General features: G+C 36.2%; 9 protein-coding genes across 10 annotated transcripts; 7 read left to right on the top strand and 2 right to left on the bottom strand.

Moving 5' to 3' along the window:
• Positions 1-10,503: 10,503 nt before the first annotated feature.
• Positions 10,504-14,677, top strand: LOC138321542 (transient receptor potential cation channel subfamily V member 5-like). The gene is made up of 2 exons (XM_069265291.1): positions 10,504-10,688; positions 11,147-14,677. Exons 1-2 carry the CDS (start codon positions 10,556-10,558, stop codon positions 13,579-13,581), a joined length of 2,568 nt encoding a protein of 855 aa, XP_069121392.1. The 5' UTR covers positions 10,504-10,555; the 3' UTR covers positions 13,582-14,677.
• Positions 14,678-19,409: 4,732 nt separating this feature from the next.
• LOC138321541 (transient receptor potential cation channel subfamily V member 5-like) lies at positions 19,410-24,939 on the top strand. Its single transcript, XM_069265290.1, has 2 exons — positions 19,410-19,820; positions 21,366-24,939. The coding sequence occupies exons 1-2, from the start codon at positions 19,727-19,729 to the stop codon at positions 23,903-23,905; spliced, it is 2,634 nt and encodes an 877-aa protein (XP_069121391.1). The 5' UTR covers positions 19,410-19,726; the 3' UTR covers positions 23,906-24,939.
• A 3,064-nt stretch (positions 24,940-28,003) lies between these two features.
• Positions 28,004-33,219, top strand: LOC138321538 (transient receptor potential cation channel subfamily V member 6-like). Its single transcript, XM_069265287.1, has 2 exons — positions 28,004-28,160; positions 30,111-33,219. Exons 1-2 carry the CDS (start codon positions 28,100-28,102, stop codon positions 32,714-32,716), a joined length of 2,667 nt encoding a protein of 888 aa, XP_069121388.1. The 5' UTR covers positions 28,004-28,099; the 3' UTR covers positions 32,717-33,219.
• Positions 33,220-35,875: 2,656 nt separating this feature from the next.
• On the bottom strand, positions 35,876-42,138 carry LOC138321539 (queuine tRNA-ribosyltransferase catalytic subunit 1-like). The gene is made up of 9 exons (XM_069265288.1): positions 41,880-42,138; positions 41,149-41,217; positions 40,830-40,968; positions 39,946-40,024; positions 38,911-39,026; positions 38,135-38,273; positions 37,447-37,522; positions 36,735-36,929; positions 35,876-36,277 (listed from the first exon to the last, which is right to left on the bottom strand). The coding sequence occupies exons 1-9, from the start codon at positions 42,102-42,104 to the stop codon at positions 36,122-36,124; spliced, it is 1,194 nt and encodes a 397-aa protein (XP_069121389.1). The 5' UTR covers positions 42,105-42,138; the 3' UTR covers positions 35,876-36,121.
• A 77-nt stretch (positions 42,139-42,215) lies between these two features.
• LOC138321540 (dolichyldiphosphatase 1-like) lies at positions 42,216-47,686 on the top strand. Its single transcript, XM_069265289.1, has 8 exons — positions 42,216-42,366; positions 43,194-43,294; positions 43,921-44,005; positions 44,512-44,605; positions 45,121-45,213; positions 46,080-46,208; positions 46,610-46,699; positions 47,051-47,686. The coding sequence occupies exons 1-8, from the start codon at positions 42,261-42,263 to the stop codon at positions 47,082-47,084; spliced, it is 732 nt and encodes a 243-aa protein (XP_069121390.1). The 5' UTR covers positions 42,216-42,260; the 3' UTR covers positions 47,085-47,686.
• A 6,022-nt stretch (positions 47,687-53,708) lies between these two features.
• LOC138321535 (dopamine receptor 3-like) lies at positions 53,709-57,871 on the top strand. The gene has a single exon (XM_069265283.1). It carries the CDS (start codon positions 53,914-53,916, stop codon positions 55,762-55,764), a length of 1,851 nt encoding a protein of 616 aa, XP_069121384.1. The 5' UTR covers positions 53,709-53,913; the 3' UTR covers positions 55,765-57,871.
• A 466-nt stretch (positions 57,872-58,337) lies between these two features.
• LOC138321536 (uncharacterized) lies at positions 58,338-67,101 on the top strand. The gene is made up of 5 exons (XM_069265284.1): positions 58,338-58,479; positions 59,182-59,339; positions 65,447-65,611; positions 66,386-66,432; positions 67,009-67,101. The coding sequence occupies exons 1-5, from the start codon at positions 58,427-58,429 to the stop codon at positions 67,057-67,059; spliced, it is 474 nt and encodes a 157-aa protein (XP_069121385.1). The 5' UTR covers positions 58,338-58,426; the 3' UTR covers positions 67,060-67,101.
• An 884-nt stretch (positions 67,102-67,985) lies between these two features.
• On the bottom strand, positions 67,986-105,647 carry LOC138321537 (superkiller complex protein 2-like). The gene is made up of 25 exons (XM_069265285.1): positions 105,532-105,647; positions 103,516-103,715; positions 103,156-103,262; positions 102,497-102,614; positions 101,809-101,926; positions 100,700-100,777; positions 100,056-100,255; positions 99,340-99,393; positions 98,709-98,846; positions 98,145-98,290; positions 97,593-97,739; positions 96,958-97,042; positions 96,435-96,541; positions 95,842-95,988; positions 95,218-95,311; positions 94,308-94,520; positions 78,706-78,816; positions 78,293-78,523; positions 77,742-78,017; positions 76,842-77,227; positions 76,359-76,569; positions 75,978-76,088; positions 75,131-75,349; positions 74,700-74,837; positions 67,986-68,850 (listed from the first exon to the last, which is right to left on the bottom strand). The coding sequence occupies exons 2-25, from the start codon at positions 103,663-103,665 to the stop codon at positions 68,650-68,652; spliced, it is 3,786 nt and encodes a 1,261-aa protein (XP_069121386.1). The 5' UTR covers positions 103,666-103,715; positions 105,532-105,647; the 3' UTR covers positions 67,986-68,649.
• A 48-nt stretch (positions 105,648-105,695) lies between these two features.
• On the top strand, positions 105,696-143,859 carry LOC138321533 (whirlin-like). 2 transcript variants are annotated; one of them, XM_069265281.1, is made up of 18 exons: positions 105,696-105,878; positions 107,939-108,807; positions 117,973-118,185; positions 118,602-118,727; positions 119,050-119,249; positions 119,771-119,873; positions 120,559-120,570; positions 122,600-122,809; positions 123,301-123,396; positions 125,746-125,871; positions 126,170-126,244; positions 126,506-126,601; positions 126,769-127,070; positions 130,129-130,366; positions 130,885-130,976; positions 132,930-133,062; positions 140,452-140,601; positions 141,218-143,859. In XM_069265281.1, exons 2-18 carry the CDS (start codon positions 107,959-107,961, stop codon positions 141,416-141,418), a joined length of 3,222 nt encoding a protein of 1,073 aa, XP_069121382.1. In that variant the 5' UTR covers positions 105,696-105,878; positions 107,939-107,958; the 3' UTR covers positions 141,419-143,859. The 2 variants fall into 2 exon arrangements, with proteins under 2 accessions (XP_069121382.1, XP_069121383.1); XM_069265282.1 differs by lacking the exon at positions 120,559-120,570 and having other exon boundaries at positions 119,771-119,822.
• The last annotated feature ends 320 nt before the right edge of the window (positions 143,860-144,179 follow it).

Here is a 144,179-nt window from a genome sequence, read left to right as displayed (position 1 = left end):
CACCACAACAGCATGAATTGTGATAAGGTACACAAAATGCACAACAGGTTAAAACGAAACAGGTAACAAAACATTGAATGAATAAACAAGGAATTATAAAAGCCTGTACCATTGGTGCTGTTTCTTTCTCTCTCACCACGCCTGAAGGAGCTTTATATCAAAGAGGTATGTTGTAGTTTCTGTGATAAAGGGAACATTCAGAGATGTCTGAAGGACATTTGTTCTTTTCTTTTCAATGCCTTTACAGACCGACAATTATCATTCAGGGTCGTACAAATTATTGCATGGACGAATTTCATTTTATAATTCTTAGCCTAACAATAAGGATAAACACACAGCTGAATTGTAGACATATAAAAGATAAAATGGTGTATTCGTCGAAGTAGAGGAACAAAGCGCATCTACCGATTACGAATGTGGGCCTATGTTTATGATTTTTGCTTACGCAGGTCATAGGTCGTGGTTTGAAGTATTCTATTGTTTACTTCGATTGACATTCGTCAATTTATCAACAAAGGTTATCCATGCAGTCAGCGTGTCTATTGGAAAATAATACATATGAATTACAGCGAAAAAATAATTCTTAAGAATAGGGATTTATAGTTCATATGAGTTATATTTGACATTGATATTGTCAATAACATTGAAATAAAAAAATCGTTTACTTTTAGATAATACAATGTATTTTAAGTTCTGCTCTTGTATAACACTATCAAAAAATCAATAGCAATATACATTTTGTCAACATACTGTACATGTCAAACATTCATTACGTGACAGCTGATTTTGGCACAATATATGTTCATGTCACCTCGTTTTTGACAAATGAATTAAAAATGAGTAATAAGGTTGACAACTCTACATGGGAAGTTGATATCAATTTACTTTATTTTTACACTTAATATATTTATGTCAGGAGGTAAGACTAGATACTAAATATAAATATGTAATATACATATGCACTATGCAGGTGCATAGTTATTTTATAGCCCGATAATTAACTGAAGTTTGACCTTAACAACATTCATCTATGTCTGTTGTTTTACGATGTTTCATCAAAACTAACTGCAGTCTCTGTACAGTTTCCTAGCTTCCACAAAGTCTTTTACCAGCTTGACAACAATCGTTTGCCTTCTTTTTCAGAATCTTTGATGGTTAAATAACATTTTACCACTATAACGTTACGGTTGCATGATATAGCGCATATGTTTTTAGAAGACGAAAGATATTACTTTAACGTTGATTTAAGTTATATTGTTCGGTCAAATTGGATTAAAAGAAATGCATTGCTGTGAATGAAAGCGTCTGTTCTGTAAATAAGTGTGTTTTATAGTTTTGTCAATATTTCACTATCGGTAACTATCCACGAAATATTATCAACGCTCCAAACCAAAAAACAATCGCACGAATATTACATCTTGTACAGAAAGACTGAAGAATTTTTATTTGGTAGTGGTTGGTAATATACAAAACACGAGTGGTTTCGCTCTCATGCATTCTTTGAATTCAAGACAATTACTCTCTAGTGGTTCAAGAATCAGGCTCCCACACAAAACACTAATACATCATTTTCCAGAGTAGCAGCGATAATCAATACGGATATTAACTTGCTTTATTAGTTTCCCATAATAGATTAAATATTAAACACAAATGGAATGACATTCAACAACAGTAATGTTGAGTAGCGAGCTTTTGACTTAATTGTGTAATTATCCCTCGGGTACTTAATGAAACAAGACCTGATTACACATTAAGTAATTTTATCATAAAGTCAATTGTTATGTATGACACTAAATACATGTAGTTATGAGATAAGGGAGATAACTCCTATAGCTTTTTTTTATCAATACATCCTATGAAGGTCATATCATTGATTTAGGTTATAGAACTTTCTAGAATATAATCATGTATAAACAAATATGTTTGTAAACATGTTGATTTTAAGTAGAGATCTAGAATGATCTATTTCCAGAAAGTTATGTGTGTTTATTTGTTTACTGCTTTTAGTTAGATATTTCTGGAAGTAGAAGGTTCTCCAATATTCTTGAATTAGGGTTTAGCTATATATACTCCAGCTGTCCAAGGCTAATCAGAACTGTAATGAGACCTGTAATGAGACATATCAAGAATTGTACAGCGCCATATAAGATTCTATTGGGAGAGCTATTGTGACTTTATCTGTGGATTATTACAACATTTTGTGTGGATTTATTCATATTGCCTGGAACTTTACAAATCATCGGTGGACATTCAATTTCCTTGTGGATTTGTGATTATTGTTAATTTGAAACCTGGAAGGATCAAGGATTATACCAGGACATTCGCATACAGATAAGTAACACTTTAAATCATCGTACTAGTCTTGTACCACCACCAATTACTTTAGATATTGTAAACCATCTCTGTATAATATTGTATATATAATTAAATTGTGTTTTGAATTTAGCTGCTGGTTTCTCCTTTCTGTTATTCGTTAATGTAACAGAATTGGGGGCTCGTGTCCGAGATCGATATTTAATTTGTGAAATCTAACTTTGAAAAATTAATTTAGAAATTTTCAAAATTTGTGTACAAACTTTGAGTTTACATTTGAAACCAACAGCTAGATAAATATGACTACTATGCAGGTAGAACAGTTTGTTAAAGCGCCATCCCTGGAAGTTCTTTTGCAAGTTAATAAGAAGGATTTACTGTTATTGGGTAAACATTTAGGCCTTACTATCAAAACTAATTTGAGGAAAGCTGAAATTAGGAATGTAATTATAAGATATTTTGTTGACAATGGCAAATTTGACTCTAGTGCATTAGATAGTATAGAGGAAACAGTCAGCTCAGAAATTCAAATTAGACAAATGGAACTTGAACATGAAATGAAACTAAGACAAATGGAAATAGAAAAAGAGTTAAGAGAAAAAGAAATAGACAAAGAAAGAGAGTTAAGAGAAAAAGAAATTGAAAGAGAATTAAAAGAAAAAGAGATTGAGAGAGATCAGATGTTAGAGCTAGAGAAGCAGAAAATTCAAGCTGAAACAGAAACTTAGAATGAAAGAATTAGAGCTAGCTTCTCAAGACAGTTCAAGTAATCTAACTTTTAGGGGTTTACAAGGAAACAGAGGTTTTGATGTCAGTAGAAACATTAGGTTAGTTCCTCCTTTTCAAGAGAAAGAAGTTGACAAGTATTTTCTGCATTTTGAGAAAATAGCTGACAGTATGAAATGGCCTGAAGATAAGCTTACAATGCTTCTTCAGAGTGTCTTGATTGGTAAAGCTAGAGACATTTATTCTTCTTTATCTGTAGATGAGATTTCAAATTACCAAGTAGTCAAGAAAGCTATTTTGAAAGCTTATGAGTTAGTTCCTGAGGCTTACCGCCAGAAATTTCGAAACTCGAGAAAGAGAGATGAACAAAACTCATGTAGAATTTGCCAGAGAAAAGGAACAATTATTTAATAGGTGGTGTGATTCTAAAGAAATTGATGAGGATTTCGGTAAATTGAGGCAATTATTGTTGATAGAGGAGTTTAAACGTTGTGTCCACACAAACATAAAAACTCATTTAGATGAGAGAAAAGTTGAAACCCTTAGTGAAGCAGCTACAATGGCTGATGATTACGCTCTCACCCACAAAGGCTCATTTGTTAAAAACAGTTCTCAAGACAAAAACAGTACCACAGGTACTAGTAAATTTGGTCAGCCTAGGAACCCAACCTTTAGTGGCCCTTCCAACGACAAACCTAAATTAGGTGATAAAACTAAGTCTGCTTATAAAACAGATGATAGGGTAGGTGTGGGGTCTCCTTCTGGTCCTGTTTGTAATTACTGCAAGAAAGTAGGGCATACTATGTCTGAATGTTATTCTCTCCAGCGTAAGGAGCAAAGGCGTAAACAGTCAGTTCCTTCTGTGTTAGCTATGTCAAAGCCTAGTCAGAAACTTAGTGATGTTGTGGAAGATTCTAAAGTGTCTGTTGAAATTAAGAGCTCAGAGTCTGATAGTGTCTTGGAGAAGTACTCTCCATTCATTTCTGAATGTTTTGTTTCACTTACTAGTGATATATTACCAACTTGAAACCTGTGAAGATTTTGCGAGATACTGGGGCTTCTCATTCTTTGATATTAGATGGCGTAGTGCCTTTGTCTGAGGAGACCTCATGTGGTAGTAGTGTTTTGCTTCAAGGTGTAGAGTTAGGTTTTGTTAATGTGCCTCTCCATTGTGTTTATTTAAAGTCAGATTTGGTTACTGGGCCTGTCACCATTGGTGTTAGACCGGAACTTCCCATAGAGGGCGTGTCGCTCATTTTAGGCAATGACTTGGCTGGAGAGAAAGTTAGGGTAGATCCCTTAGTGTCCAGTATCCCTGATAAAACAGATGATGCTGAGACTATTCAACAGGAATTTCCTGGTATTTTCCCTTCTTGTGCTGTAACTCGTTCAATGAGTAAGAAGGTTTCTGATGTTGCAGTAGTTGAGGATCATTATAGTCCAGGGTTAGGTGACACTTTCTTGGCTCATGATATAGAGGATGTCGGGAGCAAGTGTGATCTTTTGAGCAATCCTGTAGACTTTGATAGTGATAGAGTTGTTCCTAACAAGGGTACTTCTTTGTCTGACATGATGAGCAAATCATCTTTGTCTAGAGAGGAGCTTATAGTAGTAGAACAGGAGAAAGATCATGAAATCTCCTTATTGTGTAATCGGGCTTTGAGTGAGGAAGAGGCTGAGAAAGTCCCGGTTTGTTACTTCCGTCAGTCAGGTGTGTTGATGCGCAAGTGGCGCCCCCCTGATGTGTCTCCCGAGGAAGACTGGAAGGTTGTCAATCAAATAGTTGTCCCACCGAGGTATAGGCAAGATATTCTAAGTTTGTCTCATGACGTACCTATGGCAGGGCATCTAGGTGTGACCAAGACTTATAACAGGATCTTAGATCACTTCTTTTGGCCCAAGTTGAAACGGGATGTGGCTGATTTTTGTAGGTCTTGTCATACTTGTCAGGTGGTAGGGAACCTAATCAGAAAATCCCTGTTGCACCTTTGCACCCCATTCCAGCATTTGAGGAACCATTTAGTAGAGTCATTATAGACTGTGTAGGTCCTCTACCCAAAACTAAGTCTGGGAATGAGTATCTTTTAACTATTATGTGTGCTTCCACACGCTTTCCTGAAGCCATTCCACTCAGGAATATTAAAGCCCCTAACATAGTCAAGGCTTTGGTTAAATTCTTTACATTGGTTGGTCTTCCAAAAGCTGTCCAATCGGACCAAGGTTCAAATTTCATGTCTGGTATTTTTCAACAAGTCATGTACCAGCTCCAGATCAAGCAGTATAAGTCTAGTGCTTATCATCCAGAGTCTCAGGGTGCTTTAGAACGTTTTCATCAGACATTGAAGAATATGATGAGATCTTATTGTTTTGAAAAACAAAAGAGATTGGGACGAAGGTATACACATGTTGTTGTTTGGCGTTAGAGAATCTGTACAAGAATCTCTTGGCTTTAGTCCCTTTGAACTTGTGTTTGGACATACTGTACGTGGTCCTTTGAAAATTTTGAAAGACAAAATTTTGGACGAAGATTCTAAAGTGAATCTCTTAGAGTATGTGTCTAACTTTAAGCAAAGGTTGACAAGGGCATGTGAACTGGCAAAAGAAAATTTGGCCGTTACTCAAACCAAAATGAAAACATGGTATGATAAAGATGCCCGTGCAAGAAGTTTTGATCCAGGTGACAAAATTTTGGCTCTATTACCAATACCGGGTCAGCCTTTGCAAGCTAGATATTTTGGACCTTATGTTGTTGAGAAAAAGGTCGATGATGTTAACTACATTGTACAAACTCCAGGGAGGCGCAAGAAAACTCAATTATGTCATGTTAATATGCTTAAGGAATATGTAGATAGAGAAGAGAGCAAGACCTCTCAACCTATTGCTACTTTGGCCTCTGTACCATCACAAAGTGAAAGTACAGCTGATATTTGTAAATTAGACTTAGATGGTGGTGTACAAGATGTAGGTTTAGACTGTGGTGTTAAGTTACGGAATTCAGATGTGCTCGCGAACTTGGACAAGAAACTATGTCATCTATCGGAAAAAGAACGCAATGAAACTTAAAGATTTGATACTTGAGTATAAAACATTTGTTTCCGGATACACCAGGCAAAACAGATGCTATCTATCACGACGTGGATGTAGGCGATGCGCAACCTGTCAAGCAACATCCTTACCGTGTCAATCCTTTGAAAGAAGAACACTTAAAAAAAAGAAATTCAATACATGTTGGACAATGATATTATTGAACCAAGCAAAAGTGAATGGAGCTCTCCATGTGTTCTGGTGCCAAAGCCAGACAAGACATACCGGTTCTGTACTGACTTCAGAAAAGTAAACTCTGTCAGTAAAACAGACTCTTATCCAATTCCAAGGATTGACTCATGTATTGACAAAGTTGGCAAAGCCAAGTACGTAAGCAAGTTTTGACCTGTTGAAAGGATATTGGCAGGTGCCATTAACAGAAAGAGCCAAAGAAGTGTCTGCATTTGTAACTTCACAAGGTTTGTACCAGTACAAAGTTATGCCATTTGGTATGAAGAATGCCCCGGCAACATTTCAACGTCTTCTTAACAGCGTGATATCAGACCTGGAAGGCTGTGATGGATACATTGATGACGTCATCAACTACCACGACACGTGGGAAGACCATCTACGCGGGATTCGTGAATTCTTCGAAAGACTCACTACCATGAAATTGACTGTAAACATTATTTGAAATGTGAATTTTGTCATGCAACTGTTGAATTTTTAGGCCATTGTTGTAGGACAGGGGCAGGTTAAACCTGTTCAGGCCAAAGTAGAATCAATTATAGATTTTCCAGCTCCTGGAGGCAAGAGAGAGCTGATGAGGTTTCTTGGTATGGCTGGATACTACAGAAAATTTTGTCAAAATTTCTCTGTTATAGCAGCTCCACTTACTGCTTTGTTAAAGAAAAATGTCAAATTTGTCTGGTCAGACGAATGTAAGTCTGCCTTTGAGAAATTGAAAGCCATACTATCAAACTCACCAGTTCTGACTGCTCCAGATTTTAATAAACAGTTTAAACTGTTTGTTGACGCTAGTGATGTAGGTGTTGGTGCTGTTTTGATGCAAGAAGGTACTGAACAAATTGACCATCCAATTTGTTATTTCTCGAAAAAGTTTGACAAACACCAGAGAAATCATTCCACCATTGAGAAAGAATGTTTAGCGTTGATTTTGGCCTTGAACCAATTTGATGTGTATCTCTGCACTACAGTTGTGCCTGTGTTGGTCTTCACCGACCACAACCCTTTGACATTCATTGGGAAAATGAAAAACAAAAACCAAAGAATTCTCAGGTGGAGTTTGACTTTGCAAGAATACAATCTTGACATCAAACATATCAAAGGGAAAGACAATATTCTAGCTGATGCTTTATCAAGGATTTAAATATTACTTGATATGTCAAGAAAGTTTCCTTTTCAAGAAAACTTTCTTTTCTTTAAGGAGGGGTGTGTTATGTATGACACTAAATACATGTAGTTATGAGATAAGGGAGATAACTCCTATAGCTTTTTTTTATCAATACATCCTATGAAGGTCATATCATTGATTTAGGTTATAGAACTTTCTAGAATATAATCATGTATAAACAAATATGTTTGTAAACATGTTGATTTTAAGTAGAGATCTAGAATGATCTATTTCCAGAAAGTTATGTGTGTTTATTTGTTTACTGCTTTTAGTTAGATATTTCTGGAAGTAGAAGGTTCTCCAATTATTCTTGAATTAGGGGTTTAGCTTATATACTCCAGCTGTCCAAGGCTAATCAGAACTGTAATGAGACCTGTAATGAGAAATATCAAGAAATTGTACAGCGCCATATAAGATTCTATTGGGAGAGCTATTGTGACTTTATCTGTGGATTATATACAACATTTTGTGTGGATTTATTCATATTGCCTGGAACTTTACAAAAATCATCGGTGGACATTCAAATTCCTTGTGGAATTTGTGGATTATTGTTAATTTGAAACCTGAAGGATAAAAAAAAAACCAAGGATTAAACCAGGACATTCGCAAACAGATAAGTAACAGCTTTAAATCATCGAACTAGTCTTGTACCACCACCAATTACTTTAGATATATTGTAAACCATCTCTGTATAATAATTTGTATATATAATTAAATTGTGTTTTGAATTTAGCTGCTGGTTTCTCCTTTCTGTTATTCGTTAATGTAACACAATGAAAACCAGGCGTAGTCACCTTCAGAAGTACTTTTAATCGACATACAAAAATGTTATTCTTACTTCAAACATTTCATAAGTCGTTATATTGGCAAAATATACGTACTGAACATAGTCCGCACTTGAAGATTAGACTTGAATTTATCATAGGGATATTATCTCAAAGATACGCTCACTTTATTTGAAGTACAATATATATATATGTGTGTGTGTTCAATGAAAAGTCCTAATGGAGTATAGTTGTCGAACATGAATATAATACCGATTCAGAGATAAAACGTTATACATCAAAGATTTAAAGTAATCATTTTGTAGAGTGCATACCTTCACCGATGAAAGGTTTCGAACTTAAACCGGTCTCGAAGTAAGCCTTAAATGCCTTACAGGGTAAATGACTCTGAAAATAAGGGGGTTTAAAGTAGTAGAGTCTTGAAAATAAGCCTGATATTTCCTACCAAAAATATTAATATAACCCGCAGCTTATTATTAAGACTGCATTGCCTTGGTTTCCAACGTTAATATTTATTCATGATATTTATGTAATTGATGGAATTAATCACAACACTTAAGTCAATAAATTTGGCCCTAGATGACACTGGTTATGAATTGGCCGTTATGCCTACAAAAGTAGCCACCTTCTAAAGTGAACACATTCAAAGTTTGAACGTTTTGTTAAATAGATTTACGTGGACTATTTCACAAATCGTTACAGTGCCATAAAACATTTTATCTTTATTGACGTTTAGTTGGCAACTTGATAAACAATCAATTTTACTGGAAAATTAAGAAACATCAAAAGGGAAGTAACCCCGTCGTACAACATGTTGAACGCAATCACATTGGCAGCAGTGTAATGACGAGTTTATCAATTATCAAAGTGTATTTTTCTTTGAAACATCGTTATGTACAATGAACTAAATCTACTATTTCACATACGATAACAATTCACATAGAATCTAGGCTAGCAGGTATTAAAAAACATGTTAGCTTATCATGATAGTCAAGGGAGAACCCTGTTATTGAAATATTTTATTTTGAAATTACTTTGTATAAGCATATCAAATTTGATATTGATAGTGTTTTATTTTACCGACAAATATTATTTAAGCTTGCCTAGGTCTAAATCTACGTTTTTGATTACATTTTTCACCAAGTCACTTGGGGCGAAAGGACGAAAAGACGAAATTTAAGATTTGTTAATTTTCGTCTTTTCGGGGCGAAATGAGTAAAGGACGAAATCTAAGGTTTGTTAAATCTCGTCTTTTCGGGCAAAAGACGAAAAGACGGGATTTTTGAAGGCGAAAAGACGAAAATTAAAGGCGCTAATTCGCGTGGTTTTCGTGTTTGACTTTTCATCTTTTCGCCCCGAAAAGACGAATTTTAAATTTGTTAATTTTCGTCTTTTCGGGGCGAAAAGACAAAAAGACGAAATGGCATAAATCAGCCACCATAGATATCCAGTTATCACACAAAAAGGCTATTATTTACACTGAATCGGTCTATAAAAATAATTTCAACTTACACTGTCAGCTTCATGGAAAAACGTGTTTTTGGAAAACAATCCCTCACTTTTCCCGTGCTGTTCTTAATCGCAATAAAAATGCATCCAAATGTAAATTAATGAGTTTCGCCAATGTAAAAGTAATGCATTTTATAAAAATTAAAATAAAAGATAAAGAAAGTCGATTTTTTAAAATATCATTTCATAACATAAAGAATACACTAATTTTTACTAACTAAATTACAGCCTAAAGGAAGGGCGATAACTCATCCTCCCATACCGGGTTCAGAGGACGCTGACTACACCAGGTGTCGTTACTACCTCCGATCCGAGTCCTTAGTTACCTAGTGTATTGGTTTGTTGGTAGAGATTAAATCATTATGAGTAATTACGCTGACATGTCCCATACAATTCATACACATATCGCATTTCCTATCTCATTATATTGTTTAAAATACAAATGATACTCGTACGGTCGGTGGCTCTGCACGCCAGGGGTGTCGAGGAGGGAGATCTACGTTCCCGGCAAAAATCGGTCTCTTTAAATTTTTTACCAGGACTTAACCTGCGTTAGAATTCTCACTATATATATATAACCCATTTTCTTATTTATTTTCTTTCATTTCCAAGTAACTTCTACACATAGTATTACAGCATATTCAAATAAAAGTATAATCAATAATGCTTAATCTCTCTCTTCGTCACCCCTAGAAAACACACTGCATATCACGGCATGCGAATATCCCAATACACAAACCATGGTATTGTCAGATCAATCGTTCAGTATAAATAAAATTCGAAAATGGCGGACAGCGAGACGGGTTACCACTTGGATCCTGCCTCTCTGACCCATCTCAGAACGCTAATAGAAAATGGAGAACCGCCAGCTTATAGGGACTCGGTGTCCCAAGAAAGCGAGGATACTTATGAAGAGGGTAAGTCTTCAAAATTACAAGCATGGGAAGTCTAAGGGCTTGTCTGTATTCATCTTGTTTCGTCTTTGCCAGAGAGGGGCACATTGTACTTTCATTTTAAAATATGTTTCAATTATGTGTGTCATTTGTGTTTTAGTAGGTGGCATATGTATGACAACGGATTAAAAACATGTAAATACAAAAGATTAATATAAAAAATAAAGCAAAAAATATTGACTTGGTTTTACAAATGTATATGTGTTTGCAATGAATATAGTCAATAAATGCCTGGATATGCTGTGAGAAACTATTTTCAATTTGCTTTATTTTTTTTTTAATTTCAGAAGGCAAATGACGATTCATTCTAACATTTAAAAATGTAGATATAAAGTTGGCATTTTTCGCTTTTTGTAGCCACACTAAATCGCTAAACCTCTTCTCTTCCAGAAACACGCTTATATCAATTATTTGTTTTACAGGAAACAGGCTAATTCAACTTTTGAAAGGGTTCATTGAAGAGAAAGATCTGGACGAAGCAAAGGATACGATTCATAGGTTCGTAGATTTGCAACTAGATATCAGAGAGTTTCAACTCGACAAAAGACTCACCAAATCCAGAAGAGCGTACGTTTCCAAAACCAATGAAACCATCCTCCATCACGCAGCAAAATATGACACTGGCGCTATAATCAGCGCTATACTGGACAAGTTCCCTGGACTGGTATCAGAGGCCAAGTTTGGTGTCGAGTACAAAGGCCAGACCGCCCTACATATCGCCATCACGCGTGCCAACAATGCCGCCATAACTCTTATCCTCAAAACCGCTAAAAAGTGCGATGAGCTCATCATGAAAAGTCGAGAGGATGATGAAGAATCAGATCGTGAGCCATCGTGTATGTTGAAAAATCTATTAGCAACTGCCGCAACCGGAAGTAGATTCGAAGGAACTGTTATGATGGGCGAATTGCCACTCTTTGTCGCAGCGCTGAAGTTGGATTTCGCTATGGTAGACAAGTTACTTGAATTCGGAGCGAACATCTGCACGAGAAATGCAAGTGGCGATACGATTTTCCACTCCATGATACGGTATCTTAGCAGGAAGAGGGATAAGGAAGACGAGATCAAACGCATGATGGACCACCTCAACATTCATCTTCAAGACATTACCAAACAGAAGAAGAACGAGATGGAAGAGGAGGATATCCGACGTCTAGAAAACGATGACAATCCAGACGAAGAGAACATCAAAGAAAACATGAAACGTTCAAACAATTATGTTCACCTGTGGTTGATGAAAGATCGAGATGGGTTAACTCCCCTGAAACTCGCTGCAAAACATCAACTGGTGCATGTCTTTGAATACATCCTGGAACTGAAGGGTGTGTACTGCTTCCAGAACGAAGATGAGGGTTTGTTCGATATCAAAAATTATGACGTCACTGAAATTGATTCCATTGCCAATTACAATACAGAGATTGAGGAGATGCAGAATGAGGAAGACATGGATGAGTGTTGTAACAGCTGTAAGGTCGTCTTCCCTGAAAACGAGTCCGTCCTCGAGATGATGTTTGATAAAAATTACACTCGAAAGTTCTCCTCTCTTATCATTAATATGATGCCAGTGAAGAAGTTGATCAAGAAGAAGTGGAAGAACGTCGTCGCTTTGTATTCGTTATGGATGTTGATTCAGATTGGACTAATGGTGGGTCTAAGTATATATGCGGTGGAGAGGTCTTACTGGCATGAATCTAACATAGAAGACAGCGGTACAGGTCTAGGTAACTACTTCAAACACAACAGAACTTTACACTATTTCCTCATCTCATTCCAGTGGATCGCCTTTATCATTTCTATCTTCTACGTTATCATCGTTATTCTCTGTGTGATTTCGAAACTAAGGCGACCGAATCTGGGTAGATACTACATGCACAACACGGAATACATTTTGCTAATGCTAGTCTTCGCGTTGGCTGTAATAGTGGACGTCCTACTAACGCAGGCGTTGGGAAGACATGAGGGAATCCCACTGATTCTGGCGTTATTTTCAGGATGGTGGTTCAACGTCTTCTTCTTAAGAGGATGGCATCTCTTCAGTTTCTTTACGGTCATGATCAAAGAGGTAATTTTTGGTGATTTTCTTCGATTTTCCGTCATCATTGCCTTCCAGCTGTTTGCGTTCACAACATGTATGCATACAGTATTTCAAGGGAAAGATGTCCCCACCATTGACGGTAGCGATGATAATCACTTTGGCACTACACTAATCACCATGTTTAACCTGATGCTGGGGCTCGGAGAGATAGAATACCTGTTCCAAGCTCGCGTCCAGTGGCTAGCTCTGACTCTTTTCGTTCTCTTCGTTCTGTTGACGTATGTTCTTTTACTAAACGCTTTGATCGCTATGATGTCCTCAACCTGCGAGAGTGTGCTCTCGGAAAAGTACTCCGTCTGGAGAATACAACAGCTTTCCATTATCCTCTTTATCGAGGATCTGTTCCTTGTCACTTGTCTACGGCGATTTACCAGCAGTCCAGGGAAAAAGCGCGCCAAGGATGTGTACGATCCTATTACAAACACCATTTCGGAGAATCAACAGCGCTACCTGTTGGATATGAAGTCTCGCAAGAGAACATTTACCGAAGAGGATACCGACGTGATGAAGAAGAGGACACAAGAGGAAATCAGGAAAACTGTCAATCAGAAACTCAAACAAAACATGGAGGAGTCTATTTCTGGTCCAAAGAAGAGTGAGGATGAACAACCTCTGATAGAGAATGAATTTCTGATGCGAAGGGACATCGAAGGACCCAGACTGAAGACGTATACCCGGGAGTTTCAGGAGGAACTACCCAAAGTCCCTGAAGATAACTCTACCCAGGCGCGAGTCAGCAAATGGATGGCCACCATGCAGTGATAGATCAAGTTAAGGTTAAATATGACATTATGTTAGACCACGAAGCGTTCTACCGGGGACATGGTAGCAAAGCGTACTAAAATCTGATAATCCACTAGTTTTAATCCTCACACTAAAGATCGCTAATTCCATGACTATGGGTGATAATATCCGTATACTGGTTTAGGTGGATTTTCTACAAGAGCTAGAGCATTTTCCCATCACTTAATCCTGGAACAGACTTTCATGACAAAAGGTGTTTGACTTATCACGTTAATACACACTATTTTATGTGTTACTCAATAAAGACTGCACTCGCTGCCAAACTGGTTTTCTTAACAAAACTGTGTAGACAATGAATATGCACTTTTCGACATAGCTTACTCATTGTTTAGTACATGTGAAGGTGCTTTCCCGGTGTGTCTGTTCAACAGGCATAAGAACAAAGTTGTTCACGCAGTAATCTGGAGAATAAAAAAATGTGAAAGAATTATAAATACTGGAACATATATTTCATAAATGGAAATGTCTATAATTTTATATTTTATTATTTATCATTTTTTTATTTTTTTTATAATCATTATTTATTAATAATTTTGATAAAAAGTACAACTTAAAGTTTCATTATTGTAATATATATTTATCAAAATATCATAGAAACAGGGACAATGGGCAAGGAGATAATTTTTACATAGTCTATCATCATAATATCTATTTGTTTATTATAAGGGTTCATTATCGAAGAAACAAGGCGTCCCAAAAACCAGTCCCGAGTTTGACATAAAGTTCAAATAAGTTCAAATAAAAAGTGTCTCAATAGACAGAGGAGTTTGATGTTAATACCATAAGAAAGTAATGATCTGCTCTTAATCGTGACAACATAGCTGACGCAATATTTTCACAGGAAAATATGATGTAATCAGTTAAATTTAGAAAAAAAATAGGATACTCCTACTCTCAAAAGCATTTTGAATTTAAAAAAAAAAAAAAAAAAAAAAGTTTAGTAATGCAAAAGACGGGACATGTTTTTGGGACACCCTGTAATGTAACAATTGTACTGTTGAATTATTTTGAATTAATAAAATGATGAATTTAAAGAACAATGTGAGAGAACATATCATAATGTTTATGTTTTATTTCAAGAGTCATCGCACAGGATTTATGATCCTTTACAGAAGCGAACAATAGCTGATTTCTGTTTTGCTGTCGACATCCGACCTTTTAACGGCAAACCAAATAATATACTGAACGCTCAAAATATCTCAGTCCTTTTAAAGTGAACAGTCGGGCAAGGATGGCTAAAGTCGGTAAAAATGGTGTGAATGTATCCAGTATAATTTCTTATGAAATAGAAAAATAAAATATCTCGTGAAAATCTGTCTGCGTACAAAGAAATTAGTTTAAAGTGTGGAAATTCTAAAACGTCCTCCCGGCTGACTATGTCCGTGGTTATATTTCCACGCAGCCTCGCTTTCAATGCTTTCAACTTTCTTTATTTCATTGGTCAGAACTGGGAAACATAAGCAGAACTTGACCGTCGTATTAATATATGAGAACTTTTGGAAGGCCTATCAACGCATTTAGACTAGTTTTCTTTGCCCGACTAGTCCTTTTAAAGTCAGAAAGATAACATTGATAGCCTAATTGAACCGAAAAGACAAGCATTAATGTAGCGAAACCGCTGTAAAACATCAGTGTCACTCAGTGTCTATGTATTAAAACGTTAAAAGGCATCTAAACATTTACTGGATACAATGTAGATGGATGTTAATTTATCAATTAACGACATACCATTACCAACTGTTTCAATGATTTGGTTTATTTATTTTTACGTCCTATTAACAGCCAGGGTCATGTAAGGACGTGCCAGGTTTGTTGGTGGAGGAAAGCCGGAGTACCCAGAGAAAAACCACCGACCAGCGGTCAGTACCTGGCAACTGCCCCACATGGGATTCGAACCCGCATCCCAGAGGTGGAGGGCTTGTGGTAATATGTCGGGACATCTTAACCACTCGGCCCCCGCGGCCCCTAAATGAAACATTAATGAAAACGATAGAATAATAATCATTAAAGTCGATTAAAAATGTGTTTGAGTGTTTCATATGAGAGTATGTATTCTAAATTTACAAACAAGAGGAAAAGTATAATAGAATATCTATTTCAATAAAAAAAGTTTGTATAATATTTGTCATACGCATTAAAATACACAATTATACCATTGTTAAAAATCATATTACATTTAGTTCCTCAATTTAAAAAAGTGAAGAATTTCATAACACATGAACAATATGTTCGAAATATCCTATCACATATCCCCCCAAAAAACTATTGGATGCATTATTTAGCAAACCTGAGACGATTGTGTTTAGAAAGATCAAACGAAGGATAGGCATTTTGTTGTGCTACTATCAACCTTTATAACACTTCATAGTCAATGCCAGGGCGATATAAAAGGTGTTAAATTGTATTGTGTAGTCTATTTAAAGCACACAACAATATATTCCATTGAGACTTAAATACTTTGCTGATTATTAAAACTGATCCTCAATGATATTAAATCAGTAAAACTAGCGACCACATCTGTTTAAAGACCTCCTTGTTTTAATAAGGCCGCCTTAAGCCCCAAATGGCCATTTATAACACAATTGGATCTGTGTATAAAGACCATTTGGCGAAAATGACCCTTTTTGGTGGTCTTTATGGACAGGCTTGACTGTTTTGATTTTTTTCATAATACAAATGGCTCATTAAAATTCAATTACACAGCTTATACGCCAAAATCCAGACATACAAGAAGATAAACATCGTATTTCGCATTTGCATATTACAGAGTTATCTACCTTTGTGGGAAGTTAGTGATTATTACTTCATGCTAATGTGAGTGTAACGTCAAATTTTTCATTGGAAGACAGCTTAATGAGAATAATTCACGTACAAGGTGATACACTGTACCCGATAGCGTTTGTGCGGGACTAGGTATCTCCAGCGTTGATGGAACGTAACTATTTGAAATCTTCCAGTTGAAATTTCATCTTTTGACGTCATTCCATCACCAATAGAAAGAATAGTACCGCACAAAAGTAATCGGGTATCACATGGTACGTGAATAATTTCCATTGTTGCTTACAAAATAATGACGTCACAACCGATACCTACCTGCAAGTGTAAATACCTCTGTAATGTGCAAAGACAGAAATTTTATTTACAAAGCAAAATATAGAACATTTGATTAACTATTGTAATGGAGTCAATAAGAAATCGACCGATCCTATCCAATACCACATATACTCAGTACATCATCATTTCTACGAGTTCAATAGAGCTTTTAAATAACACATAATATTATAGAAAAATCACATCGCCTTGAAATGTTGCCAAAAGTTAAATTGATTGGAATGCAAGTTATTTTACAGAATAAATAATATGTATAAAAGAGGTCTTAACATGTTGTTTGAGAAATTAAATGGCCTTGTAACACTGTTAGAAATACGAGCTCCGTGAAAATGAATCATTTGAATTTACAGTATATAACACCACCAAAGACCAATTATCAAAATTTTACATATTATCATAACCAATATATCTGACAGATAACTTTAGGTTTCATGCCATCGGTTACCATCTATAACCAGTAACAGTATTGGATTATAAACCAGAAACTGTTATGTTTTTTCTCTGTATATCTATTTTGAGATTCTTGAACAAAGGAGTGCCGGGATATCGGTCACCGGCGTGTTCGCATTTATGCAGCGCAATTTGATTTAAAGGTCCAAATTGGTAATATGATCTTGGTATAAGACATCAGCAATAACGTTATTATCCAAAGGAGGAGTGTGTCAATTTTTGGCCCACTGGTGGCCATGAACAATGAATATTGTCATTTGCTTTGCAGCTGTCTGGAGCTAGCTCATCATGATATAACATATCACTAAGGTCAGGGGGGTAGTAAACGGGAGGGTCAATTTTCTGTTTGATCCAGATTTACTGGAACCAAATCATATTTTTGAACGTTCTGTCATGAATTATTTTACACTGATATATCGAAAATTAGAAAATGTAACATACTGTTAAAAATAGGTCACTATGACCTAATAATGACAATTTTATGGATAAGGTAAAACATATACATGTACATGCAAACATTCGTTTAAAACCAGTAAATTTGGTCAGAAGTCACAATTCACTGCACGAGGGACTATAACGTATTTTTATTCGTTTACAGTCCTCCTTGAATTTAGGTTTCATCATGTTCCGTGAAACCGGTCAAAGGTGGAATATCAATATTGAAGCCTACCAAACCATCACCACTTACACTACATTATATAACGGCTTGAACTTTATACAAAAGGCTGGATTTCAACGATACTTCATAAAATTTCGAACAATCGGAAGCCTTGAAAAGATCTTATATCAATGGGGTTTACACAAAGTAAACACTGTCATTGTCCCTGTATGATCAAATTTCAAGCACATTTTATATTTCATGTAAGGTTGGTCTAATAGTAAGTCCAATCAGTTTCACTTGTGTTTTTAAGAGTTTTGATGTATTATTTCACTTGTACACATGTACAAAGTTTATCGTGGTTATATAAAGAATAATACATTTCATTACATTTTCCCAGTGAAATATAAAGTTTTATGGTGAAAATATAATTGATATTTTCACTGGAGTAAAAATATAACTTCTTATATTTTCACTGGCTTTTGAACAATCGGAATGCAGCATTGACAATAAAATATCATTTTGATTGTTACGTCACTTGTTTGTACACAATAATGTCATATTTTTGTGTAGAAATATGAAGTTATGCTCATAAAAATACGACGTAATAATCGCAAGGGAGAATAACCTTTGGCGGGACTGGTAGTGATGGTCTTCTGCAAATGAGGTGGAAACTTTGATATTTTTCACAAGTGCGAAGCATTTTCCACCTCACTTGATGAAATATAATTGTTATTCAACAAGAAACAATGAATATCTATATATAAGGCTTCGGTAAATAAGTGTCATGGCGGCTATATTGAATGTTTGATGAATTAAAATGGCGGCACACAACTAAATACCATTCATATCAATGTTTCTTTTATAAGCGGTGGATAAAATTTCGCTATATTTGCGTTTATTTCCACGAACTTAAATATCCGTGAATAAAATGTAATGAATGACAAGAAAGACATAATGTATGATATTGTTATTAGTAATCGACAAATACGCGAATATTTCTCCCCTTATTAACTATTTCTATTTCTCCCCTTAAATAGCTATCAAAGATAAAATCGCGAATATTTCTCCTCGCGATATTAATTAAGTCTACATTTTTATTGTGATTTAAAGCACCAGTTTATAAAATAATTATACACTGCAACATCAAGTACCAAGGTATTATTGGATAACATTATGGAGTAATGAATGCATTATCGAAAAGTTCTGGCCTGGAAATGTTAATTTGCACCGCTACTAAGTAACAATGTTTTTGCCTGGTTCCATCTATTTCCCGATTACAAAAGGCTTACTTTGTCAATTGTCCGTCCAATGCACGAAGCACGTGTGAACAACAACCTCTATATAATCCATATTATGTCTTTACAACATTACAACAAACCCAATATCATCGAAATGATTGCCGTATAACAAACTCAATATAATCGATAGTACAAGTAAACTAAATGGTTAACACAAAGTAGATTTTTCTATGCATAATTAAACATTAACAAAAGCATGGACTGCTGAAAGAAAAAATAATCCAATGCCAAGTCCGGCCAATGAAAAAGCGAATGGAGAAAAGAGTATTTACTGACAGTGAATAGAGGTTTTTAAATTCAATGACAGGTATTGACAGAGATAACACTAATCGAGGATCGTATGGTTACACTTACCTTTGATATATCTCTTCATACCTGGAATATCTCAAAATAGATGGCTTAGATTTTGAAATTAACTCATTACCTGGGGACAATCAACCATTTGCAACATTGGTAGACTCGCTTGGTAACAGTACTGTCGAGTTGAGGAAGTGAAAAACAAGCCGCTTTTATCATGACTTTCCTTCATTGGAATATTTTGGAATGGGTGAATTCGGTCGTTTAATGATATGACGTTTGTGTTTGAAAACTAAGGATTCGCTTGGTGACAGTCCGGTTCGGAGAACCAAGTACTGACAATATCATGTTGAAAAAGAAGACAATTTCCGTCCATTTCCCTAAGGACACACAGACGATGAAAGGGAACGAAAATGAAACGATGACACCGAGATCGAAACGTAAGTGTTGGGTAGTATAATTGGTCTGGTTTGGTTAGGTTTATCATGTTAAACGTCCTATTAACAGCCTGGGTTATTTGTTTGTATGTTTTTGGGAGGCTGCGGTATATTCGTGTTGTGTATTTTGCAATAGTGGGCATCTTGCCGTTTTATAGTGTTATTTCATTTTGATTAAACAATCTTCGTGAAACAAAGCAATACAAGGTGTTACATAAATCTTGTTGTTTTTATACATTATTTAGCATTAGTTTGATGGGAAAACCAACTCCCCCCATTGTATTTCTTTACACCAAATTTAACTGTTGCTGATATCTTGACGATATATAACCTATCGTTCATCCCAGTAGTTACTGTCTCCATGCTATCCGGTGCTAATGGTAAAAGAAAAGAGCGTTCTGAACGTTGTAAAAGTAGAGAGCGTTCTGAACGTTGTAAAAGGATAGAGGGGCCGCAGTGACCGAGTGGTTATGATGTCCTGTCATATTACCACAAACCCTCTACCTGTGAGTCAAAGGGACTGACCGCTAGCCGTTGATTTTTCTTCGGGTTCTCCGGTTTTCTTCCACCATCACACCTGACACGTCCATACATGACCCTGGCTGTTTATAGGACATAAAACTAAACAAACCAAATAAAAGAATAGAAGTGCACAAAGGTTAAAACTATCACTCCAATCATTAGTATTTCAAATACATTACTATGTAGATTATTTGACGATCAAGTTTGGCCATTGCCGTTAGTATGGTTATTGTCAAAAAGGCCATAGTTGTGTTTTTCTCTATTTTGCTACTACATACAGGTTTTATGGTAACATGATTAAAACCCATAAATCATTTTTAGGTATTGAGCAATACAAGATGCTTGTAACTGGGAACGTTAAGCTTCCTGCATTTCCAACGATGTAAATTCTATAACAACAAAACTGTTTGATCAATTACAATGGAATAACTTATTTGTAGAGAAAATATATACATAACCTATTCAGCATTTGCATATTACAGAGTTATTTGCCTTTAAGGGTGGGTATTGATTGTGACGTCATGTCATTTGGAACGTGACGTCATATGTTGTAGAGAAAACAACGTGAATTTCGCTCACTAAATACGTCACAATCAATACCTATCCGGAAGGGTTTGATTTGATTAGTTTAACGTCCTATTAACAGCCAGGGTCATTTAAGGACGTGCCAGGTTTGTTGGTGGAGGAAAGCCGGAGAACCCGGAGAAAAACCACCGACCAGCGGTCAGTACCTGGCAACTGCCCCACATGGGATTCGAACTCGCGACCCTGAGGTGGAGGGCATGTGGTAATATGTCGGTACATCTTAACCACTCGGCCACCGCGGCCCCATCCGGAAGGGAGGTAGCTCTCTGTAATATGCAAAGACGAAATATCATTTGTAATACCCAGTTCTTTAGGAAAGTTTTTCGCCTTGCTGGCTGGTAGGTTTCAGAAAATCAAAAGAACGAAAAAAAAAAAATAAAACACATCTGTGACCTACTCATTGACGTTTCGATTTAAGTGAGAAATTCTTGTGTGTTTCAGCTCCAGGCTATCGGACAGAGATTGATGCCGTGTACAGGTTAATCAACAAGAGAAACTTCTCCTTAGCTAGAGACCACCTTCGAACGTTTGACAAGGACATCCACGGAGATGCATTCTTACGTTGGCGACGAATGGATGAAAATGGAATGGAGACAGATGAGACGATCCTCCACGTCTGTTTGATGAAGACAAGTGACAATACATACGCATGTATCACTCACATTCTTGACATCTGTCCTGATCTGATCATGGTCCCGAGGACAAGTAGACAATTTGCAGGACAAACGCCACTGCACCTTGCGATCGTGACCGGTAAGATCCGAGCATGTGAAGAGATCCTTAACGTAGCGGAAAGATCAAAAGTTAAGCTACGTTCGTTGATGAACGCTCGTGCGACTGGCAAAATATTCAACAATTCCTTAATGATGGGACAGATTCCATTGTTCGTGGCAGCTCTTACATTCAAGTATAGCATTGTCGATCTTCTGCTGCGGAGAGGAGCATCATTGTTTGTGAGGAACGGGAAAGGAGATAATGTATTTCATACTATTATAAAGTATGTGGTTATCAATCGGAACAAAACAGCTGACGCAAGGCGTATGATTACTTTCCTCCACAATAAAATCGTAGAAGAAAACCAGAAAAGGCAATCTAAGAGAAAGAAGCGACAACACGAAATGCAAATGAAAAAGGAAAACAAAACGAAAACGGCATTAAGAAGCAAAAGTAGTTGTGAAAATCCCGAGAACAAGGGGGCAAATGAAAAAGATCTGCGCCATATTTGGTACATGAAGAACAACTACCACCTAACACCTCTTCAACTTGCGGCAAAATACGGACTTATAGAAATCTTCATCCAGATCCTCAATATAGACGGTGTCTATTCCTTCGAACGAAACAACGATGGCTTATTCGATGAGAAATACTTCGATATCACTGAGGTGGATTCGATCACCAGCTATAAGTCTCAACTCCTCGCTGGAAAGCATATGGAGATTCCTTTCAATTACAGAAATGTGAAGGCGGAATCCGTGTTTCAAATGATGTTTGGAAGCAACATGAAGTCGGAAGATGTCGTGGAAATTACGGAAATTCCGCCACTGCGAGGTCTGATCCAACTCAAATGGGAAATGTATAGAAAAACCTTCTTCGCGTGGATGACAATCCACTTGATATTCATGATAATGTTGAGTGCGTATACAGTTAACCTGGCCGAGCTGAGATTCAAACCTACAAATCCGTCTTCCACAGAAGTCTCCCCACACCAAGAGAACTACGTGGATTTCTTTGCGTGGGTTTCGTTTCTGTATGGACTGGTATACGTTGTACTGGGTACTACAGCTCTCCTCCAAAAGTTCCTACAACCAAAGCGTCTTCTGTACTGGAGGTGTAATCTGGACTATATCAGTATAATAATGGTTTCTGGCCTGGGCCTCGTAGCAGACGTCATTTTGCAACTAATCGACTACAACCACAACAGGGTACCTCTTATTATCGCAGTTCTTACTGGATGGTGGTTCAACTTGTTCTTTCTCAGAGGACTGAAAATGTTCAGCTTCTTCACCGTAATGATCAAACGTGTTATTTTCGGAGATTTTCTGCGTTTTTCAGTGATCATAGCATTTCAGCTGATTTCGTTCTCTGCTACCATCCACATGATGTACCAGGGTAGAAATGTTCCTTCCATTGACTCAAGCGAGGACGATCCGTCTTATGACAAGGCATTCGACTCTACCATGTACACGATGTTCAACTTGATGTTAGGTTTAGGAGGAATAAACTCTCCCAAGGTGTCCCGAATGACGTGGGTGGCCAACTCTCTGTATGTAATGTATGTGTTTACGACCTATATCCTCCTAGTGAATGCGCTAATTGCTATGATGTCTGCGACTTGCTCCTTCATCCTCAAAGACAAATTCGCACAATGGCGGATTCAACAACTCTCCGTCATACTATTGCTTGAAAATTTCCTCCACGTGATCCTGAATTATTACGATCCGGTTATGAACAGCGAGATCATAGAACGACGTACTATACGAGTGTATGACCCCGTTACAAAGACGTTTACGGAACAGATTCGATATTACCTGGATATGACAACGCTTCAAAATGATTTGATTGAATTGACAATGGGGACTATTGAAGAAATAACTGAAGTCACTCAGAAACGGAATCAGGAATCACTCAACAACAATATAAATAAGAACATTCTCAAGCGAATGGCAGCTTCCGCTTTCTTACTTCCGTTTGTGAAACAACAAAAACAAGCAGAACGTGCTGTGCCCAAGAAGGATGAAGAGTTCGAGATAAACACCATGGACCTCGAGTCGCGTCTACAAAAGTCTCTGTTACCTATATTTTATGAATATTTGAAAAATGACGAGTATTTTGATTCTCATGATGACAGAATGACAGAGTATACGATAAGAGAAATTGCTAAGAAAGTGTTCCAGCAAGGAAGACGAGGGACGGTTATAGAACAATTCGAGGTTTCGTCGTCGGACGAATCAGATGATTCAGTTGTTGTATATGACATTTAAAAGTAACTCGTCTCGTGCACATGCGATGAAAATGTTATAAGACTTTACACAAGATAATTTTGTTTAGAGTAAGAGTGTGATTGAGTGAATATTCCATTTATTTGTCTATTTATCATTGAAATAAGGGCGAATGGTATAACAAGTTACCTGCATGCATGATTATCTAATGTTCCCTCGTGGTTGAAAAAGTACTAATTGCATGTAATAATTTAACAATCAATTAATAATAATGCTTATCGAGAAATTTTCACTGGACTAATAATCTTTAGAGATTGCTGACAGATCTTTTCCCTAGCGTTTTAACTCTTTACAAAAACACCGAGCTTCGAAAGTAATCACGAGTTTTTCTACCCAAAAAGCTTCAAATAACGAATGAAAGTACCCATGACCATTCGATGAAATACAGTGTGATGTCGAGTCAAATTGTACTATAAACTAACTCACATTTCGCGTCTTTGCTGGATGACAAGACAAGAAATCGTGAACATAAATCATCACGAAAATATTTCAAATAGAAGTAAAGTTGAACAAATTTAAGTTGCCAAACTTAAATCGCTGTGAAAATAAATTTCTTCATAGTAATTATCTCTTGAATATCTTACAATTTTTTTCGAGTATAAGAAAGATTGAGAACATCAAGTCTATCATTATATTAATAATACCTGCATCAAAAGGTGACAGTGCCTAGTGTCACCCCAAGGATATCAATATCACCTCCCGAGGCGAAGTTCGAAAAAGGATAATTTTAAATCAAATACCGCATATTTCAGACATGTGCAAGACTTCGATATGCTGATAACTTCAAAAATGTATATTTTTCAGTGGAAATACATGTAATTTCATGTGTGGTGTCTTTATATTTAACACACTATACGACTTTAAAAGACTTCATATATCAAATGGAATATATCTTCCCATCTATAACAGCCATAGTGTTGACATTTCTCATAATCATAATCATGTACTTCGATAACGAAAACTCTATGCTTCTTTTATTGTATTCAAGATAAATAATGAAAACAATAAAGTTATTAAATATTGCTTTGTTTTAATTGTTTGATGTCCTATCAAATACTGGTGCCAATAAAAGACGTGTCAGGCTTGAAATTTGAAGGAACTTCGGAGTAAAAACACAATGCCTCACTATCATCTTGCAGCTGTGCCACATGGGTTTCGATCTCAAGATCATAATGAGGTAACAACGGTATAAAGCTATCTAGATCTCAAGATATAATGAGGTAAAAACGGTATAAAGCTAGATCTCAAGATCAACAGACGCGTACGTCTCTCTGTGGATGATAAAGCTAGAAAATACTTCAGGGGTACACTGTAAATATTCTGACACGTTTCTTTACAAATGCATATTTTGCCTATTCATAATATACTTAAAAGGTATATAGGATAATGGATTTTGTTTTACGAACAATTGTTACTTTTAAAGTTTAAACACTCGTCATACGAATCAAGGTGAAATTAAGGCCACGAAATTACGATTTTGAAAGATAATGGATGCCTAAACGAGGACAACATATGACTTACTAAAAGATGGTTTAGGTATAACTTTTTGAACATAATATATCATATTGTTATCTGACTCTTGTTAAATATAAATGAAATATTTTCGACTGGTTTCACATGAATATGCTGGGCTTCGGGGAAACAGTTATTCGGTCTCAACTCCTTGAGGAAAAAAGAGTTTTGACTGTTGACTGATCAAGTATAAAATAACTGTGTTACAAGACTCTTCCATCTGTAGATATGAAGGATATGGATGATCTACCTGAGGGTCACAACCTGTAGTGATACCCGAAGCTTTCCGAGGGTTTTACAACATTTCTGATTCCGATAATATCATATCCCTACTTTTCATATCCACATATGTATTTTTCTTCTCTCGTACCTTGATGGCTTTATTAACATTACAACTTTAAAATTATGATATTCTGCCTTTATGAAAAAGTCCGAAGAAAATCGCGACAGCAAGTCAATTCTCCTTACATGAAAAATGCGTTGCATTTTGTTTGCATCTTTTAAAGTAAAACCAGTTAAGTTTCTGAAGACAACGTGAAGATTTGATCTAGAAAATAGCGATTTTGTGGATATAGTGACGTCATGAGGTTGTGTTGCATGGGTAACCATGTAAAACAGCCTCAAACGACACGAATGTATTCAATGGGATACACCAGTTTTACACACGTAAGTGTGAGAAATAAACCAGTTTCACACACGTATGTGTGAGAGATAAACCAGTATCACACACGTATGTGTGAGAGATAAACCAGTATTACACACGTATGTGTGAGAGATAAACCAGTATCACACAGGTATGTGTGAAAGATAAACCAGTATTACACAGGTATGTGTGAGAGATAAACCAGTATCACACACGTATGTGTGAGAGATAAACCAGTATCACACACGTATGTGTGAGAGATAAACCAGTATCACACACGTATGTGTGAAAGATAAACCAGTATTACACAGGTATGTGTGAGAGATAAACCAGTATCACACACGTATGTGTGAGAGATAAACCGGTATCACACACGTATGTGTGAGAGATAAACCAGTATCACACACGTAAGTGTGAGAGATAAACCAGTATCATACACGTAAGTGTGAGAGATAAACCAGTATTACACAGGTATGTGTGAGAGATAAACCAGTATCACACACGTATGTGTGAGAGATAAACCAGTATCACACACGTATGTGTGAGAGATAAACCAGTATTACACACGTAAGTGTGAGAGATGTATCATACACGTAAGTGTGAGAGATAAACCAGTATTACACACGTAAGTGTGAGAGATGTATTACACACGTAAGTGTGAGAGATAAACCGGTATTACACACGTGTGTGTGAGAGAAAAGATGACATGATGTAATAATAGCGCAATTTCATAGAACATCAAAGTTATATAATGTATATATGTCGTAATTTCCATACTCACGAATCAAGAAGAGTTTTTAATATTTCTTTCACCACCACAAATTACCAACACTTTGAGAATTACAAACTTACAATGCATAGGTTTTAATTTTACAAGTACAAATATGAGTGGGAGATATTTACATCTACAGTGCTGTGAAATGAGTGCATACGGTCAGACCATGAAGCCAAGTTGTGGTCTACAATTTTAATGTCATTTTTACAGTGTTGTAGGTAATTGAAAAGTGATTTCTGAAGATATGTTTCCATCTTAACATGCATAAGTCATAAAAACAAGCATTACACATTGCACAAATTCTGTATTTTAACTAATGTTCATAAGGCATCATATATGTTTGTCTGTCCGTTTGGATGATTTTCACAACTTAGATGCTACAATAATAGCACCTGATGGTTTTCAATATATTACTGAAGAAAAAAATACCATAACCAACTTTTCGTCCAGTTATGGCATATATAGCATTAAACGTAGTTAGCTTGATAAAAAAAAATAATAAGCCATTATAATTGCATGTAACATGAGCATTAATTTACAGTGTCCAAAAAGCCAGAAGAACCACAACCCAAAGTATCAACTAACTACAAATCCCACTAATTTCACCCAGTTCTACGCGGTGGAGCACTACTCATACAACACAGTAGTATCTGATCAGGTATGAAAAACAATGCCTTATAAGTTTATTTACCATGCATCTCAAAGTATTTACTAATTAGCGTGATCAAATAATCAACTCAATCTTCCTATGGATACAAACAAATCATTATACACATCGCGCCTTGTGTGTCTGGCTTGAATAGTCTTGAATAGTACAATGGGGTATTGTGTGTGTATGTGTATTCTGAATGGATTAATCAAAGCATTAGCATATACCTCTCTGTTGTCTCTTCATAGTTAAATCTATGTTAGCTTTCCTTGACAATACTATTTCATTTTATCTGAAAACATTAACGTAAAAAACTCCAAAATTCATATCCACGTTTTCTTTCTTCCTCTGGTAAATACCAACGATGATATGATAATGACTTGGTTATATATTATCTCATGCTTATATAATTAACAAAGCACTAATTAGCTCACAAAGCCATGTGACAGGAAATTAACAACAGTGTCAATCTTTTGAAAATCTCAAATTCCAACCGAACAATACTGTTAGATACGGGTTACCAGTAACGAAATAATGGTCGGCCATTGCCTACCGAACGAGGCCGAAACTTAAATACTGATGTTTTATTAAAACAATATGGATGACGAATCGATGAGCGAAGATTTTCCGTCCTTTAGGAAAAGCAACATTTACAAAGGTGAGTTTTTTAAGCAGTTACGTATTGAATTTCAAATCAAACATTTTACTCAGTTCGTTTACACTTGTAACGAGATATTGCCTCTTTGCTAAATACAAGGTTTATAATTAAAAATATATTGAATTAATTGGGATAGACAAACCTTTCAGGAATTCAAATATATTTAAAACCTTCCATTGCCTCGCCAATATACTGAGTAACATTGATAAGAAATAAAGCCTTCTCAAAATATGAATAAATTGATACAATACTATCAAATTAATAAACTTATAGAATACGTATCAAATACCAACGTTTTCAAATACATGGTGTTAACTATAAAAACCTTTGTTTATTGCCATATCACTAACCAGTTCTCATACGGTCATTTAAGAATAATGTACGCAACAAATACTTGTAGCCACGTTATCGTTAAAAGATAGACGACCATCATTGTGAATCTATAAACAATAATATCAGTGTTATGACTATTCATCATTTTTTAGTGAAATTCGAGATGGTGGCCATCTTAATGACGTCATAACCGGAACTTATACAATGTTAACATTGGTTTTTGTTGTTTTTGTTGCTTAAACTAATTGATAAGTGGTCAAAAACTTATTAGAAATAATAGTTTGCTGTTGGGAAACATTTTTGCTGCGTCAAGCCAAATATGAAAAATTTGCTGAAAAATCACCATTTTTGAGCTTAAAATCAGATTTTTTCATTTCCTGCGTAGAAATCACTACATATATTGGATTTTTTGGTCCTGATATGTATTTGTTGTTCTATTGTGGTCATTTTGATACCTCATTTGTCTACTTCGGTTGAAAAATGTTAATGTTATGACTATTTTTCAATTTTTAGTGAAATTCGAGATGGCGGCCATCTTGATGACGTCATAACCGGAAGTTCATCCCAACTTATGCAATGTTAACATTTTGATTTGTGATCAGTGGGTCATAAGGGTTCAGAAAAATATTGGTTCGGAGGTTTGGGGGGTGCATGTGGGACCCTCCTAGCCCATGGCCTAATTAGCTCATTGCTAAAGTAACATTTCAATTTACATGTACGGGTGTAATTATATTATTTTTTATAAATTCCATAAGTACCCTCGAGATATTCTCTGTTGTATCATCAAATAATCGCATGACAGCACAAACTTCTCATTTTTTGTTGAGGGGCAGTGAGGACGGAATCTTGATACCATAGTAGACAGAATAACATCGATGAACAGATGTTCGAAAATTAAAAAAGGGAGTGCCCTTTCATTAAAGGCCCACTACCTTTCCGGAGTAAAATTTAAAGGTTTCTTAAAAACATTAATAACAAAAGAAAATATATATCGATGGCTTAAGATGAGGTTACAACACCAAACATATGCAAGATTTCCTGTCTAATGTACGAAAACAGCGGAGATTCATTTCGCTGTTTTGCCGTCTGGCGCAGTGATAGTCAACTAGGACGACGGCGGGAAACATAAAACGACCCGCGTTATGAAAATTAACATTTTATTTAAGCTAATTAAACAGTTCTGAAGGTGATGATAAGTGTTCTAGTAAACGTATAGTTAATAACTTCTGCGACTCTACAAAATTATTGATCTCGTTTTACATTGCTATTTTAAAAATTAAAAGCCGTTTCGGAAAGGTAGTGGCCCTTTAACTCTTGGTTTGATGGTTTTAATATCGACCTATCAACAGCCAGGGTCATTTAAGGACGTGTCAGGTATAAGTGGTGAAAGAATGTCGGAGTACCCGGAGAAAACCCACCGACTTACTATCGGTACCTGGCAACTCCCTTACATGGGATTCGAACTCGCGACCCAGAGGTGGAGGCTTGTGGTAATATGTTGGGATATCTTAACCTTGCCTTTGGCCACCGCTGCCCCCTTTCATTAACATATCTCCAAATAACCTTTATGTATCCATTGTAATCGTAGATAAAAACACTGTTGTTGTTTTTTTGCAGGTGTGAACGAAGATGAAAAGACCTTCAGATTATTTGAGAAGTGCCTTGATACCCGCCAGTTCCACTTCGCTACTGCCTTGGCTAAGCGGTTCACAAAGTCTGCACATGAAACTTGCGTAAGAAAGTGGCGACTGAAGCAAGAATTTTCCCGCGACAAGGTTTATGAAAGGGATGAGACACTTCTACACTACGTCATCAATTTCCCAGACACGAATGAACTCTTGGATATCTTACTCCAGATCTGTCCGGATTTGGCCTACGTACCACGGACCCACCAGTCTTATTATGGGCAGACGCCTCTTCATATTGCGATCGCATCCGGAAACCGACAGGCTTTCAATATAATTTTGAAAAAGGCCTGGTTAAGCTCTCACAAGAACATGCGTAAATTGGTAAATGTGCGTGCGACAGGAACAAAGTTCAATAACACAGTGATGATGGGAGAGCTACCGTTATTTGTGGCGGCGTTGCGGAATGACCAGTATATGGTCAAGTCTCTCATAGCCTACGGTGCTGTTCCTTACGTCATCAAGGGGAACGGGGACACTGTGTTCCACGTCTTGATCCAGTACGCGGCGCTGTACAGGGATAAAGTGAAAGACGTTCGGAAAATGATCGCCTGTATTCACGGACAGATTAAGAAGCTGATGGTAAAGGCAAAGGAAACACAAATGAAAAAGAAAAAAATGAATCACAAATTTGAAAGCATGAAGAAAAAGCAGGAAGCCCAAAGCATGCTCATTACCAAATACAAGAAAGAGGATATGGAAGAAACAAGGTGGAAAGCTTACGACTATCGCCATGTGTGGTACATAAAAAACAATCAGCAACTCACTCCACTTGAACTTGCAGCAAAGAACGGACTAACAGAGATATTCAACGACATCCTTAATCTGGAGGATGTGTACTGCCATCCTGGTCAACAAGACGGACTGTTCGACGAGAAGTCTTACGACATAACAGAGATAGACACCATCGCCAAATACCTCAGTGAGTTGGGCGTTGATGATGAGGGTGAGCTGGAGCCCGATTCGGGCTGGTCGCCGTTCCGCCGATACCCAAAACAGGAGTCAGTCCTACAAATGATGTGCGGTAACCAACAGCATTTTTTGGATGTAGCAGCACTGATTGACCTATCGCCGATAAAACTTCTCCTAAAGAATAAATGGCACTTTTACAGGATCCCGTACATCGCCTGGATGATATTCCACTACATGTTCGTCATTGTTCTCAGCGCCTTCGCTGTCAACCGATCCGAAGTTGTATTCAGCTCATCATTAGAAGATCCCATGGAAGATTCGCAATCCAACTTTTCAACTGGTTATTCTCCTCCATTGGAGTCTACAGTGCCTGGATCTAAAACAATGTTTGTGTCCATAACAAGGTGGATTCTTTTCGCAATAGCCGTCGTATACTTTATTGTCGGAGTATTAGAAATAATCCTGAAAATCCGAAAACCGAACGCTATCCAGTATACTATGGATAACTTCAATTATATTGCATTCATTCTAGTGCTTTCCATTGGAATCATCACAGATGCCATCCTTCACCTGGTGTGGTACGAACATGATGGAATACCTATGATAGCAGCTGTGTTGGCGGCCTGGTGGTTCAATTCATTCTTCCTTAGAGGATGGAGACTGTTTGGCTTCTTCATGAAAATGATACAAAGGGTCGTCTTTGGTGACTTCTTCCGATTTTCAGTCATTATAGTTTTACAACTGGTTTCATTTACGACGACAATGACAGTTGTATACCAAGACAAATCCACGCCAGCCATTGACGGAACAGAAGAAAATCCAGGACAAACCACAAACTATCAGTCAGCTCTGTTCAAGATGTTTAACTTGATGATTGGTCTAACAGAATTACCATTTCTAAGTCAAACAAAACAGAGCTGGCTAGCCTATGGACTTTACGTCCTCTTCATCTTAACTACTTACATCCTTCTGATCAACGCCCTGATTGCCATGATGTCCTCGACATGCGCCAGCCTGCTTCATGACAGGTATTCACAGTGGCGGGTGCAGCAACTATCTGTCATCATCTTCTTAGAAGACCTTCTCTCTCTGTTCAGTTATGATATGAAATCGGCTGCAGGGGGATCCAATATCCGCCCTGTGAATGTCACATTCTACAACCCTTCCACCGGAACGGCAAAGATAGTTCGAAGATACTATCTAAAGATGTCGTATGCTGTACAGAATGTTACTTATCACGAAGTCGCTGAGGTGGCATCCACCATTGACAAACAAGACGAGATTGGAGCAGAATGTGCCGCAGATAAGGACATTATTGAAAACATACAACATGGGATCCTTGCTGAACCGGAAGCTGAGGAATCGCTTATAGACGGATATGCATTCTGGGATTTATCTTCGGAGGAAGAGGATGACACGAAAGATAACCACGATCCTTATAGGTTTTACACAATTTACCACGAATACGGCACCAATGGTCATTATGGAGGGCCTATAGATGATAACTCAGATGCGGACAGTACAGAATCGCGCCTGCGCACAATCTCCAAAATGGCATCACGTGGACGCATTATAGCTTACCCCAGAAAACCTAAAAAAGGGAAGGTCATGTCACTGGAGACATGAAGCAGGAACTACCCTTGTATGTGGCATACAAATAAATGTAATACAGACTTGGATACCGTATAACCCATCCTTTAGATGATACAATTTGAAACTATTACAGAATGTAATGAGAACATAAAATTTCGACCGGTTTTACATTTTTGGTATTAGTCAGAAGGGTATACATGTACCGAGCATATAATTCCATCTCCACATTTTACAAGAATAAAATTGTCGCGGTCACAGAATAGCGAGAATATCATCCCCACGAAAATAATGAAAGATAGATGTACGTAGCATAGTGAATCGAAACGTCACTGGTATTTCATGTAAATTTCAACATTTTCTAAGATTTTAAGTACGTTAATTAGGTACCGTAGTTTATTTACTGATAATGCAAAAGAATATTTTTTTACCAGTTATTGTACATATAGCTTTACTATAATGAATTATATAAAGTGCTTTATACATCTAAAAGTTTTGGGGGTTTTTATGTAAAAATCTTGATAGTCTCTAACTGTGGTAACCTTATTCATTAAAATGTATATGTATACTTGCCATTTTATGTTTTACATCTGTTGTGACGAAATGTGACAATCTAATTCATATTTTGTGTTCGTGGCTTGTACCTCCGTTGTCAGATGTCCAGGCTCTGACTGCTGATAGGACTTAAAACGAAGCCATGAACAGATGACTTTAATTAGATTGCCAACTCTTGTCGCTTTTCGTCTTGCGTCATCTATTATGAACATTTAACGTTTTTTCATCTCGAGAACACAGTTCGAGTCATACTGTGACAGAAGATGGTCTGAAGGGCGTAAATTACTGTAAACGTACTTATTTTAGCGGCAGTTTCATTTTATCTGTAGTTTTATTTAATTGGTAGTTTTATTTTAACGCTTTTTACGGTGTCTTTGAAGCGCTAATTCATGTACAACAGCTAAATGTTGTAAACGGGTATATGTATATTCATTATTGAACCATCGAATTGCGCTAATTTATATTTAAACTAATAAATCATATTTGACATTTTACACATAAATAAGTACGTAAGGTAAGGTTTTTAACTATCACACGGTGCCATTTGATTTTCAAGATTACGGTCAGATGCAGGGAGATACTGAAAAATGGCTGTAACTGTCGAATACAAGGTGGCTGCTTTGTGAGCCAAGTGATTTTTCAATTGGCTCCAAAATGGAATTTGAGAAATAGTTGGAACTCGTCAAAACACAAGATGGTTGCTTGTGAGCCAAAATGCAATATGCAAAATTAGGGACCAAGGGAAACTTGTATGTATGTGATAAATATTACTGCAGTACTCAATGAGAGTGGCACTAACAATAATTATTATACAGACCGGCGAAGGAAAGGATGGGACTATTGACGGGCAGACAAATGATTTGAAAGGAATGACAAATGATTTGAAAGGAAACAAAAATAATTTGAAAGGACAGACAAATAATTTGAAAGGAATGACAAATGATGTGAAAGGACAGACAAATGATTTGAAAGGACAGACAAATGATTTGAAAGGACACACAAGTGATTTGAAAGGACACACAAGTTATTTGAAAGAACACACAAGTTATTTGAAAGGACATACAAATTATTTGAAAGCACGAGACGAGTCGTTTATAAGGACACACAAATTATTTGAAAGGACAGACAAGTGATTTGAAAGGAGAGACAAGTTATTTCAAAGGACAGACAAATGATTTGAAAGCACGAGATAAGTCATTTGAAAGGAAACACAAATGATTTGAAAGGACAGACAAGTGATTTGAAAGGACAGACAAATGATTTGAAAGGACACACAAGTGATTTGTAAGGACACACAAGTGATTTGAAAGTATAGACAAGTAATTTGAAAGGACAGACAAGTGATTTGAATAGTTCTCGCTCCATCAGTTCTCGACCCATCTTATGATTGTGAACTAATGAAAATAGCATGATGTTTGGAGATTCTTTATCCAAATGAAATTGAACGATATTAGCCCAAATCCTTATATGAATAAGGGTGTAAAATACAATGAACAAACAGACATTTGTTTCTCTTTTTATTGCACATCTCCTATGTAACATATAGTCCAACATTTAGAGAGTTCAATTCATTATCATCCCCATCCTGTCACAAAGTTTCTGTCATTTTATCAAAAAATGGTGTGATTTCCATCAGCCAAAGAAATAAGTAATTTTTTGTCTTGGAGAAATGAAACCAATTCCTAGATTGAACGTATACTAAACAATAGAAACAGAAACATTTTCTATTCCAATATTTCAGGGTGGTTTTTTTTGGTAATTGTATTATTTTTTATAACAGGCCATGATTTTCTAAAACAAACTTAAGTAAAAAAGTAAAAAATATTTTTTACTTACTGTCAGTAAGCTTCATAATAAATTGACATAAATTTTCGCCTTATGACAGCATTTTTGTTGGCTTGGTCCCAATATCAGCTTTTCTTGAGGTTAATATTAACTGAAGCTAAATTGTCCACGACCCACTGTGAATGTTATTTCTGAGCCCAATATCAACTTTTCTTGAGGTTAACATTTACTGTCTCTAAAGCGTCCATGGCCCACTGTGAATGTTATATCTGAGCCAAATATCAGCTTTTCTTGAGATTAACATTAGCTGAAGCTAAGGTGTCCACGGCCCACTGTGAATGTTATATCTGAGCCCAATATCAGCTTTTCTTGAGAAAAACATTTACTGAAGCTAAGGCGTCCACGGCCCACTGTAAATGTTATATCTGAGCCCAATATCAGCTTTTCTTGAGATTAACATTAGCTGAAGCTAAGGTGTCCACGGCCCATTGTGAATATTATATCTGAGCCCAGTATCAGCTTTTCTTGAGATTAACATTAACTGAAGCTAAGGTGTCCATGACCCACTGTGAATGTTATATCTGAGCCCAATATCAGCTTTTCTTGAGATTAACATTAGCTGAAGCTAAGGTGTCCACGGCCCACTGTGAATGTTATATCTGAGCCCAGTATCATCTTTTCTCGAGATTAATATTAACTGAGGCTAAGACATCCATGGCCCACTGTGAATGCTATATCTGATCCCAGTATCAGCTTTTCTTGAGTTCTTACTGAAGAAGTTAACAATGTTATATCTGAGCCCATATCACTTTTCTGGTTAAGAGGCTAAGTGTCCACGGCCCACTGTGAATGTTATATCTGAGCTCAATATCAGCTTTTCTTGAGATTAACATTAGCTGAAGCTAAGGTGTCCATGACCACTGTGAATGTTATATCTGAGCCCAGTATCAGCTTTTCTTGAGAAAAACATTTACTGAAGCTAAGGCGTCCACGGCCCACTGTAAATGTTATATCTGAGCCCAATATCAGCTTTTCTTGAGATTTACATTACTGAAGCTAAGGTGTTCATGACCACTGTGAATGTTATATCTGAGCCCAGTATCAGCTTTTCTTGAGAAAAACATTTACTGAAGCTAAGGCGTCCAAGGCCCACTGTGGATAGTCTGTATGGGGAAACTGTTTATCAAAGAAATTCTGTATAAACTGTGGGAATCTGTCTTCTATAATACTCTGTTGTATACTTGTCATCAATGTCAGCTGCAATTAAAGAATAAGAGAGTAATTAATTAAAAACAACTTCATTTTGTATTTATCAATCATAACGTCTCCATTATCTTCTTCACTTAATAATATATAAAAGAATATTAACAAAAAATTTGCATTCTTTGGTATAAATCGAGAGCTCAGGGTCTCCTAAAATCAGTAATATGATCTAATTTTATGACTTAAATTTGAAAATCAGATCAGTATGAGTCTTAATCAAATTTGTTTAAAAAAAAATATTAAGCGCCAAAATAGATGAAAATGAGGACTTTCATATGCGGCATCAGAGAAGACTATGAAAATACATGTAATCCCTAAATCCTTACTTAACTGAAAAGGGACCCTACCACATTTTAACTATCAAATGAACACCGAAATTCTGCTTCAGAATTTCAATGTAATCTTTAACCATGAAAAATACTTCTATTCATTAACATTTTTGATGACATACCTGGTAGGCCACATTGTGGACAGTTAACAGTTGACAAGAAACAGTCTCGTTAGTTACGATGGTATGGAGGTAGGCCCGAGTGTACTGTTTACATGTAGAACATGGACACTGATCATCGATTGGCCTGAAGTCCTTAGCATACATCTTATTCTTCAAAGCCAAATTACCAGTTGGTACTAAAGCATTTCCAAATCTCTGAAATAAGAAAAGGCATATTTTATTGTATCAGGAGATATTATGAAAAATCATGTAATTTATTGAGTAGAAATTTTCGTTGCTTTTGTCTGTGAAGTAGAACCATGAAAATAAAAACAACAAAATTAGCTTATACACTTTGGGATGCTCTGTTTCATAAGTTAACCACAAATATTTCTAAAGTTTTTAACCATGAAAATAAGTACACACAAATATTTCGTGATATATATTAGAACTAAAGTGAGACAAGATTATGTCCTTTTGGGAAAATTGCTGGTAATAAGAAAACCTGATAATGAAATATGAAGTACAATCAATTATCCCTATAAAGACCACCAAAGAAGAAAGAGTGGTTTTATACACATGTCAAATTGTGTTAGCCATTTGGGACCCTTAGAAAGTGGTATTATTAAGCAGGTGGTCTTTCTACACAGGTGGTCACTTACGCAGGTTCTTACTGTATGTTGTTGTATATGATAAAAAATTGAATACTAATAGTAACAATAGGGGAACTTACAGCGGTCCTTGTGGGGAAGACACAGTCAAACATATCACATCCCAGGGCTACACAGACTACAAGGTCAACAGCAAACCTGTGAAGGTCAAACATAATAGTACTGTATTATCACCAGATACCAAGGTCAACGGCAAACCTACAAAGGTCAAACACAATACAGTCATCACCCGGCAACAAGGTCAACGGCAAACCTAAAAAGGTCAATCATAATATAGTTCTGTGTTATCACCAGGCAACAAGGTCACAGCAAAAAGGTCAAAGTCTATATAGTACAGCTTAATTTCAGTTTTTCAATCAATAAAGAAAGGAATTGATCTACTCCATAACAGGGTCTTCTACCATGACATATCACAAACATTTTTAATTCTTTTTTATTTTTATTTTTAAAGACATTTCAAATTTTTATGTTCAAGTAAGCCATTACAACAAATACATACTTTTCTGCTTCCTTATACCATAAACCACATAAACCAAATGTGCAGCTAGATTTCACTCACTTCACATATTCATTCTATACATAGAATCTGATAAGTCAAATTGACATCAAATACAAACTGGTTAACTCTACCTCTAAAAAAGACGCATTTGGACTCTTCTAAAGCTATATATACATACAGTAGAGTTAGAACAGTTCATTATGGAATTGAGGGGTGAATGAGATATGGTTTCTTTAATAGCAAGTACTTACCCAACCCCCATCAAATATCTTGGTTTGTCCTTTGGTAAGTATTCAGTTGACAATGTTACCATCTTCCAAAAGTCGTCCTTACTCTCTCCTCCGCTCAATCCCCCAATAGCATAGCCAGGAACTTCTCGTTTTATCAACTCTACAACAAAAACAGTAATAGCACTACTCTTGTTGAGAATAATTAAGATTTATTTAAGTTAGTTCTAACTATTTACAGTGTAGATTACTGGCACTTAGATGGAAGCATCAAACCCTATTCTTTTTATTTGTTAGCATTCTCTGGATTTCTACATAACATTACTTGATTTTTCAATCATTCAAGAGATATATGTCCTGTTTTCTCTATTTAGGAGTTTCCATGAATTGATTTAGATTGCATCTATGAAGTTTCCTGGATTCTTTTATAAACCAGAAAATTCTTTAAATCTCTCAATCATCCAAAATTGATTATGAAAAAAATATTTGATTTTTACATGTCAGGTTTTCTGTATTTCTCTATCATAATAAAATTCTTTAATTTTTACATGGGATATTTGCTGTATCAGTATTTCTCTATCATACTTGTAAATCCATGTGATTCCCAAATTCTGCATCATCTAGAAAATTCCATTAATTTCCCAATTATTTTGGAGTTTAACACTTTATTGGAGTTAATTTCCATATCCCGTAATAACTGGTAACACTGTCTTTTCTCTTTGTCATTCATATCAAAGCACCCAATCCTCTGACTGCTCTTAACAATACCAGAGTTCTTCTAGTAATCCTTGCAATATTACCTTGAACACATTTCTTGCGTAGCTCTGGATACAACCCTCCTTGAACAATGGGGAAGATATTCTGGTCGTGTGGTCTTTGGTGAGCTTTTAGGCATCTATCCAACCATCTTATAGTTCTGGTTCAAAACACATGACATAAAGGACAATCAGAATTCCCTTACAGTATAAAGTCAAGTAAGTACGCTAAAAGCAGTTTAGGATGTAGAATTACATATTTGTTCATAATGCATAAAATATTTCAGAGCTCTCAAAGAGTTAATATGTATAATCATTACTATCGTTTTAAGGTAGAAATGAAAATCAAGGACCAGAATAGACATTATAAACGAGAAACAGACAATTTTAGAAAATGGACTTAAATCTGAATTTAAAGGGACAATTCACTCACACTAATTCTTTTACATAACCAAGAAGCAAAATATGGCATAAATGTATTGTTCTACATTTCTTATGAAACATATAACATAAGATATTGACAAATTCCACGTCATTGTTTAGTATTTTAATTGATACCGTTGTAATTACAAATCGTTGATCAATACGATTAAGCAGGTACAATATATACGCTGTACCCATACCCGAGCCTAAGTCACGCACGTTAAACAAATGAACTACATAACCACTGAGGAGGTGATATAATGATTTTTTAGGCAAGACAATTCACCTAATAAGGTAAAAAAAATTCTGTCAGAGCGATTTGAGCTGTTCTAGACAAAAGTAGCATTACTCTACGAGCAAGGGACTGGGTTCGGCATACAAGATATTCGACCACAATTTGTAATGGCGGACAGCGAGTGAGTTTGAACATTTCACACGCATTTCACCACCATGGGATTTTCTGACATATCACAGTAAAACCGACTGATCTAATTCCCATTAGAACTGGGGGTTTTCCGATATATATACAAATTTTAATGTTCTCGTAGAATGAATTGTCCCTTTAATAACTTTTTTCACTGACCAAATATCAAAACAACAAAATATCTACAAACAACATTGGCATCTTTCTTACTTGACATTTAGACATTTATCTACCTGTACATAGCTTCCTCAACCCTCGGGCCAGTTACACAGCTGTGGACCACATCATCTAGCTGCATTATAATATCAGCACCTATAGAACAGAAATAACAATTTATATAGAACTATTCTGACACCTAAAACAGCTTCCAAAGTCTTTTTTCTTTTTCTTAGTGTGTATTTATAATTCAAAGAGTGAATGCAAGACCTCAGAAAAGGGAACGGGTGTTTATTGGGATGAGGGTTCTTTATGTTTTGAAAAATGTATGTATCATACAATGCATATAAGTAACAAAAAGAAATTTAGCTTTAGTTATTTCAATGTATAAGAACCTCACATAGCCACAAAAATTATGATTTTTTAACACATATTAATTAGATATTTATGCTTTCTAGAATATGTTCTCTAGTAATTTGTAACAAAACAGTATCTAAATTCCATTATACTTACCACCATGGGTTATTATCAAATAATCATTAACTTTTTTGTACATTTCTTATTTGAACTTTTAAATTAAGGGGAGATAATTTAGATTTAATTAGAAATTAGCCGAGAAATTTTAAGTATGGGAACCAGCCTTAGCATTCATGAATACAAACCAGTAAACTGTCCGATTCTTACTTTCAAAGGAAGGAGAGAAAATACAGTAAATTAAGAAATCAGGTGAGAAATTTCAGGTTTGGTGACTCTAAGTATTCATGAATACCTACCAGTATACTACATCCGATTCTAACTTTCAAACAAACAGCAGATAATCTAGGTAATATCCAATGTAAAAAATCAGCTAACACATGTAAGGTTTGGTGTTCTGTATTCTTAAATACCTACCGGTACACTGTCTGATTCAAACTTTCAAACTAAAGGGAGATAATTTAGCTAATAAAAGAAATCAAAATACCTATACTATTTTGTATCTGTATTGACATTTCAGGTGTTAACATCATCTCAGAGTCATCATGTGGGGACTGGAACTTCACACCCTCCTCTGTTATTTCAGCCAGCTTCAGAAGCGACACCATCTGGAACCCTCCACTGTCCTACAAAAATTATGTGAATCACTCATTACAGTATCATGATCAGAATTGCAATGATATGTATATATTAAAATAATACAATTTTCAAATTAAATAACATTTCCAAATTAAATAACATTTCCAAAGTTAATAATAATTACAGTAGGAGTTTAAAAAATGAATATTGTGAAAAATCATCATTACCGTTAATAAGCATCTGTTCCATTTCATGAAATTATGCAGACCTCCAGCTTTCTCCAACAATTCGTGACCCTGTATTACAAATTGTATTGATCACATCATGATTATGATATAACAAATAATACTAATTAAGTGATAGAAAAATATAGCCACATCATATAAATTGTAGATGTGTCTGAAAATAAATTATATTGCAAAGAGACAAATAAGACAGTTCAATCATTTATAACATTTTCTATTTAATGTTTTTATTAGTTTTAAGACATCTTTTAGAATAGATATACCCTATACAGTATACAGCTACATCAGAGTTTAGATAACCATTTTTAAAAGTTGTAGCATTTAATTATATTATACAAATGTACAAATTAAACTACAAAGTCCTAAATACTTATATTTTATCATCCTCAATACTGCAGAGGATAACATCACTGATGATTTATCCACCCCTGGACTATTTCATAGTGAAACTGAAGGCAGCAGAAAATACAGGTAAATTGATCTGTTGATGTACATCTACAGACCTATAATTGATCAGTTGTTTGTTTTTCTCTTCAGTAGCCTTCAGTTTTACTAGTAACCCTGAAGTACCGAGGACGACGTCATGTTATCAGCAGGTGGGAAATGAAATTGGAAAGAGAACGGAAATAACAAGAACGTTCACAATACAATGAGATTATACAAGATATTACATATACAATATCTTTATTGTTTATACAGGACAAATATCATACCGGTCTGTTCCCTAAATGATAGGTATTCCCCAGGATTATTTTACAGTCTAATTCTTCCAGCTGTTCAGGAATAAGACCTTTCAATGTACCCTGTGTTCCGACAGGCATAAATACGGGCGTGTCAACCACATAATGGGGTAGTTTTAACTTGCAAGCCCTTGCTTTTGTAGTTTTGCATTCTGCCAATATCCGAAGTGACAGAGCATGTGTTCCTTTGGAAGCCATATTTTTTGGAATCCCCTTTACAGCCAATGAAATTACCTGACACAAATTAACTTTGGCACCTTGTTTACACATCATAAATATCATCCAATGAAATTACGTTTAACAGGGAAGTGCGGTATTCGCACATGCGCAATAACAGAAGTCACATTTTCCAGCATGGATGTCGACAGTGTAACCGATTCGCCAGACATTTCTCCTTTGAGTGGAGATTCTTCACTACAGTGGAAAGCGATTTCCCTCACTCATGTAGAATACCCAAAAGGTGATATGTTCCCTGATTCTCAAATGCTTTATGTAGCTCAGAGCCTTTCCATTATGTTGCATACCTACAAGGTTCGATGTGCAGATGGTCGATCAACTTCTGACATCTTATCTTTGATCAAGTTCACATACCCCCAGTAACTTAGCCATTTGTTGCATCCTGAAGAAACCGAACCCGTATAAGTTTTACTCTAACCACAGATTGGTGAAAACAACCTTGCATCCGTGGTTACTATGGCCTATGTATATGCATTAGTAAGTACTAGGCCCACATACAGTATTTATTTGTATACTGATGCTGTACATAGTGGTATGTACGTGTACATGTCTACATACAGTACCAATGTAAGGTATAACTGGGCTTTACTAAAGCCATTATGATTGTTTTGGAAGTTACGTATTTGAGCGTCAGTTCAGATTTAGACCTGGGCATTTGAATTAATATAGTTGAATTTGAAACCTGCCAATACATACATTTTACAAAAATATTGTAGGTGATCTCAGTCTTGGTTATCATGTCATCATTTTTGAAGTCATCCATATACTCACGCAATCATCAATGTCTTCTGCAACGCTGTATTATCAAAAGAGACATTTTAAAATGACTAAGAACTGAATATATAGCACAATGTGCCTATGACATAAAAGAATATTTATATATATATAATTAGTCACTCAGTAAATTAGATGGTCGTAGAAAAAAGTAAAGATGCTTTATACCTGTAATAACCAGATTATGTGATTTCACTTAAAACTTGTTATCAATTTTTATGGGGTTCATTAATAGCATTTAAACTTACAGCAGTTATATACATAATGTACTTTCAGGTGATGTGATTGGATTTTTCCTTGCTTGGGCCAGTCTTCTGCCATTCTGTATTATTGTAGGATTCATAACCTTAATCATATTCCGGAGGGATCTTCATACGGTATGTACATCATTTAGCCCTGAACAAAAAATTGGCATTTAATGTAACTTAACGTGTACAGGTCCTCTGAACAAAAGCTAGCCTTTAAATTATTGTGTAATATAACATTGTATTCAAAACTATTTTCACAATTTTGGTTTAAATAGAGACCATATGCTTTCCTAGGTAAAAGACCATTTTGAATCTTGATAAAGATATGGTTAGTGGGATGTTTCGTAATACATTCTGTAGGTATACTTATATATGTGTATTATGAATTACAATTACCTCCCCTTGTTCCATCTGATAAAAAAATCAGACATATCAAAAAAAATTACAATACCTGGTACATTTACCCATATTAATATGGTCAAAAGAATATTACATTTTAAATTACTTTGCATACACATATTTCGCTTTGTTTTCTTACAAGTTGCTTTATTTTTTTTCTCTCCAATATGTATATTATATCCTTATGTAGAACAAATATCAAAGAAGTAATGTTGAGGTATTCCAGATAACAGTAGACCCTTACAGACATATGTTTGTAGGATACAAATTAGTTGAAGAAGAATTGCCTATATAGAACAATATTAAGGTATATAGTTTTGAAAAACTTGTCAACACAAACTGTTATTGTATTTCAGGTGTCCTATTTTGCTGGTCTACTGCTGAATGAAGCTATAAATTGGGTATTGAAGCACCTTATACAAGCCCCACGACCAGTCAGAAGTAAGCAGTAGTAATGGAATTAAATCAAATTTTTGAACTATACTACTGCATGTTATATGTCATATATATTGAATACATTAAAGGCTTATATTCTTGTTAAGAGCGAAGATTCATTTCACTGTTCTGTCGTCTGGCACAGTGATAGTCAACTAACACAGAGTAATTAAGACGACGATGGGAGATATAATACAAATCGCGCTATGAAAATTAACATTTATTTTATTTAAATTGTTCAAATGGTGATGATACGTGTAGTATTAACAGTAAGCTAATAATTTTTGCGACTCTACAAAAAAATTTTATCAGGTTTTTCCATTTAAAAAAATTAAAAGCGGTTTCAGAATTCGAAAGGTAGTAGATATGTGAAGATTGAGCTTTGATAAATTTGACCTGATTGTTACATAATGATTACACAGTGACACAAAAAAAAATTTAATAAACTAGTAAGATCTGCAAAATTTCATCATTTTGATGGTTGTATGATTTTAATTGATGTTTGCTTTCAGAGAGTCAGCTTTACACAGAGTATGGAATGCCATCAAGCCATGCACAGTTTTCCTGGTTTTTCTCCACATATATGGTTCTATTTTTATTTCTTAGGTAAATCAACAATTATTCGCATATACTTTTTGCTCTTGTAAAAATCGTTGAGTTTTCAATACATCATACAAAAATTTCAGTTTTTAGTACCAGGTATAGTTTATCCTTGTGAACACAAAATCTTGTAATTACCTTGAACACCGTCACCAGTTGTTTTTTGTTGGAAATGATAAAATAAGTCTAACATATAACACTTCATGTATTAGGTTCTATTGTGGACCTCAATTTTAAAACAACCAATTAAATACTGTTTAACTGGCTGTTTGTTGCAGGGAAGATAATTTCACATGTTCATTTAATAGGGAAATATTGAAATATGGATGAATTATACCTACTCTGAAGATCAAATCACGAAAATTTCTATCCATTAAAATTTAAAATCGTGAAAGTTTTGACATGCAAAAATAATGGAATATACAATATTTCATGTTAAAATAATTATGATTAACATTAGACTTTGATACAAATTCTATGTAATATCATGAATAATTAATCTCTTGTTTGTCTTTTTACAGAATTTATAAAAATTATAACTTGATAGACGATTTATGGAAATATTGCGTCAGTGCAATATGTGTCATAGGATCATCTATTATATTATATAGCAGGTATGTATTATGATCATCATGAGATTTAATGTTATACTGGAGTGTCGTCACATAACCATAACAAAAATTGTGTACATATTACAAAATCTACACCTCAAATAATGACAATATAATTGATATCTCACAAAGGTCGGTTAATAAAAATAATGGAATACCAAGTTTGCTTACATATCATTAAAGATGCTCCACCGCTGACAAATGGTATTTTTTCACTATCAAAAACAGGAGCAGACGATTTAGTATTTTTTATTAGTTACAAAAGTTACTTACTTTACACCATTACAACCATTGAAAAGTTTGAGCTTCTAATTTTACTTCAAGTTAAAAATATGAAAAAGAATTAAATGCATCCCGAAAAAATTCCGTGTCACTATATCCTATATGGAATGAAGTACTGATTGTGCATGCACCAAAGGCGAAGTAAATTATTTTAAATTATTTTTTGTGTTAATAAGACATAAATATACACGATTAAACACCAATTACTGTTCAAATGATGAATACCATTTATGCTCTGTCGGCGGTTGAGCATCTTTAAAGATTCATTTCAAATTTTAAATGTTTGGAAATAGTTGAAATATACAGACAGTATAGGTAAATATATCTAATGTGAGCCTCGGTGATTATAACTTTTCTTTTATGTAGGTATTTTATAATACGTATTACTCCCTAATTCTGTTATTGTATTCAATGTCAAACATCATGTAGGAAGTATAAACAATAGTTTAAGGACCTCTATTTTGGATTATATTTATATTAGACTACCATACATTTGACCTCTGTTTCAGGGTATATTTAGGCTACTATACATTTGACCTCTGTTTCAGGGTATATTTAGACTACCATATATTTGTCTTCTATTTCAGGGTATATTTAGGCTACCATACATTTTGGCAGGTGTCCTGTGGAGCCCTGCTGGGTATACTGTTTGGAGCAGCATGGTTTTGTATTGTCTATGTTGTATTAACTCCATTCTTCCCAATCTTGGCTTCAAGGTGAGTATAGCATCAGCTATGTATCATATTCACTCCAATAAACAAACCTGTGTTCTTATAAAGGCCTATTCTCCCCCACCAAAATCATGTTACAATATTATGTCACATTCACTGTAAAGTAAGACTAATATAATCAATACACGGTATAAAGTACTTTATCCATATCGTTTCAGGATCTCGAAATCCACATATTAAATTATATTTAATTTGTTTATTGAAACAAACATTTCATCATGGACATGTGTGTGTCATTGTGAACCAGATATCAATGTAGTCGCAAATTGCTGTATAGAAATTGAAAAGACTTAACTTATTGCATAAGTTATGTTTGTCGTAATGCATAGTACATTGATAATTATTGATTGTTACAGTTGTTTGAAATCATATATTGTGTTTTGCAGCCCTATAGGTGAATTTCTGATGTTAAGAGACTCAACATTGATACCCCACGTCATGTGGTTTGAGTACACTTCCTCAAGAACAGAAGCTCGGTAAGTATCACGTGGCTTGTTATTTTTGTTGATGGAAATCAAAGCTTTGCGAATTTTACTGAACATGAGAAAATTTAATTTCAACAAATTCAGATTTTGTGGTCCGGCTTATAGTTGCTTTATCTGAGACTAATATCTTATCCTTTTCTTTGTATGTGAGAGAAAAATAATCATTCCCTACCTCAAAGTGATTTCATTGTCACACATCCAGGGTTGGAAAGATTCTAGTAGTCTTTCACAGATTTATGATTATAAGTTTCTCAAAAGTAATTGAAGTTTGGATGTTTTTGAATTTGTAGAATAGTATAAAATTTTGAGCATTTTAGTGAAGAGAAATTATTTCACTTCCAGGGGAAGACAAAGAAAATCCAGAAAGTCGCAATGACTGGGCCGCCATTAGAGACAAACTATTTGTTGATATTCAGCATGACTGATTATTGATGTTCCGTGTGACTGATTATTGATATTCAGCGTGGCTGATTATTGATATTCAGCGTGGCTGATTATTGATGTTCAGCACTACTGAAGATCTGGAGCAATCCTGGTAGCCAGTTACCAATAACACTTTCTCCATCCCATGTTAAGCTTTCTGCGAAAGACTTGAAATTATCATTTAACACTTCAGGGTTTGCACAAGATGTGTTTGTAGTCTCACATCACAGGGTGAGATATGACCATTGAACCACTCATGTACACTTCATGGTAAGTTTGTGTCTGAAAGGTCAAGGTCGCACCTTCATACAACCAATAGGTGAAGGTCGTTTTTAAATATTTTAACTAAAATTGTATATAAATTAACCAAAGAATTATGCATATATACTATGTTAAGTCTATTTGAATGACATGACCTTTGCTATTATGGGATAGGTTAAAATTATTACGATTTAAGGTATGGGGCACTGTTGGTTTAAAACACAATTGTATATAAATGTTTTATTATGTATGTATTGTTACTCTTTGAGATTTAATTAAAGATAAATTATTTAGCTTTATTGTTTATTGTGCTAAATGTTTATTTCATTAAGTAGTTAATTTTTCCTAATTGTGTCTGATTAGTTTAATGTGTATATGTATTGTTAATTTCTTTAAGTGGATTGTTGCTGATAATTGTTGACTGATATATATTTTTTAATTGTTTTAAACTTATAGATATACTTATTTTTTTAGATAAATATTATTTAAGTCAGCAAGAATGGGCCACTGTATTTTACACGTATAGTTTTGCTGTATACCATGTTGTTTCATCTTCTGTAGTCGGTGTAATCATTCTTCACGGAATAAAGTGGAGTAATGTTTGCAGTATTGTATTGTGCTAAATGTGTATTTCACTCAATGTTATCCCCATCAAATTATCTTATATATCCATACAAAATTTCTAAAATCGGAGCATGTTCAATTTCATTCCCCCAATTGTTTTTGTGTATTGGAAATACAAATGACCCCATTATAACAACTGAGCTACCTAATTGTTCTTTACAGATTAACTGGGTATAAAAGTAATTTTTGACGGACAAATTGCAAGATAATTTCATAGAGGATTAAGATATATAGCATTTTGACGGACAATTTGCAAGATAGTTTCATAGAGAATTAAGATAGATATGTAGCTAAGCCAAAATTTGCTGAGCTGTTTAGGACAATACAGTATTGCCTGTTAATAATGCAATAATTGAAAATATAAACCATATTAATTACCAAAGAATTAGGATGTGTATTTCAGAATTGATTCATGTCATTTTCTACAAAAACATGCTTCAAGCATTATAATTATGCATATTGCAATTATTTTAATTTGTTAGATATTGAGTGTTTACTAATATGGTTAAAAAGGGAACCAAAAATTTATTGAAAATATTCCAAGCTTAATTTTATGCTTTTACCCCATTCATACACAATGCTGTAATACCTTCATAACCTTGCTAAGGGACATAACTGTTTTGTTCTTTAGCGTTTTGAAGATAATCCTAGATTTGATAGAAAGACCCAACTCTTGAAAATGATTTTTTGTACTGTATGCTTAAAGTGAACAGTCGGTAAAAATGGTGTGAATGTATCCAATATAATTTTTTATGAAATAGAAAAATAAAATCTCAAAATGTCAAAATCTGTCTGTGTACAAAGAAATTAATTTAAAGTATGGGAATTCTAAAACGTCCTCCCGGCTCACTATGTCCGTGGTTACATTTACACGCAGCCTCGTTTTCAATGCTTTCAACTTTTCTTTACTTTAATGGTCAGAACTTGGAAACTAAGCATAACTTGACCGTCGTATTAATAAGTGAGAACTTTTGGAAGGCCAATGAACGCATTCAGACTGGTTTTCTTTGCCCGACTATTCAATTTAATTTGAGATTCTGCTAAAAGTGAAGTTTGAAGTACATTACCTCCTTGATCAAAAGTATCTTTTCAGGAAATAACGATCATGATATTACTACCTTTGCTTTTCCTCTTATTTTGTTGAATTGAGACTATCACTGGCATTTTTTGGATAAGGGAGACAACTCTTGGAATTCTGAATACGGTAATTGTTGGGATATTAACTCTGCATACATAAATTTATGAATATCGAACTACATGAATGTTAAAGGGAAAAAATGAATATATATAGACACAATGACTGATTTTATTGATTTCGATATGAAATTATAGCTTTTGGACATCTAAAAATATTTGATTTACATGTACCTTAAATAACATTTAACCCATTCGAACCTGTAGACACATTTGAACACTTCTATTCAAAGGCAGAACTAATTCATAACAAATTTTCCAGGGGTAAATGAGTTAAGTTTCAGTGTACATTTACAATTGATGTTATATAAGATACGTGTGTGTAGAATGATGTGATGTTTAAAAAACATAGTAGTAACTACCGTTCAGTGTGTGAGAAGAATGTTTTGGTGTTTTTATTTTGCATTAGAAATTCTACAGGTTGTTGATGTATTGTGTATGCATTATTCAGTAAATTAACACACTAATTAATTGTACTGTAATGGGCCGTCCAGCTTCATGTTAATTTAATCAACTGCTGTTGCTCAAGTTTCTTCGCTATGTGTTGTCCGTACCATGGTATTGTGGTTTTTTCCCTTCTGCTTGTGACGATGACTGATGTTTCAGATGGATTCTAATTACTACAACTTTCTTTCAAAAAAAATTTCTCTATCCAAGTAAATTCGCAAAAGTTTATATCTGCGATATGACATCTGCTTCATTTATATGGACAGGAGTTAAAAAACACTTTCAAATTTGCGAATGTTGATCTTTGCGACCGTCTTTTGAAATAGAAATCACAAAATTTAGTACCGGTAAAAAGCGATTTGAATTGTCATTTTACAATTGTAATCATAATCAATCAAAAACCTCTTCTTTCATGCAGAAAATACATTGTAAATAGTGAAACAGACCATTCATATCAACTTATCCGTGTTTTTTTCCTCTTATTTGACTCATATGCGAACATATTAATAAGTGCAAAATTAACATGCAACTAATATCATTATAGATAAACAGCACAAAAATAGTACACACAAAACGAACAGTTGAAAAGGCGACTAAGCCAAAAAAGAAAAAAAAAACACTCCCAAAGATATTTGTATTACCAGTGATAAAACAAACGAGTTCTTGTAGAGAATTCTAAATAAATCTTGCTCTAGCTCTTTAATACCTTGCTAGAGTGAATGATGTTCCTTGAGTTGACAACATTCTATCGACAAGAATGTATTGGTAGTTTATTTGATGCTTGTTTCAGTATTAAAACCTCATCTTTACAAAAAGTTTGGATTGAATTAAAGTGAACAGTTGGGCAAGGATGGCTAAAGTCGGTAAAAATGGTGTGAATGTATCCAGTATAATTTCTTATGAAATGGAAAAATAAAATCTCTCGTCAAAATCTGTCTGCGTACGAAGAAATTAATTTAAAGTATGGAAATTCTAAAACGTCCTCCCGGTTCACTATGTCCGTGGTTACATTTCCACGCAGCCTCGCTTTCAATGCTTTCGGCTTTTCTTTACTTTAATGGTCAGAACTGGGAAACTAAGCAGAACTTGGCCGTCGTATTAATATGCGAGAACTTTTGGAAGGCCAATGAACGCATTTAGACTGGTTTTCTTTGCCCGACTATTCACTTTAAAGCAAGGTGTATAAAGCAAAATAAATCCTTAATGATCGATATATTAAGTATGTGTATATGCTTAGTCAGTAATATATATGCATACATATATTATCAACAATTTGTACTTTATTAATAGCTTAATCCGTGAGCTGGTTGTGAATATTTTTGTATGAATGCATGATTTCAAGGACCAAAATGAAAATAGAAATTAAAATGCAGATATTACCAGAAAAATGTAATTTTCAAATCAGCAACAGTTGATGCCTTTTCCCCTGAAGACGTTCTTGAACTATTCCAATTGTAAGATTGGACAATTCATTATGAGGATATAGGGTTAACAACCTAAAACTAATCTTTTCACTATCAGGCCCAGAGAATCCCAAAATGATAACCGGAACAGTTATTAAATTTTCTGATTTTATCATTTTTTGCCCAGAACCGTAAATATTGCTTTTACATAGAAAATTCTGTATGTGTAGCTATTTTGCATTTATACCCAAGATGCTAAAACACAGTTATTTGATAGTTATATGAATATATCTTTTTCAGCAAGTTTTTTTTTATGTTAACTTGGCAAGAAAACAACTGTAATAACTATAAGTGTTGTAAACCCATTTATATGTCTCCTTTCTTCAAATTCATTTTCACACTTCCGGTCCTTTACTGACAGTAATACTGAATGATTATATACATGTAATATGGTAACTGAATAATTATATACATGTATTATGGTAACTGAATAATTATATACATGTATTAAGGTAACTAAATAATTATATACATGTATTATGGTTTATTTGTGAAAACCGTCCGTAAACGTTCTTAATTATTAGAACGGGAACAAATGGATGACAGCTTTCATTTTACCATATATAATTGACAGGATTTACATACAGATTCATCAGCTGTATCACAACTGTAGTTGCTGGTTGGATATCAACAAAAGTGGTATATTTGTGAATGAAGTTAAAACAAAATTACATTAAGACATTCTGATCTAGAAGAGTTACTTCCCTTCGTATAACTCCCACTGAAGGAGAGAAAACAAATTCCAGGAAAGTAACTCTTGGTGTACAAATTCAAGGAAAGTAACTCTGGTGTACTGAAGGAGAGAAACAAATTCATGGTTTTTGTAGTAACTCTTTTGACTAATTTTCAAAAATTTCACTTCGTAAACCCATTTATATGTCTCCTTTCTTCAAATTCATTTTCACACTTCCGGTCCTTTACTGACAGTAATACTGAATGATTAATTGATATACATGTAATATGGTAACTGAATAATTATATACATGTATTATGGTAACTGAATAATTATATACATGTATTAAGGTAACTAAATAATTATATACATGTATTATGGTTTATTTGTGAAAACCGTCCGTAAACGTTCTTAATTATTAGAACGGGAACAAATGGATGACAGCTTTCATTTTACCATATATAATTGACAGGATTTACATACAGATTCATCAGCTGTATCACAACTGTAGTTGCTGGTTGGATATCAACAAAAGTGGTATATTTGTGAATGAAGTTAAAACAAAATTACATTAAGACATTCTGATCTAGAAGAGTTACTTCCCTTCGTATAACTCCCACTGAAGGAGAGAGACAAATTCAAGGAAAGTAACTCTGGTGTACTGAAGGAGAGAAACAAATTCATGGGAAGTAACTCTTATAAAATTGCTTCAGTACTGATGGAGAGAAACAAATTCAAGGGAAGTAACTCTGATGTACTTAACGAGACAAACAAATTAGAGGAAAGTAACTCTGACAAGATTCCTAAGACGGAAACATATTCAAGGGAAGTAACTCTGATAGATCAGGATGCATACTGGCAATCCACATTGAGTATGTAAATGTTATTGTGAGTATGATACCATTAGGCATTGTCCTTTCTCTGTCTGTTCTATGTTGGGAAGATACACAACGTTTGTTACTTTTTTTTTGCAAATTAATGTTCTAAGATTATATGTAATATGTATGACTTTATTGAACATTGAAACTTGTCTAATCTGATGGAGAGTTTTTGTCATTTGTGTTTCCATAACAGCTACATGTCATTGTATTGTCTTGGTCGAATTGATGAGAGGAGATGTTTACTGCGGCTTAGTCGTTTTTCACATTACATTACAAAATGAATATGTAACACGCAATCTGATTGGCTGAATGATTGAAAGTCCCTCCCTCACCGCACACATATGGGTGTACGCGTGGCCTTGATGGAACCAAAAGAGCTTCCATGAAACTACTGTACAAATGTTAACCTACAAATCGGTTTACTGAAAAAAGGTACACACAGTACTCCTATGTATAAAATAAAGATTTAAAATTTCGGGTCACAGGAGTCAAAAGGTTAAAATCTTTAAACGACTTCTCTCCATTAATCAAGAGACCTAGAAATCTAGCCTATGACATGCTGGGATGAGGGCTACCTAGTTTGTTCAAATAGATTACCTTGACTTTCTTTCAAGGTCACATGAGTCAAATAGTAAAACTCTTTAAACAATTTGCTAAGAGGCCGAGACAACAGATATTACCTGAGCCATATATAGAAATCCTTATTGGTTTTGTTATGCCTTAAGTATACACCATGATTTCCTTATAGCAGGTGTGCGATTTGTAAAGTTACAGAGGAAATATCCGCTATCTAGGTGAGGAAGATACGCTTACGTTTATTTTCACTAAGAATGACTCAAATACAAATGTAGGCCATAGGGAAAGGTTCCACGAGGACAATAGACTACTTGAGTACATATCATCTATATTACTACATAGATATATACGCTTAAGTTAAGTGTCGCATAATACAGTATTGTTTTAATCGCCGCCTACGGAAAACAATGAGGAGCGCAGCTTCCGTACCTTGACCGCGGCCCGCTTTCTGTGTAGTGTAAACCACCGCACGCTTCCGTTTCTCACTTTACTATGGCGGAGAAACACGAAAGTTGGACGACGTTTATGTTAACAAGTTACTTCAAGCTAAAACACTAAATCTGTAGTTTTGAAGATTCTTTTTACATACTTGGATTACTACGAAGAAATATCTTTTTTCCAACATTAATCTTCAGCGAAAAATACCTAACGAAACGTCCGGTGATGGCCATGGCGGACTATACATATTCGCTGGAGTTTTTTGACCGCCAAAACGACAAGCAGAACTTAGTACTAGTGACTGTAGTTACACTGATCTGTATCTTTGGATTGATTGGGAACTTTCATGTCGTTTTAGTTTACACGTGTCGTCTGAAGACGAAGACGACGTTCAAAGGTTGTATCGTTTGGTTGGCTGTCCTTGACCTTCTGAATTGTATCACGGTTATGCCTATGGACGTCACGTATTTCATGCATCCGTACTCCGTCTACAACACGGCTGGGTGTAAAATGAAGCATTATCTGGAACAAGTTGTGATATTTTCAGCTGTGGCCGTGACATTGGTCATCGCTATTGACCGGTACCGAAAGGTGTGTAAACCAACCTATCGCCAAATCCGGTACCGTGAAGGGAGACTACTCTGCGGTATCCTTGTCCTGGTTCTGGCTCTTGCTCTCACGCCCGTCCCAGTGATGATGGGGATGGAGGAGATAGAGTTAGTGTCATATAACGTCACCCTGCAGAAGTGTGGCATTGATAATTCCTACAAAGACTCAGTGGTTCCAAAGATCGTCATATACTTCTTTGTGTGTGTGCTTTATGTCGCGTCCACAGCTGTTGTTGGTGTTTATTTTCAACTAGGGAAGTATCTTCGTCAACGAAACAACAAATTCTTAATTCCCGCATCCATACGGCGAAGAATTTCAAAACGAGTTTCGCGAAAAGAAACGTTTTCCAAAGCAGATCTGCGAAAAATAAAAGCTGACCCTTCGTATCACCCTTCTCCATCCCCAACGTCTTCAACTTGTTCAGACGAAAGCAACTTTGTGTCTGAAACCCATCCTCGAAGTGTGTTTCATACAAGGAATTCGGATTGTGTGGAATACCAGTTTGATATTACGCAATTGCAGAACAGCGACAGAAAATATAGCATGTCGGATATCGATAGTGGCATGGCTACGGGCAGTCAGGGCAGCAAAGATCGACGCGAAATTGTAAACGCTAGGAAAAGAAAGGGTGCTGTTACATCTATAGCCTCCATGCCAGACGATTTCTGGCCAGATGCCTACGAAACTGACGAGTTTATGGCAAAAAACACGAACGATGAATATGAAGACGTGGAAATTCGTGACATATCCGGGGAAGCATTTCAACATTCGGAGGAAAATGGTGACGGTATGTCCAGTACACAGCGAGAAGACCAAAGCGATCATTCTCAATGTTACTATGCCACCGAAAAATATACTGAAGAAATAACTACCATCACACGAAATCAAATCAAGAGGAAACCAAAAAAGGACCTGACTGGTAGTTGTAAATCCACAAAAAGACTTCTCACAACGATGGACTCTAATTTGGATGCTTCAACTCTTCGTCAATATAGCATTCGAAATGGGGGACTTATTTCTGAAGACAAGCGAGGATGCAATTCTGTATTTTACAACAGGATGTCGACAAATGTCAATCATGGTGCATTTCTGTCAGAAAAACGCGAACGGCGACAGCAGAGAAATAATGCAGTCGTAAAGATGTGTTATATCATAGCTGTGGTCTGTCTTCTGTGCATACTGCCGGCCACCATATCATTTCTCCTGACGTTCGCCAAATTAAACAAAAACAATTTTGGATATGTGTTTGTGAGGCTTGGTCGGCGATCTCCATATCTCCGGAGTTGTCTCAATCCATTTATATACGGATTTCTGGACACGAAATTTCGTGGTGCATGTTTAGATTTGTATGCTATCCTGGCACATAAACTATGTGGAGTTGAACTAAGAACGGAACGTCAACTCAGCCATAGGTCAACGTACAGAACGCATTTTACTCTCAATAATATGGTACATGTCGCCCGGTAGTTATAAATTCGTAATTTTCTAGTGTTGATCTATCCATTTTATAACTTGATAGTAATCACACATTCTAATTAATCAGAATTTCTTCCCTCCGTTTCACTGTCGGAACTCCTCGGATGCAACTCTCATGTTATACATCCGATAACGTTCCGATTGCATCGTCAGTACTGACGGAATGAAGTGGAACGAAGCGGAGTTACTCTGAGATATGTACATAGAGATTGGAAACTCCTTTGTATTTGTTGACAGGCAGCGAGACCTCCGGTTTATAGGCATTTTCCCCTTGGCTAACTACTTTTAAGTGTATTCCTTTAAACATGATATTTTTGCATCAACATAAAGTTTAAACATTATATCATGGTTTGATGTGACCGTTTTCCCGATTGACGTTATTTGATATGATTTATGAAAGCATGAACATAATCAATTTTACCTGGTTTTTCGAAAATCACACATTTAAAACCGGAAGAGCATTTTTTATTATTAAAACATAAGTTAAAACATTATTTTTTTCTATCCAAAATAGTACTCAAACCATCTGAAAATTACTGAACTTTTATAACATATCCTGCTCTATTTAACTATCTAAGAGTTTATCTAAAAAAAAACCTAAGCACATACAGAGGTACATGTACATCTGCCGATCGTGAAAATGGCGGAGTTGCCAATCTCTATGTATATATGTTTCTGGTATTTTGGTGCATTACCAATGTCGCTTACTGATATATTAGGTTTAGGAGGTTGGGAAAGCCGAACTATCCGGAAATAATCTGCCGACCTATGACATTTTGATTTTTGTTCATGAGAGAAGGAATAAAGACAAGCTCTTAGCTTGTTTCCTATTCCATATATTCATATTATGTAGGCATTGAATGGCGAAAAACAATATTGTTTGAAATTCTTGGGCAACTCGCATGTAAAAACTTGGTACAAGAACTAATAATAAAAAGATGTCTATAATTTTGTTTAAGTGTAACTTCAAAAATGACAAAAGTACAGACAACATGAATTGTATCGTTATATCGTGATTTGGAAAACATGGTTTGTGTATGATAAGTTCATCACCATTCGAATTCCTGTATAGAAGATTATTGTCACGGGTGTGTTATTTTTGTGATGTCGCAGGCTACCACCATAGCCTCAAGACCTCGATCAGTGAAATAACAATAATTGGTACCCTTGAAATTAATTGCGAAATCTTGATTCGCTAAATTTTAATTTTCTAGCTTTAGGTCCAATTAAATTGTGAAATGTTTAACCCGCGAAAACATCTTGCTATGTCGACTTCGTGTCAACGAGGTTTAACTGTAAGTTACATAAATGATGTACGATTGATTTCAAAATATTTTTTTCATTAGATATCCATATATAGTTTACTGTATATCATGTATATGTCTATACTCTTATATTACGTTGCAACAGCAGATACAAATACAAAAAGCCAAACCTTATTAATTTGAAGTAGGCGGAACCACGGTACCACATCGAGTAATCGATTGTTCGAATTCAGTTTACTTGAAAATGAAATTTAAAATTCCGCCGTATCAACAGAATACTTCGAAATATATGTAAGGATATTCGTCATATATGAGTTCGAGTAAAGATACTGTGCTATAAAAGAATAAATGTGTTACGTCTTAAAGCTATAAAAATACTGACCTCCGGATATTGGGAGCGGTACTGGTGTCACTTACACAATAATATTATCCGGAAAAATATATTGGGATAATCCAGGGTTGATGAGTGCAACGTGAGGACACATACAAGTAGGTGGTTAGTGTATAAAGTCTTTCGTGGCCATTTAAGGACATATAGAAATTTGCTGGCGGAAGGAAGCCACCGTCTAACGGAGTATCGGGTTTCCTTCCAGAAAATTGAAATATTGGAGCTATTATACAATGATATTTTAACTCAGAAAGGGGGTAAGATATAACTGACAATTATACTGATTTTCACCGGTAAGCTGTCTTGAATACTAAATTCGCAAAAGTAATCTATGAAAGACTGAAGAATGTACAGTCGTCCAGTTTGACTTTAGAAAAAACCTATCGACAGCCCATATTATTCTAGTGCTACAGTCTTTATAAATAAAACTTTTTTAAGAAACGACTATCTTATTGTTGTTTTATTGACTAAAAAACTGTCTTAATCGACAAAATGTGTGATAAAAATGATTATGGTATACGGACAAATTGTGTCAAATTCAAATGTTTTCTGTAAACGATTTCTTCAAGTATGATTGCGGCTTATTTCAAGGAGTAATTCTGTCGCCTGTTTTGTTTACTCTTTCTGTGACTGAGTTAGAAAGTGATTTTATACAAAGTAACTATTATTTCTATTTGTGTATGCAATTGGAATGTTGAATTCGCTAGAAAAGTACATTGGGAAATGCAGCCTAATCATTAATGGTAGTAAAACAAAAATCATCAAATTCAGGCATGGTGATGGTGACGTTATCCGTATAGACACATTTTAGCTTATCTCTTCCGAAATACATGTGCTCGTGTACGGCCTAGAGGTAGAAAAATATAAAAACATTACATGGGTATTACGTAATATATGTACATGTGAAGACCGTGATAAGGAGGTCACTTTATCAGAAGCCTTATCTAAAACAATGACGCGGTGGACACGACAGTGGTAGATAAGATCTCGTGACTTCAACATGACGATTCCATCACTACTAGCCCTGCTGTTGTGTGTTCCGCTAGTCCTGTGGTAAAGACTTATTCTATTTTCAAAATATAATCATAATTCCCTATGAAATATCCGTAAGGATTTGAAGTATTTTTTATAGGTTTTCCACTGTCGTCAGTCGATTTTGGATCCTTGCATTTTTTTCAGTAACTACCATGTAGAAGGTCATTTTTGTGTGGGACAATTTTGCGATTGCTGTGTAACACAGGGATCCAAGAAGTAGTTACAATATAAAAAGATCATGTTTAAAGACGTTTTATGGATATGATTAATAAAAGACGGTAACAATCATACATGGTGCATAATAAAAGGATGGTACAGCTCGCCATGCCACCTAGCTTTAGTCGCTAAAAATCGCTTTTCTAGTGGGTCTTCAAAAACAAAAACAGTTAGGCCTACTGCTGTTGGGATTTTCAATACTTTTCAAAGTGGCATCACTATGGCGATAGCACCTTCATTTCAACAAAAATAACACAAAATCGTCCTCAATCGGGTTTTGGCACCAATTAAACACCATGAAGTGTATGATTTTACAGTTGTTGTGTTTTTATGTAGAAAACAATGGATTACAGACACTGGTGGGTATGTAAGCTGTAACAAAATACTCTGATCCATGTGACTAGCAGGTAAACATTTTTTTTTTCTCCATATTTCCGAGTTCCGGCCTATATGTTTTTAGTATGAATGAACAGTATTGATTTCTAGATTTTTGTTCAATACCAGCGCGACCCATGGTAACCATGGCCACCACCACGGTCAGACCACCACCGACTACACCCACTACGTGGACGAACTGTGGAACAACGTCAACTATGATCACGACACAGCTCACTTCAGCAAAGTCGAACTCCACGACTTCTTCGTGTTCGCCGACACTAACAGTACGTACAATGTAGCCCTGTAAGGGAGCTATATAGAATGAATTACCTGCCTTAGTACCAATTCTCCCCCGCTATGAGGCGCTCCTAAATATTGTATTTTCGGAGCGATACCTAGCGGAGAGAAGAAAAACTATAGAGGGGCATGTTGCTGAGCATGACCCTCGTTCCAAAAAATGATAAAAGGGAGAGGGAGCTTATTGTCGAACAGAGGGCTTATAGATATCTATCGAGGTATTAAAAATAACTTATAATATATAATAACAGATTCAAAAAGGTATATCCAATACCAAAAATGTTCGATGTAGTTCCTTTCGTAGTTTGGAATTATCTTCGTGGCTGACGGTGGACCAATGATGAGAATGGTTTATATAACAAAACTTGTTATTTTATATTCTTAGTTGACATGAAAACATCAAACATTTCTATACAACCATACTATTATATATTTACAGTATAACTACAAGAGCAAAAGTGTCACGCGTGAAATACATGTGTGAAACGCAAGCTTTTCATGCGAAAATTTTATGCGTTGATGAGCTGTTAAGGATGTACTCCTCTGAGAAGTCAAAATTTTCTTGTATTAAACTTTTTTTCTCATATAGATTTTTTGAAAATAGGAGTTCATGCCATGAAAGAAAATAGAAGAAAAAACATATGTCCGTGTGCTCTTTTTTGAGCTATTGTCATCCAAAGATACCTAATTGACAAAAATATTAGAAGTTTATGGGAATTTTGTTTTGCCGTTTTGACCATATACACAATAGATTAAAGCCCATAATTTCCGAATGAGGTGTTTAGATATGTAAAAAGATGTTTGTAGAATTTATTTTTATCTAGTATTTTAAATACCTACGAACCTCCAGTAAAGATTTAACAGCAAAAAATAACCTCGATACAGCTAAAAATACTGGCGCACGTGATGATTTAAGTAAACACTCCGAATTTCAGTAAAAAATGGTAAAAAACTGTGGCTCTACTCAAAGCGAAAAAATGACACAATTTCAAAATGGCCGCCAAATGGGCCATTTCTTAATAATCACCATATAAAAAAAAATCTACAAAAGCTAGAAATGTAATTTTTTGACAAAATTTGACAACAGGTATCTTCCTACAGATATTGATAGATTTTTATTGAAAATCTCATAACTTCGTTTGATCTTTGTCGAAACGAGACTTCATACGGGACTTGAAACCTCAGAAGAATACAACCTTAAGAGCACACCCGTATATCATGCGTGAGATTTCATATGAGAATCATACGATATACGCATGATTCTCATGCGTTAATTTCTACGTGCGTAAATCACGTAGATATATATGCGAATCATGGAGACACTCATTTACATGTGCCTCGTGCATAAATTATGTGCAGCAACATATGAGAATCATGCGAGATACGCATGTAAATTATGTCACATGTAAATCTATTTTCTTGCATTTTACACATGTTCATGTAATTTAATCAAAAAGGCACATTGAAAGTGAATAGTCGGGCAATGAAAACCAGTCCACTATATATTCACTCTAATAAATTGGTAAATCTTATATCCCATGTCTAGACATTCAATAATTTTTGAAAAAAAAATTTGAATTGTTCTAGAACTTCTCTATAGCTAGAAATGTACTATCGTTTCGTTAAAAATGTGTTATCAAAACTACACTTGTTCCTAATTTCGTATGGAGTTTTGATGCACTTTTTTGAAAATAATATCCGAACATGACGCGCATATATACTTATTATATCACTAGATATTTTTGGTTGCCATTCACGACATAAGAAATCTCTGCATTTAAAAATCAAGTGTACATACCGCCCATACAATGCAGTCTCTAACACTCAATTCTAATATTGCTAGGTTTACACTATGTTCCCGGCGATCACGGTAGCCCCGTTTGCCCGAAACGTGGTGCGCCGTGGAATTTTGGCTATTTTTGTCTCTGTATTCAAGTTCAGCTAGGTCTTGTGAAGTTTTGCCACGGTCTTTTACGGATTACGTCATGGACCGTGGATATACGGGAAAGTGCTGTTCCGGGAGGTTAAAGGTACACTACGGCTTTAGCACGGTCTATCAAGGATACCACTACGTTCCCACTAGGCCTGTTACGATCTGATGAGGTCTGCTACGTTTTACACGTTTTGATCAAGCTCCGATAGGTTTTTCACGGTCCGCCAAGGCTTACTAGGGATGAAAGTCTGATACCGGGATTTTTTTAAGCAAATGAAACAATATTTATTGCCGAAAATGTCATTTCAAACACATTTTAATTACAAATTATATTTGGTATAAATATATAATTAATATAGCCAAGTGTTTTTACGCCATTTTTTTCTGTAATGGTTAATCACTTAATCTGTCTTTTGCAATAATAGCTTTTGTATAATTTGATGGTTTTAATGTGTTTGATAATGACTATTTCTATTTAATAATACAAATAATCCATGAAGTAGCAAATATGTACCAGGCCAGGCAATGATACTTCATCAGATATTGGTTGCAACGTAAGACCGTAATAAGACGTAACACGCCGTATCACGTCGGGCTTTCAATCGCTACAAGCCGTGATGTGCCTTGACAGAACGTATCGAAACGGTTATCATCCACCTTGGCTTGCCGTCAAAACCTTGACAAACCTTGACAAAACGGCACAAAACGTGCAGCCAATCTGCATCAACCGTGATAAAACGTGGAAAAACGCAACAGAACGTCACAAAACTTGAAATCACCGTTAGATTCCGGGAAACGTGCTTGCTGCCCGTTCCACCACGGACCGTCTGGAAAGTTTTGTTACGGCCTCGCACGCATTGTTACGTTTTGTTACGTCAATCCCGTTTAATGACGTCCTGTGGCGTTTACCATCTGTGCCGTGACTGCCGTGGCAAATTTTTTGACAGTTTAAAAATCTGGCACGGCATCCACGGTAATCACGACCGCTCACGTTTGTCTATCACGTCCTTCTGCGTTGTCTCAAGTTGTCTCGCGGTCACCACGTTTTGTCCACGGTGGCCCGAAACGGGGCTGCCGTGGCCGCCGGGAACATAGTGTAAACCTAGCATTAGTTAACGAGAAAACAGATCTGATAAATTATGTATACACATCAAGAGGCCCAAAGGGCCTTAACGGTCATCTGACTACCTTGGCAATAGTAAAATTAATTATATATGGTGTAACTTTGTCAGGATCATGTCAGGATCATTTTCATTTTCTTTCAACAAATTTTATTTCAAACAAGAGGCCCAAGGGCCTTAACATATAGGAAATTAATTAGATATAGTATCATGGTAGCCATCTTCGATTTGTGATCAACCAGAGATGTAACAATACTTTGTCGGGACCATGTCAGGATCATTCCATGCAAGTTTCAGCCAAATCGCACCGGTAGAACTTGAGAAGAAGTTCAAAATGTGTTTTCAAGATGGCGGCTGTGGCGGCCATCTTGGATTTCGGATCGACCCGAAAAATAACAACACTTTGTCAGGACCATGTCAGGATCATTTCATGCAAGTTTCAGTCAAATTGCACCGGAAAAACTTGAGAAGAAGTTCAAAATGTGTTTTCAAGATGGCGGCTGTGGCGGCCATCTTGGATTTCGGATCGACCCGAAAAATAACAACACTTTGTCGGGACCATGTCAGGATCATTTCATGCAAGTTTCAGTCAAATCGCACCGGTAGAACTTGAGAAGAAGTTCAAAATGTGTTTTCAAGATGGCGGCTGTGGCGGCCATCTTGGATTTCGGATCGACCCGAAAAATAACAACACTTTGTCAGGACCATGTCAGGATCATTTCATGCAAGTTTCAGCCAAATCGCACCGGTAGAACTTGAGAAGAAGTTCAAAATGTGTTTTCAAGATGGCGGCTGTGACGGCCATCTTGGATTTCGGATCGACCCGAAAAATAACAACACTTTGTCAAAACTATGTCAGGATCATTTCATGCAAGTTTCAGTCAAATCGCACCGGTAGAACTTGAGAAGAAGTTCAAAATGTGTTTTCAAGATGGCGGCTGTGGCGGCCATCTTGGATTTCGGATCGACCCGAAAAATAACAACACTTTGTCAAAACTATGTCAGGATCATTTCATGCAAGTTTCAGTCAAATCGCACCGGTAGAACTTGAGAAGAAGTTCAAAATGTGTTTTCAAGATGGCGGCTGTGGCGGCCATCTTGGATTTCGGATCGACCCGAAAAATAACAACACTTTGTCAGGACCATGTCAGGATCATTTCATGCAAGTTTCAGCCAAATCGCACCGGTAGAACTTGAGAAGAAGTTCAAAATGTAAAAAGTTAACGCACGGCGGACGGCGCACGGCGCACGGCGCACGGCGGATGACGACGGACGAAACATGATGACTATAGGTCATCCTGACCCGAACCTAAAAATGACATGAAATATTGCAAAAGAGGAAATTTAAAAAGAGCAAAATTGCAAATTATTTTGCAACATTCGAAAGTCGTGGCGTTCCCCCCACATTATATACATGTGGGCATAATATATGATACCTATGTTACGAGTGTAAATTAAAAAGAAATGGGATTGTAATGATCCAACTTTATACATATTACATTTTAAATACGAAAGTAAGTATTTTCAGTCTCGGAACACCAGGAAATCGCTAGAGAAAGGATTAATACTATTCATGATTTGCAGGGGGTGTACATGGGTTCGGCAGAAAAGTATCAACTGAACGTTTAATTTAATTGAACAATTATGGAGAGCCTCAATGTCTATATCATATGAAATACTACACAGATTATATGTTGTGAATGGTTAAAGACATTTGAGGTCCAAAACAGTATCAGTATTTATTATTTATGGTATCCTTTAGATGTTTTCCAGTAGGATTTCAAAGTCTTTCGTTATTTCTGCGTTCACGACCAATTCTGGCAAACCGTTCCTAGTATACCAACCACATTCAGCATCCCTGTTGTTAGTGGATATTGGTTTCTTTGGTGCATTATGTACATAAATGTATAACGATTCGTACACTTATCTCGGCGATACTTTTCCTCTTAAAACAGTTTATGATACACGTAAATCAAGGTTTTGAGTTAACTCTCCATATATCCTTTATAAGTACAAGAAAATACTATCTATGTCATCATTGTAACAAGCCAAACTATCATGGACCTGTTTAGTCCACTGTTGCTACTATCGGTGGTGATGATTACAGGGGTGAGTAGTAGTAATCACTAGTATCACAAGGGTGTACAGGTATAATAGAGAGAAATCAGAGTTACCGGGATTGCCTTCACAGAGAAATAATATAAAACTTTAAAAAAAAAATCCAAACTTTACTTTGTAAGTGACGATATAAATCCAAGTTAATTTATGAATGTCATAAACGTACTTTAGTGTGTTCTGTTAAATAATTAAACGTTAATTCTGGGCAGAAATGCAGAGATATATATATTAAAACTATTAATATTTAAAAAGATCGATTTTAGTTGCCATATATAATGAAGTTCAATCCTTCTGGTATGTTTCTTACTTCTTCCAAACACAGGTACATAATGTACCAAGGTGTAATCAAAGCTCCCCTAAACCCTGATTGGCCTTTCTGTATGTTTGACCCGAGACAAATGTAGTGTTACAGTGTACTATTACTACACTTACATCTACATTTGTCTGTTTCCTTTGTTGGTGGGTGGATCGGAGGTCCCTAATATGCTATGGCTAGCTAGGTGACTTCCCATAGGAGTCCTTGGTTGTGGTATAAGTGACAAGTCGACGATGAGCTGACAAGAGGGAACAGTTTGAAATATGATAGATGTTGTTCAATGAGTGAGCGAGCTGGAGAGAGGGGAGGGTATCTTATGAGTAAACAATTGCAGTCGTATAATGTATACATCACTGTTGTTGGATATTGTACAATACTTGTGTTATGAACATGTATTTCTTTACCAATGGTTATGCTAAGGCACGAATTAAATCATATTCTGAATACATACACCTACAACACTAAGTGTCCAGAAATGCAGGAACGGGAATGCTGATTTCAGCATATTTTATTGTTTCAAGTCGGAACTCGTCGTAGAACATAACGTAACGGTAAAATAGCTTGTTTTTACTTGCAATTTCGTTGAAACTATTTTCTGTTTGACAGAGGATGGCACTATAACGCGCCACGAGTACGTGACGGCTGCCACAAAAGACGCCCCCGATCTTTTCGAGTTCTCTCATGGACTCTTCGACAACTTCGATGCCAATGGTGATCATCATTTGGACTTACAAGACACTACAGCTCTCTACAATCGCATGGACACCGACGGTAATTCGCTATGGCGAAAATGCTTAATCAGTTTATGTCATCAGATGGGTCCCTATATATTTGAAACAAATTCCCTTTGTCAGCACACGTTTCATCTTTTATTATAGTTTCCCTAGTCTGCACAAGTTATGACAAAAAGAAATTTAACTTGCAGTAAACGTCATAAACTTTAAATAATTGATTTACTTTTAGCATGAATTTGGAAAACTTCAGAGGAAGAAATTGATCTTTTTGTACATCAAGTTACTTAATAATATATCAGATATGTGCGAACTTTTCCATAAAATGACTATATAGACCGAGCAGTGATTTAAAGCCGATAGGAAAACTCTTCCAGATAAAAAAAAACCCAGCTTTTAAAAATGCTTCATCGCCGACAGAGCATAAATGGTATTCATCATTTGAACAATAAGGAGTGTTTAATCGTGTATATATACATGTATGTCTAATTAACACAAAAAAATGTAATAAGATAATTTATTTTGCCTCTGCATGCGCAATCAGTATTTTATTCCATATAGGATATAGTGGCACAGATTTTTTTCGGGATGCAATTATTTTTTTTTTATATATATTTTTAACTTAAGTAAAATTAGAAGCTCAAACTTTTCAATGGTGGTAATGGTGTAAAGTAAGTAACTCTTGTAAATGAGGAAAAAGACTAAATCGTCTGCTCCTGTTTTTGATAGTAAAAAATCCCATTTGTCAGGGTCGAGCATCTTTAAGTTATCTTTTTCGACACAGAAAATACTCTTAATCTGTACGTATTTTCAGGTGATGGATTCATAACGAAAACGGAATTTTACGCCTATTGGACTCAAGTAAGTATGGCAATCAGCTCTGCATTTTTGAACTGAAATGATTTGATCATAAGGAAGTTAAATGACTGTGAACATGTTTGATTTCCTTTATAATCTTTAGGCAAATATCTCGAATATATGATCGAAGTAAAGTTCAATGTTTGTTATGGCCGGCAAAACTTTCAGTATGTTTTTACCCAACAAAATCCTATGTTAAATAGGCGCACTAACGTCTATTTTATTAGATATGCGCATTCACGCTAACTTCGTTACGTGTTTTAAGGCCAACTTTGATGAATAGGCGCATAATGACAACTTTTTTAAATGGGCGCATTAATAACGCCAACTTTGCTGTAGAGATTATTTGCATAGATATGACATATTTGAATGGAATTATTTTAGCACTACCATTGCTAAATATATACATTACAACGATATATGTAAATAAATATCATGTACAATATTCATTGAAGATACCGTGAAAGTATGTGAAGAAAATTGTATAATGTTATTCATTTCAATCCTGGTTACAAGTCTTTAAGAAATGTTTAGGAATACCACTCAATTTTAATTACTTTTTAATAACTTTTGTTACAGATATTGAACTCACTTGCCCATACTCATGGTAATGGACATTTGCTGGGATAACTCATTGTTTTGTATAATTAAAGAATACATCATTGAAATCTGTGACGTGTTTGTCTTTGTTGACACTTTACATACTGTATTGACCCAATAAACACCAATCAAGAAAAGTGAGGCAGCATAATTGGACCTGTTACATTTTGGTTGAATACAATACTTACTATATCTGCCAACTTCTGCTTCTTATGTAGGAATACAGTGAAATCTATCTAATACAACACATGACTTTTCCGACATCCTGTCAAATCTGACAGTGACACCTATCGAATCTGACACCTGACTTTTCTGATATACTTGTACATGTACTGTTAAATCTGACACTGTGCCATATTCCCGTGAACAACAATAGCCATAAACAATACATGTCTCTTTCGACACCCTGTTTAATCTGATTAAAATAGTCACTCCCCTAAAGTGTCGGATTAGACAGGTTTCACTGTAAACCTAGCATATACACTGTCCATATTTCTGTCTTATTCATTAATTTGTTTTAGCATCACCACCATATCAAAATAATCATGATACAATGGAACATGGTTCCTTGGGAAAATGTGAATCTCTTCAAATTATTGAGCAGTTCATAACTGTATAAGCCTAAGCAAGGAAAAGACAATGTGTGTGAACAGGGATTATAAAACAGTTTTTCAATCAATTTCAGATTAGGCGGGTTTCACTAGATGGGGAATACTGCTTTCTTTAGAAGAGTGGCTAAAATATTTAGATTATATGGGTTTGTACAGAACAGAAATATAGACGTTACAGTCCAATTAATGCATTTCAGCTATATGGCACCACTTACTGTAAATCGTGGTCAAAGTATCGCTGGAATTTTAGGACAAAGACCAAATTGGTTTCTTTACATATGACAGATGCTTTGTTATCTTAATATAGCATCACTTATTTTTTACTAGGTACATTTAACACACACAATTAATTGTTGATTTTTATTGTAATGAAATTTAATAAGTAGTGCTCTTATTTCATGATTGTTGACAAAAGATGATTTCATTGCTTGGCTTGGCCTCAGAAAAAATTGAGATCCATACATCTCTTATTTTTGTACCAGATTTTTGTAACGCATGTTAATTTTTGAATCAAATAACTTTCTCTTTGGACGGCCTTCAAAGTATCAACTTTACAGGCGTATAACCATTCAATATTACATCCTTGATATTCCAGGAGTTACTATCACTGTCGTAATATCAAACCCGGACTATCCCATGGCAAAACTGAAGGCAGTTCAAGAGAAGAATAACTGACAATCACATGCCTATAAAATCTTCCTTTGAAGATTTTGTAGAGATCAAGGTCACCGCTATACAGTCAACCACAGTGTGCCGTAATTTGATTCTTTTGATGTACATCAAGGACCAAACTGCCTGTTCCATCTGCTGTTGTACGAAAAGCCTTGAATTTTGTTATCGCATTGTCCAGTGGTAGATTTATTGACAGTGGTGGTAACCCATGGAATATTAAGGATGTTTTGACATGAATACCTTGTTTGTACAACTCCTTTTTACCCAGAATTCATCACACCCACATGTACCATGGTTGCAGTGTTTATTTCATTAGATCACTGTTAACCAATGTGAATCACTGAGTGTATAATGATGCGGCAAACACAATGTCTCGTTTAATCATGAAGGAGGCTTCGTCCATTTTCTGGTAGAGGACCGGATCTCCGATGATTCGTGCTGCGTTCCGCACGTCTCGCAGTGTCTCGTGTAAACGCTGTATACATCTAACAATAATACCCTCCTGTACATCTGTTAGGTTTGTTATCTCAGCAAAAGGCTGAAACAGTAGAAGTGGATTTAATACACTAAATCATACATAACATCATAATCAATTAAAGCGAATAGTCGGATAAACAAAGGCTTAAGTCGGTAAAAATGGTGTTGATATATCCAGTATAATTTCTTATGAAATAGAAAAATAAAATCTCCCATCAAAATCGCTCTGTATGCGAAGAAATTAATATATATTATAGGAATCCTAATACGCTTCCCGACCGGCTATCAGTGCCGTTCACTCTTAACGCATATCCTTGCAGCCTCGTTTTCAAAGAGTTAGGTAAATTTATATTTAGAACTGTGCTAAATTTACACGGGGCTTCCCCATAATTTCAATGGTCAAAACTGGACACTGTAAGCAGAACTTGACCATCATTATGGTATACAAGGACTTTTGGAAGGCCAAAGAACGTATTTAGACTAGTTTCCTTTGCCCGACTATTCGCTTTAATACAATATAGCCAGTTATTTTTTGCGGGTATGATATTTCGAGATTTCACCTGACATTGCTACGAAATGGCTGAATCATATAAACCATGAAAACCAAGACGCTTATTGGACAAAATACATTAAATACAGTAACTGTAAACATATTTAATTTAGCGATAGTTTTATTTTAGTGCTTTTTGCGCTGTCTTTGAAACTCTAATTCATGTACAACACTAAAAATTGTGTTAAAGGGTATTTCAGTTATTGAACCTCAAAACTGCGCTAATTTATATTTGCATTAATAAATCATAATTTACAGTTTCCCACATAATATTTGCGCTGAAATTGTACTGCTTTAAAATAAATGCATTTTAAGTACTTAATAGTAAAACTCTTTGTGTAACAGTAGCTTGTGGACTACCATTCCTCGTGCCCATTCAAACACTACCTCCATGAGACCAAACTTAAAGGACTCCTTGTACTCTGCCCCTAGTGTAGACTTACCATTCCTCGTGCCCATTCAAACACCACCTCCATGAGACCAAACTTAAAGGACTCCTTGTACTCTGCCCCTAGTGTAGACTTACCATTCCTCGTGCCCATTCAAACACTACCTCCATGAGACCAAACTTAAAGGATTCCTTGTACTCTGCCCCTAGTGTAGACTTACCATTCCTCGTGCCCATTCAAACACTACCTCCATGAGACCAAACTTAAAGGACTCCTTGTACTCTGCCCCTAGTGTAGACTTACCATTCCTCGTGCCCATTCAAACACTACCTCCATGAGACCAAACTTAAAGGACTCCTTGTACTCTGCCCCTAGTGTAGACTTACCATTCCTCGTGCCCATTCAAACACTACCTCCATGAGACCAAACTTAAAGGACTCCTTGTACTCTGTCCCTAGTGTAGACTTACCATTCCTCGTGCCCATTCAAACACTACCTCCATGAGACCAAACTTAAAGGACTCCTTGTACTCTGTCCCTCATAAAGACTTACCATTCCTCGTGCCCATTCAAACACTACCTCCATGAGACCAAACTTAAAGGACTCCTTGTACTCTGCCCCTAGTGTAGACTTACCATTCCTCGTGCCCATTCAAACACTACCTCCATGAGACCAAACTTAAAGGATTCCTTGTACTCTGCCCCTAGTGTAGACTTACCATTCCTCGTGCCCATTCAAACACTACCTCCATGAGACCAAACTTAAAGGACTCCTTGTACTCTGCCCCTAGTGTAGACTTACCATTCCTCGTGCCCATTCAAACACTACCTCCATGAGACCAAACTTAAAGGATTCCTTGTACTCTGCCCCTATGTAGACTTACCATTCCTCGTGCCCATTCAAACACTACCTCCATGAGACCAAACTTAAAGGATTCCTTGTACTCTGCCCCTAGTGTAGACTTACCATTCCTCGTGCCCATTCAAACACTACCTCCATGAGACCAAACTTAAAGGACTCCTTGTACTCTGCCCCTAGTGTAGACTTACCATTCCTCGTGCCCATTCAAACACTACCTCCATGAGAGACCAAACTTAAAGGATTCCTTGTACTCTGCCCCTAGTGTAGACTTACCATTCCTCGTGCCCATTCAAACACTACCTCCATGAGACCAAACTTAAAGGATTCCTTGTACTCTGCCCCTAGTGTAGACTTACCATTCCTCATGCCCATTCAAACACTACCTCCATGAGACCAAACTTAAAGGATTCCTTGTACTCTGCCCCTAGTGTAGACTTACCATTCCATCGTGCCCATTCAAACACTACCTCCATGAGACCAAACTTAAAGGACTCCTTGTACTCTGCCCCTAGTGTAGACTTACCATTCCTCGTGCCCATTCAAACACTACCTCCATGAGACCAAACTTAAAGGATTCCTTGTACTCTGCCCCTAGTGTAGACTTACCATTTCTCATGCCCGTTCAAACACTACCTCCATGAGACCAAACTTAAAGGACTCCTTGTACTCTGCCCCTAGTGTAGACTTACCATTCCTTGTGCCCATTCAAACACTACCTCCATGAGACCAAACTTAAAGGATCCTTGTACTCTGCCCCTATATAAAGACTTACCATTCTTGTGCCCATTCAAACACAACCTCCATGAGACCAAATTAAAGGATCCTTGTACTCTGCCCTTGTAGACTTACCATTCCTCGTGCCCATTCAAACACTACCTCCATGAGACCAAACTTAAAGGACTCCTTGTACTCTGCCCCTATATAAGACTTACCATTCCTCGTTGCCCATTCAAACACTACCTCCATGAGACCAAACTTAAAGGACTCCTTGTACTCTGCCCCTAGTGTAGACTTACCATTCCTCGTGCCCATTCAAACACTACCTCCATGAGACCAAACTTAAAGGACTCCTTGTACTCTGCCCCTAGTGTAGACTTACCATTCCTCGTGCCCATTCAAACACTAACTCCATGAGACCAAACTTAAAGGACTTCCTTGTACTCTGCCCCTAAGTGTAGACTTACCATTCCTCGTGCCCATTCAAACACTACCTCCATGAGACCAAACTTAAAGGACTTCCTTGTACTCTGCCCCTAGTGTAGACTTACCATTCCTCGTGCCCATTCAAACACTACCTCCATGAGACCAAACTTAAAGGACTCCTTTGTACTCTGCCCCTAGTGTAGACTTACCATTCCTTGTGCCCATTCAAACACTACCTCCATGAGGACCAAACTTAAAGGATCTCCTTGTACTCTGCCCCTAGTGTAAGACTTACCATTCCTCGTGCCCATTCAAACACTACCTCCATGAGACCAAACTTAAAGGACCATTCCACTCCTCCATGAGACCAAACTTAAAGACCCTTACCAAGGATTCACTCTGCCCCTAGTGTAGACTTACCATCCATGAGACCAAACTTAAAGGACTCCTTGTACTCTGCCCCTAGTGTCAGACTTACCATTCCTCGTGCCCATTCAAACACTACCTCCATGAGACCAAACTTAAAGGACTCCTTGTACTCTGTCCCTCATAAAGACTTACCATTCCTCGTGCCCATTCAAACACTACCTCCATGAGACCAAACTTAAAGGATTCCTTGTACTCTGTCCCTCATAAAGACTTACCATTCCTCGTGCCCATTCAAACACTACCTCCATGAGACCAAACTTAAAGGACTCCTTGTACTCTGTCCCTCATAAAGACTTACCATTCCTCGTGCCCATTCAAACACTACCTCCATGAGACCAAACTTAAAGGACTCCTTGTACTCTGCCCCTCATAAAGACTTACCATTCCTCGTGCCCATTCAAACACTACCTCCATGAGACCAAACTTAAAGGACTCCTTGTACTCTGTCCCTCATAAAGACTTACCATTCCTCGTGCCCATTCAAACACTACCTCCATGAGACCAAACTTAAAGGACTCCTTGTACTCTGCCCCTAGTGTAGACTTACCATTCCTCGTGCCCATTCAAACACTACCTCCATGAGACCAAACTTAAAGGACTCCTTGTACTCTGCCCCTAGTGTAGACTTACCATTCCTCGTGCCCATTCAAACACTACCTCCATGAGACCAAACTTAAAGGATTCCTTGTACTCTGCCCCTAGTGTAGACTTACCATTCCTCGTGCCCATTCAAACACTACCTCCATGAGACCAAACTTAAAGGACTCCTTGTACTCTGTCCCTCATAAAGACTTACCATTCCTCGTGCCCATTCAAACACTACCTCCATGAGACCAAACTTAAAGGATTCCTTGTACTCTGCCTATAGTGTAGACTTACCATTCTTCTTGCACATTCAAACACTACCTCCATGAGACCAAACTTAAAGGACCCCTTGTACTCTGCCCCTAGTGTAGACTTACCATTCCTCGTGCCCATTCAAACACTACCTCCATGAGACCAAACTTAAAGGACTCCTTGTACTCTGCCCCTAGTGTAGACTTACCATTCCTCGTGCCCATTCAAACACTACCTCCATGAGACCAAACTTAAAGGACTCCTTGTACTCTGCCCCTAGTGTAGACTTACCATTCCTCGTGCCCATTCAAACACTACCTCCATGAGACCAAACTTAAAGGACTCCTTGTACTCTGCCCCTGGTGTAGACTTACCATTCCATGTGCCCATTCAAACACTACCTCCATGAGACCAAACTTAAAGGACTCCTTGTACTCTGCCCCTAGTGAAGACTTACCATTCCACGTGCCCATTCAAACACTACCTCCATGAGACCAAACTTAAAGGACTCCTTGTACTCTCCCCCTAATGTAGACCTACCATTCCTTGTGCCCATTCAAACACTACCTCCATGAGACCAAACTTAAAGGACTCCTTGTACTCTGCCCCTAGTGTAGACTTACCATTCCTTGTGCCCATTCAAACACTACCTCCATGAGACCAAACTTAAAGGACTCCTTGTACTCTGCCCCTAATATAGACCTACCATTCCTTGTGCCCATTCAATCACAACCTCCATGAGACCAAATTTAAGGGCTCCTTGTACTCTGCCCTTAGTGTAGACTTACCATTCCTCGTGCCCATTCAAACACTACCTCCATGAGACCAAACTTAAAGGACTCCTTGTACTCTGCCCCTAATGTAGACTTACCATTCCTTGTGCCCATTCAAACACTACCTCCATGAGACCAAACTTAAAGGACTCCTTGTACTCTGCCCCTAGTGTAGACTTACCATTCCTCGTGCCCATTCAAACACTACCTCCATGAGACCAAACTTAAAGGACTCCTTGTACTCTGTCCCTCATAAAGACTTACCATTCCTCGTGCCCATTCAAACACTACCTCCATGAGACCAAACTTAAAGGACTCCTTGTACTCTGCCCCTAGTGTAGACTTACCATTCCATGTGCCCATTCAAACACTACCTCCATGAGACCAAACTTAAAGGACTCCTTGTACTCTGCCCCTAGTGTAGACTTACCATTCCTCATGCCCATTCAAACACTACCTCCATGAGACCAAACTTAAAGGATTCCTTGTACTCTGCCCCTAGTGTAGACTTACCATTCCTCTGGCCCATTCAAACACTACCTCCATGAGACCAAACTTAAAGGACTCCTTGTACTCTGCCCCTAGTGTAGACTTACCATTCCTCTGGCCCATTCAAACACTACCTCCATGAGACCAAACTTAAAGGACTCCTTGTACTCTGCCCCTAGTGTAGACTTACCATTCCTCGTGCCCATTCAAACACTACCTCCATGAGACCAAACTTAAAGGACTCCTTGTACTCTGCCCCTAGTGTAGACTTACCATTCCTCGTGCCCATTCAAACACAACCTCCATGAGACCAAACTTAAAGGACTCCTTGTACTCTGCCCCTAGTGTAGACTTACCATTCCTCGTGCCCATTCAAACACTACCTCCATGAGACCAAACTTAAAGGACTCCTTGTACTCTGCCCCTAGTGTAGACTTACCATTCCTCTGGCCCATTCAAACACTACCTCCATGAGACCAAACTTAAAGGACTCCTTGTACTCTGCCCCTAGTAACATCCCCTTCTGTTTCTGTAGCAGTGTGATCCTGTCTGCTATCTCTAAGATCCGCTCCTTACCCTGGTGAGAGTTAAAACATTCAATTATCTTATAAACTATTGACACTAAAAGATGATGGTTTAAAAGGAATACCTGTTCCTGCATTTTGACTTCCACCAAATGTATAACAATATATTAAATAAAATAGCGTTTACGAAAGTGGTAATAACTGCTGGAATATAAACTTTGAGTCCAAGAATCTATATAACGACAGTGATAGCAATCCCTGGAATATCGAGGATGGTTCAGGGGTGGATATAACAACAGTGATAGCAACCCCTATAATATTGAGGATGGTTATAGCACAACTTTACCTTTTCTAATGTGTCTATAATGTTAGGTTCGCTGGCTTTCTTTTGTTCAAACACAACAGAGGATAGTAGAGCAGCGATCTCCGTAGGATGGAGTTCAGTAAGCGCGTTCTCAAACACCAGTTCTGTGATCATCAGTTCATGGCTACTGATCTCACAGGCAACTCTTCCCTTCAGCTGAACTGTGTTATTGGCATCAATGTAGTTCAAGGCTTTCAACACCTATAACAAAGGTTAAGGGAATATGGTTCTTAAAGCACTGCTATTGAGAAAAGTTTCATGATCATTCATTATGGAGCTTTATGGAATTCCTGAACTTAAAATTCTCCATAGGAAAGCATTACAGAAGTTAAGGGGAAAAAAATCACAGATTAAAGATCAAGCCTTCCTTCAAATCTGCACAGAAAAAAGTTAAGGAATTCCTTAAATTTAATGAATATTTCATGCCCATTAAAGCCAAACATGACTCAATGTGTATGCTGTTCTAAAGTCAAATCTGGTTAAACAAACACATTAAGTACATGTTTTAGACACTAGTAAACATAATATTATTGTTAATTATTTGGTGACAGAAATATGTTCTGAACATGCAGGACTTCTTTTCCTGAAATGTATATGTTTTTGCATAGTTTATCAAAATGTAAAAGCTACACAACAAATTACGGATCAACAGTAATGCATAAGATTGACCATGATGCATACACATTTTTGATCAACACAAGTCTGTCTAATCAACTGCATAAAAGAAGTGATTTGTAGGCACAAAAAATATCATTAGTTTAAACAGGGGTATAATATTTTAAGAAATTTTCTTAAAACTGGGACCTGGAACTATACAGATGCTACCAACCTCAATTCTTTGTTGATATTCTGGAAGTAGTTGAAGACTTTCATCAGATAACAGGAATTTGAGTCGCATATACTCATCCTTCAGTCTCATATTATTGCTAAGTTGACTAAACTGTGAACAAAAGAAAAAATGTAATTCATCGACTTTTTTGGTTTCAAATGTTTAGGTACAATATTTGTGTTGAGGAACAAGAATTTCATTTTTAACCCATGTGTGTTAAAGTTGCACATACTTTCAATTTTCTCAATTTTTAAGAGCCTTCACTTTACTTCATACATGTCTCAGGTAAGATACATTATCCTCAATTTTCTTTCTTATTAAAAATTCTTAAGTTCCATAAATATATTTCCCAATGCAATATGATAGGCTGTTGTAACATACGTGTTCCTGAAACCGAGGACAATTGACACACTGGAACGTCTTCAAGTTTCCTTCTAGGAGGGAAAACGCTCGAAACTGTTCCACCATGTCTATATCACGAAGGTGAAGGTCCTTTACAGGGTCAAGGCCAGGCAAGCCCTGGGGATTGCCCTCTGTTAATCTCAGTAATTCCTGTGTTGCTATGGACACTGCTTGACTAGGAGGGTCATCCCTAGAGAAAAATGAAGATGTCTATTAATATTAGTTTGGTTAATTAGATCGAAATATCCATATCGTATTACAAGACTCTGTCATGTGTGGGTAGAGAGAATAGAGATACATAAAGGTCTTAAGATTAAGTGGTAAACCCTAATGACAAAGGATTCTTTTGTAAAATATAAATTCTTCAGTACCTTGCCTATCAATTTACAGGAATGACAAAAAAGTTTTGGAATCGATAAATACTTTTTACTAATCAAGTGACCTTAGTACAGAATTCACTACCTAAATCTTGGCTGCTGCCTCTTGCGTATATCATTGATGATCCTATCGACCTCCACACGTATCGTCTTTGTCGTAATAACACTGATGTCCTCCGCTTTCAGCGGTAACATCTGATGACAACACACACCCTCGGGTCGATACAAAGTTTTACTCAGCACAGGTTGTACCTGACCCATGGTACCACTGGGTTTTGTCTCCCCGTCACTTTTCGAACGTTTTTCATCACAGATGACGAGACAGGTGAAGACTCGGTCACTACTAGAACTTGAGGACATACCAGTCTGTAGGACCACTCCTAACACATTGGTGTGGACTGCATTGTCCACTACCACCACTCGACCCGCGCTTAGTAACTTGATGGCTGTGGGATGTGACAAGACGATGGACTGAAAAATAAAGAAATACATTCGACTGCGACACATTTTCCAGTATTTTACACATGATCATGATTATATTGAAGTGAAAGTTAATTCCCATAAAAGATTTTCAATCAGAGTCATGATTTTGATAGAAATAAAAAAAAATACATTTTAGCTACATGTATATGGCTAAAAGGTTATGATATTCATATAATTCATTCATTTCTCAATATTTTGCAGATACATTTTCGCAAAATGAGATATGGTCTCTCAAAATCCAAAACATCATCTCACTAGCGGGTACATTCCCGTCTTGAACTATTCAGATTGCAAATGTTTTAGCCTGCTGTATCTTGTCTATTTCTTTACTTATTTTGTCAGCAATCAAATATGTTCCCAACACTTCCATCCGGATTGTGTATTTTCCAGACTATAAGAGTACTGATTATTGTTGTTCTGCTGTACCAGTATAATATTTCATTGGCTCAGTATAAGGACAATGGAATTCAATACTTCTATAATGTTATAACAAATATCCTACCTGTAGCTGTTTTCTAGATTCATGATATTCCTTACAGCTTTGATAGTACCTCTCCAGATCAACCGAACACAAGAAACATTCAATGTTTGTAATGTCTGCCACCTTGGTGTGAAGCTCCTCAAGGGCGTTTTTATGTTTGACAGTGTCCTTCTGTGAATGAAACTCTGAGAAACTTCGCTTTATCATGTCCTCTACACGAAGCTGCTCCACTCGTAATAAGTTCAGAATCATCGAATACGTCAGACGGAATTGTGACTCTAGTTTTGTAGGTTTACCCTTTAAAACACAACAACCAATATCCTTTAGTATAATGCAATAACTAAGTTGAACAAAAACGATTAAAGTTTAACTATAATCTATTCCTATTACAATAATCCCTCTCCATTGTTTGAAAATATTGGGCAATAACATTTTGAAAAGCAAATTAATGTGTGAACAACCTTTAGCTTAAATTTAAAAATTGAAATTTAACTAGGCTATAATGACAATGGCTTAGTTTCTGAGAATTAAATTGGCTGCTTTAGAGATTTTATGACAACCAGAAAGCTCACCAGCATCATCCTATGGAGATCGGACATCTCTGGGACGTCCCCCTTACAGAGAATGATTACAGTCCCCGTCGTGTCCAGGCCTCTACGTCCCGCTCGTCCCGCCATCTGGATGTACTCCCCCGGCAGAAGGTCACGGAATGACGTCCCATCATGCTTTCGTATGGAGTCGAACACAACTGTACGGGCAGGCATGTTTACACCCATGGCAAAGGTCTCCGTAGCAAACAAGATCTGTGAATATTAAAATGTTTACTGACACATTTTGGTGTAGGAAACACAGAAACTTTAATTTATATTCAATTTCTATTATGAAATATAAATTTATGACATACTGAAAAGTTTTTCATTGTTACTTTTCTTTTTCTCAAAGCCGTTTAATAGACAAAATTATAATAGAAATGTCTAGTGCTGACCTTGACCAGCCCTAACTGGAACAGCATCTCAACCACCTCCTTAAGTATAGGTAGTATCCCACTGTGGTGCATACCCAGGCCTCGCTTTAGGTGGTCCTCCATCTGTATCACCTACACAGAATAGTCAGATTGTTGGTTGATTACATGTAACAGGGCATTATTTGAAATCACATTACATAATCACATCACTCTGACATTTCAATTTCAATAAAATTTTAATTCAATTAAATGGAAAAGGGATTATAAATAGGCAATGCCTATATAAGTTCTCTCCCTGCCTCTGCTAGGGATCGAACATGGGACTTCTGAGTTACTAGTCCGATGCTCAACTAATTAAGCTAAAGAGAGTATCTCTCAAGCCGGGAAGTATTTTATGGTTAGTATTCATCAGGGTTACGTATACTAAATGTCCTATTACAGGGCCCAGTTTCATGAATGTTCCTTAACTTTAAGGAATTCCTTAACTTAAATTTCCCCATAGAAAAGCATTACAAATGTTAAGGAAACAAGAGGCCCATGGGCCTTAACGGTCATCTGACTCATGGCACAAAACAACAAAGTCACAGTATAAAGCAAATTGGTTAACGATTAATATAAACAATACAAGGAACTCCTTAGTTGAATATGTAAGTTTCTGAAATAGGTAAATATCATTTGTTGAACAAACTTGGTAGCCCTTGTAACCAATTCAAGGATTAATATGAGGAGTCGTCAGATTTTAAAGCCAAATTTCAGCAAAGCTCCCATTTTGGACCTCCTCCGTACTATCCCCATGGGTCTTAGCTCGGTCCTTCATAAAATATGATTGTCCTCACCTAAAGTTCCCCCTTCTGAATCAATTAAAACCCCTATAGACCAATTTTCATTGAGATTGGAGACTGAAACCTGAAAACAGGAAGTGGGCCAGTGGCCATCTTGTAATACCAAAATCTTTATGAAAATGTTTTCATGTTGTTCGGCATCAATTAAAATCTCTATAGACCAATTTTCATTGAGATCGGAGGTTGAAACCTTAAAACAGGAAGTGGGCCAGCGGCCATCTTGGAATACCAAAAATCTTTACGAAAATGTTGTATGTTGTTCGGCATCAATTAAACCCCTTTAAAATCATTGAGATCGGAGACCGAAACCTGAAAACAGGAATTGGGCCAGCTAAAATTAAGAAAATTTGCCCTTTTGGGGCCCTACCCCTCAGCCCCTAGGGGTCAAACCAGACTCATTTATATAAAATATGATTGTCCTTCCCCAATGATGTTTCACACCAAATATGGATGAAATTCATCCAAGGATGAAGGAGGAGTAGGATTTTAAAGCTAAAATTAAGAAAATTTTCCCTTTTAAGGCCCTACCCCTCAGCCCCTAGGGGTCGGACCAGGCTCATTTATATAATATATGATTGTCCATCCATAATGATGTTTCACACCAAATATGGATGAAATCCATCTAAGGATGAAGGAGGAGTAGGATTTTAAAACTAAAATTAAGAAAATTTGCACTTTTGGGGCCCCACCCCTCAGCCCCTAGGGGTCGGACCAGGCTCATTTATATAAAATATGATTGCCCATCCCAAATGATGTTTCACACTAAATATGGATGAAATCCATCCAAGGATGAGGAAGGAGTAGGATTTTAAATCTAAAATTAAGAAAATTTGCCCTTTTGGGGCCCCACCCCTCAGCCCCTAGGAGTCGGACCAAGCTCATTTATATAAAATATGATTGTCCTTCCCCAATGATGTTTCACACCAAATATAGATGAAATCCATCCAAGGATGAGGAAAGAGTAGGATTTTAAAGCTAAAATTAAGAAAATTTGCCCTTTTGGGGCCCCGCCCCTCAGCCCCTAGGGGTCGGACCAGGCTCATTTATATAAAATATGATTGTCGGTCCCCAATGATGTTTCACACTAAATATGGATGAAATCCATCCAAGGATGAAGGAGGAGTAGGATTTAAAAGCTTAAATTAAGAAAATTTGCCCTTTTGGGGCCCCGCCCCTCTGCCCCTAGGGGTCGGACCAGGCTCATTTATATAAAATATGATTGCCCATCCCAAATGATGTTTCACATCAAATATGGATGAAATCCATCCAAGGATGAGGAAAGAGTAGGATTTTAAAGCTAAAATTAAGAAAATTTGCCCTTTTGGGGCCCCACCCCTCAGCCCCTAGGAGTCGGACCAAGCTCATTTATATAAAATATGATTGTCCTTCCCCAATGATGTTTCACACCAAATATAGATGAAATCCATCCAAGGATGAAGGAGGAGTAGGATTTTAAGGCTAAAATTAAGAAAATTTGCCCTTTGGGGCCCCACCCCTCAGCCCCTAGGGGTCGGACCAGGCTCATTTATATAAAATATGATTGTCGGTCCCCAATGATGTTTCACACTAAATATGGATGAAATCCATCCAAGGATGAAGGAGGAGTAGGATTTAAAAGCTTAAATTAAGAAAATTTGCCCTCTTGGGGCCCCGCCCCTCTGCCCCTAGGGGTCGGACTTATCTCATTTATATAAAATATGATTGTCCTTCCCCAAGGATGTTTCACACCAAATATGGATGTAATTCACTCAAGGGTTTAGGAGGAGTAGGCTTTTGTATAAATAGTTTTACGCACGACGCACGGCGGACGGCGGACGGCGCACGACGACGGACGAAACACGATGACAATAGGTCATCCTGACCTTCGGTCAGATGACCTAAAAATCTTAAGTTAAGGAGCCTTCCTTAAAATCCGTAATACTTTCCTATGGAGAATTTTAAGTTAAGGGATTACTTAAATTTAAGGAATGTTCATGAAACTGGACCCAGGCAACTGTTAAGAATTACCTCCACTGTATGCATTGTGTTGATTGTGGTGCGTGCGTGTGTATCTTGGAGACAGCATTTTATTACTGTTGTGTATTTTTGTAATAATGGAAAGTCTTTCCCAATTCTATAGTGCTGTAATAATGGAAAGTCTTTCTCCATTCTATACTGCTGTAATAATGGAAAGTCTTTCTCCATTCTATAGTGCTGTATTAAAGGAAAGTCTTTCCCCATTCTATAGTCTGTAATAATGGAAAGTCTTTCCCCATTCTATAGTGCTGTAATAATGGAAAGTCTTTCTCCATTCTATAGTGCTGTAATACATGTAATTGAAAGTCTTTAGTGCTGTATTAAAAGGAAAGTCTTTCCCCATTCTATAGTGCTGTAATAATGGAAAGTCTTTCTCCATGTTATAGTGCTGTAATAATGGAAAGTCTTTCCCCATTCTATAGTGCTGTATTAAAGGAAAGTCTTTCCCCATTCTATAGTGCTGTAATAATGGAAAGTATTTCTCCATGTTATAGTGCTGTATTAAAGGAAAGTCTTTCCCCATTCTATAGTGCTGTATTAAAGGAAAGTCTTTCCCCATTCTATAGTGCTGTAATAATGGAAAGTCTTTCTCCGTGTTATAGTGCTGTAATAATGGAAAGTTTTTCCCCATGTTATAGTGCTGTAATAATGGAAAGTCTTTCTCCATTCTATAGTGCTGTAATAATGGAAAGTCTTTCTCCATTCTATTGTGCTGTAATACATGTAATTGAAAGTCTTTCTCCATTCTATAGTGCTGTAATAATGGAAAGTCTTTCCCCATGTTATAGTGCTGTAATAATGGAAAGTCTTTCTCCATTCTATAGTGCTGTAATAATGGAAAGTCTTTCTCCATGTTATAGTGCTGTATTAAAGGAAAGTCTTTCCCCATTCTATAGTGCTGTAATAATGGAAAGTCTTTCCCCATGTTATAGTGCTGTAATAATGGAAAGCCTTTCCCCATTCTATAGTGCTGTAATAATGGAAAGTCTTTCCCCATTCTATAGTGCTGTAATAAAGGAAAGTCTTTCTCCATTCTATAGTGCTGTAATAATGGAAAGTCTTTCTCCATTCTATAGTGCTGTAATACATGTAATTGAAAGTCTTTCTCCATTCTATAGTGCTGTAATACATGTAATTGAAAGTCTTTCTCCATTCTATAGTGCTGTAATAATGGAAAGTCTTTCTCCATTCTATAGTGCTGTATTAAAGGAAAGTCTTTCTCCATGTTATAGTGCTGTATTAAAGGAAAGTCTTTCCCCATTCTATAGTGCTGTAATAATGGAAAGTCTTTCTCCATGTTATAGTGCTGTAATAATGGAAAGTCTTTCCCCATTCTATAGTGCTGTATTAAAGGAAAGTCTTTTCCCATTCTATAGTGCTGTATTAAAGGAAAGTCTTTCCCCATTCTATAGTGCTGTATTAATGGAAAGTCTTTCCCCATGTTATAGTGCTGTATTAAAGGAAAGTCTTTCCCCATTCTATAGTGCTGTAATAATGGAAAGTCTTTCCCCATGTTATAGTGCTGTATTAAAGGAAAGTCTTTCCCATTCTATAGTGCTGTATTAAAGGAAAGTCTTTCCCCATTCTATAGTGCTGTATTAAATGGAAAGTCTTTCCCCATTCTATAGTGCTGTAATAATGGAAAGTCTTTCTCCATGTTATAGTGCTGTATTAATGGAAAGTCTTTCTCCATTCTATTGTGCTATAACGTGTTATCCAATACATAGTTCAGAGAAATTGTAATTTATATCCCCATGTTGTAGCCTAATTGACCTTTGGTGACCCGCATTATTGCCCATTCTAAGTGCCCCAGGGGTCAGCCCTATCATTTGTAACAATTTCAAAATCCACAACCTATAAGGATGCTGTTATCGCATCACAAGTGCTCTTCCATTCTTAGGTTGTTCATGTTAGTAATTATCACAAGACCTCTGACAATTAGAAAAATAAGCAAAATATGACCCCCAAAGTTTAATTTTGAATCACAACCATACAATGATGCTATTGATACCATACAAATATGCTATCCATACCATAGGTACAGAGACAAAGTAATTTATATGAAAGTAGTATGCCTAATTGAACCTTTTTGACCTCCATCTATTGCCGTTTCTAAGCCCCAGGGTCAGCCCTATCATTGTGTTACAATTTCAAATCCACCTAAAAGGATGCTTTATGCAAATACAAGTGCTCCTTCCATTCTAAGATTGCAGAGAAGAAGTCGTTTTTTATATGGAAATATCATAATAACCTTTTGACCCCACCCTTCAGGCCCCGGCGGGTCCAGCCCCATCCATTTGCAAAAATTTTGAATCCAAAAACCCGTTTTTAAGGATGTAATCGCAATGCATTAATGAGCGATTTAAATCCCTTGTTTAAGTTTGCATAGAAAAAAGTAAAATTTATATGGATATTGTGACCATACTTTTGACCTCGCCCTCAGGCCACCTGCGGGTCCATGCCCTCTGATCATATTTGCACAATTTTGAATCCCCACTCTAAAAGGAATGCTAACCAATGTAATTATGAGGTGCTATTCAATGCTTGATTTAGAGGAAGAAGTCGTTGCATATGGAAATAGCACAAATTGGACAACACCCTTTTGACCCCATCCCTCAGGCTCCCCGTGGGTCAGCCCCTTTCATATTTGCCAAATTTTTTGAATCTCCAAACCTTTAAGGATGTAACCAATAGCAATATATGAGCGGTAATCCCGATGATAAGTTGCAGAGAATGAGTCAATTTATATGGAAATTTGACCACTTTTGACCTCGCCCCTCAGGCCCCCCCGGGGGTCAGCCTTATAATCTTGCACTAATTTGATTTCACCCACACTATAAGGGGATGCTACTTCACTTTGTATTATGGCGTTGCTATACCATGCTTAAGTTTCTGAGAAGAAGTCGTTTTATATGGAAATAGCCAAAATTGGCCACTTTTGACCCCACCCCTCAGTCCCCCGGGGGCGTCAGAACCAGTCATTTGCACAAATTTTTGAATCCCCACCCTTATATAGGATGCTATATCCATGGCATTATGGGTGCTATCCATGCTTGGTTTTCAGAGGAAGAAGTCGTTTATATGGATATAGCCAAATTGGCCCCACTTTTGACCCCATCCCTCAGGCCCCCGGGGGGTCAGCCCATCATTTTGCAAAATTTTGAATCCTTTTCCATTTTATAATCCAAACCCTTTAAGGATGTAACCATTGCAATAAGAGGCGTAACCCATTGTATAAGTTGCAGAAAAAAGTCATTTATATGGAAATTTGACCACTTTTGGCACCTCCCCCCCAGCCCTCAGAGCCCCCGGGGGGTCAGCCCCATCATTATGCACAATGTGGTGAATTCCCCTCTACTATAAGGATGCTACCGAATGCATTATGGGTGCTTTCCCATGCTTGAGTTTTCATAGAAGAAGTCGTTATATATGAAAATAGCCATACTTGCACCCTTTGCCCCCGACCCTCAGGCCCCAGGGGGTTGGCCCCATCAGCCCCATCATTTTGTAATCCCCATCCAATCTGTATGGTATTAAGGATATGGGTGGTATACCAGCCCCTGATCATTTTGCCACATTGGCCACTTTTGACCTCGCCCCTCATGCCCCCAGGGGGGTTCAATTTTTACAATTTTGAATCACCACCCTATAAGGATGCTACACATTGCACTATGGGTGCTATCCCATGCCTTGGTTTCAGAGATGAAGTCGTTTATATGGAATTTGCCCAAGATTGACCCCTTTTGGCCACCGCCCCTCAGGCCCCCAGGGGATCAGCCCCATCAATTGTACAATTTTTCAGTTAGTTGCCCATAAGGATGATAACCAGTCAAATTTTGTTGAAATCCGACCAGCGGTTTATGGAGAAGAAGTCGATTGTTTGAAGACGCCACGGAACAACGGACGACGGAGCGCCCGGACGCTGCGGTATCCCATAAGCTCACCTCGGTCCTTCAGGACAGGCTTCCGATTTCTCGAAACAAAAGTAATGACTTAAGTCCAAACTTAAGTTTTTCTCCTTATGTTAACTCCATGTTGATAAAAATTAACTTAAGTCATATTTTGGGACTTAATGGCTTGTGTTTCTGAGAAATATTCGGGGCCAGGTGAGCTTAATAATGGAAAGTCTTTCTCCATGTCTTTAGTGTATATTAATGGAAAGTCTTTCACCATGTATAGTGCTGTAATAATGGAAAGTCTTTCCCCAGGTTATAGTGCTGTTATTAATGGAAAGTCTTTCCCCATTGTTATAGTGCTGTAAAATGGATAGTTCTTTTTCCATGGTATAGTGCTATAATAAATGGAAAGTCTTCCCCTTGTTATAGTGCTAATTATTAATGACAAGTCTTTTCCCATGTTATAGATGAGGTAATAATAAGAAAGTCGTTCCCATGTTATAGTGACTGTATGTTAATAATTAATGGAAAGTCTTTCCCCATGTTAGAGTGCATGTCAATAATAGAAAGTCTTTCCCCATGTTATAGTGTGCAATGTAACTATGGAAAGTTCTTTCTCCATGTTATAGTTGCTGTAATAATGGAAAGTCTTATCCCCATGTTATAGTGCTGTAATAATGGGATAGTCTTTCCCCATGTTTATAGTGCTTTAATAATGAAAAGTCTTTCCCCATTGTTATAGTGCTATAATAATGGATAGTCTCTTTCCCCAGGTTATAGTGCTGAAATAATGGAAAGTCTTGTCCCCATGTTATAGTGCCTGTAATAATGGAAAGTCTTTCCCATTCTATATGTGCTGTTAATATAGTAAAAAGTTCTTCCCTCATGGTATAGTGCTGTAATAATAGAAAGTCTTTCTCCATGTTATAGTGCTGAAATAATGGAAAGTCTTTCTCCATGTTATTGTTGCTGTAATAATGGAAAGTCTTTCTCCTTGTTAAATAGTGCTGTAAATAATGGAAAGTCTTTTCCCTTGTTATAGTGCTGTAATAATTGGATAAGTCATTTCCCCCATGTTTTTTGTGCTGTAATAATGGTAAGTCCTTTCCCATGTTATAGTGCTGTAAACAAGGATGGCCCCAGAGGGCCTGTTATTCGCTCACCTTGTCTGTTTGTTTGAGTAATTTTCACAAGCAACTGACAATTAGAAAAATAAGAGCAAAATTGACCCCCAAAGTTTAATTTTGAATCACAACCATACAATGATGCTATTGATAACATACCTTATTTGCTATACAATACATAGGTACAGAGACAAATGTAATTTATATGAAAAAGTAGTAGCCTAACATTGACCTTTTTGACCTCGCATCATAATTGCCCGTCTAAGGCCCCAGGGATGTCAAGCCCTATCATTTGTACAATTTCAAATCCCAACCCTATAAGTAGATGACTATTATTGCATTACAAGGGGCTCTTCCATTCTTAGTTTTGCAGAGAAGAGAAGTTCGTTTATATGGAAATAGCCATAAATTAAACCCTTTTGACCCCACCCTTCAGGCCCCCCGGGGGGTCAGCCCCATCATTTGCAAAATTTTGAATCCAAACCCTTTTAAGGATGTAACCCATTGCATTATGAGCGTAATCCCATGTTAAGTTGCAGAGAGAAAAAGTCATTTTATATGGAAATAGACCAATTTGACCAACTTTTGACCTCGCCCCCTCAGGCCCCCCGGGGGGTCAGCCCCGATCATTTGTACAATTTTGAATCCCCACCTCTATAAGGATGCTACCATTGTATTTATGGGTGCTATCACCATGCTTGGTTTAGAGAAGAAGTCGTTTATATGGAAAATAGCCAAATTGGCCACTTTTGACCCCAATCCTCAGGCCCCGCGGGGGCCGGTCAGCCCATCATTTGCAAAATTTTGAATCACAAACCCTTTAAGGATGTAACCATTGCATTATGAGCGTAATCCCATGTTAAGTGTGCAGAGGAAGACAAGAAGTCAGTTTATATGGAAATAGCCTAATTGGAACACTTTGACCTCAGCCCCCTCAGGCAACAGGGGGGGTCAGCCACTATCATTTGATACAATTTTTGAATCCCCACCCACTATAAGGATGCATACCATTGTATTATGAGGTGGGTGATATACCCCTGGCTTGGAGTTTCATTGTAGTAAGAAGTCGTTTATATGGATAAATAGCCAAGCTTGGACACCGCTTTTTTTTGACCCGGTCCCCTCAGGCCCCCGGGGGGGTCAGCCCCATCCATTTGCTACAATTTTGATATTCCCCACCTCCTTATAAGGATGCTACCATTGCATTTCTTGGGTGCTATCCCATGCATTTGAGTTTCTACTGAGTGAGAAAGTCGTTTATATGGAAATAGCCCGAATTGGACCACTTTTGGGACCCCATCCCACTCAGGCACCCCGGGGAGTTTCGTCAGCGTTTTCTGACTTACATTTGTAACAATTTTTTTTTTGAATCCAAAACATTTAAGGTTGCTACACCATTGCCAATTTATGAGGCTGCTTATTCCCATGACTAAGTTGCAGAGAAAAAGTCATTTTATTTGGAAATTGACCAATCTTTTGACTCACTCGCCCCTCTGGCCCCCGGGGGGTCAGCCCTATCATTTGCACAAATTTTGAATTCCCCACACACTATAAGGATGCTACCATTGTATTATGGGTGCTATACCATGCTTAGTTTCAGAGAAGAAGTCGTTTATATGGAAATAGCCAAATTGGCCACACTTTGGACCCCAACCCCCTCAGGTCCCCCGGGGGGTCAGCCCCATCATTTGCACAATTTTGAAATCCCCACCCTATAAGGATGCTACCATTGCTATTATGGGTTGTTATACCATGCTTGTTTTCAGAGAAAGAGGTCGTTTATATGGAAATAGCCAAAATTGGCCACTTTTGACCCCGCCCCTCAGGCCCCCGGGGGGTCAGCCCCATCATTTTTACAATTTTGAATCCCCACCCTATAAGGATGCTACCATTGCATTATGGGTGCTATCCCATGCTTGGTTTCAGAGAAGAAGTCGTTATATGGAAATAGCCAAATTGACACCCTTTATGGCCCCGCCCCTCAGGCCCCCAGGGGATTCAGCCCCATCACTTTGTACCAATTTTCAGTTAGTAGGCCTCCTAAGGATGCTACCAGTCATCAATTTTTGTTGAAAATACCCGGACCAGCGGTTATGGAGAATTGATGTCGATTGTTGACAGACGACGGACAACGGACGACGGACGACGGACGCGTGCGGCTTTTTCCATAAGCTCACCACTCGGTCCTTAGGGACCAGGCTCCGATTTCTCGAAACAAAAAGTACAGACTTAAGTCCTAAATTAAGGTTTTTCTCCTTATGGAACTCATGTTGATAAAATTAACTTAAAGTCAAATTTTGAATTAAGTTTTGTTTCGAGAAATCGGGCCAGGTGAGCTAATAATGGAAAGTATTTCTCCATGTTATAGTGCTATAATAATGGAAAGTCTTTCCCATGTTATAGTGCTGAATTGAAAATGGTATAAGTCTTTCCCCAGGTTATAGGTGCTGTAATAATGGATAGTCTTTCCCCATGTTATAGTGCTGTAATAAATGGATAGTCTTTTTCCCCTTGGTATAGTGCTATAATAATGGTAAAGTACTTTCCCCATGTTATAGTGCTGTTAATAATGGAAAGTCTTTTCCCCATTGTCTTAGTTGATGTAATACTAGAAAGTCTTTCCCCATGTTTTAGTGCTGTAATAATGGAATGTCTTTCCCATGTTATAGAAAAAAAACTGATGTAAATAATAGAAAGTCTTTCCCATGTTATAGTGCTGTAATTAGGAAAGTACTTTCCCATGTTATAGTGCTGTAATAATGGTAAAGTTTTCCCCCCATGTTATAGTGCTGTAATAATGGATAGTCTTTCCCATGTTATAGTGCTGTTATAAAGGAAGTATTACCCCCATGTTATAGTGCTATAATAATGGATAGTCTTTCCCCAGGTTTATAGTGCTGTAATATTGGGAAAGTCTTTCCCCATGTTATAGTGCCTGTAATTAAATGGAAAGTCTTTTCCCCACTTCTTTAGTGCCTGTAATACATTGAAAGTCTTTCCCCCATGTTATTGTGCTTGTAATAATAGAAAAGTCTTTCTCACATGTTATAGTGCTGAAATAATGGAAAGTCTTTACTCCATGTTATAGTGCCTGTAATAATGAAAGGGTGGTGGGTCCCTTTTCTCCCTTGTTTAGTGCTGTAATAATGGAAAGTCTTTCCCCATGTTATAGTGCTGTAATAATTGGAAAGTCACCTTTCCCCATGTTATAGTGCTGTAATATTGGAAATCCTTTCCCCATGTTATAGTGCTGTAACAAGAGGCCCAGAGGGCATGTATCGCTCACCTGGTTGTTTGTTAGTAATTATCACAAGACTCTGACAATTAGAAAAATAAGCAAAATTGACCCCCCCCCAAAGTTTAATTTTTGAATCATCAACCATAACAATGATGCTATTGATACCATACAAATATGCTATCCAATACATAGGTTACCTAGAGACAAAGCTAATTTATTTGATTGTAGTAGCCTAATTGACCTTTTTGACTTGCCATCTACTGGCCGTATAAGGCCCCAGGGGTCAGCCCTAATATTTGTACAATTTCAATTCCCAACCCTATTAAGGATGCTATTATTGCATTACAAGTGCTCTTCCATTCTTAGTTGCAGAGAAGAAGTCGTTTATATGGAATTAGCCCCCTTTTGACCCCACCCTTTTCAGCCCCTCAGCCCCTAGGGGTCGTAATCCCATGACCATTTATATGGCTGCTTACCATTGCACTTTGGGTGGCTATCCTTGCTTGGTTTCAGAGAAGAAGTCTGTTTATATGGAAATAGCCAAATTGACCCCTTTTGGCCCCCGCCCCTCAGGGCCCCAGGGGGATCAGCCCCATCAAAATATGATTGTCGGTCCCCAATGATGTTTCACACTAAATATGGATGAAATCCATCCAAGGATGAAGGAGGAGTAGGATTTAAAAGCTTAAATTAAGAAAATTTGCCCTTTTGGGGCCCCGCCCCTCTGCCCCTAGGGGTCGGACCAGGCTCATTTATATAAAATATGATTGCCCATCCCAAATGATGTTTCACATCAAATATGGATGAAATCCATCCAAGGATGAGGAAAGAGTAGGATTTTAAAGCTAAAATTAAGAAAATTTGCCCTTTTGGGGCCCCATCCCTCAGCCCCTAGGAGTCGGACCAAGCTCATTTATATAAAATATGATTGTCCTTCCCCAATGATGTTTCACACCAAATATAGATGAAATCCATCCAAGGATGAAGGAGGAGTAGGATTTTAAGGCTAAAATTAAGAAAATTTGCCCTTTTGGGGCCCCACCCCTCAGCCCCTAGGGGTCGGACCAGGCTCATTTATATAAAATATGATTGTCGGTCCCCAATGATGTTTCACACTAAATATGGATGAAATCCATCCAAGGATGAAGGAGGAGTAGGATTTAAAAGCTTAAATTAAGAAAATTTGCCCTCTTGGGGCCCCGCCCCTCTGCCCCTAGGGGTCGGACTTATCTCATTTATATAAAATATGATTGTCCTTCCCCAAGGATGTTTCACACCAAATATGGATGTAATTCACTCAAGGGTTTAGGAGGAGTAGGCTTTTGTATAAATAGTTTTACGCACGACGCACGGCGGACGGCGGACGGCGCACGACGACGGACGAAACACGATGACAATAGGTCATCCTGACCTTCGGTCAGATTACAAAAGTAAGGAAAAAATCTTAAGTTAAGGAGCCTTCCTTAAAATCTGTAATACTTTCCTATGGAGAATTTTAAGTTAAGGGATTATTTAAATTTAAGGAATGTTCATGAAACTGGACCCAGGCAACTGTTAAGAATTACCTCCACTGTATGCATTGTGTTGATTGTGGTGCGTGCGTGTGTATCTTGGAGACAGCATTTTATTACTGTTGTGTATTTTTGTAATAATGGAAAGTCTTTCCCCATTCTATAGTGCTGTAATAATGGAAAGTCTTTCTCCATTCTATACTGCTGTAATAATGGAAAGTCTTTCTCCATTCTATAGTGCTGTATTAAAGGAAAGTCTTTCCCCATTCTATAGTCTGTAATAATGGAAAGTCTTTCCCCATTCTATAGTGCTGTAATAATGGAAAGTCTTTCTCCATTCTATAGTGCTGTAATACATGTAATTGAAAGTCTTTAGTGCTGTATTAAAGGAAAGTCTTTCCCCATTCTATAGTGCTGTAATAATGGAAAGTCTTTCTCCATGTTATAGTGCTGTAATAATGGAAAGTCTTTCCCCATTCTATAGTGCTGTATTAAAGGAAAGTCTTTCCCCATTCTATAGTGCTGTAATAATGGAAAGTATTTCTCCATGTTATAGTGCTGTATTAAAGGAAAGTCTTTCCCCATTCTATAGTGCTGTATTAAAGGAAAGTCTTTCCCCATTCTATAGTGCTGTAATAATGGAAAGTCTTTCTCCGTTCTATATTGCTGTAATAATAGAAAGTCTTTCCCCATTCTATAGTGCTGTAATAATGGAAAGTCTTTCTCCATTCTATAATGCTGTATTAATGGAAAGTCTTTCTCCATTCTATAGTGCTGTAATACATGTAATTGAAAGTCTTTCTCCATTCTATAGTGCTGTAATAATGGAAAGTCTTTCCCCATGTTATAGTGCTGTAATAATGGAAAGTCTTTCTCCATTCTATAGTGCTGTAATAATGAATGAAAGTCTTTCCCCATGTTATAGTGCTGTATTAATGGAAAGTCTTTCTCCATTCTATAGTGCTGTAATAATGGAAAGTCTTTCCCCATTCTATAGTGCTGTAATAATGGAAAGTCTTTCCCCATTCTATAGTGCTGTAATAATGGAAAGTCTTTCCCCATTCTATAGTGCTGTAATAATGGAAAGTCTTTCTCCATTCTATAGTGCTGTAATAATGGAAAGTCTTTCTCCATTCTATAGTGCTGTAATACATGTAATTGAAAGTCTTTCTCCATTCTATAGTGCTGTAATACATGTAATTGAAAGTCTTTCCCCATTCTATAGTGCTGTAATAATAGAAAGTCTTTCTCCATTCTATAGTGCTGTATTAATGGAAAGTCTTTCCCCATTCTATAGTGCTGTAATAATGGAAAGTCTTTCCCCATTCTATAGTGCTGTAATAATGGAAAGTCTTTCTCCATGTTATAGTGCTGTAATAATGGAAAGTCTTTCTCCATTCTATAGTGCTGTAATAATGGAAAGTCTTTCCCCATTCTATAGTGCTGTATTAAAGGAAAGTCTTTCCCCATTCTATAGTGCTGTAATAATGGAAAGTCTTTCCCCATGTTATAGTGCTGTATTAATGGAAAGTCTTTCTCCATTCTATAGTGCTGTAATAATGGAAAGTCTTTCCCCATGTTATAGTGCTGTATTAAAGGAAAGTCTTTCTCCATTCTATAGTGCTGTATTAAAGGAAAGTCTTTCCCCATTCTATTCTTATTCTATAGTGCTGTAATAATGGAAAGTCTTTCCCCATGTTATAGTGCTGTATTAATGGAAAGTCTTTCTCCATTCTATTGTGCTATCTTCCTAAAGCATATACTACAAATGTCATCACATAGCATACTCCACTAAGTCATATTTCACAGCAAAATTGTTAAGACTGGAATATCATTAAAGATGCTCCACCGCCGACAGACCAAAAATGATATTCATCATTTGAACAATAATTGGTGTTTAATCGTGTATATAATAGTCTAATTGACACAAAAAATAATATAAGATAATTTACTTTGCCTTTGGTACATGCGCATTCAGTAGTTCATTTCATATAGGATATAGTGGTACGGATTTTTTTCGGGATGCAATTAATTATTTTTCATATTTTTAACTTGAAGTAAAATTAGAAGCTCAAACTTTTCAATTGTGGTAATGGTGTAAAGTGAGTAACTTTTGTAACTGAAGAAAAGTAGTAAATCGTCTGCTCCTGTTTTTAATAGTGAAAAAATACCATTTGTCAGCGGTGGAGCATCTTTAAAGAAAATCATGGCACTTGAAAGGATTATGATGATAAACACAGTTCAGAAACTCAATATTAGCCTTCAATCACCTTTTACTAATAAGTTATTCTAGACATCTTAAAACAAAGGTCACTACATGCTACCTGTGGCAGTTTTTTGTCTGCAATAAGTTATTCTAGACATCTTAAAACAAAGGTCACTACATGCTACCTGTGGCAGTTTTTTGTCTGCAATAAGTTATTCTAGACATCTTAAAACAAAGGTCACTACATGCTACCTGTGGCAGTTTTTTGTCTGCAAAATAAGTTATTCTAGACATCTTAAAACAAAGGTCACTACATGCTACCTGTGGCAGTTTTTTGTCTGCAATAAGTTATTCTAGACATCTTAAAACAAAGGTCACTACATGCTACCTGTGGCAGTTTTTTGTCTGCAATAAGTTATTCTAGACATCTTAAAACAAAGGTCACTACATGCTACCTGTGGCAGTTTTTTGTCTGCAATAAGTTATTCTAGACATCTTAAAACAAAGGTCACTACATGCTACCTGTGGCAGTTTTTTGTCTGCAATAAGTTATTCTAGACATCTTAAAACAAAGGTCACTACATGCTACCTGTGGCAGTTTTTTGTCTGCAATAAGTTATTCTAGACATCTTAAAACAAAGGTCACTACATGCTACCTGTGGCAGTTTTTTGTCTGCAATAAGTTATTCTAGAGATCTTAAAACAAAGGTCACTACATGCTACCTGTGGCAGTTTTTTGTCTGCAATAAGTTATTCTAGACATCTTAAAACAAAGGTCACTACATGCTACCTGTGGCAGTTTTTTGTCTGGATCCTTTAATCTTGTGATAGACTTATGGAAGAAGATGTGGATCGTGCTCTTTTCCTTCTGCGTAGTGAGATCGAGGCTGTGTAAATTGTTCACATTGTCTTCAATCTTTTTCTTAGAAAACGTGAAGGCAACAACTGGAAGCTTATCTTTCTTCTTTAACATGTCAATGACAGAAATCCAAATGTTCTTATCCTGTAATAAAAATTAATATTTCATACATCAACATCTATGAAAAGCTTGAAAAATACAATAATCTGACAACAGATCCAATGTTTCAATTGTACCTGGTTTAGTTTCCCCACATACTGTATTGTTGTGCTCGTTAGGCCATGCCTTTTGACCTATTACTGTAAACAAATTTTCTTTCGCAGCTACTAAGTTTTGCAATTTCCATTTCAAAACAAGTTTGCAAAAACATTCACAGATTTAAAATTTTGTTCAGAAATTACTATCAAACTCAATACGTAAATGTTAATCGCAAAGATAAACTTTCGTGAATTTACTAGGATCGTAAAATTCGCGAAAGTAAATCACACGCGGAAGAAAGTTGGTTTACATTATTAGCTAGAGTCGTTTACCAACAAACACGACAATGTACCTAAAGTGGCAGTGAACTGTGCAAGGTAATACTCTAGCTAAATCGTCAACAAGGAGACCGGCATGACAGTAATATTGTTTTGATATTTACAATGAGACTGCTCTCATTTACCAAAATGGCAAAGTATTGATACCCTTTGGAAAAGATACCTGGAATTGTGAAGTTTCATTGCCTTATCCATGCAAAAGAACTAGCATCTGTAATCTTGTTAAAATTAGATTTTGTGATATGAGGAAACTTTAATATAGCCTGTAAAAACTTTACAAATATAGACGTCACTGCTCTAGTTACCTGATTTGGATGTGCTCCTCTTGTTCCTTTGGCCCCAAAGTTCTGAGAACTTTTACTTGCCCTTTCTTTCTTGGCTTCTAAAGCTTTGCTATAGCTATAAGGATAGAGCAATCATTAAGATATGGCACAGATGAAATTGTCTCATCAGCTTTTAATTTTGAATATATAAATCTAAGACGAATCTGGAAAAAGAATATTCATTTCAAAAAGAAAATTAAAAGTTTAAGAGTTGTGTCATCTCATCTTTCATAGCATTGTCATTATAGTGCATGGTAGTTATTTTAACTTGTTTATCCCTATACAACTTGACTAAACAGCAAAAAGAACTTCTATTGTTAGCATGAAGTATTGATGTTTTACAGTGTAACTATCTAAACTGCATGTCATCGGAACCAGCCCATTTGGTCGGTATAGCCAGGTTTCCGAATTAACAGGTTTTAATTAGTAAAAATGTTTTAAATTAACTTGTCTCAACTGGATGTCATTGGAACCAGTTTATTTTCCAAATTATACAGGTTTTAATTATTATAAATTATGAAGGAAATGATATGATATTGTGCCAGAATATACAGGTATCCTGATAAGACAAGGGCCAGTTTGGACAAGTTATAGAATACTCTTTACCCATTGGTGAGGAATGTTTTCTTGTGGTCCACCAGAAGGAACAGTTGATCACTGGTCTTCCCACTGTTACCAGTGTATAGGAAGTGTTCTAGAGGGACGGGGCGCTTCGGTGTACTGATCACATATATCTTCTTCCTCTTGGTCCGACTGGAACACAACTCTTATAATTACCATCAGATCAAAGTCGGCTCTTTAGGATAGTCAAAACATTTTCAAAAATTTAAATTTTATGATCTAATAATTTTTATTCCTATTTTTATTTTCCATGAATTGAATCATGAAAACATAATTCGAGTAAAATTATTGTCTATATGGTATAAACATGTTGTTAATATATCTGAAGAAGCAGCCATTTTTCTGTATACTCTTCATTTTGTGAAAGGTTAATTGTTCATAACCTCCTTATATTATAGTGATAAATAAAGTGCTGAATAACCGTACATGATATAATAATTTTGAAATAGTTGCTATTACATAATTGGGAAAATGGTGCTAGGTGTGAAACATCTGATTCAGTATATCTGGTAAATACATTGGAAAATTTATAGGCAAACTCATATTTTTACTGGCAATTTTATAAAAGTCTATTTTACCCGATCCAGTCCGCGAATTCTATAGTGTTGGGGACTGTAGCACTGAGGAGAATGATATTGACATGTTTAGGGAGCATAATTAGGACCTCCTCCCAGACCACGCCTCTCTGTAAAAACAAATAAACAATCAATGTGTACAACTGATTAGGTTACACCATATTATGCAACACCGTTTGTGAATAAAGAAACAATAAAATGAGTGCAACCAAACCCTGGCAAAATATTCATAATTTAGCCCAACAATTGATAATTTCATTGTTTCAGGCACATAATCCTTATCAAGGGATACAATACTATTCAACTACTTACAGACAATGAAAGATTTCCTGGACTTTTTAATTGTGACCAGCTATCTCTTGTATACAAATTTCACAACTCTAACCTTATCTAACCTTTTCAATTATAACTATTATAATCTGTATCATCACTTCTTACTACTGTGATTACCTTATAAATCACTTTAATATCAACTAAAGCAAAATATAACGGCATAATAGATTAAAAGAAGCATCAGAAAACTTACATCAGCATCGTTAATATAATGGACCTCGTCAAATATCACCCATTCAAGGTCTCGGATTACATCTGAACCATTATACAGCATTGATCTGTAGGTTAAACATCAAAAAAGAGGTCAGATTAAAGAAGCACCGAAACACTTATCAGAGAACATTGACGAAAAGCCAGAAATGTTTACAATAATACATGCTTCTGTTTTCATATTATATTGGTGCAACATATTTGAACAGAATAGATCTTAGTGGGTAAAACTTCAGAGCCAGTGTTCAAAGTAATCTGTTAATAGGTACCCAAGCATTAAAATTGACTTTTCCTGTATAGCTTGTTATTTAGGCAGGTAAAAACATTTCATGATTCAGCTAAACTCAAGAAAATGATATTTTCAAAATTTTGTGTTTTTTTTTAATTTTCACGATTTGGCTTTCAAGGTATAAATTATTCAATCGTTTTTCAATATTTTGCAGATTAAATTTTCACAACTACAGCAATGCCCTGCAAAATCGCGAAAATATCATCCCCACAAAGACAGCCAGCTATATATACTGTAATTTGTTTTATAATATTTAATAAGGCACTAGCTACTTATTAAAGTAACATAACAAAAGGTAACAACCTATTGATACTAGGTGTGTTTGTTACCTGAGGATTTCCGTGGTCATGATAAGACACGATGCCGTCTGATTCATCTGAACATCTCCTGTGATGAGTCCCACGTCTGTAAATGTCTGCTTAAAGTCTCGGTACTTTTGATTGGACAGTGCTTTAATAGGGGACGTATAAATTGTCCTGGAATGGAACGAAAATAGTAATATCTGAACAGCCAGTTCCATTATGACCAAAAGTTGTTATATCACAGTTTTTTTTATACCTATCAAGTGGCTTTAAAGTAATATTTTGGCAATGAGCAAATTGAAGGAATCTATACCCCCCCCCCCCCCCACTTTTAAAATATGGGATGTATAATTGCATGTTTAATGTGATGGCCTGTCAAAGTATTCCAATGATAAATATACTGGTCATATTTCAGTGAAATTGCACAATATACAGTGGTTACTTCAAACCAAAAAACCCAGTTACATAATTTATGCATATGAATCTACAGATTAAGTGTTACCAATGCAATCTAGGAGATGTTCTGCAAAACATACGATCTGTGTATATTTCATATTGAATTTTTTTTAAAATTTTTACCTGGTCATATGTTTTAGGGACAAGGCGATGGCGTACTCCGCCACGACAGTCTTGCCTGCGGACGTGTGGGCTGCTACAAACACACTGTCATGTTCCTCTAGGTGGAGAATAGCCTGTTTCTGGAAGACGTCCAGCTCAAATGGCCACTGTCATAGTCAAACAGTACTGGTTAATAGGAATCTCTGACCATTTCAACATAATATTAGACATTCCACATAAAGACTTAATATCATATTGTAAGTCTTTCATTTTTAATTAGATGAACATAATTCTGTGTTTAAGAGTTCAAGAATTTACTTTAGAAAATCTCAATGTAACAATATATCTGTTTAAGTTTATTAGACAGCCAATGTCAAAATTAGTGAAATTAATAGTATTAGAAATCACAAAGTATCATCTGAGGCTAAAGTAGGGAAAATACCATACCACTTTTTATTTCGTCGGCCTGAGATATTTTGGTAAGTGAATTATACAATTAGTTTTCATCTAAATTCGGAAAATAAAATTCCTGTTTATCAGTCACTCAATAAAAAGGACAACCTATTTTTCAAGTATCTGACTTACTTTGTATGCCATGTCTGGGATGCGTTTGTAGAAGTCCTCTACTGGAGCGTCAATATCTACATTAACTGCCCATTCTTCTTTAGCAACGGCCTTGACCTTTTCAGTGACTTTCTCTGGTTCTAGGCCTCTGTCGGTTTTCTATTGTTGTTAACAGATACAAATACAATGTACAATTGGATTAAAACAGGGAACACTAGCCAGATGCTATGCTGATTGAAGTATCTGGTCACCAAAGATCAACTCAGTCCAATTCTGCTACATAGGATTAAATAAACGATGACTATTTACTACCTCTTTAAGATTTAGTCAAAACATATATATATGAATTTTCAGCATGATTACAGCACACACAGCAGCATGGTTTCAGCATATGTTGAAAATGCAGTACATGCTGAAAATTGGTGAGGGATATCACTGATCTTAAACAATTTAGCAAAGCTCCAACCAACTGAATAGTTTTAAAATATCCTTGCCAATCACAATTTAAAGCCATTTTCGAATGTTCTATGGCGAATTTACACATCATTATACCAAAGATATTTCTTATCCTGCCCTTACCTTTATATAGCACAGAAGAAGAATAAAAGCACATAGAAATGAAGTCTTTCACTAGAAAATATCAGAATCATACCTGTACTAAGTTTTCTAAGCTCTCACTTTTCTTAATCTCTACAGTGACTGGTTTCTGTAATTGAATACAAAGATATTAGTGAATGGGTATTATGATTTACTATACACCAACTTATTTCCAAATGCGATTTATTTTTGTGATTTATTATAAAATGAACCATATTTTATAACATAGAATGTTTGTGAGTACTTTCTTTTGTGGTTTGGGGCTTTCAAATTATTTCGTTGTAAGAAATTTAAGTACTCACAAAGATACAATTAAAAGAACTAAAAATAAAACTACCCTAAAACATGTCCATGGACATTTCAGTATGTCAATCATTTAAAGTGAATAGTCGGGCAAAGAAAACCAGTCTAAATGCGTTCATTGGTCTTCAAAAAGTTCTCACATATTAATACGACGGTCAAGTTCTGCTTAGTTTCCCAGTTCTGGCCATTTAAGTAAAGAAAAGTTGAAAGCATTGAAAGCGAGGCTGCGTGGAAATGTAACCACGGACATAGTGAGCTGGGAGGACGTTTTAGAATTCCCATACTTTAAATTAATGTCTTCGTACGCAGACAGATTTTGACGAGAGATTTTATTTTTCCATTTCATAAGAAATTATACTGGATACGTACATTCACACCATTTTTACCGACTTTAGCCATCCTTGCCCGACTGTTCACTTTAAGTTCATTTCATGTCAAAATCAGAATTTTATGTAATGTAAAATTTACCTCTTGTAGCTCCTCTGTTTCTTCCTCATCTTCAGCCTCACCAAGGTCAAGGTCATCTATATCCTGGGCCAGGATGTCTGCCAGGTTGATTACAGAATGTGGGCTGTTTGATTGGTCAGTTGTACTCTTGACCTTTGAACTTGTTTCACTTTTGGCAAACGTCATTCTCGATCTCATCCCTGGAGCAACTGTCTGTAGATCTGTTGAAAGAAATGGACACATTAAAGAAACAAAACCTTATCCATTTAAGGTTTAAGACTCTGTTTATACTAATGAATTTTTGTATGCCTATATATCACTTCTTAGATGTACAAAAACATGACTTAGTTGATATAAAGTATCTACGCATCTGTCTTAACCTTAGATATCACTGTTGACTCGTAGATTGTTGTGTTGTTTATCAATTTTGGCAAAATATGTAAAAAGTTGTACATTTTTTTGTTGCAAGTCCACAGGATTCAACTTTACACAGGCATATTACACATCGAGTCCTTTTAAATGCTAGTATAAATGTCATTGTCAAAAGTATTACAAAATTTCAACAATTCCACCAAAATATTTGATACAAGTACATTTTGGCTCATCGGACCATGCTTTCCCAAAGGTTTAAGTGTTTTAGTCAAAAATAGCTCAAATCAATTCACCTGATTCTAGATTCAGATCAGAGTTCATCTCAACATTTTCTTCAGTTGTTTTCCCTAGCTCTGGTTCGTCTAGTCCTCCTTCAAACAAAAGTGAAACAAACAATAAATGTCCACAAAACTTGGTTTTCAATTCAGTTCTCATGTATATTAAAGCATAAATTAATAGAATATGTACAATGTTTTGCAGCAGACACATCATACTGCGCAGATCAAATTGAAGCAATAAAGCAATAAATGAGATAGTAGCTTAATATACATGTATATTATTGGTTATTAACAAGATGTCATGCAGGCTAGCTAAAAGTTGAAGATGTCTGACAATCTATAACTAGTCTGCTGTAGATGTAGGTAAAAAAGGAATTCTAGTGTGTTAAGTATAGGTCCAGATAAGAATCAGGCGGCTAGTGTGTAAATGGTGATACATGCTATACGACCAAATTCAAATTTAAGTGCTTTTTATTATGAAGAAATGTGAATAAAAAAGGGGACAAATATTGTTTTTAGCCCAAAATATTTTTTCATGAAGAAACAGTGTTGTTAATTCCGAGATTTACAGAGGGATGTCCCATAGGAATCTATAGTAAAGCATTTGTGTTTGAACGAGTTTTTCAAAAAATCTGCAATCATCATCATGTTTTTGAATTAAATTAATTAAAAGACAAAGTCCAAAAGTTTTAAACTAAAAAATAAAAAGTTTTGATAATTTAGACCGATTGCTGAAGAATCACATATAGGCGTGTCTGGTATCTAATCATTTTGTAACACATGTGATCAATGAAATGGAATATGCAGTGTCTTTCCCCTACAGTTTATCTAGCTAGAATGTAATATTAACTCATTCACCCCTGAAAATTCACAATGAACTGGTCTTATCTCTGATTTAGAAAAGCCTTTAGCTTAATGAGACGTCAATTATGAATGGGTTAAAAACATGGATATCTTGATATTCATCTAAATACCAGCTGGCTAGAATGGAAAATAACACATGTTTACAGGGACATCCTGAATGAGACTTACCTGCATGGCAACAGCTACCATATCTTGAAATGGGACTTACCTGGCGAGAATGGAAATGGGACTTACCTGGCCAGAATGGAAATGGAACTTACCTGGCCAGAATGGAATATTAAGTGTGTTGCCACGGACATCCTGAGATGGGGGTCCAGCTGGTGCCCGTTTAAGTGACAGAGACGTTTTACCAGTACTCCCTGTATCGGGCAAATACTCCTGTGAATATAATAGCAAAATGTTTGGTCATTTTTCAAGACTGTTGGACCATCTGGACAAAAGCAGGGTCATTTCTACAACAATCCAGTCTTTGCTGGACTTATCAGTACAAAAGTACTTGTAGGTCAAAGAATTTTGATAATAAAAAAGAAATTATCTAAAAGACTAAAGAAAATACAGGATGACTAGCACAAAGACGGCGACCTATAATAATGTTAATTATTGACATCCTATTTTGCCTGTCTACTGTAAACTTTGGTACTGCTTGAATGTGATATTTTGCATGTTGATATTTTCACTAGTTCAGATTTCAGACTGTTTGCAATATAATGATTTCCGTGCAATGCAATTATAGTCAATTAAGCACATGTCAATATATTTATGTGTTAATCAGTTTATTCTTGGGTATACATTTGTGGAAATTTATTTATATATATATACAAATGGCAATAAAATAAGGGAAAATGTCCATACTATTTCACCTTTACAGTATTTGGTAAGCTATAATAGTATTATAGTATCAAAATTGACACAGCAAATATTTATATCCATGCATGTTAAAATGCTGACCTCCTTGTATCCTAACAGCTGACCGGTAGTGGGGTTTCTCTCTACTTGTATGGTGGTCTGGAGTGGACACAGGTCAACCGAGTATAGATTGTCCGGACAACTCTCCCTTGGCCAGAATCTGTTGTCAAATACAGACAGCATTAATAGTAGTAGTCTTCTATTAGTGAAAAACATTTTTTCTAATTGTGTATTGCTGTATCATGTTTACCTGTTTAGTAGCAATGTATTTTTTCATTTTCAATTCTTTGGTAATTATTTATTTGGAAGTATATTCTATATCATATGAATTTTGTTTTATGTGTGTCTTGATAAAGGGGCGGACTGCTATAAAAATTAAACAATCCATATTGTCTGAAGGGTTAGAATTATTTCCTTGCCCCATATTTACTATTTGAAGTAATTTTTATCCTACTAACAGACATTTGTAAGGTTTCTGTGATCAAGCTGGCATTTTCACTAACTGTTACATCACTAATATACACACTGAGTTTTTAAAATGAAATATCTTTTACAGCCAATGAAAAATATTACATATTCAACTGTTTATATCTGTGGTTGGCTATATGTCAAACAGAAGGTAATATTAGACTTTATATGACTGTTCCATGACCTTTGGACCAGGTAAATGCTATGAAAGTTATCTATATAGAAATTTATACTTTTGTGATTTTGCTGTGTCATGTATGGGGAGTTTCTCTGGACATGTGATGTATCGTTCCACATCTGTTCTCCAGTCCGGTAGTACAGGGGGAAGTCCAACAGGGAGCTGAAGGGTAAAGGTCAACTTGATAATTAATTCCTTAACGAAGAATTTTTTTTGTAATTAAATCATTTAATTTCTTGTTCATTTTTTAAGTCTATTATATTTCTGCTAAAAAACTTAATTGACCACTGATCAAATTGAAATATAATTAATTAACTGACCATATGAAAATTAAAATACTTAAAACATCTTTATCATTTTTAAATAGAAGAGATTCCTTAATAAAATATTATTTTACAACTTGAAGATAGTCTACAGTTAACTTACTGTCTTTTTTAGGCCAGGCATGATTCAGTTTTACTGCACGGTTGTCTCTGACAGCAGCTGTTACACTCCCATAACACCCTGTTTCAATGAGCTCAAAGTCCAAGACATCTTGTTGACCTGAAGACTCTGGACTGTCCATCACTGTCCTGTATCAGTAGTCTCCCTTATATTTATCATGTCAGTGTATAACTGAAAAAGATTGTAATATGCAGTAAAATTCTTTGGAAACCCGTTGTGGTATTTTGATAATTAATGAAAATATAGTGGAATTGGACTGGATCAATCATAGATATGTAACAGAAGAGGAGAAAATTTAGTGGTAAAATCAGAATTCGAACCCCAGACCTCTGAATACTAGCCAGATGCTCTACCAATTGAGCTACGTTATCTGGTCACCGATGATTGACCCAGTCCAATCCTGCTATAGATAGCTCAATTGGTAGAGCATCACTACATCAGGATAAGTATTCGGAAGTTCCAGGTTCGAGCCCCATTCTTCTTCTGTTACAATTTACCCAATAATATAATAATTTCCAACTTTTCTTTTTATCTTTAGGCCCCCTTTTCATAATAAAGTTTGATGAAAATAATATTTATATATATAATGAATTTTTATTTGTTTTCATAATAAATCTGACTTTCTGATTAGCAGGTTCCTTTTCTTCATACTATGAATAAAAAATCTGAGAATGGAGTGTAGAAGAACAGGGAAAATACACATTCCTGTCGAGTGCCCCGATCAGGAATCGAACCCTGGTCTCCGGCGTGGAAATCTACGGCTCTACCGACTGAGCCAAAGAAGCATGCTCCGTTAGCTGAGTGACAGAGACAGTATTTAACACTATGTACAAGTCACACCGACCCGCTCCTTTTACACTACTCCCCCTGTTTTTCTGAGATTTCCTAAATCTCAACCCGAGACTCTTTAACCACCTTCCATGGGTTATTTAGTTGGGCGCCAATGTAGAAGAACAGGGAAAATACACATTCCTGTCGAGTGCCCTGACCAGGAATCGAACCCGGGTCTCTGGCGTGGAAATCTACGCTCTACCGACTGAGCCAAAGAAGCATGCTCCGTCAGCTGAGTGACAGAGACCATATTTAACACTATGTACAAGTCACACCGACCCCGCTCCTTTTACACTACTCCCCTGTTTTTCTTGATTCCTAAATCTCAACCCGAGACTCTTTAACCACCTTCCATGGGTTATTTAGTTGGGCGCCAATGTAGAAGAACTGGGAAAATACACATTCCTGTCGAGTGCCCTGACCAGGAATCGAACCCAGGTCTCTGGCGTGGAAATCTACGGCTCTACCGACTGAGCCAAAGAAGCATGCTCCGTCAGCTGAGTGACAGAGACCATATTAAACACTATGTACAAGTCACACCGACCCGCTCCTTTTACAGGAGCAAAAACCCGACGTTATTATGATGTCACAATAGAGACATCAATGTTGCGTATTGATTTAGAAAAAATAATCCATTGGAAAATCAATGGAATTATACTTTTAAACGTATTTTATGTTATCAAGTAGTCTGAAATATTAATCAGAAACATTGATGTCACTATTTTCTAACTTCATGGCTATGAAATAAATTTTGTTTCCAAACTGGAAATATAACTTGCATCTTTGTACAAGCCCCTCTATGTCAAAAACAAATTTATGAACAAGACATTTTACCGTACATGGATAACAAATTAAATTTCAGCCGTCTACATGCAGTGTAGCTACTGTTGTAGCGGAAAAGATATCACCTTCTGACTGTCAGTCAGAGGGTGATATCTTTTCCGCTACAACAGTAGCTACATGCAGTGTAGATGTACAGTGGTCTGTTACCAACAGACTATTTGGCTAGGAAACATGTCATTGTACCCTCATTATGAGGAACGGTTGTGTTTGTCACCTTAAGTTTTCTCTGTATTCGTGTAACATATTTCTTTTGCTTAACTCGGGTAAAACATTTTAAAGAAACACAGAATACATAACGGTTTTAGTTACCCACGTCTCTACTTTCAGTTTACACTTCAGCTTACACGGGAATACTCAGATCACTAGGATGTTTGAATTGTAATGGAATCGATAGCCTCTGACAAACGTTTACACGAGGGACACGACATCCGGTAAAGGTATTTGAGTGTGCGCGCGAAATTTCCAATTTCCTGTATAAACAAACTCATGAATCTTGAATGAGAAGAACCTAGAATAGAACAAGAAGGAATTGTAACAATACTCAACGATGGATGAGCGTGAAACTGAACAAAAATGTGCATTTTTGCCGTACCTTTTATACACACTTAACCTTATGGAATGACATTAATTTTGTGAATTAGAAAATATTGGATTTCGGAGGTGAGTAAATGAAGATATTTGCAAAAACTAGAGGCTGAGTGCATGGACTTGTACAGTTGTAGGTGTATGTGTTAGGTGTGACTTTTAACATATAGGCATGTAGTACATTGTAGATGGTAGATGCGTGTATATCACCTAATGATACCTAAATTTGATATGTGATGATGCTTTAAATTATTCAAACTTTAATATATACATTGTATAATTGTATGTATGTACTCCAACAATGTTAGAGGTTAGTTTTTTAACATTGCGTCGTGTGTCGCATACCCAACCAATGAAGTCAGAGTGTAATAAGTCCTTATACACGTGTAGGGTTAGTATGTATGCAGAATTAATTTGTTTTTCTGATACCATTTATATTACTAGGTAGTTCAACGGTAGAGAATTTGGCTAGTGTTCCAAGGTCCCAGGTTGGAATCTCAGTTTGGCCGCTACATTTTCTCCTCTCCTGTTACATATAAATGGAGCGGGTTGGTGTGGTTTGTCCATACATGTACATTATGTAGTGTACTAAATACGGTCTGTCACTCAGCTGACAGAGCATGCTTCTTTGGCTCTGATTCGGTAGAGTCATAATTTTTCACACAAGAGATCCAGGTCTTCTTCTTCTTCCAATTTTAGGAGTAGATTCAAAGGATTGAACACAGACTGAGTAAGTTATGGATTGTATCCAGCAGTGGCAGACCTGGTCAGGTCGCTCGACAGGAATTTGTATTTTTCACATGTTCTTCATGTGTTATCAAATACTTGTTGATTGTGTTTATTGGTTTAACCCACATACTCTGGATTAAAAATGTCACTGTATTTGTATATGCAGTACAATAAGAGTATATTTGTGTTTGTAACAGTATAATGAATATGGAACAGACCCAAAACTCCTTTTGAAATTCCTCTGTAAGACTGATTTCTTAGTACATGGATGTATAATTGATATGCAAAAATTGTAAATATTGTCTTGGCTTGGTACATGTACCTACAATCAAATATCTCTGAATATATGAATTTATAAATTGGATTTCCGCAATAACAACATACTGTATAAACTTAAATTAACTTATCTTACATTAAATGTGGAAGAAGACATACAATTGATGCAAATCTCTTGGTTGTATGCTTTGGGTCTTGGAGTATGACAAAAAACATGGGAGCCCAAAGAAAAAAACTTTTGTTTGAACAGGACCCTCTCTCTTTTGATGTCTGTTATAGGGGTAAATACCTGGCTGTCAAGGTGAATGGTTTTAATTTCAATAGGGGTAACTCCAAAACCTAAAATGTTCAGAAGAGCAGAGAAAACAGTCGAACTGCACATCCTTGTCAAGTGCCAAAAAAGCTTGCTCTGTCAGCTGAGTGACAGAGATAATATAGCACTACAAACCACATCAATTCATTCATTTTACAAGTTAATTACTCTCTGTGTTTCTTGTGATTTCTTAAATCTCAACTTGAGACTCCAAAACTGTCTTTCATTAGTTAATTATCTTGGCATCAATATAAATAGGGAAAATACACATTCCTGTTGAGTGCTCTGGTTATGAATCCAAACTAGGTCTCTGTGGAATGATAAACCAACGGTTCTTCTGGCTGAGTCATATCTTAAAATAACATTCCATGCTCTGTCAACTGAGTGAAAGAGACTTAACCCTATGTACAAATGACATCAAACTGATCCTTTGACAGATTAATGCTCTGACATTTCTATTCATCACCAAATGACTATATAGTTTGCAACATTTCTCTTTCTTTTTTCTCAATTGTTTGTCTGTCAAGAACCCAATTATATACAGTTACAAAATTTACAATAATTGAATGTAATGTAAAATCTATTGGCATGTTGATTTATATATAGGACCTACCATATTAATACTAGATATGGTTTTATGCCATTTAAATGTTTTTGTATTTCAATATTATTTTAAACTGATGTTTTCTAATAAACGGCCAATTTCAATTCAAACTTTGATTGTTCAATTGTTTTTTCTGGTTCAACAAGCTTGCCTTGTCTGAAGTTTACTAAGGTCATGTATAGCATACTAACATTGTTTTCTTCTTGATTTCAGAGACTTGTGAATTCTGCAACATGTCACATCTCCAAGGTCCCAGGTCCATACAGAGCTCAAGGCACAGATCACTCTCGGTAAATGTCCGTCGTCTTCAGGAGGCCTTAAATGGCATTCTAGAGGAAGATGAGAGAACATTATTTGTAGGAGCTCTAAACGACTACCACACTCATCGAGATGTTGAAGTATTTGTCAGGAGACTTAAGGCTATCCTCAACACACAGTCCAAACGACAGCTACTTGCACTCATTCGGAAGGTTATGCCATCAGCGGATGTTGAGGCATTCGACAGTTTGACAGGAAATGGTAAAACACAAAAGTCACTTTCTCATAAATCTCGCCATGCTCCGAGAAATACTCATGTTTCAAGCTCATCAGAACAATATCCACAAGTGACGTTTTCTTCAAAGCCTCGTCGAAAACCTCGACCGAGTTTGTCAAGGAGCACAAAATCAGAAAAATCTACCAAGAAAAAACCAACAAAAAGTGTTTTCGGTGGAAAATTGAAATCCGAACATACCATGAAATCAGGATCAGCTAGGAGTGCGCCGGTGTCGATTTTACATAATAGGGGCGAGATAAACAACAGCATTAAAAGTACGAGGATTTCTAAGGCAGGATCTGGGTCCATGGTGTCCCTTACTCCACAACCTAACGAGGTTATCCGAGTAAATCTTGGCCAGCCCCCTAACCCAGAGGAGGGGTTTGGCTTCAGTATCCGAGGAGGATCAGAGTATGGACTTGGGATTTACATCTCTAAGGTGGATGGACGGAGTGTTGCAGACAAACAAGGCCTACAACCGGGTGATATGATTATGGAGGTCAACGACATTACATTCAAGAAAATCGCTCATGATGAAGCTGTTAAGGTAATACAAACTTTTTCTTAATTTCTTATTAAGGCAAATTAAATACCTGTGCATACATTATAAATATGCTTGTAAACTAACTTTCTTTTATGGCTTTTAAATTTCATGATTTTTATTTCAAAATAAGTTTGCAATATTAAAATTTGTGTATTAAAATATTGAATGGAATTTCCTATCAATAGATATGATTAGATCATAATTCGCTGATAAATACTTTCATGAATTTAATTTGAATCCGAAATTCATGAAAGTAAATTGCACACGAAAGAAAGTAGTTAAAGCTTAATTTAGAAATGTGCAAGTCTGGGGGTACAATTTTGTACATTATGCCCCTTGGGTGGGGGTGGAGTGTTGGGTTCTGGGCAGTACTCTGGCAAAGTTTCAGGGACAAGGCCCCTTGACAAAAATCAGACCGAAATGTTGTTTTTTTCATATTCATGTTGGAAAGGATTTATCTTTCACCATGAGTGGCTACATAAAAAAAACCCTCCATAATCCTTTTGGAAAACTCATTGTCAAATATTACAGGTAAGAATACATGCATGCACTGTATATCTTTTCAGTTGTATACTGCATAAAATTTTAAAAATGTTTCATATCTGATATGAAGTACAGTACAACTGGTTTATGTGCTGCAGTCTGTCTGCATCATTCAAAGAAAAAAAATAACCTACAGCTTGCCAATTTATGTCCTGGGTTTATGCCATGTCGACTCTATTAGGAGATCCAGTAACCCTTTTATGTACAACTTTGAACAGCTATTTTCTTTTACCAATATATATACACATGTATATAAAATCAGAAAATACATGTACATCTATGTACAATGAACATCAAAATTGTGCAGGTGATGCTGGATTTTATTTCCGATATTTGCCAAATATTTTCATTCTGTTTTTATTTCTTTTATTTTATTTACTTCTGGTACAAGTAATGAAATGATGATAATGAATGTGACTTAGACTTTAAAATGCTTTTTTGAATAGTAAATGGATAATTTGTTTTAAAGTTTATGAAAATTCTGACCTGTTGCCATTGTGATATTGACACAAAACTACATGATTATACACTGTATATGAGACAACTATACAGTTTGTGTATGACCTGTGTTATGTAGCATTTTACGTTCTATCATATATCTACAGGTCATGAAGCCATTTGGTCATTAACCTGTGCACTGGTAATTAATTGATGAAGCATTATCTCTGTCAGAAATCAAGAAGGTGGTTGTAAATCATTGTGGATATTGATCAATTATTAGTGGCTTCTTTTCAGGTATATATTGTGTATTGCATTTGTACTAATTAGTATACTTAGCAATAACTGTCGGTTACTGTGTACATTTATAGATAAATAGAATATTAATTACATGTTCATAGATCATCAGCCCTAGAATGGACAGATTTCCCGATGAAATTTTCAAACTTTCCATCCATCAATGTAATTTTTGCACCCCTAACTTCAAATTCTATTTTTGGACAGAAAAAGTGCAAAAATTACACAAGTTTTTATGGTACCTGTTTAACAACAGAGTTGACTATAATTAAAGATGCTCCACAGCTGACTAATTGTATTTTTTCACTATCAAAAACAGGAGCAGACGATTTAGTATTTTCTTCAGTTACAAAAGTTACTTACTTTACACCATTTACCACCATTGAAAAGTTTGAGCTTCTACTTTTACTTCAAGTTAAAAAAAATGAAAAATAATTTATTGCATCCCGAAAAAAATTCTGTGTCATTATATCCTATATAGAAGGAAGTACTGATTGCGCATGCACCAAAGGCGAAAATAAATTATTTTATATCATTTTTTGTGTTAATTAGACATATATATACATGATCAAACACCAATTATTGTTCAACTGATGAATATCATTTATGCTTTGTCGGCGGTGGAGCATCTTTAACCCCAGGATTATTACTATGTAAAGTAAGTAAAAAGATACCTGATACCTCTTCTTCGATGTCAGTTGGTTAGCTTATGTCAGGTAATTCTGGAGCATTTTGTTTTTGAAAAGTTAGTTATAGCAATAAATATTAGTGTTGGGAATCGGTTGCAATTTCATGATCAATTAAATCAGTTTTGTGTAACCAATCGATGATTAATTAAAATTGATTATATTTTTCTTTGGCCCCACTGAAGACCGTGTGTACGTTTTCCAGGAAAATCGTATGAACTTTCTTCTACACATGTTGCCAGGTTGCTTATGTTTTCACCAATAAAATCATACTCCTCTGTGCGTTTACATTACTACATTTTGTTTAGAGGCTTGATGTTTGAAATTATGTGAGCCAATACACACACAACTTGTGAAAAGCAATTGATTACGAAAAGTTTTCTATTCCAATTCTTGCTTGTTTTACTGATCGGTTTATTATACACTTTCATTTCTAATGACGTCTGGCAATTCCAATGAAACTCGATTACGGATTTCTTACTCGATTAATTGGTCAAACACCCCAAACAAATGATACTTGACAAACTTGATTAATTGGAACACCACTAATAGGTATATCTTCAATTTTAAGATAAAATGAAATTTTGCTTAAGAATCACATTATATATATAACATCAAAATACATTTTACTGCCTTAAAGCTTATTGCTATGTACATAGGTCAAGGTCAAAGTCAAGGTCATGACAAAGGTCTTGCTCAGGGTCCCCATACATGAACTCAATATTTCAAAAACACATTACATTTAAGAAGGAAAAAAAATCAAAATCAATAAATAGTAATTTTAATGTCCAAATGCCTATCTATATGCATAGATGTAACATAACTGGATTGGATTACATGATTATCTCCAACCAGGTTGCTCGATTAGGAAGCAGCATCTGGCTAGGGTTTGGTGGTCACAGTTTCGAACCCTGGTATATATGGTGGCTACGGATTCTCCTCTCCTGTTACCTGGATATAATCTTAGATGAAGTTACAGCTTCAAGCAAATACAAAATTCCCCGCTACAAAAATATGTAGACTAATTTTGCTACTTGGATCATTGCACCATTAGATGTATTACTGGTATAATTTAAATTTGTTTTTCAGTAATCTCATTACATGTACTTACAAGTTCATTTTGCTAATAATGAACAATACAACCGTAAATAATGTTATAACATGATTTGGGGTAATTTACCGCTCAGTCAGATTTGTTTATGTGTAGACTTGGTATAAGAATGTACCTGGATGATGAATAATTAACGAAGACAGGAAGGCAAAGGTATGGTGAACAACCGACCCATCAGATGCTGCCACGGCTACAACACAGGCCAATAACACACACTCTCAAAGACTTCCTGTCCGTACTTAATGTAGTCTATGTTGTATTCAACAGAGACTTTAACAAAGTGCTAATTATAGAAAGAGCTTTACTAATGTGGAGAACGCATGTAGATCTTGATAGGATGTTTTCGATAGTTTTATTGGAGCGGCATGGCTTTGGTTGGCAGACTATAGCTAGAGGAGATCTATGCCATGTAGATTAAATATTGATGACCCCGGTCAATCTACCCATGTGGCCTCTGATCTATACAATATACTTATCACTACTTACTGATGGTTTACCTAGGCATTAGGATGAGGATACACTAGGTCTGGTGTGTTCTAGGCCTCGTTAACCTATTGAAATTAATTAATTATATGTTTAACAAATTTGATCATATTAGGTACATTATATGCAATGAAGAGTGTTATTTTCTGCAGTTTCTTATTTCAATACTATTGTACTTAATAATTTTAAGGATCTACAGAAATATTTATTGTTATGATATTAGTGTAATCTATAAAAAATATATTAAGTTTTAATTATAGTCACCTTCTAACTTTGTGCTAGGGGGAATTGCTGTTTAGCTCATTGCCCCAAGCTGGGGATCAGTAAGTCTGGGGTCGCAGGTTCGATTCCAACTGGCTGCATACTTATCTTGCCCTAGTTACATTTGGTACTGTAGACCACTCCAAGTTGAAGTACTGAGAGTCTTTCTTGGAAATTGAACCTGGGTCAGTGTATGTTGGTGGCAAACACATTTGAAAGGGGAAGGGTGGCATATAGTGACATATAAAAAAACATTATACAATGATAAATAGTTCTAATTCAGTAACTGTAGTCAGCCAGGTACTATGTTGAAATACAGAATTAGATATTGATTAGACGGAAATCTGATTAGAACAGCTGTTTTATTTCACCTGTAATGGTAAAACAGTTTAGACACCTTAAGGTGATGAAAAATTCATCTCTTTGGTAACAAAGACTCACTGCAAGTTTTCATTTAGTTCAGTTTGATTTTATAAAAGCAGTTACAGTCAATGTGGTATAATCTTTCAAACACTAAAAATTCATTGGAAGGATGTTATAATTACATTATCATTCATTTTCCAGGTAAGTCATCAAAATGTGTTAAATATAGTACAGTATATGGGAACATGTGTACATACAGGTAAATTTCAGAGATTTAGAGAAGAAACTTATTTTGACATTAAAATTAGAATCTGAAATGTATAACAACATTACTGAAATATGTATGTTAACAGCTAGTATATGTTATTCAGCTTCAGTTGTTATTTATTTTATATACATTTGTTTATTTGCTTATTCATATATAGAGGTTGTAGTCAAGGTTTTTTGGCATATCTCCAGCTGTCAATCAACGCGACCTGTGACTTTGCATTTTGTATAATGTACCGTATTCGACCCAATAAGTGCCCTGGCGTTTAAAAAATTGTAAAAATGAAAAGGTGCTAATAAGACTAAGATATTGCACATCTATATAGTTTTGTGTATTTTTTGGTCACTATTTATGCATGGGCAATTGAAATCGAGGCCTCAAGAAGGGAAGGGGCGCTTATAGGGACATAGGTGCTTATTGGGCCGAATACGGTATGCTATAACGTTTGCTCCAACTTTGAATGGAAACATGTGCATATGCAAGCACGAGGCCTGGCTACATACTGTCTGATGATCAGTCAACTGTGTTAGGGTTTGAACATTCTACAGCGAACTTCAACTTTAAAATTGGTCTCATTTTAATTTGCTGACATTCTACCAATGACCTTTACCCTCAAGGTAGCTGTGAATAAGTTGTAATGATCCTAATATTTAATTTCATCCTCCTTTTATCCATAGGTCAATGTTGTTATCTGTTGAAAGCTTCTGATATTCTTCAGAAGTAGTTATGACATTCCACCAGTAACCATCCACTTCTGAATCATGGTTGCCATGTGGTCAAGGTTTCTGACATTCCACCAGTAACCATCCACTTCTGGGTCATGGTTGCCATGTGGTCAAGATTTCTGACATTCCACCAGTAACCATCCATTTCTTGGTCATTGTTGCCATGTGGTCAAGATTTCTGACATTCCACCAGTAACCATCCACTTCTGGGTCATGGTTGTCATGTGGTCAAGGTTTCTGACATTCCACCAGTAACCATCCACTTCTGAGTCATGGTTGCCATGTGGTCAAGGTTTCTGACATTCCACCAGTAACCATCCACTTCTGGGTCATGGTTGCCATGTGGTCAAGATTTCTGACATTCCACCAGTAACCATCCATTTCTTGGTCATTGTTGCCATGTGGTCAAGATTTCTGACATTCCACCAGTAACCATCCACTTCTGGGTCATGGTTGTCATGTGATCAAGGTTTCTGACATTCCACCAGTAACCATCCACTTCTGGGTCATGGTTGTCATGTGGTCAAGGTTTCTGACATTCCACCAGTAACCATCCATTTCTTGGTCATTGTTGCCATGTGGTCAAGGTTTCTGACATTCCACCAGTAACCATCCACTTCTGGGTCATGGTTGCCATGTGGTCAAGGTTTCTGACATTCCACCAGTAACCATCCACTTCTGAGTCATTGTTGCCATGTGGTCAAGGTTTCTGACATTCCACCAGTAACCATCCACTTCTGGGTCATGGTTGCCATGTGGTCAAGATTTCTGACATTCCACCAGTAACCATCCATTTCTTGGTCATTGTTGCCATGTGGTCAAGATTTCTGACATTCCACCAGTAACCATCCACTTCTGGGTCATGGTTGTCATGTGGTCAAGGTTTCTGACATTCCACCAGTAACCATCCACTTCTGAGTCATGGTTGTCATATGGTCAAGATTTCTGACATTCCACCAGTGACCATCCATTTCTGGGTCATTGTTGTCATGTGGTCAAGGTTTCTGACATTCCATCAATAACCATGCACTTCCAAGTCATGGTTGTCATGTGGTCAAGGTTTCTGACATTCCACCAGTAACCCTCCACTTCTGAGTCATGGTTGTCATGTGATCAGGTTTCTGACATTCCACCAGTAACCATCCACTTCTTGGTCATGGTTGCCATGTGGTCAAAGTTTCTGACATTCCACCAGTAACCATCCATTTCTTGGTCATTGTTTCCATGTGGTCAAGATTTCTGACATTCCACCAACAATCATCCACTTCTGAGTCATGGTTGTCATGTGGTCAAGGTTTCTGACATTCCACCAGTAACCATCCACTTCTGGGTCATGGTTGTCATGTGGTAAAGGTTTCTGACATTCTACCAATACCTATCCACTTCTGGGTCATGGTTGTCATGTGGTAAAGGTTTCTGACATTCTACCAATACCTATCCACTTCTGGGTCATGGTTGTCATGTGGTCAAGGTTTCTGACATTCTACCAATACCCATCCACTTCTGGGTCATGGTTGTCATGTGGTCAAGGTTTCTGACATTCCACCAGTAACCATCCATTTCTGGGTCATTGTTGTCATGTGGTCAAGGTTTCTGACATTCCCACCAGATACCATCCATTTCTTGGTCATTGTTGTCATGTGGTCAAGGTTTCTGACATTCCACCAGTAACCATCCACTTCTGGGTCATGGTTGTCATGTGGTCAAGGTTTCTGATATTCCACCAGTAACCATCCATTTCTGGGTCATTGTTGTCATGTGGTCAAGGTTTCTGACATTCCACCAATAAACATGCATTTCTGGGTCATGGTTGTCATGTGGTCAAGGTTTCTGACATTCCACCAGTAACCATCCATTTCTGGGTCATGGTTGTCATGTGGTCAAGTTTTCCGACATTCCACCAATAAACATCCACTTCTGGGTGGTCATGATGGCTTGATGGTCAAGACCTTTCTATAGATTAGTTATCATATCCTGGATGCATGTTTGTAAGGTTTAGGGAACTTTCTTAACTTTTTTTTAAGGATATTTTTACAACTAATATGAATTAATTGGCATAGCCTTAAATGATTATAAGGGTACAGTTCATAGACTTCTACAAAGCAATTGTTACTCTAATTAGTGGAATATAGAACATATAACAAATTGTTTTCAGACCTGAATAGAATGTTAAATTACATGGATAGCATTATTTCTTTTAGAGTGTCAACATTCTATTTCTCATCTGTTAGATGTTTTGAAAGAACTAGATAAATGCACAAATACATTTTTTTCCACAAGACAAATAAGATATAGCATGCATAATATTTTTCGTTATTTTGATTTGATTGTAGTATTGATTTTACAACATGATCATATTTTGGTTTTGAGGTTATTTCTCCATAGGATTATTGGTTCCAGTTGTTTTTGAACATTTGTCCGTGAGTATAAAGGGGGTTAACTCTCTCAAGTGGTGTCATTTCTCAGTTTTAGAGAGAGCTCTGCTTTGACCCTTTTTGCTTCAACAAGCTCAGTTCTTATATTTCCCTGGGTGTAATGAGATATAACAATTGGTTTTTATCTGTTCAGTTATATTTTCTGTGGACTTTGCCCTGGGGAAATATGATATATATTAGGGCAATAAATGTGTAATATAATACTTCATTACCAGATGATTCTGTATCTGCATTGTCTCTAATTTCCTTATGATTAGATAGACTCTCTTAAAGAAGCTGTAGACCATCAGGAATTGGTTTTAACTATATTGGAAATCTGCCAAAGTTTGACTTTATTGTTTACAAGCAGGCAAATACGAATGCTTTGGGTATGGTGCAGTGGTGCAGCCAAGCAATAGAACTGAAGCTATGTCTGTTGTTTAGTTCCGTAGAATAATTGAATGCCTATCTGGTTCTCCTAACCCAGAAAACATTATTAAGAAACTTGTAGTCACAGTTGGGCCTGTGAATATTCTGTAGTGCATTTTGGGGCCAATATAGGACTCCATTCAAATTGAAAATGGTCATATTTTTTCTTCTTTTAGTGGCTACATGTTCCAAATGATACTTCAGACCAACAGTTTATGGGTAGATATAAAATAATTAAACATTACAAAAGAATCATATACATATATACAATATTAATGGTTTGCTTTAAGAAATGATTTTAATCATTGCATGTTTATAAGACTTCCATTTCACTATTGACAACTTAAAATAACAGCAAAATTACCAGATTCATATTTTCTCGAAATAAAGAATAGGTCCTGGTTGGAAGAAAAACATCTGGTGTAATGTCACAGGAATAAATGTAGGAGTGTGACATGGTATCAAACCCAGGAGTCTGTGAACACTAGGCAGACTATATATAGACCTGTAAAAAGATCGGGTCGATGTGACTTGTACATAGTGTTGACTACGTGTTACTCAGCTGACGGAGCATACTTCCTTGGCTCATGCCGTTCGGTAGAGTCATAGATTTCCATACCAGAGATCCATGTTTGATTCCTCAGATCAGTACAGTCGACACTGACTGTGTGGAATCATGTGTATGATATTCCTGTTCTTCTACAGACCAATTGAGCTACCTAATATCTACTGTATTCCTTCCTCTTTTTGTCAAGTCGACAGTTATTTACATCCAAAGTCAAGGTATTCTCCTGTTAAATTATAAACTGTATTGGTTTTACATTGATTTTGAGACACTACTTATGTAACTAATAAATGTTATGTTTGAAATAAAAGTCAGGGATTGTACAACACTGCTATAGTATTGTAACGGGCTGAAATTGACAGCAGGCATCATTCAGCCGTATCAAACTTGATATCAAGTATCAAATTTAGACTTTCAGTTTGATGTCAATTTGTACACTTTTTACATCTCTGTGTACTTAGTCTGCCTGATCATTTGTCTGATGAATGTGACAGTGTACACATTGTACTAGGCAATATCCACTGGTTGTGTAACAATAGCATTACCTAAAAAGATAGCTATACCCTGTAATCTTCCTTGCTTCAGATCATTAAGTCTGCCCGGCGCTTGGAGCTGGTTGTGTGTCGAGTGGGAAGGATCCCTGGATCGTTTGAGATCCATCAGATGTACAAATGGGTGGATCCCTATGGTAGAACAGTATCACCACCACCGGAACTAGAACAGATCGCCAAGTTAGAGGCTGGCACGATCGGGCGCAGAAGTGGATTATTACTTCTAAAGAGCAGCGATGAGAGGAAGGTAGATTCTTTTGATCAAGGTTAAAAGTCGAAGGTCAAACTTCATCTTTTGGGGTATCAATAAATCAAGGTTAAAAGTCAAACTTCATCTTTTGGGGTATCATCAGTTAAGGTTAAATGTCAAAGGTCATAGATTATGGATTCTTATTTAAGTTTAAAGATCAAATATAATGCTTTATATTTTGGGATTGACAGTTAAGGTTAAAGGTCAAAGGTTATTCCTGTACTTCATATTTTAGGATTACAAGTCAAGATTAAAAAACAGCTTGATCTCTTTTGAAATAAGTAGCTATAAAGTACATTGTTAATTGCTAAATTGCTAATGTTTCCTGGCAGATTTTACATCAAACATGAGCTAGATTTTATACTAATCATTCCTTGTCAGCTTTATAAGTTGATCGTTTTAATGGTTTCCAGGTAAATGTAGCGGTAGGAATAAGAGACAAGCTAGGTTTGATGATCAGAGGCGGTCTGGAGTTTGGACTTGGAATCTACGTGTCCGGTGTTGACCAAGGGTCAGTGGCCAAAAGTGCCGGCCTAAAGGTAAAGTATAGCTCAGAACCTTTACATAATGACAATTGTTTTTCGAAAAAGGAAATTTGCCTACTTTTACTGGAAACAGGCCCTAGTTTGTATGGTAGTAATCCCTTAACTGTTTATCTGCTTTATTACTGAAAGTCTATATTTGGTGATACTTTCTGCTGTAACTTTTTCTGACCAGAATTAAATTTAGTGATACTTCAGACTTCAGTAATGTAAACCATATTGCGTCCTTCACATACTGCATTTAATTACCCTGTAGGCTTTACACAAGGTTGCAACAAAAAGTCTTGAAATAATAAGGTAAATATGAAACATGTTATAGGTAGGGGACCAGATTTTGGACGTTAATGGTCACAGTTTCTTGGACACAACACACGCTGAAGCTGTACGTGTGCTAAAGACGTCGCGTCTCATGGTCATCACTCTCAAAGACATCGGCAAACTGCCCTTCGCTAGGACTACAATCGACAAAACACAGTGGATTAATCAGTCCCTGATGACAGGCTCCAGATCCAGTAGCCAGTAAGTCCAGTCAGACATGTTTATAACGAACACACTTACAGCGAATTCATGGTTATAACATAGTACTTTTCATTCCCCGACAATATGCCTGTAAAATATCAATAACATGTGTATAATGAACTTTGCTTGTAACAAAGTGATTTTTTTGGTCCCCAGAGGTTTGTTATAAACAGATTTTACTGGTCACAATAAAGTTGTTAAAATTCATGTTGAAAATAAAATTGAACTAACATTGCTTCAAATTTTATAATTTGAAAAAAGGACATATATGATATGCTGCAGAGTACAAACTTGATGGGCTTATCAAAAAATTGTTTTGGGAAACGATATATCTCAAAATGTATGTATCAATTAAAAGGTGAAAATTTTCAAATACCAAATATTTCTGTCAATCCAATAAATTCTTGACAAGATTGTACTATCATTATCATTACAATAGCAGTTCTATAAATGTGGTTCTTAAATCTTTAGAATGAGTCAAATTGTCATTAATATTACATGATATACAATGATATTTGCAGACTGTCCCTGAGTACGGACACCCTAACGTCCTCCAGTACTCTCACCCCCAATGTAAGTACAGGTACACCGAGCGTCGCGTCAAGTCGCAAGCGCATTCCCAAGGTGAGTCCACACGTATTGGTCGAGGACCTAGTTAAGTGAACATTCCTTAAAGATACTCCACCGCTGCTAGAGCATACACAATACTCATTAATTGAACAATAATTGGTGTTTAATTGTATATATAAGTCTAATTAACACCAAAAATGATATAAAATAATTTATTTTGCTTTTGGTATATGCAGAATCAGTACTACACTTCATAAAGAATATCGTGTCACAGATTTTTTTGGGATGCAATTAATTCTTTTTGATATTTTAATCTTGAAGTAAAATTGGAGGCTCAAACTTTTCATTGTTGGTAATGGAGTAAAGTAAGTAAGTTTTGTAACTGAAGAAAAATACTTTTTCGTCTGTTTTTGATAGAGAAAAAATATCATTTGTCAGCGCTGGAGCATCTTTAACTTAAGATTTTTACCTTGACTTGAAATCTTTACAAAAATGGTTGCAATTATCATCTCTTAGTTTTTTCTTCTGTTGCTTTGGAAAATCAATCAATAGACCCTGTTGTTGTTTTTTTTTTTTTTAGTTATTTTCATGATATTGCATCCGCTTGATAAAGCAAACAGGTGAAGCCAATAGTGCCATATAGATTAAGGTGTTTCAGTTTGGCATGTCCTGTTTCATGTTATTTTTGAGTTGTACTTATTTGAGATAAACAGATAATATTTCTGTATCCTTTAACTAGCCACAACCAGAAGTAAGTATATATAGGTCTGACCTTTAACCCCTTTGGTCTCCCTTGTATGTAAAGTCTCTTATATAGTCCCTAGTATTGTACCACATTGACTTGATTGTGAAACACATGTAATATAAATCATATCACATCCTTTGGTAAGTCTATATCTACCATGCATTTTGTTTATGCCTTTTACTGTGAAAAAATGATCTCAATATCTTTACATATTAGGCCTGCCAACCTTTCTCAGTGTTTGTAAAATGTCTATATTTTTTATTTGCTTATTACAGATTTAATTATCTTACCTTGCAGAAAAGTATTGATTGTGAATCTTGTGGTTTTGAGCTTATAAACATCATATTATTCAGAGAAAATGATGTAATTTTTCCCTCACAAACTAAAGACATATTATTCAAGGCCAAGGACAGACAATATGCAAAGAATGAAAACCCTCCAGCTTTACCTGTATGACTGTTTCCATGCTATCATATTAAGATTGTACACTTTCTGTATATAGCTACCTGTAAAATCCTTCATGTTATCTCATTCTCATTAATTAAACTCCCATATATGCATGTGTGTCTATCTATAGTATATTATTGTTTTGCCTATTTTCATATTGTTGAATGAAGTATTTTTACATCTTATTTTTTTTTTTAATTGGTATAGTGTATAAGATATTTTTTTCGAATTTGAATAAGTTTTAGTGAATTGTTGTGTTTCTGTATAAAGATGACATTAATATATAAAATTAGATATATAGTACCCTTGTACAGATACAGCAGATTTGTGCTGGTACATTAACTGGTACAAATTCCATAAAACAGTATTCAATACGCCAATTCCGGGATACAAGGAACTCTTCTGGTTAGGAGGTAGAAAACGTTGATTTGGTCAAATGACCGCGAAAAATTTAGGGCACATTTTTCCGTCATGGCGGTGACACTTATAGGCAGAGAATATCAATGTCCGGGTAAAGGTCATAGTCGGTAATACTTGCTCGATAACGGAACTAAGATAAACTGTTATGTTTTGTGTTTCTTATTTGTTATTGATTTTTGGAAAAATGCACAGAGGTAAGTTATACAATAAATGTGAGTGAGACGTCAGCTACCGTTGATTTTCAACTGCTAGGCGACAGCTCCATTTGATGCGGTAATTTACATGTCATTTCCTTATTAAGTGTCCAAATTTAATTTTCGTGCATATTTGGATTAAATTTAATACAATTTGTTCTGATAATTAATGTTAAATGTTCTGTCATGATATGTAATTTTCCAACCGTGTACAATCATTACATATGCCGCCATTTTGTTTCAAATGTGCCCTAAATTAAGTCACGTGGTGATGAAAGTCACATGACTAAACTGACTGAATGTTGTATCCCGGAATCGGCGTATTAGAGATATCTCCTACTACCACTTTGATTTATATTTTTATTTGCATTTGCTTTTTATATTACATTAAAGAAAATCAATTAAGTTATTTATTCATTCCAAAAGTTCATATTTTGTTACTAAATAAATCAAACTAGAGTATTTTTGTTAACATATTCATAATTCACATTTAAATGCCTGCCCATGAAGTGTACATGGGAAGGGGGGAGGCATATTTGGCTTCATATCTGTATGCCAATTTCATTTGGATAGTTGTAGTATTACTATTTTCCAGATATCTCAAGCTAGCAGATTTTGAGGTTTTGATAATTAACCTAACCCATGTTTATATACAATGACATGTAACAGCAATAATATATGATTACATACTTGCCAACTTTTTGAAATCCCCCTGGGGGTAATTTCACGTGTTTAAACTTTTAACCTCAAGAAAGTCTACTTAGTAACCTCCTATGAAGAAATTAAAAGTTGACATTTGCATATTTGACCTGTTCTTTCTGATGGTATAGTCAGATTTTAGACATTTTGAATATTAAAGAATTTGGAATGGCCTAAAATGGCCTATAATGGGGGTAAAAAATCGGGAGTCTCCCTCCAAAATAGGAAGGGTTGGCATGTATGTGATTATAAATGTTATAACTTTTCTTGTACAGTCAGGATTTTCCAAAGGGGCTGGATCTCAGTTGATGCTGTCATCGCTGGCTAACTCTAAATGGAACATGATCGAGGAGGTCGGAGGTCAGCAGCTGAACGAGGCGGAGCATGGAACAATGCGATACTACCTGAAAGAGTATCAGCGAGACCACATCACGGTCGAGGGACTCGTGCTTGCCCTGACTGAGCTACTTAATACACACGCAAAGGTATATGGACATTCCAACAGACAAAATGGATGACAACAATGTAGAAGACTATGATTGTTAACCAAATCTTATTTTTGCTGTGACTTCATTTCATGTTTTATGTCTAACGGCTATTTTACAGAAATTTTCGTTTTGAGAATAAGATTCACACTGTTCTAAGACTGCACCCATGTTTTTGAAACATTTTTGGTGCAATATATATTCGTGAATTTTAATCACATACAAAAATATGCGAATTTGAATTGCATGCGAAAATGCAGTTGTTTACAGTACATTTTATCTAAACTTCAATATAATCCAAAGAGGCTGCATGTGTTATGGAAATAAAAATTTTTAATTTTTTCTTTAAAATAACTTTCTAGTGAAGTTATTATAATTATATTATTAATCAATGGTATAAGCTTATAACTTTTGAGACTCCACATAATTATTAAAGTTTTTAATTTCACAGTTTCCTTTTAAAAATGTCAATGCCGTATTTTGTATTACAGTACACCTTGATGTCGGAGATTAGAAACATAATCCATGCTAGAGATCTGGAGAAGTTTGACTTGCTTACTAAACAGCGGGAAATAGAATCAAGAATGGTGAGAATATTTTTTTCATAATGTGAAAGCTACGTACATGTATTGTAAATTCATATTGCATATTACATAGTTATAACTCTTGTGTAATTTTTAGGTCATCTGACCGGAAGGGTCAGGATGACCTATTGTCATCATACACCGTCCATCGTCAAGCGCCATCCGCTGTTCTCAAGAACCAGAAGGCCAAGGGTACTGAAATTGGAAGTGTAGCATGCTGGGATGAAGGACTACCAAGTTTGTTCAAATGCATGACCTTGACTTTCATTTAAGGTCACAGGGGTCAAATAGGCTAAAATGCTTTAAACAACTTCTTGTGAAAAACTAAGAGGCCAAGAGCCAATGAATTACCTTGACCTACATTTAAGGTCACAGGAGTCAAATAGGCTAAAATCTTTAAACAACTTCTTCTAAAGAGTGGAAAGGCTCAGGGTTCTCATATTGGGCCTGCAACATGCTTGGATGAAGGGCTATTGAGTTTGTTCAAATGAATGATCTTTATCTTCATTCAAGGTCACAGGGGTCAAATAGGCCAAAATCTTTAAACGACTTCTTCTCAAGAACCGAAAGGTCTAGGATGCTCATATTGAACCAGCAGAATGCTGGGATGAAGGCTACCAAGTTTGTTCAAATGAATTACCTTGACCTTCATTCAAGGTCACAGGGGTGAAATAGGCTTAAATCTTGAAACAAGTTCTTCTCAAAAACTGAACAGCCCATGATACTCATATTGGGCCTGCAGCATGCTTTGATGAAGGGCTACCAAGTTTGTTCAAATTAATGACATTGACCATGATTCAAGGTCACAGGGATCAAATAGGTTGAAATCTTTAAATAACTGGGCCTGTGACTTGTTTCGATGAAGGGCTACCATATTTGCTTCTAAAAATGACCTTGATCTTCATTCACTAGGGTCAAAAAGGCTATAATCTTTAAACGACAATGTTGTATTGTGCCAATAGTCAAATGACCGTAAAGGCCCATGGGCCTCTTGTTTTCTCTAAAAACTATGATGTTACACCCATAAAAAATGATATAACAAGCAATACCAAGCTGCAAGGGTAGATAACTCTCTAATACAGTAAAACCCCTCTAACTCGAACCCGGATTCCTCGAATACCCCCTATTCGTCGAACTGGTCGTACAGTCCCGACAGTGTCCCTATATAATCTATGTAACAAAACCCCGGATAGCTCGAACAGCTATTCGTCGAATACCCCTTATTCCTCGAACAGGAATATATCCCCGTTTGAGCAAATAAATAGTATGTACCCATGCATTCGTCGAACAGGTGTTCGGCCCTTTATAATTGTTTACCTGTGTCACACCTGACTGCACCGACCGTTACGGATAATAGTTCACGACCTTTGTTTATACAGGTGTCGTATCAAGCCTTTCGGTAATTAAGGGATTAACGGTGTCAGTATTACCTACCTTCACGATCGCCAGTCGTTGTTTCATGCAAACTTTATTTGAATATTTCAGAAAAGGCGTTAAATTCGTTGATTCGTGTTGATAGAAAGTACGCATTGTGAAATGACAAAAGAGTCGTAAGAAATCGCTGACGTCCGACTTCCTGTATAAGTTCAATATTTTTTTTTAATTTCTGTGGGTTTTTTTTTTTCAAAAGATATAAACGATACCAACATTTGATAGTGCTATGTACAAATCACATTGACCCATGTTCGTTTTTATCAGTGCGTTCCGTATCTTTTCCCGCATATCGTATTTTCGTAACTTTCCTCGTGAACACGTGTAACCTAACGCTTTTACAAGGTAGACATAGGTATCGTTGTTTGTTCGTAAATATGCATGCTGGTTAATAACTTTATAGTGTGTATTTATTTTGTAAATTTGTTAAATGATTTTTGTTAATTAAATTATCGAAATTGTACACATTGTCTGTTTTAACCAATATGGTATTTTGTACCACGTTTGACGATCGTTTACATTTGATTTACTCTGTCGTCAGTATTTTCAAATCCTCATTTTATGTAATACATCTTTTTTCAACTTGATATTGCTATCAAAAACACTTTCATAAAAAAATCCAAAATGCTGAAACTACGGTAATTAAAATGTCATTGCAATGTATTGTTTGTCATAGGGAGACCGGACATTTTGACTGTCAACGGTCGATCATGACCAACCTCGGATGAGTCGAATACCCTGTATTCCTCGAATTATTGATCGGGTCCCCTGCTGTTCGAGTTATAGGGGTTTTACTGTATTCTAATAGTGTTTAAGTAAACACCTCTGCATTATTCTATATTATGAATTAATAAAATGTTTCTGGAATTAGTTTTTTGAGAGTTTTAAGTTAAGTTATCAAAGCAACTGTCTTTGCTGCAGGCACGACCAGCTGACTTCCTGTTTTCTGATAAACATGCAGACAAATATCCAGACAGATATTCATCAAATGAGGTTAAAGTTCGCAGCAGAAGAAAGTCAAGGTCACAGGTGTCATCTTCAAGACAGGTAGTGTACTCTTCATACATCACAATTAAGAATAAGATATATGACCTGGATTTCATGCAATCTGATGGAAAAAATACAGATACTTAAGCTCATTTCGTTTCATAAACGATCTGACAACATCCCATTAAGGATCACATCCTGGTGATCAAGCTATCAAATTGACCAATCAAATTACATATTGTTGCAATATTTGGCGAAATTGTGAAAATATCATCCCTGTGAAAAGAACCAGATATACAGTAAAAAATGTCTTGATTTTATTTTAATTTTTTTAATTTTTTTTTTTTTTTTTGTCCAGGATTCCGATAACTCTAGTTACCGGTCAGAGGACGTCTCTAGGAGATGGGCTGACAAACGACCTCCATCATCTCAGGTAGGAAAGTTTTAATCTAAGTTACTAGGTTAATCTGTACTTTTTGGTAAATAACAGTTTGACAACTGACCAAATAGCAAAATGAGTCATCTTTATTATTATTAATCTACACAGTGGGCCTTTGAGGAAAAATGTCCGCTCATTAAGTAAAGAAATGATGTTCAATGTGAGAAAAAATTAAATCTTGGTGGGTGTAGATAATCACACTCCAATCTTTATTTGATATGACAAGTAAAGCATCAAGGTCTGTTTACTTTGTAGGTGATATCGGAGAGTGATCTGGAGGCACTACGCCTGGCTATAGAACAGATCAGTGTGGAGGGGACTGTGGACCTTCTCCCCGACCATCTCCCACAGGTAGTATGCCAAAATTCTAATGTAATTTTTAAGAATTATCTCCCTTCATCCTTAGTGATACTTTGACCATGATAACTTAGTGTGTGCTAGAACACCCAATGTAGGTTACACAACAATGTCAAAATTATGACAACCAAGCCTATGTTAATATTTCTGTTCATTTGTAGTTTAGTGACCAAGGTTACACTCAGTCCAGTAGCAGTATGGCCAGTCCAGCCTCGACCCACCACGAAATGTCCCCACTACTGCCATCGTCCAGTCAGTCCAGTCTGGTCAGTGAACACAGACACACACCCTCTCCTAAACCTGGACCATCCTTCCCTACCTCAGCAGAAGAAAGACTGAATCGGTTGATGGATTCCAAATACAGGATTGAGGACAAGCTCGCACAAATGACTGATTATAGATACAGCGATTCTTCTTTAGATGAAACTCCCACTAGGAGTCCTGTGACCAACGTCCCCATCAGGTAAATCATGTTTCTGTAATCACACAATAAACTCCCACAAGGAGTCCTGTGACCAACGTCCCCATCAGGTAAATTATGTTTCTGTAATCACACAATAAACTCCCACAAGGAGTCCTATGACCAACGTCCCAATCAGGTAAATCATGTTTCTGTAATCGCACAATAAACTCCCACAAGGAGTCCTGTGACCAACGTCCCAATCAGGTAAATTGTGTTTCTGTAATCACACAATAAACTCCCACAAGGAGTCCTATGACCAACGTCCCAATCAGGTAAATCATGTTTCTGTAATTGCACAATAAACTCCCACAAGGACTCCTGTGACAAATGTCCCATCAGGTAAATTATGTTTCTGTAATTGCACAATAAACTCCAACAAGGAGTCCTGTGTCCAACGTCCCCATCAGGTAAATCATGTTTCTGTAATCACACAATAAACTCCAACAAGGAGTCCTGTGACCAACGTCCCCATCAGGTAAATCATGTTTCTGTAATCACACAATAAACTCCAACAAGGAGTCCTGTGACCAACGTCCCCATCAAGTAAATCATGTTTCTGTAATCGCACAATAAACTCCAACAAGGAGTCCTGTGACCAACGTCCCCATCAGGTAAATCATGTTTCTGTAATCACACAATAAACTCCAACAAGGAGTCCTGTGACCAACGTCCCCATCAGGTAAATCATGTTTCTGTAATCACACAATAAACTCCAACAAGGAGTCCTGTGACCAACGTCCCCATCAGGTAAATCATGTTTCTGTAATCACACAATAAACTCCCACAAGGAGTCCTGTGACCAACGTCCCCATCAGGTAAATCATGTTTCTGTAATCACACAATAAACTCCCACTAGGAGTCCTGTGACCAACGTCCCCATCAAGTAAATCATGTTTCTGTAATCGCACAATAAACTCCCACAAGTAGTCCTGTCTGTGACCGACGTCCCTATCAGAAAAATTAATGTTTCTGTAATCACTGAATAAACTCCCACAAGGAGTCCTATGACCAATGTCCCCATCAGGTAAATCATGTTTCTGTAATCACTGAATAAACTCCCACAAGGAGTCCTGTGACCAATGTCCCCATCAGGTAAATCATGTTTCTGTAATCACTGAATAAACTGCCACAAAGATTCTGTGACCAACGTCCCCATCAGGTAAATCATGTTTCTGTAATCACAGAATAAACTCCCACAAGGATTCTGTGACCAACGTCCCCATCAGGTAAATTATGTTTCTGTAATCACAGAATAAACTCCCACAAGGAGTCCTGTGTCCAACGTCCCAATCAGGTAAATCATGTTTCTGTAATCACACAATAAACTCCCACAAGGAGTCCTGTGACCAACGTCCCCATCAGGTAAATCATGTTTCTGTAATCACAGAATAAACTCCCACAAGGAGTCCTGTGACCAACGTCCCCATCAGGTAAATCATGTTTCTGTAATCACAGAATAAACTCCCACAAGGAGTCCTGTGACCAACGTCCCCATCAGGTAAACCATGTTTCTGTTATCACACAATAAACTCCCACAAGGAGTCCTATGACCAACGTCCCCATCAGGTAAATTATGTTTCTGTAATCACACAATAAACTCCCACAAGGAGTCCTGTGACCAACGTCCCCATCAGGTAAATCATGTTTCTGTAATCACACAATAAACTCCCACAAGGAGTCCTGTGACCAACGTCCCCATCAGGTAAATCATGTTTCTGTTATCACACAATAAACTCCCACAAGGAGTCCTGTGACCAACGTCCCCATCAGGTAAATCATGTTTCTGTAATCACACAATAAACTCCCACAAGGAGTCCTGTGACCAACGTCCCCATCAGGTAAACCATGTTTCTGTTATAACATAATAAACTCCCACTAGGAGTCCTGTGACCAACGTCCCCATCAGGTAAATCATGTTTCTGTAATCACACAATAAACTCCCACAAGGAGTCCTATGACCAACGTCCCCATCAGGTAAATCATGTTTCTGTAATCGCAGAATAAACTCCCACAAGGAGTCCTGTGACCAACGTCCCCATCAGGTAAATCATGTTTCTGTAATCACAGAATAAACTCCCACAAGGAGTCCTGTGACCAACGTCCCCATCAGGTAAACCATGTTTCTGTTATCACACAATAAACTCCCACAAGGAGTCTTATGACCAACGTCCCCATCAGGTAAATCATGTTTCTGTAATCACAGAATAAACTCCCACAAGGAGTCCTGTGACCAACGTCCCCATCAGGTAAACCATGTTTCTGTAATCACAGAATAAACTCCCACAAGGAGTCCTGTGACCAACGTCCCCATCAGGTAAATCATGTTTCTGTTATCACACAATAAACTCCCACAAGGAGTCCTGTGACCAACGTCCCCATCAGGTAAATCATGTTTCTGTAATCACACAATAAACTCCCACAAGGAGTCCTGTGACCAACGTCCCCATCAGGTAAACCATGTTTCTGTTATAACATAATAAACTCCCACTAGGAGTCCTGTGACCAACGTCCCCATCAGGTAAATCATGTTTCTGTAATCACACAATAAACTCCCACAAGGAGTCCTATGACCAACGTCCCCATCAGGTAAATCATGTTTCTGTAATCACAGAATAAACTCCCACAAGGAGTCCTGTGACCAACGTCCCCATCAGGTAAACCATGTTTCTGTTATCACACAATAAACTTGCTGGGCTACATTTAGAATTAAATAGAGGATATTCCTCTTGTTTGCTATTGCTATTTTTCAAAATGTATGGAAGGGACTTCTTCCAAATATTTCATTTGTAGGTTCCCCTTGGTGCCAAGGACACTGATTCAGATTCAAGATGGTAGACTAGAAGCCATCTTGAATTTTGATAATTGAAGTTTGTTAGCACTAATTCTGAGAAAATACTGATGAGATATTACTATCACAAAAATTTCATATACAGTTTTTCCTTGGTGCTTACCAGGTAGTTATGCAAATTGCATTTTGGGACCAATTGGAAGACAAGATGGCTGACATGCTGGGATCTCTAATTAACCTAGATAAAATTTCTTCTTTTATCATTAACAGAAAAACCAACTCACCAACACCTCGACCTCTTTCAAGGGCTGGGAATCGAAGGTCAGAGGTTAGAGGATCAACAGAGGACATCAGTCAAAGGGGTTCAAGGTCAGAGTTCAAAAGGTCACCAGAAGATTCCAGTTATAGAAATAATAACTTTATATTCCACAAGCAAGCTTCATCCAATCGTGATTCTGGAGTTGGTATGGAAAATACCATTCACGCTGAAGTCCATGCATATGGCAAGGTAGGTAAAAAATATGTTTGTAGTTAGTATGAATGAACTACATTACCAAAATGCCTGTTACCTAGATAAAATAACTGATAACCTTGATGACTCGATGATAATGGTGATGAGGATGATTGATAAAAATGTATGTTATTGCACATGAAAATGAAATAAAAAATAAATTACAAAAAAAAAATTACATGTATGTACCATTGATGACTGTGAGATAATGATGACGATGATGATGATGGTTGATAGATAACATATTTAACATAAGTGTTTGAATAAAGGCATGTTACGTCCTATTTTATATCTGTATTATTTATACCATAAGTATAAGAACTCAGTTTGTATGCAATATAATTATGGTTTCATTCGTTCAAGTTGCTACATTAAGTTCACATTGATACACCCCAAACATGAACACAAGACATTAGTAAGTGATACCATCCTATCACATTATGTCTCCTCTTGTATCATATTACATCATGGTTTCATATAGACAAAGTAACATAATGTATATATTGTATATCCAGGCACCTGACCACCACAGCCCAGATGATGACAGCGGTGTGGATTTAAATGGCGGCAGTCGCCATGACAACACTCCACAGCATGACCAAGAACAGTAAGTTTGGTTATCTTCTCGTTCAAACTGTAAACAATCTGTCATAAAATCATTACTAAAAAAATCATCAGTAGCATTTTTTTGTGGTTTTTATATTTTATTCATGTTCTTTTTAGTAATTCGAATAAACAAAGTTATAAAACGGTTAGATTTGTCATATCTGTTTGCTCATAATGCAAATACCTAATAAGAACAATATTTTCAGTGTTGGGTTTTTTAAGAGTTCAAAAATATTTATCCTGGAGTTTGCAAGAAAGTAATTTTTGTTTTTTTTATTCTGTGTTTTAATTTGTTTAGAGTTAACTGCTCTCATGAGCTGGTTTATATTTTGTGATGGTTAACAGAAAACTGTAATAGTTTGTAAACAAACTTAAGATGCAACCATCAGTATACCTATATTTACAAAAACAAAATTTCCCAATAGACATGATACCAGAGATTTTTTTATTCAGATTGTGTACATTTAAGTATTGTCATATTTATTGATATTTACTTCTCAGATACTTTATGGGAATGACATCTTCCCTAAAACGGAAAAGGTAGAGCTGTTATTTCACTGAAGTTACTCTCCTTTACACAATTTAGTTAGATCCATTGAATTTGCTTGTTAACTGCATGTATTCCATCCTTGATATTGGTTACTTTCACTGTTTTTTATCCACCCATCGAATATTTCATAGTAAAACTTAAGATGCTCTGTTTGCAAGCTGAAATGAGAAGACAGTTTGGTACTTTGATTTACATCAAAAGAATGAACTGCTTCCAGTTTTGCTATGATAATCTCCAGGGATGGATATAATGACAGTGTTAGTAACCCCTGGAGTATCAAGGATGCATGTATTCATTTTGAGTGTACATTATAAATACATTGTGAAAAAAAAGTCACATAAAAATACACTTTCAATAAAAACGGTTGAATCTTTACTTTTTGGTTACTTTTATTTATTCTATTTTTATTTTTATTTTTTTTTTTTGTACTTGCTTTTCCTCCCTTCCAAAAGGTACTTTAAACATGTGTATTCTTTTGTAAAAAAAAAAAAACCAGAAGTTACTTATTTACTCATTTTTGATGGCGCAACATGACCTTCACATTCCTGACTTTCTATATACCTGTAGAATACACTGTTGATGAATGGTAACATTTCAATCTGTGATTGTTTTTGCTAATTACACTTTTTGGTTCTGTTTTGTGAAACCTTCCTGTAGTCTATACGGGAACATACCTGGCATGTCCGGATTGATTTTATTTGATTCAAATGAATTTCTATAAAAATGAAAATGGTTTAGTGCAAATTCATCTATCATTTGTTTATCTACCTCTAGATTACAATTTCTAATCTATTTTACTATTTCCTTAGACTTTGTACTGGAAAGATTTTCTTTAACTTAACATTTTCCCTTTGATTTCTAAAGGATTATATGGCAAATGACTTCAAATTCATTCATCTGAAAGGCCATTATGCTGTTACAAATAAATAGTTCAGCTTCTTCTGCATCTCAATCACTGGTTCAGATGTCCTGACATATTATCACAAGCGCCCCACCTATAGTTGTGAGTTTGAATCCCATGTAGGACAGTTGCCACATGGTCTTCTATGCAGTTGTTTTTCACCAGGTACTCTGGCTTTCCTACACCTCCAAACTTATGTTGTCCTTAAATTACCCTTGTTGTGAAACAAAATGCAATCAAAATCAAACAAAAACTCTTCTCAATCTTAAGTTATAACCAGTTTATTCTCTTTAGCCATGAACCCCAACATCCAGATATTGATTGGTCTTGAATCATATTGATGCAATTTAAAAATTTATGTAATTGATAACCTTGACCTAGCTCCTTGTGTGTGTAAGAGACTGATGGTAATATGATTGATGGTAATATGATTGAAGGGCTTTCAAAATTATTTCAATTTTGCTTGATCTATTTGTCAAAAAATGTCAACTTTCCATTGATAGAGTGACAATATCAGCTGACAACCCAATAGATATTGACGACGCCTTATCTGCCAGATCTGCTTCATCGACCTTGGATCGACATGAACGACCTTGGGCTCAAGAATTTGAGATGATGGTGAACCACTTTAATGAGGTAATAATATTTCAGTATTTATATTTCTTGATTTTTTTTTAGCTCATCTGCCCAAAGGGCAAGTGAGCTTATGCTATGATGCAGTGTCCGTCGTCCGGCTGTCCGGCCATCCGTCCGGCGTCAACTTTTCCATTTACACAACTTCTTCTCCAAAAATTGGAGATCTAGAGTCCTGAAATTTGACTTATAGCATGAAGGGATGAAGAGCTACCAAGTTTGTTCAAATGAATGACCTTGACCTTCATTTAAGGTCACAGGGGTCAAATAGGTGAAAATCTTTATCAGACTTCTTCTAAATAACCAAGAGGCCTAGGAACCTGATATTAGGCCTGTGACATACTGGGATAGAGGCTACCAAGTTTGTTCAAATGAATGACCTTGACCTTCATTCAAGGTCACAGGGGTCAAAAAGGCTAAAAAATTTAAACGACTTCTTTTTAATAACCAAACAGCCTAGGGACCTGATATGGGGCCTGTGGCATGCTGGGATCAAGGGCTACCAAGTTTGTTCTAATGAATGACCTTGACCTTCATTCAAGGTCATAGGGGTCAAAAAGGCTTAAATCTTTAAACGACTTCTTAATAACCAAACAGCCTAGGGACCTGATATTGGGCCTGAGGCATGCTGGAATCAAGGGCTACCAAGTTTGTTCAAATAAATGACTTTGACCTTGACCTTCATTCAAGGTCACAGGGGTCAAAAAGGCTAAAATCTTTAAACAATTTCTTCTTAATAACCAAGAGGCCTAGGGACCTAATATTGGGCCTGTAGCATGCTGGGATCAAGGGCTACCAAGTTTGTTCAAATAAATGACCTTGACCTTCATTCAAGGTCACAGGGGCCAAATAGACTTAAATCTTTAAACGACTTCTCCTTAATAACCAAGAGGGCTAGAGACCTGATATTGGGCATGTGCCATGCTGGAATCAAGGGCTACCAAGGTTGTTCGAATGAATGACCTTGACCTTCATTCAAGGTCAAAGGGGTCAGATAGGCTAAAATCTTTAAACAACTTCTTCTTAATAACCAAGAGGGCTAGAGACCTGATATTGGGCATGTGCCATGCTGGAATCAAGGGCTACCAAGGTTGTTCGAATGAATTACCTTGACCTTCATTCAAGGTCAGAGGGGTCAGATAGGCTAAAATCTTTAAACAACTTCTTCTTAATAACCAAGAGGGTTAGATACCTGATATTGGGCATGTGACATGTTGGGATAAAGTGCTACAAAGTTTGATCAAATGAATGACCTTGACTTTCATTTAAGGTCACAGTGGTCAAATAGGCTAAATTCTTTAAAAGACTTCTTCTTAAAAACCAAAAGGCATAGGGACCTGATATTGGGCCTGTAGCATGCTGGGATCAAGGGCTACCAAATTTGTTCAAAAGAATGACCTTGACCTTCATTCAAGGTCACAGTGGTCATTGGGCCCTTGTTTATTTAAAAGATTGCATTTAAATTCAATTGAAAATGAAAGGAGGAGTGTGAATTTGGACCCTGTGGTGGCCATGACAGATAAGCATTATTTTTTGTTTACAGATACCCAGGGGTTAGGACATCATGGTATGACCAATGATTAAGGTCAGGGCAAAGTCCCTTGTCAGTTATGTGGGGTTAAACAGGGAGGTCAAATTCTGTTTTGTCCAGTTTTGCTGGAATAAAATGATATTTTTGAATGATTTTTTATGAATCAGAATGCATTGATATGTTGAAAATAAAACATATTGATAAATATAACTTGATGTTAAAAAACAGATCACTGTGACCTACTTTTACAAAATGATAATTTTGAAAGAATTAAGTGCCACAATATACCTTAAAAAATGTTATATCATATTATATTGCATTATTATACTCATAGAGCAATATGTTTGAATATTATAAGCTTAAGGAAATAATATTATGGAAGGAATGGGATTGGGGAGGGGGAGCAGGGAGGGGGAGTTTTATTTTTAGAATTTTAAAATACCTATTTATGTTGTTGTTTTTAATCAGAGGGTTATAAACTTACTCAAAAACTGCTTTAAATTTTCTTTTATAGTGCAAAAATGATTCTGTAAATGTTTCAAATGTGCATTGTATATATGTATATCTACATTCTCTCAAATGTGATTCATTGCAGAAAAATAGTAATATTTGAACCATTTTATTTTACTTCTGAGCATAAACAATCAATGTATTTGTGTTTTAAAGTTTTAAAACAAAAAAAGAATTAGAAAAAAAAAGAAGAAAAAAAATAACAACCCACCCCTCACCTGCTCCCCCTGCCCAACCCCATACCATCCATTAATCCATATTATTCTTTGCCTAACTTTACAATATTCAAATATATTGCTCACTGCAATATATATGATATATATCATTTTTTTTCCTGGTATATCATGGTACCAGATGAGGTTTATTCTTGCAAAATCGATATTTCACAAAATTAGGTTACTGTGACCTATTTTTTTTTATCTAAAGTTATATTTTCAAATATGTTTTGTTCTTAAAATATCAATGCATTATAATTCATGAAATATCATTCAGAAATTTTGTTCCAGCAAAATTGGACAAAACAGAAAATAGTCCTCCCTGCTTAACCCCACATAACTGACAAGGGATTCCAACCTGACCTTAATCATTGGTCATATCATGATGTACTAACCACCGGGTATCTGTAAACAAAAAATAATGCTTATTGGTCATGGACTCTAGTGGGACCAAATTGACACTCCTCCTTTAAAGCCATTTAAAATTCAGACCCATTAATATATGGTAGCTTATTTATCCTCCCTCGGTATCTTTTGCAGCATGTCTCAGCGAGGTAGCATTTGAAAAAGGGTCAAAAGTTTCCACTATTGCAAGGAGACACAACAGGAATATACTGCAGCCTCCAAAACATACCAAATACATATTTCACACGTGTAACATGTTGCATACAAGATAGGTCATCCTTAAATGACTGTAGCTGTGAATAGTTTCTAAATAACAAGGAAATATTCAGAAATTCATTTATTAACATAAAAACAATAGTTCAAAGAATCATATGAATAAGTGGACCATGAATATCTTCCATCGCTAGAAACCGTGAAATATTGATCTTTGAAAATAAAGCACTATACAGTAGTTACATCAATTAAGTGTGTATTCCTATAAATTGTTATTGCTAATATTCCCAACAGTACATGTATTACCTATAAACCGACTTTCATTTGTTGTGTCGTACTTGGATCATGTTTATCTATCAATTCTGATACTATATATTATATGACACTAGAAATCCACGCTCTACATGCATCTATTGTTCAGTGGTATTGATCTTCATGTATGTATATGATAATACAGATCTTGTAATATAAACCCTATACCCACAGCAGATGACACTTACAATAGCATACAGTATCATTTTACACCTACCTGTTGCCATGGAAACAAACTCTATCTATTATCTGTCTGCCTTGTATTAATTTCTAAATGATACCGTATTTGACCGCAAATAAGACCCCTCCCGCAAATAAGACCCCCCACCTATTTTGACACATTTTCAGACTTAGGGGGGATGTCTGCAAAATAAGACCCCCACCTATTTTTCAGTTTACTGGATGATAGATTTTAGCAATGGAGTAATTAAAAATATCACCAAAATGACTTTGTATCGGAACTTCTTTTTATTTGTTTTATCGGCATAGAAAAATCAAGTAGTAAACAACTGTTTGTGTGCTTGTTATTTTCGTCATTTAATTCAAGTTAATTCACATGTGAATTAATTTAATTATCAATAAGTAAGAATTGTGGACAGTGCTCATATTTAATTGGAGGTTATTTTCAACAAAATACGCCAATATATGTTTCCATGAACACTTCATATCGGCATGGTAAACACGTTTTAGTGTTCGTACGGCTTGTCATTTTTTACAAGAATCAGCAAAGATATTCGTCATTGATGCAGATCGTTTCTGCAGTCGTGGATTCTAACTCAAAAATACAATCATTACCTAAAACATCTACTTAAGGCATTTACAGTTTCAAATATGTTTATTTGTGAACGTAATGTACCTGTAGTTCACGATCAGTTGGAGAAACCATGCCTTACTTTTCGGCCGCCATGGTTTTTTTATGCAGTCAGTATAATATGATTAGCCGCAAAGTTTCGTATTTTACTCTGGATACAAAAATACTTGCTACGATGTTTTAATGTAGTTATTACCGCGTGACTCTTGCAAAAATGTGGGTTTCTCTTTCAGACTTACGTTACAACTGCCCTAGTATTGTTTATATTTTAATTGATCATGACATTTGATTTCATTTTACCCATACGTCTTCATTATTATTATAAATACTTGAACATCTTGCTATTACCCATCTGTCATATGACTGTTACAACAATGACAGGACATTAAAAAAATCCAAGATGGCGACCTCATAGATCGATGTTATCAGGCGGGTTGTCAGCAAATAAGACCCCCCACCACTTTTGACCTTTATTTCTTCTCTGGGAGGGGGATCTTATTTGCGGTGAAATACGGTACCTGTAAGGGTTTAACATAGTCCAGATTCAATTACATAGCATTCCTTATATATATATACCTATATGAAATGTTATTCATTTTAAGTTTTAATTGTCACACTGAAGAAATATGAGAATTATTCAAAAGGTTTACTACAAATTTGAAATATCATAAGTCATTGTCTTGCAAATTACATAAAATGAAACTCATTTTGCCAATATTGTTCTATAACTAGATGCGAATTTGCAGTTTAATGGCAAGTAATTGTACATACTGATCATTTTAGAATTTTAATACACAGTTATTTATTGGGCATTTAAGTTATATTTGTCACATTTTGAGCTGATATGTATTTACATAAAACTTTCATATTTAATTTGGTTACTAATCATGTAGTCGTGAATATATGCTATTGTTGAAATGCAGATAAATTTGGATGAAAACATCTGTATATATTGTCTTCTAGTAAGAGAGAATTATTAACAACACTGAAAATGTTTTTAGATTAAAGATGCTCCACCGCCGGCAGAGCATAAATGATATATTCATCGTTTGAACAATAATTGGTGTTTAATTGTCTAATTAACATAAAAAATTATATAAAATAAGTTATTGCCTTTGGTGCATGCACATTCAGTAAATCATTCCATATAGGATATAGTGCCACGGAGTTTGTTTGGGATGCAATTAATTATTTTTAATATTTTTAACTTGAAGTAAAATTAGATGCTCAAACTTTTCAATGGTGGTAATGGTGTAAAGTAAGCTTTTGTAACTGAAGAAAAATACTAAATCGTCTGCTCCTGTTTTTGATAGTGAAAAAATACCGTTTGTCAGCGGTGGAGCATCTTTAAAGAGTAAATATTGAAACCATGAAAGATAATAGCGCAATGCTAGGCAATATAATAATGAAGAACTGTGAGGGAATGTTACATGTATGACTTTGAAATATAAAAAAGAGAAAAGAAAAAAACATGGAACTCACTGAAATACTGCAAACCTGAAATATATACAAGGATGAAATTTATGCTAAGTAGTTACAATTACATGAGTTTAGGCCTTTTTAGCGTAAAAACACAAAATATTTTGTATAGATATGAAAATATATTGTAAATTTGTAACTGGCATAATTATCATGAGAAAAACAACGTTAGAAAATGTTTTAACTGGCAAATAACCAAAATCAACCACTCACTGATATATCCATATTTATAGTAAATAAGGTGTACAATGTTAAACTTCAATCTGAATCCTGAAAACCTGTTCATGATCAGTACATGTATCACGGTATGAAAGTCTACAAATATAGTTATTAAAGCAAGTTGTGATATTTATTCAAATTGTATACATGTACCTATACGTCTGTAGATAAAATAATTAAGGCATGCATCATAAGTTAATTATAACATTTGCTGTATGAATTTTGTTTTTGGATTTCTGCATTTAGGTTCATCACTTTTAATTTCATCATTCCAAATATGTCAATATCTTAGATGCCAGTGAATTACGGCAATACCTGAACTAAGCCTGTGTCACAGAACCACACCCAATACTTGGCCATAATGTCAGCATGGAAAACATGTATTTGATCCTCCAGGAATGACCATTAATTAAATCTGCCAGCCAATATGCTTCAGTGTGCTAATTAGCCACCTCTTATCAGTGTAACCAGAACAGAAGTTCATGCTAATTAGACAGTATTGTATTTCCTAATGATATTCTCAGATCACCATGGAATACCATATCATGTGTCATATATATTGATGTCAACGCCCTGACAGTCAGCTGGGCTTTTTTTTAATCAGTATTAGCTCCGTGTGGTGATGAAAGAGGATGAATTTAATAGGTCTGCAAAATGTTTGTCTTCTATGACTAGTTTTACTGTACTAAATAAGATCTTAATATAATATAATTAGTCTGAAAACTGTCGAATCCTCTAAGCTATTATACAGGATATGGTAGCAGACATTTATTGTCTCCATAAAACTGATTTCTGTTGTCTTTAATGATTCTTCTAGTGGTTGCCTATAATGATATCATTTTCAAAACTCGACTCTTAAACTATTCTATTGACTGAAGCAACGAAGAATCTTTGAGAGGGAAGTCTGATATGTTGGATCTGGAACTGTTTTCTGATTTCCGAGTGTGAGGTTGTAATTTCTGCCACTGTTATGTTCCTCAGTACACGATACTACAGCAGCTTTAACACAACCATGGATAATTTACTTAATATTGTACCACTTCGTATTCCGAGACCACAGGTCTATACCACAGTGGAAATGGCGATTCTGGAACGGGAAAAAAAGGTGTTTGGAATACTGTACTTTTGTATTTGAATTTGATTTTTAGATATACTCTTCCTTCCTTTTTCTCTTTCTTTTCCATCTTTTTCTTTCTTTCTTTCTTTCTTTCTTTCTTTCTTTCTTTCTTTCTTTCTTTCTTTCTTTCTTTCTTTTTTTCTTTTTTCTTTCTATCTATCTTTCTTTCTTTCCTTTTCATTCCTTCCTTCTTTTTTTCTTTAAAATAGAAGAGGCATGATAACCACTATTTAGTGTATTTTATGTAACCCTGTATTTTATACTCCACAGGAATCTGTGCTGATTGCTGATCAATATCAATGCTGTATTTTATACTCACAGGAATCTGTGCTGATTGCTGATCAATATCAATGCTGTATTTTATACTCACAGGAATCTGTGCTGATTGCTGATCAATATCAATGCTGTATTTTATACTCACAGGAATCTGTGCTGATTGCTGATCAATATCAATGCTGTATTTTATACTCACAGGAATCTGTGCTGATTGCTAATCAATATCAATGCTGTATTTTATACTCTACAGGAAGCTGGGCTGATATAACTGATCGTTATCAATGCTCTATTTTATACTCCACAGGAAGCTGTGCTGATCGCTGCTGCCAGAGAGAAGTATGGGGATATTCCTCTGGAAGTTGTCACCATCCACAAAACCAAACCTACACTGGGACTGGCTATAGAGGGAGGGGCCAACACTAAACAACCCCTCCCTAAAGTCATTAATGTACAGGTAAGTCGACATTTATCATCATATTTATATAAAAAAGGTTTATAAGGCCTCTATTGCTGTGCTTTAGTTCTTGAGAAAATCAGAAGGATTTAGAATATTGACCCATGTGACTTTAATTGTCATTAGAACTGACCCACGGCCATGCACTCACACACAACAAAGCTATACTATTCCATCTTTACATATCAAAGAGCTGTCTGACCTTGCAGGTATGTATCTATTGTGATGTCATGTGTTTGCGAGCGTAACATCATATTTTTCAAGGAAAAAAAGTTTTGCTAAAAACTAATGACGTCACAATCAATATCACAAGGGAGATTACTCTGTAATATGCAAAGGAATATACACTTTAGCTACATGTACCAAACAAGTAATCTATAGTTGCTTGACAATTATATTTTAAATATTGGATTTCAACTTTGTAGATTTTATACTTTGAATAATGGAATTATGTATTCTGTAATTGTATTCTGTGCGTGTCTTAAAGAAATTTAGCTAAACTGATCATAGATTGTTTGCAGTAAATACAGGTAGTGATAAAGGAAGATATATAACTCAAATTGATTTCCATCAGCAACTTTACATAGATCTTTGATGTTTGATCTCTGCATTTTAGCCAGGAGGGTCAGCTTACGAGTCTGGACGCTTGAAGCCTGGACAGATAATCCTGGAGGTGAATGGTCAGTCTTTATCTGGCATGGCACATATTGGAGCCGCTCGGACGATCGCCGAAGCTTTCAAAAACAAACAGGCGGACCACATAGAACTGCTAGTGACAGAATCAAATACAAAACTTCCTCACCACTCAGACCTCTGAAAACCAGACTTCTAACAATTTAGAACCAACTACAGACGAGAAAATTACGATGCCTTATTTGTATTTATGTGGTGGAACTGTAAGTGAATCAAAAAGACATGCCTTAATAGTTTGGTATGAAATTCACTGACGTAGAGATTTGTGACATATTTCTACAAGGGGAAGTTCTGAAACTGATTCTTTGAACATAATTGTTCAATATGGAACAATGGTGAAAGATTACAACCATCCATTTGCATGGTCCCTAACTCTTTCTGAATAAACGATAATGATATTGATTAAAAGTCTGACTCAGAGTATTTGGAACAAACCATTAACAAGGAGTTTGTTCCTCTGTCAGATTCCTACCGATTGTACCAGCAAAATTTATTGTATTTTTAGCTCATTCACCCTTAAGTTTCATACTGAACTGTTCCAACATTTGAAATGAAACAGTTCAACTGCAGTCTTCAGGGGTGATTGTGTTAATGGAATGTGCCATATCAGCCAAACTGAACCATTCCAAGTTTTCTTATACATATATGCACCACGTGGATCTAAGATCACATATTCCAAGGTTTTTCACTTGTCATTGAAATGATCTAAAAAAACAAGAGACATTGAAATTAAACATTATAAAATTTGTATTCAATGCATTAAAGTGAATAGTCCGGCAAAGAAAACCAGTCTAAATGCGTTCATTGGCCTTCCAAAAGTTCTCACATATTAATACGACGGTCAAGTTCTGCTTACGTTTCCCAGTTCTGACCATTGAAATAAAGAAAGTTGAAAGCATTGAAAGCGAGGCTGCGTGGAAATGTAACCACGGACATAGTCAGCCGGGAGGACGTTTTAGGATTGCTATAGTTTAAATAAATTTCTTTGTACAGAGACAGATTTTGATGAGAGATTTTATTTTTCTATTTCATAAGAAATTATACTGGATACGTTCACACCATTTTTACTTTAGCCATCCTTGCCGGACTGTTCACTTTAAATAAACTGAACATTTTGATGTACATGTATGCTGAAAGTATTTAGGAATTAATTTCTTACCCATAACATGATATACCTTTCCACTATAGGCAGATAACTGATTTTCATTTCATTGTGTAAAGGAAATTTTCCATTAGTAACCATTTAGATGTGTCAGAGTTACTTCCCTTTATTCCACTGTGTCAGTAGAAACAAATGGACGTAGCTCTGATAGATCAAAATGTTAGAAATGATCTCGCGATTTTGTCTGGTTTTGAAATATTTTGAGAAAAGGAAAGTATAACCCGCTCATCAGAATTAAAGTTTGTGTGATATCCTTATTTCGAATTTAAACGTCCATGACAAAAATGGAAATGTTACTACCGGTAGCTTCTACACCAGTATCTGAATCTCAAAGAAGGATTATTAAGTAATTCTTTTCAGATATTTATGTATGAATTGTTTAAAGGTTTTGTGAAAAACATTTAAATTATTCTTAATATAGATACAATTTGTATAAATAATCCTATCAAAATAAATATTCTTGTTAAATTAATTTTTTTGGTTAATATCGAGGTATAAATTTTACATTTTTTATGAAGATGTTGTAATTCATTAGTGTTATCAACACAGTCCACAATGTCGCTTATATGCCACAATGTCAAAATCATCAAATGTACAAATGTATAGATTTGTTCATGTATTGTTTCAGTTGAATATACAATGTACTTAATTGTCAAAAACCTGCATAATATAATTAGTTTAAATGTTTGATTTTTAGTGAATGAATTTCTATTAGAATTAAGTATATTTTCATTATACCTATCAAAATTTTATTCATTAAACTAAGTCATTTGATATACATATATATATAATAGTAATGTATTTTGAATTATTCCATCATCCTCAAGTTTTAAGAGGTTGCAACAATTATTTTGCATGTATCAATGAAAATTAATCCTGAGTCCCTACATGGATGCCACCATGTCATAACCTGTAGGATCGTCGGTTACCCGCGTTTATCAGCCTACGGTACAAATCGAGCATAGTGGAGTTTAGACTCTGGGATTCAGAGGGTTAACTGGTAGCATTGATATCAATTTAAATGTAACTACTTCTGCTAGGAATCAAACTTACGACCTCTGGTTCCTAGTCTTACACTGATTGAGCTAAAGAGTTTTCTCTAGCTAAGAAGTATATTGCGGCTAGTATTCACCAGGGTTACATATAAGGGGATATTTCAGAGTCACATTGATATGGAGGTTCATTTTGTTTTGTAATTGTGCAGTATTTAGACATGTGTTGTTAATAATTGATACATGTATCTTTAAAAGAATTTACATATTTATTATAGTTACCTGTATAGTTAATTGATCTAAGTATATGTTACCTGTACTATATATTTATTAGTTTACCTGTATAGTTAATTGATCTAAGTATATGTTACCTTTACAATATATTTATTAGTTTACCTGTATAGTTAATATATTTATTAGTTTACCTGTATAGTTAATTGATCTAAGTATATGTTACCTGTACTATATATTTATTAGTTTACCAGTATAGTTAATTGATCTAAGTATATGTTACCTGTACTATATATTTATTAGTTTACCTAGTATATAGGTAGTTGATCTAGATGTCGGACAACTCACGTTTTATGATTTGAGCAGCTATCAAAGTGTCCATTGCATTGCTTATCAAACATCAGTCTAATTTATCAAGAGTTATTTCCCTTCCTTTCACTCCATCAATACTGACAAAGTGAAATAAAGGGAAGTAACTCTGATACATCAGAATGTGCTTA

The sequence above is a fragment of the Argopecten irradians genome, chromosome 4 (assembly GCF_041381155.1).
Source record: "Argopecten irradians isolate NY chromosome 4, Ai_NY, whole genome shotgun sequence".
NCBI classification, from domain to species: domain Eukaryota; kingdom Metazoa; phylum Mollusca; class Bivalvia; order Pectinida; family Pectinidae; genus Argopecten; species Argopecten irradians.
Note: the sequence above shows the minus strand (reverse complement) of the source record. Positions and strands in the feature narration are given on the sequence as shown.

Coding starts and splice junctions, on each gene's coding strand:
- LOC138321542 (XM_069265291.1), top strand. CDS start 10,556: ATGGCGGACAGCGAGACGGGTTACCACTTGGATCCTGCCTCTCTGACC. Junction 10,689..11,146: donor CGAGGATACTTATGAAGAGG/GTAAGTCTTCAA, acceptor TTTGTTTTACAG/GAAACAGGCTAATTCAACTT.
- LOC138321541 (XM_069265290.1), top strand. CDS start 19,727: ATGTTGAAAAAGAAGACAATTTCCGTCCATTTCCCTAAGGACACACAG. Junction 19,821..21,365: donor GATGACACCGAGATCGAAAC/GTAAGTGTTGGG, acceptor TGTGTGTTTCAG/CTCCAGGCTATCGGACAGAG.
- LOC138321538 (XM_069265287.1), top strand. CDS start 28,100: ATGGATGACGAATCGATGAGCGAAGATTTTCCGTCCTTTAGGAAAAGC. Junction 28,161..30,110: donor GAAAAGCAACATTTACAAAG/GTGAGTTTTTTA, acceptor GTTTTTTTGCAG/GTGTGAACGAAGATGAAAAG.
- LOC138321539 (XM_069265288.1), bottom strand. CDS start 42,104: ATGGCTTCCAAAGGAACACATGCTCTGTCACTTCGGATATTGGCAGAA. Junction 39,027..39,945: donor GTTGAGGAAGCTATGTACAG/GTAGATAAATGT, acceptor GTTTTGAACCAG/AACTATAAGATGGTTGGATA. Junction 36,278..36,734: donor TCCACAATGTGGCCTACCAG/GTATGTCATCAA, acceptor CTTTAATTGCAG/CTGACATTGATGACAAGTAT.
- LOC138321540 (XM_069265289.1), top strand. CDS start 42,261: ATGGATGTCGACAGTGTAACCGATTCGCCAGACATTTCTCCTTTGAGT. Junction 42,367..43,193: donor TCATGTAGAATACCCAAAAG/GTGATATGTTCC, acceptor ATGTACTTTCAG/GTGATGTGATTGGATTTTTC. Junction 44,006..44,511: donor AGCCCCACGACCAGTCAGAA/GTAAGCAGTAGT, acceptor GTTTGCTTTCAG/AGAGTCAGCTTTACACAGAG.
- LOC138321535 (XM_069265283.1), top strand. CDS start 53,914: ATGGCCATGGCGGACTATACATATTCGCTGGAGTTTTTTGACCGCCAA.
- LOC138321536 (XM_069265284.1), top strand. CDS start 58,427: ATGACGATTCCATCACTACTAGCCCTGCTGTTGTGTGTTCCGCTAGTC. Junction 59,340..65,446: donor CGTGTTCGCCGACACTAACA/GTACGTACAATG, acceptor TCTGTTTGACAG/AGGATGGCACTATAACGCGC. Junction 66,433..67,008: donor TTTACGCCTATTGGACTCAA/GTAAGTATGGCA, acceptor CTTTTGTTACAG/ATATTGAACTCACTTGCCCA.
- LOC138321537 (XM_069265285.1), bottom strand. CDS start 103,665: ATGGACAGTCCAGAGTCTTCAGGTCAACAAGATGTCTTGGACTTTGAG. Junction 97,740..98,144: donor TCCCTAAAACATATGACCAG/GTAAAAATTTTA, acceptor GTTCCATTCCAG/GACAATTTATACGTCCCCTA. Junction 75,350..75,977: donor AATATCAACAAAGAATTGAG/GTTGGTAGCATC, acceptor CCTTTGTTATAG/GTGTTGAAAGCCTTGAACTA.
- LOC138321533 (XM_069265281.1), top strand. CDS start 107,959: ATGTCACATCTCCAAGGTCCCAGGTCCATACAGAGCTCAAGGCACAGA. Junction 125,872..126,169: donor AGGTGTCATCTTCAAGACAG/GTAGTGTACTCT, acceptor TTTTTTGTCCAG/GATTCCGATAACTCTAGTTA. Junction 130,367..130,884: donor AAGTCCATGCATATGGCAAG/GTAGGTAAAAAA, acceptor TTGTATATCCAG/GCACCTGACCACCACAGCCC.